Source organism: Pleurodeles waltl, chromosome 9 (assembly GCF_031143425.1).
Source record: "Pleurodeles waltl isolate 20211129_DDA chromosome 9, aPleWal1.hap1.20221129, whole genome shotgun sequence".
Taxonomy (NCBI): Eukaryota; Metazoa; Chordata; class Amphibia; order Caudata; family Salamandridae; genus Pleurodeles; species Pleurodeles waltl.
Window position 1 is genome coordinate 240,064,261 of NC_090448.1, and position 144,179 is coordinate 240,208,439.

The window sequence follows — 144,179 nt, forward strand, 5'->3', positions numbered from 1 at the left end:
GTAAACGTATCACCTTCAATCGCCTCCAAGTAAGCCTCAAATGTCTCTTTCCACGTTTGCCAATCCACAGGCGGCGTTCCTGCCGTCTGTAAAAATGGTGCAGGTGCCAATATTCTATCCATCCTTCAAGTTATTGTTAAAAAAAAAAAAAATTGTTGTAGCAACAATCCAGAAATATCCTTATATATATATATATATATATATATATGTATATATATATATATATATATATATATAATATTGTAATTTTTCTTTTTCTTTTTATATATATATATATATATATATATATATATATATATATATATATACACATATATTCTCAATATAAATTAAAAGTACAAATTTTTACTTCCACTTCTCTTTTGTAATCTGTACTTCCAAGATGGCTGCCAGCAGTTTCTGCTTTAAAAATTGTTTCTATGACTGGTTGGGCTCGTAATTATGCTTTCCCAACCAGTCAAAATGGCCGCCAGACATGCGTGTAGGGCAGTTTAAGCTTGGTAGTCCTACTTCCCTTTCACTCTTTACTCCAGTAGGCTTCACTCGTTTCACCACAACTTTATAATGCCCCTGGTGCTTATTTCTCCGAATTGTGCTTCATCCGCCTCTTCTCTGTCCACAATTCCTCAATTTTTTTCCTCAGCGCAGTCGCTCACCTAGAACAGCACTGCCCGACACTTGCTGGCACACACACCGTTTCCTTTACGAATGTGCCCGCATTGGTTCAAGCCCTCTCGTCGCCACTGACGAGAAGACGAGACCGGGTGAGTGAACATCAGGACCTTTATTCATCTCCGTACATGTCCTGTCCTCCGTCTCCTCTGTATATCCCAACCGCCGCCTCCCAAATCCCCCCAGCCCCCCGCGTTCCACATTCGCTCCGAATGTGGAACGTGTATACTTACAAAACCCAACAGGTGCCAACTTCAGAAAACCAAATAAAGGTTTCTGACAAGAAAATATGAATGCTTAGGCATAAAAACTTTGCACTCAGGAAGTAAAGTAGAGACCAGCAGAGGTGAGAAGGATCTTCTCAGTTCACAGTTAGCAAGCATCTCCTCTCCAGTCTGGGGAACATAGACTATTATTTAACAAGGCACTAGTTTGCAACTTCACAGCTTTTTCTCACTCTCTGGAGATTACTCCAGACTCTGGAAGGAGGTAGACACCCTCTTTCTCAGGGAAACACAGTGGTCCATGCATGGTTGTGTCCTTGAATTGTCGCATTAGACAGACTGTTGTGTACAGTCAGCTCTTCCCACGAGTCTCTCTCCCATCCTGGCATCTTCTTCTTTCAATAAGAACCGCACTATTAGTTGTATGATAAATAACAATAAACTATTCATTAGCTAGCAAAAAGGCTCCAGAAAAAACGTAGCATCTTGAGTGGAAAAACGTAACATGCAAAACAAAAATGAGCTGTGCAGGCCTCTTAGCTTTCAGTGTGTAAAATATGACATTCACTAGGGCAATAGAAATGTGGCTAACTTTTAAGGTACACAGCATATTAAATTGGGTGCTCCTTATAATGACTAAGGGGGTCATTCTGACCCTGGCGGTCACCGACCGCCAGGGCCAACGACCGCAGAAGCACCGCCAACAGGCTGGCGGTGCTTCCTGGGCCATTCTGACCGCGACGGTAAAGCCGCGGTCAGAAAAGGGGAACCGGCGGTTTTCCGCCGGTTTACCCCTGGCCCAGGGAATCCTCCATGGCGGCGCTGCTTGCAGCGCCGCCATGGGTATTCCGACCCCCTTCCCGCCATCCTCCCCCTGCCGGTTTTTACCGCCAGGAACAGGATGGCGGGAACGGGTGTCGTAGGGCCCCTGGGGGCCCCTGCACTGCCCATGCCACTGGCATGGGCAGTGCAGGGGCCCCCTAACAGGGCCCCACAAAGATTTTCAGTGTCTGCTTTGCAGACACTGAAAATCGCGACGGGTGCCACTGCACCCGTCGCACCCCTGAAAATCCGCCGGCTCCATTCGGAGCCGGCTTCCTTTTTGCAGGGGCTTTCCCGCTGGGCCGGCGGGCGATCTTTTGGAGATCGCCTGCCGGCCCAGCGGGAAAGTTAGAATGACCGGTGCGGTCTTTTGGCGGTCTCCGCCGGGCGGGCGGTGCCCGCCGCCCGCCGGGGTCAGAATGACCCCCTAAATGCGGTCACCTACTACAAATGATATGGTTAATATGCACATTATTAAACAATGACAGTGAAATAAACCAGTACATTTCAGCTTGACAGGGAGAGAGCGTAGCTTATATAATCAATATTAACATGAAATGTTTATGAACTAATGTATAATAATGCCGCATAGAAAATGTACTAATGTACTTTGCAAAACGCGTGCTTGAAATGTGCCCACAGAGAGTGGCTGTCAATATATACGGGGACTAATGAAAATGACTAATGATAAAATGTTGTATTAGAATATAGTTTTATACTAGTTATTAAAGGTTATATGCTAAAGTTCTGCTAATAAATCATTAGGCCTTAGTTAGCATGAGTCGAGGCCTAGCTGCCTGGCTCTCATATTAAATGTGTTTTTTCCTAACGTGCAGTGTGCTGCCTTGCTGAAGGACATGAACTCTTGTTTTTCCAAAGCTAGAAGCTGTATGTAACTAGTAGATCTGTTCTCATGAAATTCGACTTGCTTGAAGAAACATTTTAGCTGAGTGCAACAGTGTAGACTAATACCAGGTACAAGGTCGCCTGAACCGGTACGGACAATGGAGCCACTTTCTAAAGATGTGCAAAGGACCACGAGAGGATGAAATCATACCGGACATTCTACCCCCTGAAGACGTCAATCATAAGGACCAATAAACTACATGAGAACTGTTATGCGGTGACAAATTTTATGAGATCATTGAAACTCTATTGGATGGAGATAGTGGGGTGCAACCCCTCAGCAAATTAGATTTTAGAGGACTGAACTACGAAAAAGGGATAAAACCCCTTGACATAAGGAAGTAGTTTAGACAGGAGAACGGAGAGACTAGGAGTTAGGGAGATGCTGATGCGATTTGCTATGATCCAGACACTTTGTCACTCTGCATAGAGACTTTGCTGTTTGGTTCTTAAAACCAACCTGGCCCTTATATTGCCCGTTATTACTTTACCTCCTTATGAGGGAAGTACCCCTTCTACCCTTCTTACCCAAACTGAGTTCCTGACTGATGGCGAATCAACTGATGTCCTGAGGACGAAGACAGAATCTGTGTGCTGACCCAATACAGAGGGTAACTACATGACAATGAAATTGTAATCAATAGGGAATAAATATCACAAAACGTACTAAACTGGTGTGGTTATTCATGACTGAAAGGTCATGGTGGTGTCCTGAGTCTCATTAAATGACTTTGACTAAAGTGAATTGCTTTGTTATAATAAATATTAATGACGTTATTGACATATTGATTGACATGTTGATTAGCTATCTCGTCCTAAGGTGTCTTCAATCAGGGTCGAAAGATTCATTGGCCTAAAACGAGTCCCTGAGTGTATAAATTAGTCATAAAGGGACGTGTTAGCAACAGTGTACTGCAGAAATTTTCAAGGAGAGACGTGGGAGAGGAGAAATGAGTAACAAGGGTGACTTCAATCATAGACAAGATCTGCCAACTCACAGGGTGCCACCATGTGCTCACACGACTTCAGCTCCCTTGATGCAGTCACCCGTGAGAGGCTAAAATCACACTGTGGCAGAAAAGGCGAGCTGGAAATCACTGCATATAGTTGATTTCCAGCTTGTCTTTTGCAGCTGTAAGCAGCCGATGTCCGTTATGAGGTGTGAAATCACCTCAGGACATTAGTGACAGCCTCAGTGACCCTTTGTGTTTTCTGAGAGTGAGGAGGGGAGGTGGTCTTGGTGCAGGGCTGAGTGTCTCTTAAGTAGCTCTCGGCTTAAGGCCCCGCCCAATCTCCGACCCTTCTCACACAGTGAAATGTATCTACTGGTTTGGCAGGTCTGTTAAAACATACCAGCAAGCCGCATTTCTACAATCATAGAGAATATGTTTCATAAGCAACAATACTATGCAAAATTATACATATGTAATCGAGTGTAAAAATACATTCTGCACGTTGTTAATGATACACACAAAATATATATAAACGCATATAAATATTTCACAATGGTGTACTTGGCACAGCTTGCAGAACCATAATAGGGTGGCATAGACCAAGTACACAATGTCCTGAGTAGAGAGGAACACCAGCACTATCAACCATTAAGGTGATGGTATCTGTAGTTTCAAGGATGGGGAGGGAATAAGGATTTAATTGTTGTGAATTCTCTTTTATTAAAGGTTCATGCTCCTGGTGTGAACTGTTTTTTCTTGGCTTATAAAACAGCTTCTGTTCCAACTAATAAAAAAGCAGTATAATTTCGTTAAAGCCAAAAGGAAGCTTAGATTAAGTCAGAGGTTTTCAAACCTTTTATTAGCCTCCTATCTTGTATTGTGTGTGTCTGCAGCTGGTCTGCGTATATTCCCCGTGTGGGCGTGCGCCTGGAGGGCAGACACGTGAGTCATCTTTGCTTATTTCCCTTTCATTTGCGACCAGGAAGGCAACAGCTGCTTAAGAAGCTATTTTGTCCTAACAGGTCAAACAAGTCTGGAAATCGCGCCCCTAAAAGATCCAGTGTCACGCACACCTCGTGATCTTTTTCTACAGCTGTCCTACTAAACTAGAAGCTGGAGCCACCGACAAAAGCTGCGTTACATTAAAAAAAAAAGTATGCGATTGTCAAAGGTATTTAATGTCTACAGACATGTAAATTCTTATGCAGCCTGAATCTGAGAATGAGCAGCAACCAGAGAGACTGATTTATAAGCGGCGCAACTCGCACAATTGGTAGCATGACTACCGACAGCTGAAACCAACCAACTCAGCCGCAGTCTGCAAAGCTGATTGTATTTCTGATTTGGTTTTTCTTTTGAAAAAATTACATAAAGACTGAAACCCTATCCACTTCATGTCGGCGATAGGGGCAGCCATTCTTAAAGGGACTGTTTCTTGTTTTCTGATGCATAGTGAGACCAAAACAAGAAACAGTGACACGTTAAAGTTATGGAACAGCAAACATGTTACGGTTATTATGTTACAGAAGTTAAAGCTATGTTTTGATTTTCTAGCTAAGCTTAGAAAATGTTCCTTGTTTATGAAAACGTACGAAGAAAGATGTAGTTGAAAGTGTACTTTTTTAAACTTCATAAATGAGGTTTTCTCCAATATAGGTGACTTTGCTGGTTAATGTAAGAAAATGTTCTTTTAAGATTGAGGTCCCTTCTAGTAAGCATTGAACGATGACCCAAATACATGCTTTCCATTTTAGATTGACAGATTTTGTCATTCATCTACCACGCAACTGTTAAATAGACTAGTACATATAGCTTTAATGTCAGAGCAAAGTATTCTACAAAAAATACAATATAAGGTGTAGTTTCCATGTGTACCTAGGTATAATACATGTATATTTATTTGTAGTTTTCCAAACGAATTGAATAAAATAGCAATGCCCCTCATAAAGGGTTACTATATGTCGCATACTTATGTTTTGTATTATTTTACTTAAGAGGGGTCTATTACAAGATGGCCGACCTGCTGAGATGTGAGGACCGCGGTATCCACTGGGTTACTGTGTGTGATGTAGTCCATTTTCTCTGTCTCCGGCAGAAGCAGCACAGTTTCAGTGATGTTAGGAGTTCCGCGTTGTCAGTTCCGCAGGTGCAGGCAAACTCCACGTCAGTGACAGCGGCAACTTCGGCGACTTTGCCCTCAGTTCCAAGAAGACAATCACAGCACAAAAGGGATATTTGTGAAGAGTACTACTCCCGACTCAGAGTTCGCTTCAGAAAGATCCTCTCCAATTGAAACAGCTCAATCCCTCCTCCACATACGTAACTTTAGATCCCCATGCTCCATAACCGTACTCTGACAACTCCACATGTAAGGAGCATCCCCTTTTCTTAGAAGTAGTTTTAGAAAAGAACCAGAATAGAAGATTATCAACCCACACAGAAACCCTCTAAACTCACTCAAACTGCTTCGGGAAGACATATTCTCTATTTGAAGCTGAATTTTCAGACCTCAAGAAGGCATTACTCGTTCCCTCTGTGCTACATTGAGGCATCTGTGGAGAGACAGATTAGATATTAAGCTACAGAAGGAAACATATTTTACAACCCCAAATGAATACTACTCTAGGGAGCCTTCCTCCATAGCTAGTTGTGACTAGGCTTTGCCAGAGTAGTTTATTCTAGAACTCGTTGTGTGGTTCCCATTTATCCTCTCATCATCTTCTGCTGCCTGAGGTAGTCCTTTTACTTTGGCGGTTGTCACGCCATACAGTGCAAGCATTAAGATAATACATTGGCATGGCCACCTCACAGCCTTTCTCGCCGTCCCCTGCTCCCCTAGATCCTGACGATGGATATGACTTCCTTTTCAAGATTGTACTGATAGGTGATGCTGGTGTGGGCAAGACGTGCATTGTCCAACGTTTCAAGACTGGCATCTTCGTGGAGCGTCAAGGCAGCACCATTGGTGTGGATTTCACAATGAAGACCCTAGAGATCCAGGGCAAGCGTGTCAAGGTAAGATATTAGAAGTAGTTGGGATAAGGGGAGCTCCAGTATCTTCCTAAATCACTCCACGGGGCTCTTCCTTTCTTGAGATGGCATTTAAAATGCAGGGAGTGTAGGGATCCAGCCGGGCCCCAAATCTGATAGCTGTTGTTGAGCTAGATCTGGGATCTATGCCTCCCCATGTTAAATATGACATAATTTCCCCTGTGTAGCTTGCCAAAACCAGGGCTCACATTCAGCAGCACCCATGCGTCTGCTTCCCATTCGGAGTAACAACCTGCGATGGTTGGGGGCCTTTATTTTCACTTCCACCCTGGCCCAACACAAGACATCACTTACACGACCATCGTCCCTCCTTTAATTCGAGCCGTATTCTGTCAAGGAGCTGTCTGGGACCGACACATAGATACCCTTGCAATGGGGGGAAACAAAGGGACTTGGTATTGTATCGCTTCATAAATGCTTAGGAGAAACTTTGAGACACAGTTTTTCTTTTTTTACTTTGTTCAGAATTGTAAGAAAGTCTGATGTATCTTTTTGAGTAGTTGCACTAGCAACAATATAAATTCATTTTTAAATGTAATTTTTTTAGAACCCTATTCTAATGTATGGGATGAGAGCTCTTTACATAAGACACCCACCTTGTATAGACTCGTCATACAAGTGTGTAAATCAATATATAGGAAGTGGTACAAAAACACTTGGAGTTACAAGGTGTAGGAGTTACATATCATTCACACTGCTTGGCACAGTATGTTAAGAATGCTTAATCAGGAGAAAACAAATTCGGGATTTAAAACTTAATTTAATGGTTCGGATTTGTCTGTACTCAAAAGTCTGAATTACTCCCCAAATCAATCCTTTCTAGGTACCTTGCAATTATATTAATGAAAGACTGAAGAAAAGCTATAAGGTTCTAATCCTATCCATTTGAGTTTGCCTGCAGCTCCTTGATGCTAGTTTATAGCGCTATTTCAAAAGGATTGTAACTTTTGAACTGCAACTGACAAAAATGCCTCTGTGTCAAAAGTAGAATCCACTTCACAGTTTGTGCTTCGCATGTTACACGTTGTGGTTTGCAAAAGGTGCATTAACACTATGCTACTTTATGGTGAATTGAAACTGTGACTAGACAAAAACATATCTGTCAGGCTGGTGCACTAAACACCAGCTTTATTGTACCGTCATTACTATCCAATGAAAACTATTGGGCACATAGGCCTCTGCAGCAGGTGCCTAAACCCACAGTAAGATTTTGTAAAATGCAGCATGTTAAAGTAAGATAGAACAGATTAATTGTCACATTTGTCTGTGTTGCCAAACTTTTAAAAAATGAAGGTATGAGTTCGTACTCCGTCTCTCAGACTCCATTTTTCATGACTTTGTCCCACAAGGGTTCACCAAACACCTTTGTGTTCCCAAACCTTGCCTACCAATTGATGGGATCCTGTAGTATTTTTTTTTCCGGTTTGCAGCCCTGGGTATTTACATATAGCCCAGTGTGGTCATTTAGGGAGAATTTTGCCTCAAGAGGTCTAGTCTGACCAAAGACTGCACAAATCATACCTTCTTGAAAAAAGTAGAGCCCATTGACAGTTTTCGAAGTCCTTTCTGACTTACATTGCAAATCCTGACATTTCGGACTCATTTTCAAGTACTGACGAAGTTGCTTAACAATTTTTTTTATATCATAGTTGCCAAAAGTAGTAAGAACATTGTGATTGTAGTGCACCCTTCTGATCCGTCTGACGCAACCCCCTTGTAATGAAAGAACACTTGGCAAACCTCACCTCAAGAGGAGAACTTGATTTATTCTGTTGTTGTTTACTCATCCTTCCCACTGTCTTTCTTTAAAAGAAAAAAAAACAATAATATTCGCTTCTTGTTTCTGCTTACACGATAAATCGTCCTGCGACCCTTATTTTCCTCTAAATGAGCATGCTGACTTCATATGGACAACACTACAATATGCACTTAAGTGCCTGCGCACAGAACTTTAAAAAGAATCAACGTCACTAATGTGTACCAGAATAAATTGAATATAGATGCTTTTACACGCTGATACTTAATGGTTTGATTCCTGAGACAGTAGGTTAGAACGCGATTTAGTCTATATTGCTGTTTACTTCTGACTTGACCTTTTCATTTCCTGTTAACATTTCCTCGCTTTATGATGACATACTGCTCCCCCAGTTCATATTTTAAGACACGTTTACACGGAAGTTTTCGGTGTTTAGCCTGTTGCCATAACTAATCTTCATTTGTGTAAACAAAGTTGTTCGTTCTAGTGTAAAGTTTCGACTTGAATTTGTATCCTGTTGCCAGCGAATGTTACCGAAAAAGGGAGCATGGATTACCCTAATGTGTACAGAAGCACCTTTGTTCTTGTTCCTTAACGTCAAATGTATCAATTTATCTTAAAGAACATTTGAAGTAGACTGAGCATACCAGTGTGTGATTACTGTGGTTCCGCATTTACATAACGCGCCACTGGTCTCGCGATAATATCCTTTTTGAAACAGCGGGCTCCGCCTTCTGTGTAGTAACAGTGAGTGTTAATTTCCGCACACGTTCTTATTTTTAGCCTTTCCCCTCGATGTCCTGTTGTATTTAAATTTTAAGTCACGATCCTGTAATAAAAATGCCCTTCTTCAAATCTTTATGCCTCAAAGCAATGCACGCCTTGTTTGTTTAATTATCCCAGGTAAATGAGTCATCTAATCTGACTGGTTATTACATGTAATCATCTGACACGTTCCAGAAGCTGCCTCTCGGTCATGTTTCCCTTCAGCTATCTGACGTGAGTGTAAGCGGTCAAATATTTAAGTTGCCCCTGTACTGCTCTTCCTGTTTCTTCTTAAAGGTGTTTCAGCACGACATGCAGTTGTGCTTTTTATCTTATAAAACACTTTTATTTGCCTCAATATATAGCATACAAAGAAGTTACAATTGTACATTAGCTTTCAGAATGAAAGCCGCAAATCATAACTACGTATTCAAATTTAGAGCCTGCAAAATTTGTAATTTATTTCTATGTACATGTTTTTCTATGTACGTTTACGTAATTGTTCGCTCCCTTGTTTCATAAGATTGTCATTTTTTGTGACGTGGACTAATTAAGAACACACCATAACTCAAAGAAGATAAAGAGTAGAAAAACAAAACTGATGCACGTGACCTTTGTGGGTCTCCATGCTATGTTTAGCAAAATGACCTCACTTAGGATGTTGCAATCTTCAATGAAAACGCTTTAATACATATTTCGTAAGAGGGATTTGAGATTTTTTCTGGCAAGTCTACTCTGATGCACAGAATGTAGATAGCTTTTGTTTTTAATTCGCATTTATAATTTGCTCCAAAATATGAAAAACTGAAAAATGCATAAATCACTGTTAACAGAGAAGCACTCGGTCAAGGGACAGTTTATTCTCTTCAGTTGTCTCACATATATGCAAGACCCCTGGAATTATGCGCCAGGAGAAGGCCAAATTATGTGGCAAGGCTGACTAAAGTATGTAGCAAGAAAAGCAAAGTTATGTGGGTCATCATTACTGAAAAGACTGATCTCAAGCACTACAAGTGAAGAAAATATCTGCATGTGTTAGTTTTTTTTAGGCATTCAAGCTTCTAAACTATCATCACAGGAAGCCTGTCTGATCACGGTAATCCGGAAGGTGATGCAAAATTTGTTGAAGCATTAGTATGATTTGGTTGTGAGATCTCAGATCTTTTGTGTATGGGCCTCAGAGAACCTTGACTCTTTCTGATTTAACAAAGTTCAGACATTTCCTTTGACCTCGGTGCACGCTTTTGTGCAGATAGCTGCCTTTAAGGGTAGCAGCTGCCACCTTTGACTTGCTTGCTGGTGCCTTTGTCACTGCCTTTGCCACCCATGCTCTAGAGATCGTGAAAGCAATGCAAGACCCAAAACTGAAAAGAGTTTGGTTTACTGTAGATTCCACTCCATTCTATAGACGCCTGAACCTATCCCTGACATATTAAATGTGATGCTTTGGGTTCTGAGCCAATTTTAACCTTTGTTTTCTCTCCTACATATTCCAACAGTCAGTATTCATCCTAGGTCGAACCATAATCGGTAGACGATCTCCGGCTAAGTACCACCACAGTGAAAGGGGTGGCCGTCAGGCATTGCAATGCCGGTCTGACGAGGAGATTGCCCAGTGATGAAGCTTGACATCCTATTGGGTGTGTGAGGCCTCTCCTTAACTACTGACTGTCTCTAGCCCTGTGTCTATTGACTCCCTTTATTGATGGAACAGTGTACTGAGTTTATTGTACTTAGATTTGGGAGATTGTGCACTGGACCAATAACCTCCCAGTCCCCCTCTTTTTTGTGAGAACTGTTTCATTACCTCCTGGGTGGCCTCTAAATTTTCAGAAGCTTGCTTCCACAACTTGGCAAACTGGTTTCTTGGAGGCTTGCTCCCACCCCTCCTTCACCAGACTGAGAGGTCCCCTTACAGGATGGCCACATAGAAAATCAAAGGGGCTAGCCAGCCCCTTCTGTAGTACCTCTCTGTAAGCAAAGAATAGGCATGGAAAGAGGATGTCCCGCCTACGGCTCAGGCAGGCCTTTGATGATGCCGCTGAGGGACTTAGTGACTCTCTCAACAAGCCTATTTATTTGTGGATGGTAGGGAGTGGAAAACGTGTAAATAATTCCACACTCTCTCCACGTTAACTGCATATACGCAGACATTAAGTCTAAAAATCCCCATTAGGGCCTTAGCCACTGCAGATGCAGTTGCATTCTTCAGAGGTGTGGTCTCTGGGTATCTTGTGGCAGGATACACCAGAACCAGGATATACCTGCAGCTAGAGGTTGTCTGGGGATCAATAGACCCAACAGTGTCAATGGCCACCCTTCCAAAGGGGGTGCCAATGACCGGTAAGGGATTCAGGGGACCTTTCAGCTTCTGCCTTGCCTTCCCACTGTCCTGGCAGTGGCAGGTCAAGCAGGTCCTACAGAAGGTATCTGAGGAAACCTTCACCGGGGGCCAGTAAAAGTGGGGGAGGAGCCTGGCAAAGGTCTTGTCCTGTCCCAGATGTCCTGCCGTGGGTATCACATGTGAGTCAATTCCAGTAGGAAGGCCCTGTAGCATTAGGGGACCACTAGGGCCTTTGTTGCCCCATGCACAGGTGCCTTTGGCTCACTATAAAGGAGGTTGTCCTCCTAGTAATTGCGGTGACTACCAGAGGCATCACCTGCTGCCCTGGCATCAGACACTTGCCCAATGTCCTTCCAGGCTGAGCACTCTCTCTGGGCTTTGTAGATGACATCCTGATGGGTTTTCCTTCTGTTTGCCAGCCAGCAAGTTCAGGTAGGTCACCAAGGGACGCTACGTCCTCTCCACTGGGCTGAAGGGCCACCTCCTCCAGAGTCCCATCCACTTCATCTGGGAGACATTCAGGGGCTGGTTTCCCATCCCCCTTGCCCTATCTACTTTTGGCAGCTGCCTTGGCCATTCTTCCAGACTCTAGATTTCCTTCACTCCCCTCCTGGGCAACCATTGACCTGGTGGCAATCCTAACATCTCCAAGTGTGCCTTAAGCTCCACTTCCTTCCAAGTAGTGTGCTGTAGGTCATTCCTTAACTAACATTCCTCAGGCCTGACAAGGCTAACACCAACTTTCAGAAGACTCGAGACGCCCCCCACTCAAATGGAACAAGGGTCAGTAGGTACTGACCCACCCTGTTGTCCACAACCTGGTGGAATGCATTGGGTATAATTTGCTCTAGGTCACCAGTTGACTCCTTATCATAGTCATGCTGGCTCCTGTATCCCTTAGAGCCACAACACCTTGCCCATTGATGGTAACCCATTGCCAGTACTATAGAGTACTAGATGGCACATGGATTTTAGAAACCATCTCTGAGTCACCCAGGGACACTAGGGTAACCTCTCTGAGTCCCACCCACCACTTACTGGGACAAACACCTCCCCAAGCACTATACTTGCCACCCGCGGGCCTTTCCTCCAGTGGGAGGTGGTGCTCTTTTTGGGCACTTGGAATCCCCCTTGTGGTGTCCCTACTCTAAACACTCATAGCATTTGGCAGTTTTAGTGTGACTCTTGTCAGGGAAACTCTTTTTTTCTGATGGCCAGCTTGGGAATGGGACCCTTTCTGCTGTGAACTTGAACTGTTTTAGGGACCTTGAGAGAACTTCTTCTTTTTATCTCCCCCCTCCTTCCTCTGGTGGGATCCCCGACCACCCTTTTGGAAGTTTCCCCCAGATGCCTTCAAGTGCTGACCCAGATTTCCGCCTTCTCAGCAAGCTTCCTGGGTCAGCTTGCTATCAACTAGGTGTTGGCTCAGCTCTGGAAAATAAGTATCCAACATGTGCGCCTTTTAAAACTATGTTGTGCAACCCACTACATAACTGCAAAGAAAGGGGCCCCCTGCTAATATATCGAGTTCCAACCTAGGGAAAAACAACAAATTATAACAAACAGGGGACACTCTACACTTAATCTCAGATACAATTTATAATGCAATTCAAAAGAAGGGCAAAAACAAATACGCAACAGCACTCTGCTCATCCAATAATGTTATTTATTATAATCTATCAATGGTTGTTTATACAAATGTCTAAAACGTATTCCATAAAACAAGGACACTGGTTATGTACAACTGAATTACATTCATACTCCTTCCATATCCACAGTCACACACCTCACAGAAAGCAAGATAACCAACAGAATTTTGACAAAAATGACAGAAACAAAAATCTTAAAAGCAAATAATCTAGGCATCACCAATAATACATATTGTTATTGCTCCCCCTCAAGTGCTGAGCCCTTTTTTGGCTATTTGGGGTAGTTCACGCTTAGGCCCCCATAACGTTTTGTTTATATAACCTATCCATGCCAAATTTGCATCCTTTCTTTCCAACATTCTGTGGATTCTATGGTTCTATGGATACCCAGAGTTTGTGGGTACCCCCGGAGGAGACCAAGAAATTAGCCCAAATACAGCTAAAAGATGTTTTATTTTGGGGGGGGGGGGGGGGGGGTTAATGGCAAAAAGTTCTGCAGAAGAAAGCATCTGTTTTTTCCCCTGCAAATGAGATCAATCAAGGGTTTGAAGTGCTAAAATCACCTTCTTCCCAGCTTTCAGGAACAGACAGACTGGAATCAGAAAACCATATGTTCCATCAGAGTTTTGGCATTTTACTGGGATATACCCCATTTTTACTATGAAATGAAATGGGTGTGAAACCAATGGTGGACCCCGGACAGCTAAACATTTCTGAAAAGTAGACACAATTCTGAATTCAGCACGGTGTCATTTCTGTAGATCCTTGAAGGTTTTATAATAGACAGTAACAGTTGAAATAAAAAAAATATTGAAATTGTGTTTAAAAACAACAACTTGTCCAGATGAAAATACTACCTCACTGGGGTGCCTGGGCCTAGTACCCGTGACAGGAATGGATCACACAAGGGTCAATGTAGTCCTTGCATGAGGGCTGCTATTGACCCTGAAGGGATCCATTCCTGACGCGGGCGCTAGGCATAGGCACACAAGTAGGGTTGTGTTTTTATCAGGACAAGTGGGGAAACACTGAGTCATAGGAATTTTGTGGATCCCTGCACCTTCCCGTAGTTTATGTGACGGAAAAGCAAGGAAAAATAGTGTTTTTAATCAACGTTTCATCTTTGCAGGGTTCTCTGGGTAAGAGAACTTTGTGGAATCCACACACGCCACACTTCCATGGTCTGCCCCGGGTGTCTAGGTTTCAGAAATGTCTGGGTTTGGTAGGTTCCCTATATGGCCGCCGAGCCCAGGACCAAATACACAGGTGACCATCTTACAAAACCAGGCTGTTTTGTGATAGGTAATTTTAATGTCTTCACAATATGTTTTGGGCACTTCGCTGTCGCGGTCACTTACCCACCCACACAAGTGAGGCAGCATTTTTCTCTGGAGACTTGGGGAAATGCTCGGTGGTAGAAAATGTGTGGCTGCCTGCAGGTTCAAAGACCTTCCCTCACGGAAATGCAAGGAAAATGTGTCTTTTAAGCAAAGTTTGTGATTTCAAGGGGATTCTGGGCGAAGGAAAACTGTTGAGAGCCACGCAAGTCCTGCACCATTGGACTCCCCTGGTACTAGTATATTAAAGTTAATCCACCACTTACACTGTTTGGTTTTAGCACCTCCAGAAATTATGGTTTGAAAGCATGAATACTTATCAAAATATCTGAATATTGAAACCAAGCCTCCTGAAGTAGAGCCATAAAATCACTTCAAGGCACCAACGGCTTTATGGTCTGTTCATGCACAACACTGAACACTTTCGTACTGCCGGCCACGTGCCCAGTCCAACCAATCACTGTACTCACATCAACTTACGGCTGCCAGACAAGGGCCCGTCACATTCATATGCCATAGGACGGAATAAGTTTGACCACATTTTACTACCTGTCAAGTAGCCGCCTCCTTCTTCCTGACCATTACCGAAGGCATATGTAAGGAACCTGAACTAAAGGCTCCCATGACAGCCACATGAGGCTCAGGAAGGCATGTTTTTCATGCCCCGTTAGAGCATTCACTGTGCTAAATCCAACTCCTTCGAGTTTGTGGATGCAAGTTGGGGTTTTCCGAGTATGCCTTGGGAGGCCTATGCCTCGAAGTGAGCGAGCATATCTATCTTTGAAACTAAGGCAGACATGCTGGGGAATTTTCATGAAGTTCCCTAAAGAGAACATCATAAACCATGAAGAAGGGTAGTGTTTGCCAAACAGGGTTTGTCACAGCCACCCTTATGTGCAGTGCTGTGACTGTAATGCACTTATCATACAGCAGATTGAACATCTACTAAGTTCTGATTGAGGATGAACATAGCAAGCACGTCAAACTCTGACCCATACGTGTGATTGTCCTTCAGCGCCAGGGTGGCACCAATGGGTTTGAACCCATAGTTGTAGATGATGTGCATCTGTACTACCTTTACTATCTGCCTTCTACCTGTGCAATCAATATCCCTGGGAAAGCACACCTACCAGAACCTTTTCTTACCTGTTCATGTCTCTGTCCTCATGAGAGTCCTGACTAATCCTGTATAATTGCCAAGTGAACTTTTTCTAATGCCTTCCGCCATTAGCTACTTGAAGCTCAAGAAAACATGTATTTCATGCGCCATCAGCGCACATGCTATTGTAAATCCAACACCTTCCAGTTTGTGAATGCAAGTTGAGTGTGTCCGAGTAGGCCTCGAACTGAGCGAGCATATCTACAGTTGAAACTAAGGCAGACCTGATTGTGAATACATCCTAAGGTCTCCATAGTAAAAATTCAAACAAATATCCTGTGGGACTCATTCACCCTTCTACTTTTGCTTTGAAAGTGAAGCTACAAATTGAGTTTGCACACTTTCAAACAAGTAGAAACGTTGGCGAATATGTCCAAAGGACATTTGTTGACTTACTACACTTACTCTGGTTCTCGTTGGCAATCATGGTGGTCATTGTGTAGCATACCTAAGTTCCGTAACAAGCACTTGAAAATTTAGTCACGCCTTTAGCATTTTGCCACACAGGGTACTCCGTGACAATGTGGCATATGTTCTGTCCACTAGTATGTGCAGTGTGAGGGCTTTACTGCACGTTAATTGAACAGAACACCTACCACATTCTGACATCGGATAAAGGTGTCGAGCAGGCCATAAGGAAGTCCATGGTTTCCTGAAGTAGATGAACGGAAATTCTGTGGCTGCTTGCCTAACGAAGCAGTGGCCCATGGACGTTCTATATCCATGCACAGCCATTGAAAGATTAACCTAATGGCATCTCCACATCAGTCGATTTCCCAGAACTCTGCTTTAGTATGATACAACGTAAAGCAAGTAGGGAAACAGAGGCATGGCTCGAATGGGCACTTCGGACAGTAATAGCGACTCTCCTGCCGCTTTCCGTACTTCAAGCACACTTTACAGCAATGACATGGACAATCCTTTTTGGGCGTTTTAGGAATGCAATCAGCAAAGTGTCGCTCCTGCAGCCTTGCCACATACTCCAGAACATATGACGTGGAGGCTGCTGCTTCTGTAGCAGCAGTGAGGCTTTCAATTACAGACAACTAGAAGTCTTGGAAAGAAATGAGTTTTCCTGTGGTTGTCTGACAAACAACATACGCATTGTATGTTGCCATCTGGATCAGATGGGCAAACAGTTTCTTGTGCCAAGTGTGAGTCTTGTGACACAAGTTGTATGATTGAAGAACCTGGTTGTTCTTGTCCACTCATCCCATGTACTTATTGTAATCAAGTATACAGGTAGGCTTGTGGACTTCGGCCATCTGACCGCAAACTGAGGTGGCAGAAGTGCTCTCTTCATGAATTGTAGTGAGTACATATACATCACGCCTATCCAAGAAATTGACTGCGAGCAGTTCGTTTGAATGCAATGCAGTACTCTGGGATTTCTGGAGCTTCTTGCAAACAAGCTCCTACAGGAATCCTTCGTGCTTACAATGAACTGTACTGCAGGCCACAGTGCTAGCTTTGTAGAGCTCAATGATCAGCTCTACTCCTGTATAGAAATTGTCCTCATCAAGGCTATTGTGAAGGAGTTGCTGGACAAGTTCCCATACAATCTTCCCTGTGACCCTGTAACGCGGGAGGGCAACCTACAGGGTTTAGGGTGGAGTCCTTCCCTGTATACACTCTCAAGCTGTTCACATAGCCAGAAGAGCTCTCACAAAGTATGTTCAGTTTGATGCCATAGCAAGATCTTTTGCTTGCAATGTACTGTCTGAACAGCAGCCACCCTTTGTACAGGATCAAGGACTCATCAACTGCTATAATCATTCTAGGAGTATAGATCTCTGGAAACCTGGCAGACAAATGTTCCATGACAGGCCGAATTTTGAACAACTTGTCATGGTCTTGATGGTCCCTGGGAAATGCAACATAATTGCCGTTGAAAGGCAGCATGCACTGCAATAGCAAAAAAACGATTTCTGCTCATGTGTGTGTGAAGATGGGGGTTACCCAAACCGTGCAGGTCGTCCAGTAGGACTGCATGGTGAGTTTCTGCACCAACCCCATTTTGAGCATAAGGCCTGAAAATATCTTCAACTCTGCCAGCGAAGTGGGAGTTAATGGGCGTGCCCCAGAACGGGGCCCTAGAGCGCCCCCATGCTCCCTCAAAAATTTGCTGAAGGAAGTCAACATCCACAAAGAGATGGACGTAGTCGACTGGCAAAAAGTTAACTGTATCGACTTTATATCCAGCAGTGAAAGGTGGAATATGAGGATGCACTAAATCAGGGGCTGCTAAGAGAGCACTCTCTCTGTGCTTGCCGCAGCATGCACCTGCTCTGAGTTGGGCTAACCCGCTGTTGTCCTGCTGCACAGACTGCGCTTGCAAAGGGACAGGAGGACTGTCCTCATTGTCTCCCTCAGAATCACTGGAAGAGGTGTCCTCAGATGGGACTCCGCTGACTGAAAAATCACTCCCAGATTGTGCTTCATTGTCCTCTCCCTCAGATGCTGTCTCAGTATCTGCTGCCTTAGTCTCTGATCCTGCCTTAGAGCTGTCTGCCATAACCAAAGTTATGACTTTAGCAGCAGTTATCCCACGAGACGCCATCTCTGCTACTGGCTAAACTATCCATCTAAAGCACTAGCCTACGGAGAAGGCAGATAGGTTCACAAAATGGTTTGTGTGTGTGTGTGTGATTTGTGCAACAGTAAATGTCAGTCACCTTACCTTCATTTCTTCCCTAAATCTTCAGATTCTCTGAAGACACTGAAGACACTGAAACCCCCCCAAAAAAGACACACTATCACTTCACCCTGCCACATAACCATCATCACAGCCATAAGTGCTAGTAGCGCCCAGTGCAACAATAATTTTTGGTGCCCCCGTCCCATGACCACCTCCTTGTATTCCCTCACTACCACCCAGCAAAAGTGTTCTTCATCTCTCCATAGCCCCCTTGCACATACATTTCATTTGTTTTAAAGCACAGGTAACGGCTAACTTCACTAATCCTCTCAACTGCTCCTACATAATACAGATCTATTCTTTGCAGCAGGCATATAAACCTTCTGCGCTACTTTATGGGACCAAAACTGCCACTAGACAAATGTCCGATCTCTCTCTCTCTCTCTCTCTCTCTCTCTCTCTATGACTGATATATGTGTGTATGTATATATATATATATATGTATATGTTTTTTTGGGTCGAGCCTCCGAGTACATGCATGCTGTGTTCAGTAAAGGGCTCGGAGCATGCCTGTTTGCGTGGCACTCTTCTTTACAGCCTGGTAATTTGTCAAGGAACGCTTGGCATCATTTCCGGTCCTCTGTGTGGAGCAGGGATCAAGCACTGATTAATTCATTCTAATTAGTGCCCATCCGCTGCTTCCAACGTGATCGAAGTACTATTTGTTCTTTTTAACTTCTGCTACCCTGCAAACAGAAAGCTTGTGACTGGCAAAAATGTGCCTAGCAGGACAAACAAAATCACAAAGTTTTATTTTTTAAAGCGAACTTTCTTTTATTTTGCCAAGTCGTCATTTCTCGTTGTCCACTCATGTTTTCTTTTGTTTTTTTCTCATGGGCACTGCTGTCAAAAGAGGACAATAACTTGTTAGAAGTATGCAAGACCTATTGCATTGCAAATGCTTGTTTTATATATCTGTGGTTTCCCTGTGGGCAGATCACTGCCCCCAGGAAAACCACACGTTTCTAAACAAAACTGGTGTGTGTGTATAGGTATGTGTGTGTGTGTGTATATATATATATGTCAGTCTCTTCTTTTTTTTTTTTTAACATATGTGTACATAGGGGTCGGCACGTGTCAGGAGGGCCGACACGTCGTGTTTTGATTAATATATATTGAAAAAAATGTTTTTTCATTTTTATCCCCTGGAGGTCCCGATCACCCCCAGAGGGAAACCCTTCTTTTTTTTTTTTTTATATTGCCCCTACAGAGGCGTTCCCACTTACACAAGTGAAGATCCCTCCCCCCCCCCCCCCCCATCAAGCCCCCACTCTGGAGCAATCCCTGAGGCCTCGTGCCGTTTCCTGGCCGTGGAGTTAAAAAAAAAAACCTCCCTGGTGTCCGCTAGTGGTCGTGGCCCACACCAGGGAGAGTGTTCGTGTGCCGGCCAATGGCCGACTCATGCACTGATAGAGTTAAGTGTAGAGTGTCCACTCTTTGTTACAATTTGTGAAGCCAGTGTAGTCCTCAACCTTGCTGCCTCTCACCCAGACCTTCAGTGCCTTGCTAGTAAAGCCAAGCTAATCCACCCATGTTTGTGATGAGATTTTGTCTCTGTCTCCAAATCTCTGCCTGTATATATCAGGAGTCATACCAAATTTGCTAACAAGAATGGCTTTCATCGCAGTATGGTGTGTATGTTCCTCTACCTCCAGTGTTAAGAGTGTGTCCCTCCACAAGCCATCACCCCACCCCCAGGACTCCTCTGGAATCTTGGGCACCCTAAGAGCCACTTTATAGGCTGTAAACCATTTATCTATGTTATCCTCCACCACATAACTGAGCACCAAACATTTTGGGATATGGACCCTTACTTCACCATTGAACACTGTAGGTGTGCTGCCATCATTGCTGCCCAAGTCCACTTGCATGGTTTAAATGTTCAGCTGCCTGAAGCTCAGCTCATGGACCATTCGCTTTCCCTCCATGCCCAGCTTCTTTTCTTCCAGAGCTTGCTCCTTCTCCAATTTCAATTTGGCAAGTTCTAGTATCAATTTCCTCTCCTTCCCCGATCTTCATCTCCACTGGGGACAGGTTCCTGGATGACACGCTGCTCCCTGCATGTTGGTAGACTTCCAGTCCTGGGAGGATGTTTCCTCCCCGTTCCTCAACATGTTGCATATCAAGAACCTCTGGCAGGGCCTGTTCGAACTCCTCCTCTATTTTTGGCTTCTCCTCCACTTTGTCTGTGGGGGCCTGTTTGGCCTCTGGCCATGCTCTCAGAGCCTCCTGTTGCTGTGCCTTCCCAGAGCTCCCTTTAGCCAGCAAACTCCTCTGCTGGCACCCAGGGTAGCTCTTTAGGTTGGCCAGCTCAAACTCCATCTTGACAGGTGAGGTCACAGACACAACAGGAAACTAAATGACAGTTGGGAACATTTGGAAAAATCTAAAGTGTCAGTCAGGGAGAGGTGATTCAAGTTGGTCTGTATATGGAGTAGCAGTGTACACCAAGTCACTGCATGGCACTGCACAAACACAAGTCCTATCTTCACCGCTGATCATCAGTGAAATTGGGTTTCTTGTTGACAGAGATGTGCACCCTGTCCAAGCAGGAACCACAATCCTAGTCAGGGTAAGTCAGATACACACCATAAATGAACCTGTGCTCACCCTCTGGTAGCTTGCCAGAGAGTAGACAGGCTTAACTTAAGAGTCAATGTGTAATGTATTTGTGCAGCACTTCAGACAGTAACACAGTTGAAAACACCACAAAAAGACTCCACAGGAGACAGAAAAAGAACGCTTAATTTTATGAACAAAACAAGACCAAAAGTACAAAAAACCAATAAGTAGAAGTCGAGATATGAATTTTTAAAGAATAAACTTAAGTGTAGTGCTTAAAAGCATAAAGGACCAATAGGGGCTATCTGGTCATGCTAGACTGGGGTAAATCCAAAAGTTCAGGCCAGCCGCGATGGGTACAGTCCCAGACAAGTCCTGCTGAAGTTTTACTTTCTGAAGATTTGAGCCAAGAGTTCCATTCGCTGGGAAGAAGTTTGCTGTGAGCAAGGAGAGTCGCTGGTGGTGGTCCGCTGGTGTGAAGAGTTGGTCGGCGTCGCTGAGAGGCAGACTGGAGACTTGCGAGCTTGATGCTTGGTGTGTGACTTGGGGTGGCTTGCAGTGATTCTTCAGGCGAGTGACTCAGTTTCAGTGCGAGTGGGCCTGTTTATGGTCGTGAAGAGCCTAAAAGCTTGATTTCAGGAGTCAAGAACCACTTTCAAGGGCCCAGGACTAGAGAGGTGCCTCTTGGGGGTCAGGAGCTGGCTGAAGATGGGCTCAGAAGCAGGTGAGTTGGACGTCTTATGTGTCCCTGAGACTTCAGAAAACATGAGGCAAGCCAGCAAGCCCTTGGAGTTACTCTGGGTTCAAGTGAGATGGGTCCAGTCCTTCCGCAGCAGGGCAGCACAGCAGAAAAGCAGTTCTTCCAGATCAGCAGTCCAGAGTGGCAGTCCTTGTAGCAGCACAGTAGTCCTTCTTCCTGGCACAGTTCTTCACAGGTCCAGCAGTGTACTGAGTTGGTAAAGTCAGAGGTCCAGTGCTTATACCTAGTTGTGCCATTGAAGAGGGGGGGTGACTCCAAAGAAGGGTCTTTGAAGTCCACAGAGGTCTTTTCTTCCTGCCCTGGCTCGCATGAGCTGCTTGAGTCCATTCAGAGTGATTTCTGATTGTTTTAAAGACTGCGTATAGGACTCAAACCTTTTGTGGTTGGAGAATCAGGAGGGTTGGTGCTCACCTTCTGTCCCTTGGATGTAAAGTAATTGGGGACTAGAGGGGTCACCAGTGCGTTTATGTAAAAACACTCAAAAGTCTCTTTGTTGCTTTGCTATATTGATGAATATATTATTAGTGAATATATAAAAAAAATCTTCATTTTTCCACATGCGAATTACACACTGCTTGAAGATTTATTCATTTATGGAATGGGATTTATGGTAAATTACAAAATTAATATCATTTATCGCTGAAATATTTGTATGCAAATGATTCCTCCATGAACATTGTGTGCTTTGCAGTCCCACTAGTAGCAGTTAATTTACAGACCCTAGGCACATGTAGTGCACTTTACTAGGGACATATAAGTAAATTAAGTATGCCAATTGGGCATACGCCAATCAGACCATGTTTAGGGAAGAGAGCACATGCCCTTTAGCACTTGTCAGCAGTGTTAAAGTGTCTTAATGCCAACATAAACAAATTGGCAATAAATGTGAGGCAAACAGGCAAGTAGTTTGGAGGAAGACCACCCTAAGGCTTACAGTTCTAACATGTGTAGTGTCAAACGTCTGTTGCCCCCTTTTGCCAGAAGTACAACATGCCTTGTCCACCCTCTTCAAGAAAGATTGACACAATTTTGTTTTGCTTTTTCTTGAATGATTATTTTACCTACTCTTCCTTTTTTATTTATAATTACGTAGCTATAAATATATGAAGTGTATAAAGTTTTCCACAAAAATATTTAAGTTCTGTTGTAAATATAAAATGTTAAAACGAGAGAGTGTGAGAAGGAAAGGACAACTGTCAGTTCATTAATATCTGTCCGGTAGCTAGGGTTTGCAATTCCATCAAAACACAGCTTTGAAGTACCCTGGACTGAACTCGAGCATGTTCTATACTGTTGTGGTCACCATCGGGATCCCCTTTGTCCTAATAATGATAAACTGTATCAAAGGAACACTTAACAGCCATTGCATAATTGACAGAAAAAAGGTAAGGTGCATAATGTTGACGAATTCGGCACCACCGTCCTGTTCAGATGATAATCCTTACGTTACCTAAAAAAACTTTTAGGTTGGTTAATTCTTACCAAGGTGAGATAAAAAAAAAGCTGTTCAGATTGGTGTTTGGGGTCATGGTGTGGTGGCCCTAACTCAGAATACTAGTGCAATGGAACACAACACCAACTATTTAACGATGATATCAACAATTAATTTTGAAAATTCTACATCCGTGCTGGTATCATGATTTGCTCACCAACAATGATCTGTTCTGCAGCCTATAGATATACGAAGGATCCTAATAGTAAAAAGAAAAGTTAAGTAAGTATTGTCTTAGACCTTGTTTACTGCAAATGAATAATGTTTTGCATGGGTAGGTGTCAGTAATGGTATTGATGTCCACTGACTGGTTTAAACTGACACCGTATAATGTCACTTGGAACCCTGAGATGAAAAACACCCTGATACTGACTTGTCCGCCCCCTACAATTGTACGTTGTGTGTATCCCCTCACATGAGTATCCTTATTTCTGTGCAGCGAATTCATCCCTGGTATCACTATTTCAAGGGAAGAGGAGTCATGAGGTCATAGATAACATGCTATTACCCTCCATCCATCTCCCTTAAATATATGTAATTAAGGTTAACAGTTCTTTCGATTTAAAAAAAAAAAAAAACACCTTGCAGCCTTAATAACAGGTGTGTTTGAAGGGCAGGGTCTTCGCACAAGAAAGATCCAACACCTATTTAGAAAAACTCAATAAACAATTTCTTTGCCTTCCATTACCAAAGCCTCATACTCTTCATCGAATGGTGACCCAATTAGGATGGAGTGGAAAGAACTCAACTTCTATGTTTTTTTTAACACGCATTGGATGCCATGAAATTAGGACACCTAGCACCAGTACGACGGCTCTTGAGATGACCTGTGCTTAGTGCCATAGGTTCAGAAAACTCAGCTGATGGACGCTGCTAACTCACAAGCTCTGCAGAAAGCTTCAACCACAGTGGCGGGGCAGTGCACTCTTGTGCTGCAATCTGGACATAACTTCATTGGTCACCAAACTTTAGTGATGAAGTCATAGCTTGCACCTCACACCATGGGGCAGTGACTGGGCTTGTGAGTGTGCAAAGCTGAAATTTAGATGGCGTCAACTGTAACACTTAACAGACAGTCCATACTCCTAGAGTAATCCTGTGCAGTAGTCCCAAAAAGTTATAAGACCTCCTTTTTCCCCACCTTTCCATGGTCAAACCGAGTAGCCATTCACCCCCTCTGTATTCCTCATGTCCAGTTCCAATGCATTCCTTCAGAAATACACACTAGGCTTCTGCTGCTCATTATGCGTCACAGGAGATCTTAACCTGTGGTCTGAGGTCCCTGTGGATCCACGACATCTCAGGGGTCCGTGACTGCATACAATAAAAAATAATATTAACATCTTAAAAAAGTGTAGTTAGAGAAGCAAAATGTAAGACTGACAATTTTAAAATGTTCTGTAAACGTCTTAAGGAATTTGAAATTCGGGGCTAAAAATTACGATGGTGTTCTCAGATTTATTTGTGGGAGCAGTGCAAGTACATCAAACAGAATATAGTAAGGACTATGAATCGCCTGAATTCAGAAAAGCTCCATCCTTCCCATTTAATTTAAATTTTAGTGTTTTATATTTGTTTGTGAATTTAATGAAAACATTTAATAATTTGTTTATTTGTTGTCCTTTTTCTGATATTTTTGTGAACTCCTATATGGTTTAAATTCTAGAAATTGCGTAGGCAGGGTTTTCCTGCATCCACTAAAAACTCAGTGGTAGGGGTCCCTGTTTCAAATAATGGTTCTGTGGGGGTCCCTGTATCCAAATAATTACTAAGTGGGGGTCCAAAGAAGTCAAAAGGTTAAGATAAAGGTGCATTCCCTGCCTTTTCCTACTGTTTCCATTACACTTTGCTTTGGGCTCTTCACTAGAAAACATAACGTCAGTATTCTACATGCTTGGATCGCTACCTGACACTTGCACCCTCTTCACTGGTCTCATTCTGTCCAGGAGCCAGTGCTGACTCCTCTTTCTGATGGATTTGTGGTTGGATGGCCGCAGACTACTTCTTCATGGTCACAGAGCCTCTCTCCATCAACAACCGGTGGCCTCTGATTGGAATGGTTTCCAACTGCAGCAGAGCCCTCCCACATCTCCAGGCATGTCCTTTTTAACAACCTGTCACCAAAACGTTGTGGTTAGATGGCATAATCTTCACACAAGAACCTTGAGCCACTGAGATAGGAGGTAAGTTCTTTATTTCATGTTAAACCCGTAGGTTACAGCAACAGCCTGCAGATCTGTTAGTGCTTCATTCTTCCTCTAGCTTTAAATATCTCACAGGATTAGATGGATATGGAGGATCATAAAATCAGCAAAATATATCTCGTTCGTAATCAATAGCTCACCCACACTAATCGCTCCCTGATGAGCTTGGGAGGCTCTTATTCATGGTTTGAATGATGAGGACTGAACGGAGGCCATAAGAGCACCACGAGAGGCCGCCATATTAACATGTTTGCAGCTTCTCGCCCTACTCGTCCTTTAGTTACATTTTTACCATATCCCAGAAGACTTGGGAAACTTGCAGCGAGGCTCACTTCATTATGAAGCATTATGTTATGAATAAATGACTTGTTTAAAGAGTAGGGGTAAGAAATTAAATGTCTGGGTAAGCGTGAGGCGATAAATGAAGGAAAAAAATTCTTGTTGCTTTTTAGCAGTAAGTCCTGGCATGCCACAGTCACATCAGTCACTGTCAGTGAGAAAGGACAAAAACATAGAGAGCAGGTACAACAAGCTTGCAGTTCTTTGTTTTTGTTTAACGTACTGTGAGGTTAAACTTTCCTCAGGCAATTCCAGGCCGTTCTGTTGGAAACCCGATCATGTTTTTTTTTTTTTTTTTTTTTTTCAGTCAGAAATGAGTAATTTAAACAATTTACATTATACCTGTCGGTCTTAAAGAGCTACGCCTCATTTCCTGACATATTTTTTAAATGATTCAAACAGTACCTTTCTTGTCCTAGAGTAGACTTTGACGTCAGCCAGATAGGTGGTGGTGCAGGTTGTGATGGTTTTGTAAATGATGCAGCTGTTTTTGAAGATGGAGCAAGCCGACAAGGGTAGCCAATTACATTCCATCACTTCAGCTGGATGGGGGTGATGTTATCATATGTCTTCAGGCCCTGGATGAGATGTGAAAGACCTTTTTTGGGAGGGGGGCTGTATGGAGTGTGGGGGGGAGTCTTTGAGCAGGACATTTCTACCATCCATAGTATGAGAACTTGAGCAACAGTGGTGATGTCGCTTTCTGGGAGGAATGTTTTCACTTTCTCCAACAGAGCAAGATTGACGCTGTCTTTCTTTTCTTTGTAGCCTGCTCTTTAAGGGCGAGGTTGGTGTTGAGGCTGAATCCAAGTCACTTCGCATTGGGTAAAATTTGTAGTTCAAAGCCACCAAGATTCATATCAGTGAGCCTGGTTTGTACTGTTTCTTGTTTGTTCTTGTTTTTGGCAAACAAGAAAAATTCAGTCTTGGTTGGGTTGAACTTTAACTATCTGCTGGACATCAAGTCTGAATGAGGTGTTTGAGGCGTTGGGTTTCTTGAGCACAGGAGACGATCAAGTACAGGAGTGTTTCTTTGGCATTCTAGTGAATTTCAATGTTGTAATCAGCGAAGAGAGACCTCAGGTAGATTTTAGAAATGACAGTGTAGGACCTTTGGAGGCACAGCAACTGATAGGAACCTTCTGGCACTTGGAGATTCTCATCTCATGTGAAGAACTGGTGCTGTTTGAAAAGGTAGAAGGAGAACCACAGAAGATGTTTCCAACAAATCTGGATTGTAAGGTACAGTGTGTTCGCAGTGTGACAGACAGCTAAGAGGTCCAGAAATATCAGAAGGTAGGGGTCCTCAACTGTCGTCCTTCCTCGAGAATTCAACAACCCAAGTGAACTCTTAGTGATGTTGGTACAGGATGGCAGTGGGTGGAGCCAAGCACAGCTGTGGCCGGACGTCAGACAGAGCAGAGCAGGGCAGGGTGGCTGAGTGACCAAGGGAGTCTCCTGGCCTTACATATCCTCCTTCGCAGCGGGGTCGCTGGAGGGCCCTGAGAAATCTGCAAGTTGCAGCAAGGACAAGCCATGAGGTGAGGTGAAGTGCCATCCTACTTTGGCAGAGGCATCGTCTCTGAATGAATTAGGGGTTGAGGGGAGTTCCCTCACAACACTACAGAAGCGGCTGGTGGCTCTCTTGCCATGGGCCTGCTTGGGGGTGCTTGGCTGTTTCCTGGCCTGCTCCCCCAGCTAGGCCTACTCTGTCTGTCTGTTCCAGCCCCTTTCTACAGCACCATTGCTCCGCTGCCCATCGAGGGGAAAGCAGGTCAGGATGTTTTCTGAATTTCTAACAATAGTGCTCCGAAGCCCCAGTCACTAAGGGAATTCACCAACTCCACAAGCCTGGCCTGCGTATAATGGACCATGTCAGTAAATGACTAAGCGTAAACTAGCAGTTCTATATTGTAACTTGGTAATTCGGCTGGCCATTTAAACAGGGGGAAAGGGCTATAGGTGGACTTTGCTTGCTGCCAGTAATGCAGCTTAGGGCCAGAAAATTGACATCACAATGCATTATATAAGAGGAAAACACTTTTATCATTGTCGGTGCTACAAAGCAACAATAGCCAACTGTGACAGTGCTGCATGCTAGTACAGTAGAACCCTTGCTGATTCCTGGCAGTACCACCTCTTTGGAACACTAGTATTAGCCCTCATATCGAGACTGTGACAAAGTGTGGTTAAAGCTGCCTTGGAAGTGGGCCGAGTTTCATGCTCTGGAGACATTCTCTAAATTTGTATAATTAGCCCAGCATTCCCCATGATCAGTAAACCTCAGTCGGGTAGGGACAGCTTTCTATCGTGATGCATGGGGTACCTCAAGCAGCACCTTAATTTGGTGCAATCCAATTTAGGGCCGACCAGGAAGGTCATCTACTAGTGGATTGGTACAGTGGTGGCAGTTTAGGCCCTGAAGCTCTAATAAAGTCACTCCTGGCCAAGGATGGGCCAGCTGACACCACCTATGCTTGGTGTATTTAGTCACTTAAAAGCACTGCAGATCGACGGCTAGCCCCTTCCCTAATAAGGTTAAAAGCACTCCCAGGCATATATAGCATGTTGGATCTACCACAAGGAGCATTTTAAACTGTTTTAAATTTAACCACGGGTACAGGACTTTCATAGCATTTTGAACACTGCACAAAGTGCTTTAAAGCCATACCATGAAGAGTATTTTAAATGAAATTAATTATAATCAAGGGCATCTGGAAGATTCCTCACCGGTGAGCTCATTAGCCACCATCAACACAGTCGTTGATGTTTCAATATAAATATTTGTAGCTAAAGGAGGGATAGTTGATAACATTCTGAGGCCCCGGACTCCCAACATGGCCAAAGGTATTACTAGTCCTGCATACCGCTTCATAAGTCTGCATGAAACATCTTAAATCCGCCCTGGGAACGTATCTAAACCGAAGTAAACAACACCAGGGCATAAGGAAATTTGCGCACCGGCGGTCTGGCCTGTCTTCGGTTGTCCAGCTCCCAAGGATTTCATGAAATCTCTGGCAGCCAAAGGTGGGATTCGCTGATAACACTCAGCTTTGTGCCTTCAGCCCCAGACATCATAAAATCGTCAGTGTAAGGAATGCTTAAAATGGGCGGTTAACCAGGAGGGATTTTAATATAAATAGCCCGTAAGGTCAGCATGGTTACATCATATTGCACACACGTTAGTGAACGTCCCTTATAACCCTAATGGGTATCTTCAGCCACAACCGTTAGCCACCGATGATAGACTGTTTTTTTTTTTCCTGATGTGTGAGTTTTTTTAAAATCTGTGTTCACTGTAGTAAAGGTTATGTGTTTGTAATAATTTTAATTCATTTTTACAGTAAATCTTATTCTTATTCAGTCATCAGAAGGGCAACAACGGTAGCTCTTCTCTGTAGTAGCGTGATCTGAAGCCAGATTGGTAGCCATGCAAAAGATGGTTGTTGTTAATGGAATCTTGGAGTTTCAACTGCACCCCACTTCACCCCTGACTCAGAGAGTCCCTCTCACGTCTCCTGCTTCCAAATGATACAACCTTTTGCTCTCTGCTCTAGTGCCGTTACCTCCCTTTCTCACCTATTCATCATTTTCCTTCTCAGTGGAGTACACCCATATCATCAACTCTGCGGTGATACTAAATCTCATGAAAAAAACAAACTGCTGGCCCAACATCTTCCACTAACTACTAGCTCGCTTTTTGCTAGCTTTCTTCTAAAAGTTCTTATACACCTGGGTTTCATCAGGCTTACCACTACCTCCATTTACTTCCTTGTCTCTACCAGTCGAGCTTCTTCTCTTTCCAATCCACAAAAAATTGTCAAACTCAGTTTACTATAACCAACTGTTTTCTATTCCTTTCTCATTGAATTGTCTGCTGGTTTCTGAACTTAACCACTGAGTCTTGCTCTCTATTCTTTCCTCCGCTGGTATTGCAGAGAGGCCTCTTTATTGATTTAACTCCAATCTCTCCAGTGGCTTGTACTCAGTCTCTGACTGCACCGACCACCCTGCTTCCACACCTAGTAAACAAAGCCCCTAATCGTCCTCCAAGGCTCTTTACTCGTTTTACTTGTAGTCTTTCTCTCTTTCTTTTCTTTTTATCTGGGCTTGCTCACCTCCTCCTTGGTCTTCTTTTATCATTTAGATGTTGACATCGAATAGCAGAGCCCAGTTTAAACTCCTTACCAAGATCATCAAAGTAATTAACAACAGAGACTGAGATTAGGTGTTGCCATCAGTTTTCTTTACTGTCACTGCAGTGATTAGGCCGGATTGCCAGAAGCTAGAGTGGTCAACAAGCATTGTTGGTTGGCTGACTCAAGGCTTGTAGCTCTGAGAGGCCAAAGTCTCATCTCTGAAAGACACTCCTGGGTGTTTGGTCCACCATGTTTTGGGCTGGCCGACTTGGCAGCTGTGATAAGCTGGATTTAGGCTTCTGGTTCAGAGGAGCAGACCCTTTTCTTTAGAAAATAGCAGTGGGACAGCCAGGTCACGAAAACCCAGCTCAGGCATTCTGGATCCCAGCCAAGACGAATCACCAGGAGATCCACTCCCACTTTAGCAACATTAAAAACTGCTGTTGTACTCATTTACATAAATTGACATAATAAACCCTAAAGTCTTAGCACCAAAAAGGCAACAGTGCAATAACTACAATTGTACATAGGCCATTTACAATATCTTACTCCCTTTCCAGCTTTATCATGTGACTAGTGTGAGAACTCACATTCCCATTAAACTCTTTTTTAGTATAAAAACATTAGTGCCTCCTACCAGTAAGGATATGTTTGACTGTCTCTTCTACTTCTATGCAGAGTACGATTATTTCTTCCTTTTGCTGTTCAAGCTTACACGCTAGATGTTTTCAAAACCAGGACTTCCACTTTTAAAATACCCTGTCTGCCTTTGAGTAGCCTTGGTAAATAGTGTTCAAATTCCAAGTTAATGTATGTGTCACCAATTAAAAAATCTATTTTTTAGAGCAACATCAACGTGGACTGAACATGTGCTAAGAGAAAAAGTAGCTTTTTCTCTAGGCAGAGTAAGAGAATGAAGTTAGCCATGGACCTCAACTATGTACGGCTGATAATGTGGGGTAATGTCTTTGCTATTATTAATCTCAAATTTTACACCTGGACTTCCAGCATCATACTTTTCACCTTTCGGATAAGGTTAACATATGGTCTGCCCATTATTTGGTGAGGCCATCAAGCATTTTGCGTGCAATCTTGTTGCAAGCTTGCCAAATTACAGTGAAAGTCAAGGCGAACTCTGAAATAAATTTCGAAGCAGGTCTCCCAGGCTGCTTTGTTGAAGCAGAAATTTGTGTTACTCTAGAGGTCTCAGTCGTGTCCCCTATTCTGGAGATCAAAAGTATAGTACTATAAGCAATCATTTTTATCTACAATAGTGTTTAACATTTTCATGAGCATTCTGAGTACTGATCTAGAAGATTCAAGCACGGATTTGCCTATTGATCATATCAGTATATTATTTTTAGAACATACAGCGGCAATGTTTAGAACGGCTGTGTTGTTGTGATGCAACAGGAGTATCAATCGACCATGCCTACCCCCAGTGAAACCGAACTGCTGGTCGCATTTTATTTTAACCATATCAACCTCTCCTCTTGTCCATGGACCTCCTGTATACCAAAATATTAAAGTCTGGTATCTTGGCCATTAAATCATATTTTATCTTGCTTTGGACCCTCAAGTCATATGTTGTACACTTAAAGCTTCATGCCCAGAACATTTGAAAAGTGCTTTATTGTGGTTAAGCACCCCAGCTACTGTTTCTAGACACTACTATGGTGTGATTTTTATACTTCAGCATTGCACTAAATAACACACTTAATTGTGGAACTATTGACATATCGGCTAAACATATCTTTGCAGTATTCTTTTCACCAGTATCCTTTTTTGAAAAATTTGTTGGTTCACACATACCCTAAATTAGTGTCAAAAAGCTTCATCACATTACCAACACTTTTGCATGTTTCCATTTCATACATGCTATTAACTTTTTTAGATATTCATCTCCTTAATTTGATTATTAGCTGGGGCATTGGGAAACATGTTTCTATTTTCAGGTTCATGATACTGTTATCTAGAGGTAACTGTAGTTGCCTTCTATATATTTTCTTATCTTAAAAGTATTATCTGAGCTAGCAAACCTATGGTAAGGGTACATGTCTGCTCTGCAATGTTGTGTCTTTCTTATAAACCAGTTTTTCGGATTTTGATTGTCTGGAAGTTTTCTCGTGTCCTGCATCTCTTAGTAAGTCCCAGTGTACTCAGGCGCCAATTCTTCCCTAATCTTAGTCAATACACCATTGGTTTGTAATAACCAGTTTGTAATCACTACTGTACATTGATGACCTCGATAACCTCTGCTGTGTACTAGTTTAGCACAAGACCTTACCACTTACAGCCATTTCTGCACTTGCCTTGCAATTTTCAACACCCCGAAGACATCATAAGTTACTAGCATGCTCTTCCGTTGAGTTAGGGTGTTCTGTTTTTTAGATTATCTCGTATTTCTCCTCAGTATCTTCGCGCCTCGCATCCTTTGGCATGTAGAAAGTATATTCTGTTTTGCAGTGTACCTCTGGGTGTTACTAATGTTTTGAATCATTATTCAAAACTATTGTTTTTAAATCTGTTGGTGTCCGAGTCCATCAGTGCGTTATCTTTTATTGCGCAGATTTCAAGTCTGCTTCCTGTGCCCCTCTGCGTTCTTGCCAGTCTAAGTTCTGCACCCAATCTTGCGTCTGATTTGCTGCTTCAGTTTTCTCTTAATGACATGATGTTTTTAATGCCTGTGAATGTGCTTTACTGCGTGGATAAGTCACCTGTAACTCCACCTTATATCTCTGTCTTTGTGTAGGTAGGAGCAGAGCTTCCAGTCTCTTATCCTTTTCTCTATTCCTTCTGTATCAGGTAATGTTTTAGTTGCATGTTTCTATGTCTGGATGATATGTGTTGCAAAGTTTTTTTGTCTGCTTAGAAGTTACCATCTTTCCTTGCCTGTTCATTCCGTATATTCCAATTCCATTAACACGTTTCTTTCCTGTCTGTTATACTGTGTTGCTTGCTAACCTTCTGTTTAGTTGCCCATTTATTTTTCATATAGTTGTTGGCACCCAAACCCTTTGCAGTATATTACTTCAGACTTCAGGTTGGAAGATCATTTCCTTTTTTTTTTTTTTACTGCTAACCTTTCTTAGGAGGAAGCACATGGAGTAGACGTTCCTGATGCAGAAAGGGCTGGCTCAGTGCAGACAATTTTGCTGTGTCTTTTTCTGCACCACTTAAAACAATTATTTATAAACTGCTTTTCTTTACATTATCTTGTGTCTCTTATTAATTTCACTTATATAATATGTCTATCAAAAGGACATCATGTGATTAAATCCGTTGTTTTTTTGGACGTTATGATATCCCAGTAGGTATTATTCACATGCATTTCAATATTTAGGACAAGTCAGGATGTAAGTAAAGTTAATAATGACCGCACACACTAAGGGAAGATGAGAAACAAATGTATAAGGAAAGGTCCGTTGAAGAGTCTCAAGCATTGATAAAGTGAGTATAAGGAAAACAAAGGTTGATGATGAGAGACAAATGAAGAAATCTAAAATAAGGCAGGACGTTGGGGACATTTGATAACCATCAATGGCCACTGAAATTGAATTTTTTACGAACCAGCAAGGCCAGTGTTCAGTGAAAGAAGGTGTAATTTGAGAGGGATACAAGTGCCACCAGAATAAGGACCGCAGAATGAAGAGAAGAGTGAAAGGGAAGAATATCGTAAGCTTGATGACTAACACAGAGGTAACAGTAATAGTTGCACCAGAAAGTACAGAACTTTGAATTTTAAGATTGAATGTTCTTAATGTTGTGTAGCTGAATGTGACCTGTCTGTAACCAAATACATTAATTCCATGCAGTAAAGGTAGTGTTAAAAAGTCTAGTTTTGCAGAGTGAATGTTATAGATTCATCCTTTTTGCAATATCCTACCATCGAGATTTATGCTTTATAGAAAATAAAGGTGGGCCTTGGCCATGGCCAAGTCTGTAATTTGACTCCTGCATGACTTCAACCAAAAAGCTGCATTGTCCACAGTTTGGGGCGTCCTTAGATTGTTAATTCTTCTATTTTGGTCTGCATAGCTATTCTGTCCAACAAAAAAAATCAGTATTTATCCAGGGTAAAATGGGAAGATATTCCAGTTGAAAATTATAAGAAGGTTCATATTTTTATTTGAAATGATAACATTGTGGGTGTGCAAAAACGTTAAGTGTGTACAACTGTCTTGCTTTAGTTGTGTAACCGATGTGGGGCCATTTCTTTTTTCTTTTCACTTGACACAATACACCAAGAACTCTAGTGTTGTCAACATTTGAGGTAAATAACACAGTCATATGTTTAGCTCCCGGTGCATTTTCGGTCACCAGTTTCTCTTCTTGTGTCCAATACATATGAAATCAAAAAAACGTTTTAAGACACCAAGAAAGCTATCAGTAAATATTTATTATTTAGCATAAACTATTTATTATGTACTGTATTAATAACACCTATTGAAGAAACCTTTTCATTCTTTTGATTTACGTTACACTAAATTAAGTTAAAAGACAGTCAGATTTCCAAAATCTGCTCCACACATCTTTACAAATAAGAAGCATCTCACTGTGACACTAGGATAAATATGTTCAAGAAATCCATAACTTGAGACCGGTTTCGCAGCACACGTTTTTTCCAAGGCTCTATACAAGATAAGTTTATTCTCTAATAGTATCATAAATGAAGGTAAATCCAGTAATTAATTCCCTCTATACGTCCGCTTCACAGTGGTGCGGACCTGGTCCTTAAAATCCATGTTAGAGTGATAAAAAATACCTTCCTAATTGAATCCCTACCAGTGTTATCATCTTTTTAAATTGTAGGGCAGGACCTGAGGAGAGGATTATGCTTTATTTTCCTCGTTTCTATTAACATCAGCCAATCTTAACATAATAACAGACTTCATTTCCCATGATACTTAGTTAAAAGTCACAGTTCAACAACAACAAACAGCCAATCCAGAAGGCACCTGGGGCCATTGCGGTGTCAGCCTACGGCTGTAAGAGGAAACCACAGTCACACTTGACATGCGTCTCACTGCTCCTGTCCTGCGCACTCGTCACAATCTTGATTCCTTCAGCGCGGCAGGCCTGGGGGGGGGTGGGAGGTGTTTGTGTGTGTTGTCTGTGCGCGGGCGCCCCCCTACACCTGAGGGTTGGTACGTACTGCGCTCTCACGCACTGTGTGCATGCTTAAGACCCGACCCAGGCAATCCTAATTCCCTATGGCCTGAGAGGTCCGTATGAACTCTCAGTGCTCTCCCGCGCCACAAATAATTTGGGACACCGATCCAGGCGTTGCCCCCATAACAAATAGTGGGCGTTGGTGTCCAGCAGGGCTTGTTCCCTATCACTTGCGCCCCCCAGCCCATTAAAAGTCAACCCCACCCTCAGCATTTGATTCCCTCTTTTGCTGGGCCCTATCCCAGAATTGTGGTCCCTGACACATACTTACCTGCAGGTATTAACCACTGGGCAACATGAGTAATGTGGAGGAGTCGAACATGGAGGAGGAGACCACTACCTACCTCCCCATTGATGGCCACTTTTGTGAGATGATGGATGCCTCTATTACTAAAGCAGTGGCTGTGCCTCCTCTTCCCCCCCCCCCGAGAAGACACTGCTGCAGTATGTGGAACACTGCTTCAAACCCCTCCCTGGGAGGGAAGTTGATCTAGGACCTTTCCCCCCCCCCCCCCCCTCCACCACCTCCCCCTCCCACTCCCACTCCGCGACCTCTGAGGGGCCCTGGCCAGCCCTCACCACTGCTCAGTCATAAAAGGGACCTGGTTTCTGGAGTTGACCTAGACGCGTTTCACAAATTAAAACATGCCCTCCTGGCTTGCCAAAACTAATAAACCCTGGTTGTTTCGAACCAGGCTCTTCAGGTCTTCTACCCCTAGCGGCTCACACTCTCCTGCCCCATCACAACCCTGATTTGCCCTCTGGTTTGGGCAGTGAGCAGGAGCAAAACTCCCGCCCCTGGTGCCCTTCTTCCCCTCCCAAGTGGAGCCGGCGGATGATGTTGCCCCGGATGTTTCGGATATGCTGGATCCAGACAGTCTGCTACGCCCCCGCTCTTTAGAATGGGTTCCCGCAGTCAAAATTGCGATATATGTCACAGGGCGGCTTTGAAAGCCATTGGACAAGGAAGTCCATAACCACCTTCGGGTGGAATTTCCCTGCCCTTCCTTGGAAAACAAAGTTGCCCTTACCTCCGACATTGACGAGAACATGGCCACTTTCCTGGGGAAATATATGAGAGATCCCAAGAAGAGGAATGACTGGGCTTGCTAGGGCAAGCTTTTAGACCTGGTAGGCCCCCTGACCAGGATTCTAGACATGGCAGAGGACGCCAAAGTGTTGGGGAAACCTCATCTCTCCCAAGATTTTCTCTGGCTGGGCACGACGGGCCATTATCCTTCTGAGGAATGCGAACTGCACTATCTCCACCAAGCACTGCCGTTTGTGCCTTATAAACACTGACCCCAAGCTGGGGGATCTAGTGACTTCGGAAGCAGGCCGGGTGGTCCAAGGGGTGGGTGATTGGTGACCCCCATCAGCAGGGAAGTAGGGAAATTTGTCCAACCCTTCAACTCCCTTGACAAGGCTCAGGCATCTATAAAACGTATCTTCACGCCCTGGGTTTTTGCCTGGGCTGTTCAAGGTAGGGTAGGTCGTCCCGCTGTGCTAACTATTCAGCCTCTCCAGAGGGAGAGACCTCAAGTAGGACTGATACCAGCATGCCTCCACGCAGGGTTATCCCAGCCACCGAGGGGTGAGAGGACGACGTCCGGGCGGCCCAGCACAAGGATCCAATACAGGTGAGTGTTCAGAACCCCCCATGTCAGGGCTTGGGGGGGGGGCAAGCTACGCTGTTTCCTCTTAATTCAGATGCCTGGATCCTCCAAATGGTGCAGGATTTCCATATATATATTATGTCTCCCCTTATCAGGAAAGAACTCCAATTCCCCTGTTTTTTTCCCAGGCGCACACTTCCCCAGTGAACAAGGATGTCCTTAACCTCCTCAGAAAAGGGGCCATAATCAAGTCCTCTCCCAACTCCAGATTGTTTATGAGCAATATTTTTTTTGTGGAAAAGAGGGACGGTGGCGAAGACCTGTTATTGACCTAAAATAATTAAACTAATGGTTGGTTTACCAGCACTTCATAATGGAGGGCATACATTTGTAGCAAGATCTCTTGTTGCCCAATGATTGTAAGGCGTGCCTAGACCTGAAGGACGCTTACCTCACAGCCCCAAACTTCCCTTCTCACTGCTGCTTCCTCATGTTCCGTTGGAGGGGGGGGGGGGCACCTTCGAATGATCATCCTTCCTTTCTGTTTGTCCTCAGCTCCTTTGTGCTTCACCAAGTTGATGTGTCAGGTGGTGGAATTCCTGAGAATGCAGGGCGTCTGCCTCAACATTTATCTGGATGACATCCCCCTCATGGATCAGTGTCCCCGTCGGCTCTCGCTCCATCTGCAAATGACGATCTCCCTACTGGAGTCCCTGGATTTTGTGATAAACAAACAGAAGTCAGCCCTCACTCTGGTCCAGTCACTGGTGTTCCTGGGGTTTGAATTACATTGCCTTGTAGCTTGAAACTCCACCTTCCTGTGCCAACTAGAAGGGTGGTAGGCCTCCTGTCCGCTTCAATCCAGGTGAATGTTCTGGGGCCTCTACTTTACCCTGCTCTCCAACGGTTGAAGGCTTCCCACCTCAGAAGAGGACTGACCTACATGCAAGTGGTTCCCCTTTCAGAGGACGCTTGAGAAGAGCTTCAGTGGTGGCTGACCCACATCGAGGCCTGGAACGGGTGAGCGGTCTTCATCTCCCTTACAGATTTGGCCATTAAATCCAACACCAGTGGCTCAGGATGGGGGGGCACGGTATGAAGAATTCTCCACTGAAGGAGGTTGGTCAGCTCAAGACCAAGGAAAAGGCCCAATGCTGCATCCTCTGCAGAATTGGACAATGTGGCGGCAGTCTGCTACATAAACCATCTAGGAGCGACTCAATCCAAAAACTTGGCGGATCTGGCTCACGACTTTTGGGAGTACTGTCTGCAGAATCAGAACACCTCACTGGGGTTGTCAACCAGATTGCAGACTTGACCTCTTGCAGCCTCAGAGACGCAAGGCTATGACGTCTACACCCATCGATTTTCCAGATCCTTTACGATCAGTGGATCCCTTTCTCTGTGGACCCCTCTGTGGACCTATTTGCCTCCCTCTGGAGCATCAGATTCAGTAGTACTTCAGTAGGGGTCCAGATCCGGAAGTGGTAGCCACAGACACCTTCCTCCAAGACTGGCAACCAGTGCAGGACTATGCTTTTCCCCTGTTCGCAATGATCATGTGTCTTTCAGCCCACATCAGCCGACAACTGGCGGTCATCACCTTGCTGAACCTGCTGTGGAGATCTCGTGCCTGGTTTAGTTCTTCTGGAACTTTCTTGGGATTATCCAATCCCTCTACCCCTGTTTCCAAATCTCCTCCAGGATCCGTAAGGAAATCCCATGGTGTTGGAGAAGTCTCTGACGCTTATGGCATGGAGGATTCCAGGAGAGGCTGGGAAGTCCGAGGGCTTTCGGGACAGGCTGCACACCTCCTTTCTAAGGCATAGCCAGAGAGCACCACCAAGCACTACAAGTCGGCGTGGTCTAGATGGCTGGGTGGGTTTCGTATGAGACACTTGGATCATGTGGAGGCGTACATTGTCCACATACTAAATTTCCTCACCTCCTTGTTCTGGGAAGGCCTGGCTTATAGAACAATCAATACTTTCAGATCTGGTATTTCGACAGGCCATGTCCCAGTAGGCTGTCACCCAGTAGGCGAACACCCCCTGGTGCGTAAGGTGCTGCAAGGCATTCGTCTGTCCATCCCCCCCCAGAGCCCATATATTATGTCCTCTGGGATGTTAACAAGGTCCTCAATTAGTTTCAGTCCAGGCCATCTAATAGACTCCCTTTCACGCAAGCACTCTCATCTAAGCTGGCCTCACTTCTGTGCCTGATTGCTTGTTGACGTATATATTAGACGTCAGAGCCCTGGATCTAACAGGTAGAGAATTCACCCCGGAAGGGATTTCTTTTCATATTTCTAGGCAAACGAAATGTAATTCTAGATTAATTAACTACCCTTCTTTTCCAGATTCCCCAGAACTTTGTGTGGTAAGATGCATCAAAGCTTATGAGGTCATGACAGAGGCTATATGCCCCCACAGAAAGCACTACTTGCTCATTGCTTCGCGCAACCCATTCAGAGCGGTCTCCTCCCTGACGATTCCCCAATGGGTCCATTGATCCATGCAGGAAGCAAGCATTGCTACTACTATTTTGGGGTTCATTCTGCCAGGGGGGCTATGGCTTCCAAAGCGTTCTCCTTTGGAGGCTGTTTCGAAAATATTCTAAATTCAGCGGAATGGTTTTCTGCCTCTACCTTTAACAGGTTTTATTTTAAACCAGTGCCCATCACCGCCTCTCTCGTTGTGACTAAGCTTTAAACCAGTGTAATCCTCGCTTCTGGTCTTGCCATGAAATTAAACATTTTCTAACTAGCATAACGGAAAGTTTCAATTCTATTAAGGACTCAAAGGTGAGGATTAACCCGCCTGATTTTCTTCTGCCTCAAATGCGTAATAGCTTGTAGTTGCAGTTAACTATGGTTCTTATTTTCAATGGACTGTCCTAACGTTTACGGGGTAGGAGAGTTCTCTAAATTATACATATCATGTCTTGAATTGTAACCAGTGGCGCTGGTTCCCAGGTTCATATACCTTTTATTTTTTGATGCACCTTAGGTTCTGAAGGAGCAAATCTGGAATAACCGGAATGACCGTCGCCTGCCCTCACTGGAAGAAAGAGGAGGCAGCAACAGAGGCATAGTTCAAAGGGGGGTCCAGTCACCTCCAGATTGGTTGGTTGTTGTTGTTGAACTGTGACTTTTCGTTAAGTATCATGGGAAATTAAGTCTGTTATTATGTTAAGATTGGCTGCTGTTAATAGGAACGAGGAAAGTAAAGCGTAATCCTCACACCATGTCCTTAATAGAATTGAAACTTTCTGTTACATTAGCTAGGAGAACCTTTTCATTCTTGTTTCAAAAGACCAAAGATTCAGTAACTTACTTGACTAAATTTAAGTAGAAATGTGCAGAGTTCCAAGAGATATGTCGGAAGCTAAATTTATCAATCTGCCATTTTAAACAGAAGTAATCCGACAGAGGTTGCCCTTTGATCTCTAAGTAGACAACGGAGACTGGATACTTGACAAATCAGGGTCTTTTCCCAAAGAATTTGAGTCTAATGGGAAGAGCTTGTCTCATCTTGTATTTCGGCTCTATGGCAGTGGACCTGACGTTGTAGTGGATCCTGTTTCATTTTAATGGGTCTCAGGAGTTTAGCTTAGCTGTCTAGCTTGCAGGCCTGTGACCTACTGACTTTCAACCTTCTTAGACTGCTCTGTCTTAGCCTATTTATTTTATTATTTATTTTAAGATGGCTGCCTCTGTTTAGAGTTAGAGCAGTGTTTTGATTTATGTTATCAGTGCCATTGTGTGAAGGCGTCACTATCAGCGTCAACATTAAGTGCGACAGGAACATAATGTACTTTTGGTGGGAATTTACATAATTGTTGCCACAAGCCTGTCCCTTATCTATTTTTTGGGAGCATACCTGCATCAGGGGTCCTACATGATCTGTATAAATACATCTCACACAGACAAGGCTATCAGAGGGTTTCCTATCAGATGCTATCAACGCCATCTACGGTACACGTTACCTTGATGCAGACCCAGCCTTCGTGTCACAACGGAGTCTCACCTAGACCTCATTCCAAGATAACAAGGGGTATGAGGCGCTTCTCATGGGCACAGTACTGCCATACTGGGATTACTACACCTATCTCTCGTTAGGATGGGGATTAGGTTCTCTGTGCTAGGGATTTTACATTCTATGTTTATTGCAATATGGTGGGGGTCTTTGTATTCTCGACTCTCATCTTTACAGTCATGCTTCTTTTTATTATGCAGTATCCTAATCATTGCAGCTCATACATTTCATCATAGTTTAATATAAATATATTAAATAGATATAAATATATTGAAAACTCTTCTGCATCTTCCTCATTGTCTGTGTGTGACTGAGACTTATTGCTTACGTGAAAAAAAGATAACTTCCGCTCCAAAACAACTCCCCTGGGATGTTGCAATCTAGAGTCCATGCGTAAGGGTGCCAGAAATCACCTATAACTGTTTGCGTTTTTGGTGAGGTACTGCTTGTGAGCCGGGAGGGTTGGGAAGACAGTTGTGACTTGTTGTAGGAGATACTCAGTTGCCTACAAACAAAAGTGCCGTCATCCCTAAACCAGCAGTCTTGCCTAGGAGTGAGAGTCCAACTATGACAACGTGCTCTCAGGTTGTTATCCTTGGGTCAAATGGATTTGTTCCCACCCTTGCAAAGCTGCATGCGCATCTTAGCCTTTATGTAGGTCGCCTGATCGTTCCCCAGTGTATTGATTTCATCACTTACAGTTGTGAGTTAGGAACAACATGTCAGAGAAGGTTATTTTATGACGGTGTTCCACCTCCTGTGACTCCTGGGCGAGCATACATAACACAGCCTCTCTCATTATTTTCAGGCAGGCTCTTGCTAAATGAATGCGCCATAAAACATTGCCTTCAAGGCATCCCAAATTAACCTTACTTCAACCTCTTTTTTATTTTCAGATGGGCCCTTATCCCTGTAAGAGTAGGCCATTAAATGTGCCAGTGGCCAGGCCATGATTGGACAGTTTGTGGATCCTGCTCAGCCGAATCTCACCTAAACCTACTTTGGTGAGATTTGCTCTGGTTTATTTCTGGTGTGCACTGGAATGACGTGAATAGTCCAGTCCCAAGGAATGCTGATATCCCCATACATCTTTTAAACCTAATTTGTCTGGCTATAGTTTCTCCCTACCTGAACCGCTTTCTTTTTGATGATTAGTTAGTGGTGGTGTTGCGGTTAAAAGAAGGAGCATCCTTTCTTCTGATTATCCCCATGGAGATGTGTCTCCTGCAGGAAGTATGTGTGCCTGAAGTGAGGTGAGCTCATGCAAAATACCCAGCCTCTTAGTAGCATTGTGACCACAAGTTCAATCTTTTGGCTCTTTTCTGTTTATGCAGCCAATATATACGTGAGACGTTATAGTTGGGTTTTTGAAATGAGGCAAGAACTAATGTCAAAAATACAAATTACACTGAAATATGGCAGCTAAATAGCCTCTCTCTCTTGAACTACTTTTAGCCCTAATTTTAAAACTGAAATACTCCAGTCACATTTTAGACAATTAACTATAACATGCACCTAAATATGAATAAATATTTCTGCATAAGATATTGTACTAATTTGTTTCACTTAAGTAGATATTTCTTCTTATGCCCTTCGACCAGTCCTTTCTTCATTCTTGAGACTCGTATTTACTATTATTTGTTAACTTGTTGGTGGCTTGTACCTCCACAAGAATGATATTTCTGTATTGGCACAATGCTCTCAGTTTATTTTGGGGTTGTCGTATGCTTTAATTCTTGCAAAATTGCCCTCATCTTTTTGTTCAATTGGCTGTGACTTTCCCCCAAAATAACTTATTGTAGGTCATATTCTAGTAAAAAGTAAGAATCGTACATGGAGGCCCCTCAGGTTACGTTTTAAAAAAAACGGAATGCAATGTGCCCTTACAAGTCTTAAATCCTTTCCAGTTCCTTCGGTAGTCAATAGTCCTGATCCCTAAATTAGCTGGTTGAGGCACTACACAAGTGCTGTGTTCTCCTGCACTCCTTTTTGGCACACCAGTAAACCTTAAATTCTGTTACTTCTCCTCATCTTGAGGTCTTCAGTTTTGCCCTTCAGTTTTTAAATTGTTGTAGTATTTACTAATTGCCATTTATGAAGGACTTTCGTCAACTTGATCCAGTGTTTATTCCATTTTCTGTAGTCGTTGAGCAAGGGATTTAACTTCTGACCTACATTTACCAATTGAGTTCCTGAGGACTGGACTTCTGTTGTTTCCTTCTGTATATTATTTAATTGTCATGCTGTGTGTAGAATTAATGAGAATTTGGACATTATTCCCAGTTTAATTATTTTGAATTAAAACTTAATCTAAAGTCAAATTAAAATTCCAATGAAGTCTGTGACTTGGAAATAACTGGTGTTTGGAAATGTACTTTCATTTTCTTGTCAATTACATTTTCCTCTTCTGCTTATAAAATGGCTCTCTACTACATGTTTAAACCAATTTAATAATGGAATTTCTTATGACACTTGGTATTGCAAGGGTCTCTTTTCTTTCTTGGTTAATAATGCTCTTGTCTTTTTTTAACTACATTCTTACTCTTGGTTTTTTTCTAATTTGTTCTGTGTGATAGTGCACCTTTTTATCTGTTCCAGCTTCTTTGTTTCCCTTATTTCGGAAACTTTGTTTGATCCCTTTTTGTAATTGAAAGCCTTCTTCTATATGAAAAGCAGTCTTGTTCCCCCAATTCCAACTTCTTTAATTTGGAAACTGATTAACGTCATTGCTTGGTTCCTTTTTGTAACTGAAATCCTTCTTCTATATGAAAGTAGTCTTGGGGGCATGAGAGTAGTATTTTACTAATACAAAATTATTTTTGTTTAGTAGCTTCTAAAGCGTTTCCTGGCTACTTGGTTTTTATGTTTTAGAGTACTTCTCTCGAGATTCACTCTCCTGTACAACATATTGGCTTGTGTGGTGAAGGTTATGAGGGCTGCACCATTTTAGGATAAAGTTGCCAAAAAGTTATTGATTATTTGAGAGATCAAATCCAGGAAGGGAGGTTTCTTTGTGATTCTACCAATTCTGCTTTGTCACATAATTACCCCCGATTTGGTTTGATTGTCCAGCCTTCGTTTCTGTACTATGCATGAGGTGTGATGGTGCTACATTTTGTAATGACCTTGGGGGACAAAATATGTTAGTGTCTTGATTATCTTTTGAGGTTCTCTATTTTTCATAAACATATCGTCAGGGAGATTAATTGTAAAAAGGGAATACATCTTCTTGTCCTTCCCCACCATCTCCGGCCTGTTTTTTGCCCATCTCACTTCTCCATATTTGCTGTGGGCTTCCTCTCCCAGTTCCTTTTAACATGCTGTAAACTCTGGGCTTTTTTGATTGCAACTCCCTAAGGCCATAATTAATAGTACAAATTTCTTCTCTCTCCCAGCTTGAGTTATATCTAACAGTGTCTCCCTCAACAGTTATGTTGTTTGTTGCCTTATCTAAAATTAGCTTCTTCTTCATTGTTATCCTCAGCTGTATGTTGGGACTCTCCTCCTACAGGTTCTCCTTACTTGTGCTTACACCACCGTAGGAGGAGGTCTTTGCTCTCCTGGTTCCTTCCTCAGTGGACCGTTGCAGAGTCAGTGGTTCCTGCCTGTTTGCACCTCCCAACGAGGGGTCCACAACTCTTTCCTCCAGCGACCTCCAAAATATTGCCAACCACCTTTGCAGGCCTTGGAAACACAGTAACGCAAACCTTTTTGGGAACAACTTTACAGCTGTTTCTGGGACCAAGCAGCTGTGTGAAAGACTTGTGAACAACTACAAACTACTGAAGAGTTTGTGGGTGTTGGCTGCACGTTTCATGGACAGCCCATAGACTCCCCTTTCCCACCCTCTTGCTTAAATTTACAATGCTGCTGTTGTTAATGTGGGTTACCGTTCTACTTATTCTGATTCTTCACAGTCTAGAGATCATGATTTGGAATTTAGAAATGGAATTGTCTGTTTTGTGTACCTGATTGTACTTGTTGGTGCTTTGAGTGGGATGGGGACAAGAAAAATGCCTCATAATTTCTATTCTAAATTCTACTGATTCTTACAAATTCTAAATTTGATATTTTGTGCAGAAAAAGGCTAACTCTTGTTTGTTTTCCTTGTAGCTTTGCACTTATTGAATGTAACAATTTAGCTTGAATTTGGAAAATGTAGAACAATGAAGATGATGTCAGACAAAATGTAGCACTCTTAGAGGTCTAAAATGATAATGAGCATGACAGAGTGGATGCAGAGTTGAGAGAGAAGATCGTAAATAATGGGCAGATCTGCAGGTAGAAAGTCTCAGAGTGGATGGGCAAGAGAATAGATGGAGATGGAGATAAGAGAGTAGATGGGAGTAAGAGTTGATTGAGATTGGGACAAAGGGGTAAAAGAAAGGAGATAAATACATTAGTTAAATAGTCCGTTTGAGTTGATCAGACTGCAAACGAATGCAACAATGTGACTGAAATCTTGTTTCTGTGATTTAGTTAAAATGGAGGCTCCTAAAATACAATATTGTCCACATATTTTGACATGAGCCATTGACTGCCTGAAGCAAAAGTCTTATTTGGAGCATTGAGCTTGGTGAACGGTAAATGTCTGCTTCACTATGAGAAGTTTTTGCAGTGACTTTGCATCTTCTAATTAGGGTCTTATTTGAAAGTGATTTTATCTGGAACTTTTTGTGCCAGGTCCACTGTGCCACTACAGCCACCATTTGCTTTCAGATTTGTTAATAGCTTTAGAAGCCTAAATTCACCAACTACTCATAATGGTGATGGATTTATTTCAGAGCCGGGTTACTGCATGGATTATGGATAAATCAGGTTCCAGATTCTGAAAGGGCATTGATCAGACAAATTATGGATAGGTTTGAATTCATCACTAAGTTTGACTAGCTTGGTCCAGTATTTGTGTCTTTGGGAATCAGTCACCTAGATTTGTCATAACTGGGCAGTATCAATTTGTAGTTTTCATTCTTGGTTATGTTGCTTCTGTTGCTATGTATTTATTAGGCAGGATTGTGCTTTGGATCTCAGGCACTTTGTCCAAGGTCTTTTTTTTAATCTATCCTGGTAGTTTCAGACTTGTGAGTTTCTTTGTTTGTGGACTACATGTTCTGGTCAGTCAGCCCATCTTGCTTGGATAACATGTTGTCTTCATGGGGTGATGCCTTTGTGGGGCATATCTTTGTGATCCAAATGTTACTATAGCCTGCACTCCTATGTATAACTTTTGGGTTTCTTCTAATGCTTCAAGTGGCAACCTTAGGATTGGTGTTTAGAACATTAGAAATTGAACGGGGCGATACACGTGTTTATGCCTGGTTTGTTTCCTAGCCAAAGTGTTTTTAGAGCTTTCCTGATGGTGTGAGAGCTCAATTTATGTGGGTGGTCATGCATTAGGTGTGTGACTGCAGCATTTGCTCCTTTGAAGTCTTGGGTGGCACCTATACATCTTCCAACTCCTAATATATAGTTTGGGCTGCTGTCTCAGTGGTGATTTTCCTCTGTACATTTATGGATGACAACTATTTGTTTTTTAGTAAGGAGCTTGTCTCCACTAGTCTGAGTTATGGCCACACATTCTCATTTGATTTTACAATATGGGTATGGGTGAATTTTAATTTCTGTGAAGTATCCATGTGTTTGAGCTGATTCGCTTGGGCTTCCTTCTTCAAATTCCTGCCCCCTCTCTTCTATCACATCTCCCCCAACATTTACTGCATTTTTAGGTGTTGGTAATTTCAGAATGCTGCCTTTTTTTCCAATTTTATTATTGAAGGTATTTTACATACCTCAAAATCTGTGCTGTTCCCGATGCTACCTGAATTATTATTGTGTCATTTTATGTAGATGTTTATCAAGTTTTTCTTGTGTAGGAGCATGTGCACCTGTCATATAGTGTTGTGTGACAACATAATATCTTCACAAGTCCTCCACCTGGATCCACCTTGACCTTGCCCGAGTAGGTCTGTCGAGTGAGGTTAGGATGTGGTTTGAAACGCCTGTTTGATGTATGATGGAATTTAAAATAGGATCTACCTGATTTCATGATGTTAACGGACAACAGAGTGTTATGTTTTGGTCTCAAGGATTAAGTAAATACAATATTCTTTGGGAAAGCTCTAACTTAATTTTATTTCTAATTTCCCCTCCAAAAGATCCGCTCTTCAGTAATAGGACAGTATGTTTCACACACGTTTAGATTCTCTAATTTTGACTTCATCAAAACATGTTAATTAAGATGGTATAACACTTTCACATCAAAAGGTTGAAAAATAGTATTCCCATCCTATTCCTTTTGCCAATAGCCAGGGAGATGACCGGTCTACCCACTGAAGTCTTAATCATGCTCATAACGTCATAATTATTAACATGAGTCTCCTGAATAAAACTTAACTATGTTTTATGAAGGAGTTCTATTACCTGAATGCCCCAGTGCTTTCACATTAAGCTAACTTGTTAACACATTAACTTACACATTAACTTAACTTTATTTGGATCAACCATATCTACATCTTGAAAAAAGGAGAACAAATCACAAAAACTAATGTTAGCATCCCAGTTACAGAGATTAAGAATTCCGGAAGGTCAAAGGTTCCCTCAAAAGGTTTGTATGACTATACAACGCATACATTTACCAAGTATGCCTTTACTGTGCATCATTTACCATGCAATGCCTTTGTAAGGCAATGTCTTGATCAGGCATACCTTTAGCCACATATATATCTTTACCTTGCATGCCTTTACAAAGCAAGGTAGTTATGTGTAAGGTAATTGAACCCCGTATATTTGTGTGTGTGTGTGTGTATGTATATATATATATATATATATATATATATATGTATATATATAGATATATAGATATAGATATATATGTAATTTTAAATAATTTTCCTGAATACCTACACACCCCAAACCCCCCAAAACACCCTTTATAGATACATACACACATACCTTAAATATACTTATCTTGCATTATAAATGCATGAGTGGTAAAGGGATGTGCGTGGTAAAGGATTGCATGGTATTTGATGAGTGGTAAAGGCGTGGTCATGGCTGTTTTCCCCCCGCAGGATTAACAAAAAAAAAATATACAGTAGAGCATGGGTCTTCAAACATTGGGGCCTCAAGTGAAAACAGGGTGGGGGGATCGGGGTGCGAGGCTCTGGCCTAAAGAAGCATTATGCAGATAACAGTGCTTTGTTTTAAGCAGAAAACTATTTATTACATTTTCAAAACGATAACAGAACTTAATTGCAATGTTTGACTAGTCTAGACATGTTTAAACATTGCCAACTTAATAGAATCATTGTGAACAATTCTAAGGGGGGGCAGAATGAATATTTTTGCCCACTGGAGGAGCGCAGCATTAAAACGTTTGAAAACCACTGCAATAGAAGAAGATTCTGCAGGAAGAGTGAGAGTACTGAGGATGCAACAAGACAACAAAATCCCACTTAGTCTCATCTTCTCCCAGCAACTTCAAATATTAGAGGAGAAAACTGAAATGCAGTATCTATATGTTAACCAATGGAAGGATCTGTGTGAATCTGATTAGGGAGCATAATGTTGTTGTTGTATCATATGAAGACAGTTTCTGTTTCATTTGGGTTACATCTACTCAGACAACCAGTCAGATCTTTTGAGGAGGGAAAGAAGTAAGTATGAAAAATCATCTATAAAATAATCATTGCATAGGGTTAAAATAAAATGCAAATTTTCAGATGTGGTCTAAACATACTAAAATCTCTACAGATGTTTGCTTCTCTTTTGAAAAATACCATGCATATCATATTGCAACCTGCAATAAGTTAATAGCTACCTTTTTAACCAAACCTGAGCTTCCGTGCATGATGTTATCTTGGTTAGATACATTAAAAATGCTGAGATTAGTCTTTGTTTCCTATTTTTCTGATCAGTTGGGTGTGAATTTCATTACTGTCACTGGAGCTACAGTTGCTTTCATTTTATTTTATTCTGCAGTATGTCTACCTCTAATCTCAGTTTAAAAATAAATGTCTATCCTGTGGTATGGTTCCTACTTTGGGAATAGGAATGCGTAGTTTAGGGCAGCAGCACCACCGATTGTGGGCGACTGAGTCGGTCCCACACCATCTGGAAGCTGTCGGTTTGACTTTTGGCTAGCTCACACTGCCTCACGAAAGCCAGAAGGTGAAGGTGATTTGTGGCAACCTAAACACAACACTGTGACTCCTGAGGGAAATTGTGATGGACAGATCATACCCTTTCACTCCTTTACACAAAGACTCACTCATGGCAAGGCAAACGAGGAGATGCAAAATAAGTTTCAATATATTTATTGAAGCAGTTGCATCTGATTCTTAAAAAAAGCATGGGCTGCAATAATTAGTCAGATGAAACATAATACAGTGATCATTGTTACCGTCAGAGTGAAGACGATAAACACCCTCATTATCTTGGTATGAGCCTAAAGCCTAGAGATTCCTACCTACACTGTAATGTCTAAAACCTGAGAGCATAGAGGTAGTAACCCTTCTGCCTGTCCCAGTTTATGGGACCAACACCACCCCATACCTGAAAGGCAGGCAAGGGTCTGCCTGTTGCCTGCTGGCAATCCTCCCTGTTGGCTGAAGATTCAGTAGCAGGATCAGCAAAGCTGTCAATGGAATGGTGTATGTCGCAGGACAGCCATGACTGGAATGCCCTCTACCCTCCTTAGGTCTATGTGTTTTTCTATACAGTGTTTTAAGAATAAGCCTGATGTGATATGTCTAAAAAATAAGGGCTGGCTCCCCAACTCCTGCAGCGCAATACTAGCTAGAATATCATGTACAGAACATGACAGCCTTGAGCAGGGCACAAAGCGTAATGCATGTGAAGGGCTGATAAAATGTGCAACACAATCGACTATTGCTTCTCAGAAAAGGCAGCTGATTAAAATATAAAAACAACAAGCTAATAGCAGGCTGTGCTAAAGATTTGGAATGAAGTAAATGTATCTACGTATTTAAAAGCACAGGCTATAGGCCTCATGCTAAAATAAGGATGTCCAACCTAGGTACTAAGGGGAACCCACAACAATCCTAGCCAGATTAATGGTACATTTTCATTAATGGTTCAGCATTCACATGATTATTTTATTCAAGGGTTGATGTTGCTACACAACATTTATCTTGTTTTCTTTTGTTAGTGTGGTGTAATTTAAATGTCTTTGTCAGGATAAATGATAAGCTAGGTATACAAATCTGTAATTGAGGCAGTCTATTCGTAGGAGCCTTATTTGTCTTTAAAATTACTCCTTTGTGGTAAATGCAAGGTAAAGAGATTGTCTGTATGGAGGTGAAAAGTATTATGTTTAGAGCGCCTGAGACATAAGAGTAGTAGACGATTGGGAACATAAAGGGGGTTATTCCAACTTTGGAGGAGGTGGTAATCCGTCCCAAATGTGACGGATTTACCACCAGCCGAATTACGAGTTCCATAGGATATAATGGACTCGTAATACGGCTGGTGGTATATCCGTCACTTTACCATCACTTTTGGGACGGATTACCACTTCCTCCAAAGTTGGAATAACCCCCAAAATCTGTTGTCTTAGTCAAAATATCTCCTTACAACTATTTTTGTATATTTTTTTACAATAACGAACGGGGCAAAATACACAGACCGTTTAAAAAACTCAGCTAATTACTCAGTGTAATACAGTTAAATTGCAATCCCATGCCTTTACACCAATCTTCACCAAATTCACTAGAGAGATAGGAAGAGCTTAACTGTCCTTGTGTCTCAAAGTATCATTATGAGATTTTAGAAAATGTCAGACGAAGCAAAGCATGACTGTAATCATTACACGTATGAACCTAGCTCAAGACAGCTAATGCCATCTTAAGTGAAAAGCATATTTAAAGAAAAAACACAGCAAACACAGGTTTTGTTTGAAATATCCCTTGTAGGTTGTGTTCAATTCTAGGTTACATGTTTAAAGTTCTTTAAAAAGCAGAAGATGCTAAAGATCTGTTCAGCTTGGGATCTGCTCAGCCTACCTGGGGATGAAGCCTTGAACGGTGTGCTGTAGCTACCACCATATTGTGTATTTTTTCACTTTATAGATAATTTGCACCAAGCATGCATCAGGTCTTTCATGAAAGCTTATGTATAATATAAACATGTTCTTGGCGATTTTACTGCTAAATATTGCAACAACATTGATTCTATATTTTGCACTGTACTTTCGAACTATCCTTAAAATATTTAAAATATTTTTACTTTTGTAGCTTTTTCCTCGACTATTGGTTTGCTTGTTAACCATCACTACCATTGTTACCTTGTAATTCCGGGGAGAGACACCAATAGTTGAAATAATCTCCTGTTTTTTCAGGCCTTCATTGAATTTATCCTTCATATTGAATAAAGTGGTTGCCATGAGGCATATAGATCTCTTTAAATGTGAAGCGGAAGATCCAACCAATATGGAGAAATTGTAGGTGTAATTCAGTCATTGAAAGGTGAAGCGTCTGGAGTGTGTTCTGGCTATGGTTTGGAGATCATCCAAAACTCAAAATGCGAGGTCCTTTGTAATAAAATCAAAAGTATTAAGAATGGTGCTGTTAGACCTAGCATCTCTTGGTGTGGTTTCCATGTACTTTTTGCTTCTGACCTTCTGTTTTTGGACCCTGTGTTGTAATTGGTTTTTGCTGGTTTTGATACTCTGGGCACTTTACCACTGCTAACCAGTGCTAAAGCGCAAGTGCTCTCTGTCTGAAGATATTGGTAATTGGTTTTCCATTATTGGCACATTTGATTTACTGGTAAGTCTCTAGTATAGTGCACCATGTTGCCCAGGGGCTGTACATCAAATGCTACTAGGGGGCGTGCAGCATTAATTGTGCCTCCCACGAGTAGCCCTGTAAATGTGTCTGTCCTGACACTGCAATCTCTGTGTGTGCAGGTTTGCACTGCCAATTAGACCTGGAAAGTGTACTCACTTGCCAGACCTAAACCTTCCCTTTTACCACATGTAAGACAGCCCTTAGTGTGGCCCCAAGTAGCCCCCGGGGCAGGGTGTAGTGTATTTAAAAGGTAGGATATGTACTTGTGTGTTTTACATGTCCTGATAGTGAAATACTGCCAAATTTGTTTTTCATTATTGCAAGGCCTATCTCTCTTATAGGGTAACATGGGGATTGCCATTAAATTCTTTTAAGTGTAATTTCTCATTGGGATCAGATAGAGATGTGTAGTTTGGGGTCTTTGAACTCACAATTAAAAAATACAGCTTTTGGTAAGTTGGCTTTCAGATTGTAAGTTTGGAAATGCCACTTTTAGAAAGTGGGCCTTTTCTTGCTTAATCATTCTGTTCCTCTGCTTTAGCTGCTGTATACATGTCTGGGCCAGACTGACAGTTGGGCTGTTTGTGAATTCACTCTAGACAGTGACACACAGAGACCTGAGGTGTGTCCCACATATCCTGGTGAGTCCTCCTGGGCTGGAGTGGGACGGAGGAGCTGACACTTGCACTTGAAAGGGCTGTACCTGCCCTCACACCTTACAGTCTCCAACCCCCTAGAGCAGAGGTCTTCAAACTTTTTGATGCCTGGAACCCCTCTCAAAACATTTTAGGTGAAAGGAACCCCTCTTGACAAAAATTTCTAGAACGTGGTACTCCTCATCCCCAGTTCCCACAGCAAATCATTTTTACAGTGAGGAAATAATGTTAAGCAGCGTTTAGCAAACCAAAGGTCAGTGAGTGTGGGGCGTGGTCAAAGTTGTAGCTAAAAACAAAGGTAATAATTTATGAGGAATTGGCGTATGGCAGTGCCGCAAGTCTTCTTGCTATTCTGTCCTACGCCAATATTAAAGGGCAGGAATGGACCGAATTTATAAAATACAGTGCTTTCCTGTCCTTTCCCCCTTGCGCTGGCACACAAATTGCTGGCTAGCACCAGTGTAGGGGCATCTCCCTGCACAAAAACAATCCTGAAAGGCATTTTCCTCTTTCTATGTGTGCTGCAGAATGCAATGCACATGGAAAGAGGAAAAAAACAGAAGAGAAAACAGAACTCCTTATTACGCTGGCTCTGGGGAGGAGTATGGTTTTGGCACTGCTTCAGTTTACGTAATTTTGTAAATGTGGGGTAGCGTCAAAATCCATGGGTGTTCAGTGGGAACACCCACCACAGCACCCATGGAACGCTTCCTTGACGCAGAGTAAGGCAATGAAGCGGTTTGCACTACTTTGCCCTACTCTATTTGTATGAGGCCATGCAAAGCCATGCAGAGTGGCTTTGCGTCGCCTCATAGATATGATTGAGAGGCTTGTGCCGCTGTACGGTCAAAAAAGTGATGCACGAGTGGCGCAAGCCCCTCATAAATAAGCCCTAAAATATTCTATGAGTTTTTTTAAGGTCTTTCACCATCAGTTAGTGACATATAAAATAACAGCTTAAATGAAAAATAAATGGAAGAAAGTTGTTACTCATTAGAAAATGCACTTTAGTGCATTATGAAACCTCTATTAGTTAATGCACGCAGAGGTCTGTGTGTAACCAGAGAGCAACAGAATTAAATCTTGGGTGGTGCAGTGGAGAATAGTGACTTGTGTAATTTTAGTGACATGAGGTCACAGCCTGTGACAGAAAGCACTGTGAGAATGTAAGGCATTATTTTATGCTTGCATTACATACAGTATAAGATAGGCCACTACAAAAAGGTTTAAGATAAAATGGTGCTTCCAAAATGTAGATTTAAAAAATACCAGAGCATATGCAACACCACTTTTTAGGTCGAGCATAGCAGCGTGCAAGCGTTGCTTTTCCGACTTGTTGGTATCTTTGTGGGCTTTTAACCCCACCCATCACTTTCACACGTTCGTGGGCTTGCCTTTCGAAAATCCTTTGATGACATTGGTAAATGCTTTAAATTTGTCCCTCCTTGGAGCTGTTTGGTTACCGCCTTGGCCATCGACCCCATTTACATGAATAATTGCACTTTTGCAAATATGTTTGACTGCAAGCGAACCTCTTTTTTCTTTTGTGTCGCTCCTTCGCGCTCATATCGGCCATGGCGCTTTGATTGGGCTCGCTTATGTCAACTGTTTTACTTTTCATTTTCGATTTATGTGGCAAGAAAAGTCCAGTTAGGAATTTACAACGCTAATAGCTCTAGCAAACGTGAGACCCATTGCATTGCAAATGCTTGTTTTTATAGCTGTCCCTTCAACACCTTCAGGTGAAGTAAGCTCTATGTAAACACAATTACAATTAAAAGAACACACTTCACAGCGCAGTTGTTAACTCTTTGCACTACCACTCAAAAAGAATAAAGGTGTGTCATCACACAGCTTCTAGTGATTAGGTCAATTAAAGCCAGAACCGGCTCCCAAGCATTCTTTACAGTTGCAGATCAACCTGTAGTGCACATTTGTCTTTCATACAGGAAGCAGGCACCTGGCATGAAAGCATCTTTAGCTGTCTGGGTGGCTTTGTTTCACAGCACAGGAGACTCCCTGAAAGAAAGTTCAGCTGAAGCATTTCAACTATCGGACGAAGTGAGGGGGAAATGCGCGACCCCCTGCCCAGGACTCCACTCTGCCCCCCTCAACCCCCAGGGGTCACACCCCACAGATTGAAGATCCCTGCCCTAGAGTGTCTCTGGGGCAGGACAAAGAAGAGGCAGGGTCATTTGCACTACAAAGACTCTCCTTTGAAGTTTGCCTACTTCAAAGGCAGAAAGAAGTATAAGTATTGGACTGCTGACTGCACAACTTTACATGACTTCTGGATCAAGAGGAACCTCTGCCAGGGAGAAGAGCTTGATGCTTGAAGAGGACCTGCCACTCTGCCTTTTGCTTTGCTGGCCTACTGCTGCTTCTGCCTTAAGGGGGAAGGACTGGACTTTGTTTTCTGAAATCCTGTTTGTGAAGTTTTTCCAAGGGCTTGGACTGAGCTTTCCTCCTGTTAGGAAGTCTCAGGGACATCAAACACTTCACCTGCCAGCACCTGGGTACTCCTGCTGAGGACCCTGACTTGCCAAGTGGTGCCAATCCAGTTCCTGGGCCCTTGGGAATGAAAGCTGGCTTGAAACCAAGAAAAAAACAGGCACACCGACTCCAGAACCGGTACTGCTGCACAACTCTGCGCCTATGCCTGCAACTTGAAGCCATGGTCCCTGCTGGAGTGTGACGACCCCTACCGATGCCACAGGCCCGACGCTGCCGCAGCCTAGCAGGAGACTCGCGACATCGTGAGTCCCGAGTGCCTTTTCACTGGCTTCCGTGACACATGACTCCGCCGTGGGGCCTGTGGCCCCATGGTGTGACCGCGACCCCCAGAGGTCGCCCTACCGTGTCTTGACCCACCAGGTTCATCAACCCTGCCGGATCGTAAGGAACCAATACTTCGCCCTGACGCCATATCACCTCTTGTGCTCTGCAGTAAGGAACCGACTCCATGCAGTGGCTTCTTTTCCTTGTTACCAAAGGTACTGTACCTGGTGGTCCGTACGACTCCGTGACCATGTCGCCCTCCTCGCGAGTGACGTTAGACTGAAGGGGAACAACTCCATCAAAGACGTCATAATAGCCCCAGTTGGAGCTATTGTGTTTCTAAGTGTTTTTATTGGGATTTTATCTTTTCAAATTCATATTTGTGCTTGTGTATGTTGGATTTTTGTTGTTTTGGTCTTTTTTGATTGAGATAAATATTGGCTATTTTTCTAAACTGGTGTGGAGTCCTTGTGTGGTGTTTTCATTGAGTTACTGTGAGTGTGTGTCCAAATACTTTACACTTTGGCTATGAGATAAGCCTGACTGCTTGTGCCAAACTACCAAGGGGATGAGCAGGGGCTATCCGAACTTGGTATCTCTCTTACCCTGACTAGAGTGAGGGTCCCTAGTTGGACAGGGTGTAAATTGACTGCAAACTAGAGACCCCATTTCTAACAGGTGCTATGTGGCAAACATTGGGTATTCTAGTAGTCAGCTGTTATACAAAAGAACCTTGACCCCGGCCAATTTAGAGATGTATGATTCTGATGTGAGTGTCATTTACTCTGCAGTTTTGTTTTTAGGGGTAGAGGTATTGGGGTGGTACATATTACTCTCAGGTACTACACTACTTTGTACAGCAGAAAGATTTAGGCTCTTCGTTTTCTGGGAAGAATCTCTTGCGAAAGAACAGCTTTAATGCCAAAAAAGGGCTCATGCTGGCCATTCGTGTATGTCACCAACATTTATTGACTCGTTAGTTCTATGACACCAGTAAGCAATATATTCCCTGCTATTTGGAACTCTAGTTTAAGAGCAGGCAAATCTACTGTTTACATTCCACACTAGGGAGAAAATTTAAAGAATATCTTACTTCGCAGTCTATCATGCTTTTTCACTTTTCAATATAAAGGTTTTATAAGAGGCCTACTGACCGATTAAAGGTCCCTAGATAAAACTGAATCTATGGTTGTCACTGCATTTCTGCTCTGTTTGAATGATATTGGGTTTATACATTTTTTTGCTGTGGTACTTCACAGTCAAATTTTCCACACGTGTTAACAGTAGTGTCTCACTTTGGATTTGAAGAGAAGTTTTTGGAGTCAAATATGGCTCAACTTTTTTTCCTCAAGCATGAAGCTTTTATCAGATGTTGTTTGCAGCTCACCGATCATCTGCAGTTTCAGAGAGCTCTACATAACCAAGATGGGAGTACGTTGCCCCAAACCCCAGTGAAAATAAGCAGTCTGGACCTACCAGCCTAAGATTCCATTGAGATTCAAAGGAAGGTGGTTTTTGTCAGTGGCACACTTGTTTTCAAGGTGGAACAGGAATCTGGGACCTCCTTCCACTTGAATTTCTAGTCTCCTCTTCTTTTCATGCTGTCAAATCATCTTCAAAAGACATTTTAATTTCCTATCTTCATTCTACCTATTTAGGTTGCGCTCTGTTCCTAGCTCTCTTTCCTCCTCTTCTTACAAGCCTGCATTCCTCCCACTGTCTTTTCTTCCAGACTCTGCATTCTCTTCGAGTGTCAACACACATGCTGTGTTTTCATTTCTTCAAACCCAAATATCCTCTGCAACCTTGTGCTTGTGAATCCCCATCACTGGCACACCTCCATGATGCCACATCAGCCATCACTTCAGAAATACCTTTTCTTTGTCTTGAGATGCTTCTATCTGCAACTGCCCCTTTCTGTGGCAGTCATGATTTGGTCCGGTCCGGACACCCGAGAAAAGTGCTGACTTGCTTGAAATGCTACCAGCTGGTTTTGACACATAAGCCTCCCTCAACCACATGGTATTTATGTTCTCATCTATCATAATTTAGTTGTGTACCAGATATTGTGGCCCGGCATTTGGCCAAAGCACCCCAATCCTATGCACTGCTTTTATGCCTGAGAAATTACATGCATTACATAAGTACATTTGGCAAACACAACCCACTCACCCCTTGCTCACCTTTGGCAAATCCCCTTGCTCACCTTTGGCAAACCCACTTGCCCACTCTTGCTCATTGTTGGCAACACACCCCTTGCTCACCTTTGGCAACTCACCCACCAACTCCTTGCTCACTGTTGGCAACCTACCCAACCCGTGCTCACCTTTGGCAACCCACTTGTTCACCTTTGGCAAGCCACCCACCCACCCCTTGTTCACCGTTGGCAACCCACCCCTTGCTCACCATTGGCAACACACCCACCCACTCCTTGCTCACCTTTGGCTCCCAAAGTGGTCGCCTTTGGCTGAAACCCACCCACCCTTGCTTACCTTTGGCTGAAACCCCCTCACCCTGTGCTCACTTTTGGCTCCCACCTATGCACCCCGTGCTCACCTTTGACTCCCGCCCATGCCCTCCATTCTTACCTTTGACAAAACATATGCTCACGTTTGGCTCCTAATGCTCATGTTTGGCTCCCACCCTTTCTCACCTTTGTCCCACCTACCTTAGCCTTGCCCACCAACCCCACCCCTTGCTCACTTTTCGCACCACCCACCCAAACCCTGGCTAACATTTCGCCCCGTCCTCACACCCACCCTTGCTTCCACCCTCCCTCGCTCCCCTAGCTCCCACCCTCCCTCGCTCCCCTAGCTCCCACCCTCTCTTCCTCCCGTAGCTCCCACCCTCCCTCCCGTAGCTCCTACCCTCCCTCCCCTAGCTCCCACCCTCCCTCCCCTAGCTCCCACCCTCCCTCCCCTAGCTCCCACACTCCTTCCCCTCCCTCCCCTAGCTCCCACCCTCCCTCTCTCCCCTAGCTCCCACCCTCCTTCTCTCTCCTAGCTTCCACCCTCCTCTTGCTCCCTACCACCACCCTTCCCTCCCCTTGCTCCCACCCACCCAACTCACAATGTCATCCACCCCTTTCCATCCCCCTGCTCTTCCATTGTCCTCTGTCCCCTTGCTCCAATCCACCCTATCTCCTCTAGATCCCTAACCTTGTTCCCTACCGTACGTACCCACTTCCTCTCCCTCTCCTTGCTCCCTCCACCAACCCTCCTCCCATCTCCCCCTTGCTCCCACCCACCGATCCTCCCTCACTGTGGTCCTACCCACCCTACAATCGTCCATCTGATCCCATCCATCCTCCAACCCTCCTTCCCTCGCTCGGCTTGATCCCACCCACCCACCAACCAATCCTCCTGCCCTCCCTCCCGGTTCTCCTTCCCATCCTCCGCTTACCTTCCCTTCCCCTTTCTCCCACCCACCTTCTCTGCCTCCCTCCCCTTAATCACATCCCTACATGCACTTTGTCTTTCTGGGGTTTGTGCTATTCTTGAGTGCACAAAAGAAATTCTCTTGAACAGTTTTGTTCCTCTCAGTCGCAATTGTAATGTGAGCCTTGAGCATTTTACATTGTATTTAGAGTTGTGTTTTCTTTTGTCTTTTTTTTTTGTGTGCAGTTTTCAGGTTTAAAAAAAGAAAAAAAAAAGATTGCACCTTCCAATGTCATTGGCAACCTGCACCAACCGGCAGAATACGGCATCTAAGTCCTGTGGCACTGACTCACCAGAATCAATGTTAAATAAATACCCGAAGCCCAAAATGTTCATTGCTGTTGCGTAATTGGATTGCATAATAGGTTGAGGCTGGTTGTGTTCTCCTTTGAAACTGTTGCATTCGTTTTAATTTTTTACACTGGGAATATTGTGGCATAAACCAATTGGACATTAGGATTGCTATATTGTAAGCTTCCTCATGTGATCCAAGAAAAATGCTCTGTCTCAATCATACTGTGTTTTATTTAGCCATGTTGTATTCAGCGTAACTGAAAGGAAAGAAAATAGTAAAGAAAAAAAGTGCTGTGACACAGTCAGTGTCGTCCGCGTCATATCTTTTCTTTTTTACTTGTTTGTTGTAGTGCCAGAATGGGGCAGGTGCACTAGAACCCTGCACACACTGGCCACTGCTGTGGGCAGTGGCCACTGCTTCCGGTCAAGAGGGGTGGAGCAGGATGTGGACAACCTTGCTGTGGGGAATCGGGGAGGAAGGAGGGATACCCCTGTTCTGCAGCATGCTGTGTACCAACTCTGCCTGATGCAGTAGAATTACCATCGTCCCTACCAGTGTGTTCCTGTGTACTTCGTCTGATGTGAGACCAAGGACGTGACAGCGTTTTACAACATGGTCAAACAAAACATTAACAAAGTCAATAACTCTTGGGTAGGCAAGACTTATTGACTTTGCCAGTTCTTGTTACTCTTTAGATGTCAAAGCATTATACTATTTTTCACAAAGAAAATATTCATTTCTGGCTCCTAGAGTGTGTTAACATAGCTTCATTCTCGAGGGGCGATCACTGCTTGGCTCTCGGGCATAAAAGTAAGTTACGTTCGGCTTCTGCCCCAACCCCTTCTTCAGTTATTTCCACGGAGATCCTTAACAGTGCCACAAGAACTTCTTTTTAGGCTCCAGGTAACAATTTTTCTGAGCACTTATCCGAGAAGCCTATCATGGCAACGAATGTGACTCTCAATAATTTATCATTGAGAAAAAGTAAAAACGGGTTTGCCCCATACACAGAGCTGAACGATTTCAACCTTGGGTAATTCAAGGTGGTGGTAAAAGGGGTGCGAAGGAAGTAGGCATAGGAGGTTTTAAAAACATTGAGCAGAGTGAAGAAGTCGAAGAAGCCCACAGCTTTGATTGAAACTGCAGGGAGGAGATGGAGAAAGTGTGAATGGTATTTAGTGTGTAAGCACCATATTGAACTTGTGATGAGGGGGGTGAATGGCCACCATTCACCAACCAATCAATCAATCAGAAATTTGTAAAGCGCACTACTCACACGTGAGGGTCTCAAGGCACTGGGGAGGGGAGGAGGTGCTGCTACTGCTCGAACAGCCAGGTCTTGAGAAGTTTCCTGAAGGTAAGGTGGTCTTTGGTCTGGCGCAGGTGGGTGGGAAGAGTGTTCCACGTTTTAGCAGCAAGGTGCGAGAATGATCTACCGCTGGTTGTTGTTCTGCGGATGCATGGGACGGTTGCGAGGGCGAGGTCGGCGGAGTGGAGATGCCGGGTCGGGGTGTAGAAGTAGAGTCGTCTGTTGAGGTATTCTGGTCCGGTGTTGTGCAGTGCTTTGTGAGCGTGGGTGGGAAGTTTGAAGGTGATTCTCTTGTTGACTGGGAGCCAGTGCAGAATTTTTAGATGGTCTGTGATGTGGCAGTGAGGGGGGATGTCAGGGATGAGGCGTGTAGAGGCGATCTGGATGCGTTGCAGACTCTTCTGGAGTTTGGCCTTGGTTCCTGCGTAGAGGGCATTGCGGTAGTCCAGCTTGCTGCTTACGAGGGCTTGGGTGACTGTTCTTCTGGTTTCGGTGGGTATCCATTTGTAGACCTTTCGGAGCATGGGGAGGGTGTTGAAGCAGGAGGAGGAGATGGTGTTGACTTGCTGGGTCATGGATAGTGAGGGGTCCAAGATGACCAAGGAACTAATTAAGATAGTCAGGAGTGTTTTTACTTGAAGTGTTTTTAGCTATGTAAGGGAATTGAAGTTGGCAGTTTATGATACGGCTGTTGTCACCAGAGCTGGTGATGAATGGTTGGTGATTATTTGTGTGCAGCACACTCAAGAGTATGTCCATGGCTAAAAATACTGTAGTTGAGTTACCAAGGGTGACTTAGGAAAGAGTTGAGCAAGGCTTTGAAGCCGGAGCTCAGGACCCACAAAGTTTGTTTGTAAGTTAGTCAAGAGGATCCCTCAAGGGGAACATGATGATGTCAAGAGAAGGGGAGTTGATATAAAGAGCACCACTTCTGGGACTCTTTTCTTTACTGAAGGTATTGGTCTACTTTTCACCTCGGAGATGAGTGCTCATCATTATCCATGAAGGCTTCTTAAAGAAGATTCATTTAACCTGATTAGATATCCTGCTGGACTGGGATATCCTGTAAGCATATTAACAAAAAAGTAACTCATTGGGCTAACTCCTTAAAAAAACAAAAAAATGGAGTGACTCCATTGTAATGAATTAATCATAAAATATAGGACGCATCCTGCATTTGTAAACCGTGCAGTGTCCATGTGTGTACTCCTACTCGGCTGATCCCCGTTAAATACTGTAAACACAATCATGTCCCAGTATTTGCCACCCAACCCCAAAATTCATACATGCCGCAAACACCAGCGTTTCAAATATCTTCAGATATAATCTTAATTTTCCAGTTATGTAGTTATCTTCAAAATTAATATTTAAATTAGTTATGAAATTTATATCAACCTCTAATTTAAATTATTTTTAATAATGATGCTTAATTGAATATATATGTATGTGTATATATGTGTATAGACACACATATATCTATCTATATATATATTGTTAGAAATGGGGTCTTTGGTTGACAGTCAGGTTACCCCCTGTTCAAGCAAGGACCCTCACTCTAGTCAGGGTAAAAGAGAATCGCCCTCAGCTAACCCCTGCTTCCCCCCTTGGTAGCTTGGCAGAGCAGTAGGCTTAACTTCAGAGTGCTAGGTGTAAAGTATTTGTACCAACACACACAGTAACTTGATGAAAACACTACAAAATGACACAACATCAGTTTAGAAAAATAGGAAATATTTATCTAAACAAAACAAGACCAAAACGACAAACATCCACCATACACAAGTCAAGTTATCAATTAAAAATCAAAAAAGAGTCTTTAAGTAGTTTTAAAAACACACTAGCGCTGCTAGAGTGAAAATGTACCTGGTGTGCGTCAAAAATAACCCCGCACAGGCGGGTGTGCGTCAAAAATAACTCTGCACAGCGGTACTTGAGTTAAAAATCCAGCCGCACGATGATCTGAAAATCCCGCAGCGCAGGTTGTGATCTCCCAGCCTCCATCAGCGATGCTGCGCGTCGTTTCTCCTGCTCCGTGCGTCGATTTTTCGGTCGCGTTTCCTGCGAGCGTCGTTTCTCAGCGACCGAAAAATCGACGCACGGGTCTGCAGCTGAAAAACGTTTGTCGTTTTTTCAGCTGCAGATCGGATTTGCGTCAATCTTTTCCCCGCACGGCGCTCTGTGCGTGGATTTTCTTGTCTTTAAGCTGCCAGCTTCTCCTTTCAGGGTCCCAGGAACTGGAGGGCACCACAGTGCAGAGTAGGAGTCTCTCCAGAGACTCCAGGTGCTGGCAGAGAGAAGTCTTTGCTGTCCCTGAGACTTCAAACAACAGGAGACAAGCTCTAGATCAAGCCCTTGGAGATTTCTTCTCAAGATGGAAGGCACACAAAGTCCAGTCTTTGCCCTCTTACTCTGGCAGAAGCAGAAACTGCAGGATAGCTCCACAAAGCACAGTCACAGACAGGGCAGTTCTTCTTCCTCAGCTATTCAGCTCTTCTCCAGGCAGAGGTTCCTCTTGGTTCCAGAAGTGTTTTCTAAAGTCTGTAGATTTGGGTGCCCTTCTTATACCCATTTTAGTCTTTGAAGTCACCTTTCTTCAAAGGGGACTCACATCTTCTTGTGAAATCCTGCCTTGCCCAGGCAAGGCCTCAGACACACACCAGGGGGTTGGAGTCTGCATTGTCAGAGGCAGGCACAGTCCTTTCAGATGAGAGTGACCACTCCACCCCTCCCTCCTAGCAGAGATGGCTAATTAGGAAATGCAGGCTACACCCCAGCTCCCTTTGTGTCACTGTCTAGTGTGAGGTGAACAACAACCCAACTGTCAAACTGACCCAGACAGGGAATCCACAAACAAGGCAGAGTCACAGAATGGTTTAAGCAAGAAAATGCTCACTTTCTAAAAGTGTCATTTTCAAACACACAATCTCAAAACCAACTTTACTAAAAGATGTATTTTTAAATTGTGAGTTCAGGGACCCCAAACTCCACATGTCCATCTACTCTCTAGGGGAATCTACACTTTAATCATAATTAAAGGTAGCCCCCATATTATCCTATGAGAGAGACAGGCCTTGCAACAGTGAAAAACGAAATTGGCAGTATTTCACTGTCAGGACATATAAACCACATTACTATATGTCCTACCTTATCCATACACTGCACCCTGCCCTTGGGGCTACCTAGGGCCTACCTTAGGGGTACCTTACATGTAAGAAAAGGGAAGGTTTAGGCCTGGCAAGTGGGTACACTTGGCAAGTCGAATTTAAAGTGTAAAAATACACACACAGACACTGCAGTGGCAGGTCTGAGACATGATTACAGGGTTACTTGTGTGGGTGGCACAACCAGTGCTGCAGGTCCACTAGTAACATTTGATTTACATGCCCTGGGCACCTCTAGTGCACTTTACTAGGGACTTAACAGTAAAACAAATATGCCAATCATGGAGAACCAATTACATAAACATTTTAAACAGGCGCACTTGCACTTTAGCACTGGTTAGCAGTGGTAAAGTGCCCAGAGTAATAAAAACAGCAAAATCAGAGTCCAGCACACATCAATAACCTGGGGAACAGAGGCAAAAAGTTAAGGGAGACCACGCCAAGGATGAAAAGTCTAACATATATATATATATATCTACATATATATATAGATATAGATATATATATATATATTTATATATATATATATCTTGAAGCAAATGTGGTTTTAAAAGATGCATACTCTCTCTTCTGGTGCCAGCGTGCAGGGAATAACCACTTTTCCCAATTCATTATCGATACACAAATTATAACGCTTACTCCTGGGGCCTTTAGTTTCCCAAATCTTTAATAGCAAACATCATCTTCAGCCAGACTGATCTCACCAACTTGTTTCAACTTCATAGTCTTAATCATGGTGGATTAGTTCTCTCACTTCATTGGTCAGTTTTGTTCTTTCATGATGACACGCACTATGGGAATTATAGTTCAATATGTCCCACTTGTAAAGGCACTGGCTTCATACATGTATTATAATGTCAATTCCATGTAACATGTCCCATTATAAAAGTTTATAAATCCCAAGATTTCCTGACTCATCTGGTTTTCACTAATTACTATCATTTCCTGCTGTAAACTTGAAAAGGTTCCCAGGCCCTTAATGTTGGGGCCGCATCCATTCTAACGGCGTTTTCCAAGGACATGTGCTCACCGTGTATCCTAGGTGACACTGGCCTACATTTTCAGAGTTCAGGACATGGCGCTTTTGAAGTCTTATCCATCTAGGATATTAGTCTTCAACTGTTAAGTACATATGCCATGAATTTGTATTCACCTTGAACTCTGTGATTTCCATGGGCGGCTGCTTTGCTATGGCAAAGGAGCGTCACCCCACTGGCTGCGCCAGAAGCAGAAAAATAAAACAATAGTTTACTATTGTTTTATTTTTCTTATTTCTGGCACAGCCAGCAGGGCAGGGAGGGGGCCACGGGAGGTGGGAGTGGAGAGTGCACCCAATGCGTATGTGTGTTTGGCCGGCCGTCTGAGGCTGGCCAAACACACTTGCCCACTTAGGTTTCTCCAACCCGACTGTGTTTAACAGCTGGGCTGGAGAAACTGCACAGACCCCAGCGCTGGTGATTTCAGTCTTCCATTAGACATCAGACGCAGCAGCTTATATCAAATCTTGAGGCAAGTGTGATTTAAAAAGCTGTGTGCTCTCTCTGCTGGTGCCAGCGTTGGGGGAACCTTTTCCAATTAATTATCCGTACACTCTGGCAGCAGGATAGATGGTAGGAGAGCATGTATGTGTGTGTGTGTGTATATATATATATATATATGTTCGATGGCATGTGTAGCTGCAGATACACATGCTGTGCACATCCCGCCATCTGGTGTTTGGCTCGGAGTGTTACAAGTTGTTTTTCTTCGAAGAAGTCTTTTCGACTCACGAGATCGAGGGACTCCTCCCATTTCGGCTCCATTGCGCATGGGCGTCGACTCCATCTTAGATTGGTTTTTTTCCGCCATCGGGTTCGGACGTGTTCTTTTTCGCTCCGGGTTTCGGTTCGGAAAGTTAGTTAGAATCTAGGAAAAATCTTCGGTATTGTTTGCGTTCGGTATCGGGTTAGTTATAACAGATCGACACCGACTTTTGAAGAGCTCCGGTGGCCCTTTGGGATTTTTTCGATCCCCCGTCGGGGCCTGGTCGGCCCGGCCACGTGTCTCTTCAAGGCTGATGGAACGGACCCCATTCCGCTTCTGCCCAAAATGCCATAACAAGTATCCATATACAGATCAGCATCTGGTCTGTAACTTGTGTTTGTCGCCAGAACACAAGGAAGATACTTGTGAAGCCTGTCGAGCGTTTTGGTCCAGGAAGACACTAAGAGACCGAAGAGCAAGAAGACTGCAAATGGCGTCGGCGCAGACAGGACAAGGGCGTCTCGAGGAGGAAGAAGAAACCTTCTCCATCCAGAAATCGGATTCGGATGAGATCGATCCCGAAGAAACGCCGAAAACCGTGAGTAAGACGTCGAAACATAAAACTCACGAGAAGACCACAAAAGCCCAGGGGACGCCACCGCTAACAGGCCATGGCTTAACCCGAAAAATAGGTGACCGATCATCGGCACCGAAAAAGGGCACGCTTGTGTCGAAGTCATCCGACTCCGGTCGAGATACCGCCACACAGCAATCTCAGGCCCGAGATAGCGGCTCCGAGCAAGTTCGGCACCGAGACAGCTGCACCGAGAGACTACGACGCCGAAAATAAAAAAGGTTTCGTCGGAACCGAAAAAAGTAGCCGAAAAGGTTTCGATACCGAAACATCCGGCCTCGGAACCGAAATCAAGTTCCTACACAGAGGAACAAGGACTGTCCTCACAAATGAAAATACATAGATTTGGACAGGAATTGGAGACAATGGAGCCAGACTACACCCAAAGAAGGCTCCACATCCAAAAAGAAACAGGGAAGAGCAGCACTCTCCCTCCTATTAGAATGAAACGCAAACTTGCCTTCCAGGAGAAAGACAAGCAGCCACAGGCAAAGGTGGCTAAACAAGTAAGCCCGCCACCGTCTCCACAACGATCGCCGCAAACATCACCGGTAGCCACTCCACCTATGATGCAATCCCCGACTCATACAGGGATGAGTCAAGATGACCCTGACGCGTGGGACCTTTATGATGCGCCAGTGTCAGATAATAGTCCTGACTGTTATCCAGCTAGACCGTCGCCACCAGAAGATAGTACAGCCTACGCACAGGTGGTGTCGAGGGCAGCGGCATTTCATAATGTCAGCCTGCATGCAGAGCCCATTGAAGACGACTTTCTATTTAATACATTGTCGTCCACACACAGCCAGTACCAGAGTCTTCCCATGCTACCCGGAATGCTAAAACACTCCAAACAAGTGTTTGAGGAGCCTGTAAAAGGAAGGGCCTTTACTCCAAGAGTGGAGAAAAAATATAAACCGCCACCAACAGACCCCGTGTACATCACACAACAGCTAACACTGGACTCAGTTGTAGTAGGGGCAGCTCGTAAGAGAGCAAACTCACATACTTCAGGAGATGCACCACCTCCAGATAAAGAAAGTCGAAAATTCGACGCAGCAGGCAAAAGGGTGGCGGCACAGGCAGCAAACCAGTGGCGTATTGCAAACTCACAGGCTTTGTTGGCCAGATACGATAGGGCTCATTGGGACGAAATGCAACACTTTATAGAACATTTGCCCAAGGAGTTCCAAAAGAGAGCACAGCAAGTAGTAGAAGAAGGACAGAGTATCTCCAACAATCAGATACGGTCAGCAATGGATGCAGCAGACACAGCTGCTAGAACTGTCAACACAGCAGTGACAATAAGGAGACATGCATGGCTGCGTACATCAGGATTTAAACCAGAAGTACAGCAAGCTGTGCTGAATATGCCATTTAACGGACAGCAGTTGTTTGGGCCGGAGGTGGACACTGCTATCGAAAAACTTAAGAAAGACACTGATACGGCCAAAGCCATGGGCGCACTCTACTCCCCACAGAGCAGAGGCACATTTCGAAAAACACAGTTTCGAGGGGGGTTTCGAGGGCAAAGCACAGAACCCACGACCTCACAAACAAGGCCCACTTATCAGAGCCAATATCTGCTGGGAAGTTTTTGGGGACAATATAGAGGGGGACAGTTCCCAAAAAGTAGAGGGAAGTTCCAAAGCCCCAAAACTCCTCAAAACAAGCAGTGACTTCCAAGTCACACATCCCCAACACAACACCTGTGGGGGGGAGACTAAGCAAATTTTACAAACATTGGGAGGAGATAACAACAGACACTTGGGTACTGGCAATTATCCAGCATGGTTATTGCATAGAATTTCTCAAATTCCCTCCAAACGTCCCACCGAAAACACACAATATGTCAAAACAACATATAGATCTTCTAGGACTAGAAGTTCAGGCATTGTTACAGAAAGAAGCAATAGAGTTCGTACCAAACCAACAGAAAGGAACAGGAGTTTACTCTCTGTACTTTCTCATACCCCAAAAAGACAAGAGTCTGAGACCTATATTAGATCTCAGAACATTAAATACCTACATCAAATCAGATCACTTTCACATGGTGACATTACAGGACTTAATCCCACTGCTCAAACAACAAGACTACATGACAACACTAGACCTAAAGGATGCATATTTCCATATACCGATACATCCTTCACACAGAAAGTACTTAAGGTTTGTATTCCATGGGGTACATTACCAATTCAAGGTGTTGCCATTCGGAATAACAACTGCGCCAAGAGTTTTTACAAAGTGCCTGGCAGTTGTAGCTGCACGTATCAGAAGGCAGCAAATACATGTGTTCCCGTACCTAGACGATTGGTTAATCAAAACCAACACGCTAGAACGGTGTTCACAACACACAAAGTATGTCATAGAAACCCTCCACAAACTAGGTTTCTCAATCAACTACACAAAGTCACACCTTCTGCCGTGTCAGACACAGCAATACTTAGGGGTGACAATCAACACAGCAAAAGGGATTGCCACTCCAAGTCCACAAAGGGTTCAGGCATTTCACAATGTAATACAGGCCATATATCCAAAACTAAAAATACAAGTCAAAATGGTGATGAAACTCCTAGGCATGATGCCCTCATGCATAGCCATTGTCCCAAACGCAAGGTTGCACATGCGGCCCTTACAACAGTGCCTAGCATCACAATGGTCACAGGCACAGGGTCAACTTCTAGATCTGGTGTTGGTAGACCGCCAAACATACACCTCGCTTCAATGGTGGAACAGTATAAATTTAAACCAAGGGCGGCCTTTCCAAGACCCAGTGCCACAATATGTAATAACGACAGATGCCTCCATGATAGGGTGGTGAGCACACCTCAATCAACAAAGCATCCAAGGACAATGGGACAGTCAGCAAAAACAGTTTCACATAAATCACTTAGAACTATTGGCAGTATTTCTAGCGCTGAAAGCATTTCAACCCATAATAAGCCACAAACACATTCTTGTCAAAACAGACAACATGGCAACAATGTATTACCTAAACAAACAAGGAGCGACACACTCAACACAGTTGTGTCTCCTGGCACAGAGAATATGGCATTGGGCGATTCACAACCACATTCGCCTAATAGCACAATTTATTCCAGGAATTCAGAATCAGTTAGCAGACAATCTCTCTCGGGATCACCAACAGATCCACAAATGGGAGATTCACCCCCAAATGCTGAACACTTACTTCCAGAGTTGGGAAACACCACAAATAGATCTATTTGCAACAAAGGAAAACGCAAAATGCCGAAACTTCGCATCCAGGTACCCACAACATCAGTCTCAGGGCAATGCGTTATGGATGAGTTGGTCAGGGATATTTGCTTACGCTTTTCCCCCTCTCCCACTCCTTCCATATCTGGTAAACAAGTTGAGTCAAAACAAACTCAAACTCATACTAATAGCGCCAACATGGGCAAGACAACCTTGGTACACAACACTACTAGACCTCTCAGTAGTGCCTCATGTCAAACTACCAAACAGACCAGATCTGTTAACGCAACACAAACAACAGATCAGACACCCAAATCCAGCATCGCTGAATCTAGCAATTTGGCTCCTGAAGTCCTAGAGTTCGGACACTTAGACCTTACACAGGAATGTATGGAGGTCATAAAACAAGCTAGGAAACCTACCACTAGACATTGCTATGAAAATAAGTGGAAAAAATGTGTTTATTACTGCCATAATAATCAAATTCAACCCTTACACGCATCTGCCAAAGATATCGTAAAATACTTACATTTGCAAAAGTCAAAGCTAGCTTTTTCTTCCATTAAGATACATCTTACTGCAATTTCAGCTTACCTGCAAATTACGCACTCAACTTCACCGTTTAGGATACCAGTCATAAAAGCGTTTATGGAAGGCCTAAAGAGAATTATACCACCAAGAACACCACCAGTTCCTTCATGGAACCTCAACATTGTCTTAACACGACTCATGGGTCCACCTTTTGAGCCCATGCACTCTTGTGAAATGCAATACTTAACATGGAAAGTTGCATTTTTAATTGCCATCACATCTTTAAGAAGAGTAAGTGAGATTCAAGCATTTACCATACAAGAACCATTTATTCAAATACAAAAGCATAAAGTAGTTCTACGGACAAATCCTACATTTTTACCAAAAGTCATATCACCGTTCCACTTGAATCAAACAGTAGAATTACCAGTGTTCTTCCCACAGCCAGATTCTGTAGCTGAAAGAGCTCTACATACATTAGACCTCAAAAGAGCGTTAATGTACTACATTGAAAGAACAAAACTAATTCGAAAAACAAAACAATTACTTATTGCTTTCCAAAAACCTCATACAGGAAATCCTATTTCTAAACAAGGCATTGCTAGATGGATAGTTAAATGCATTCAAACCTGTTATCTTAAAGCAAAAAGAGAACTGCCTATTACACCAAAGGCACACTCAACTAGAAAGAAAGGTGCTACCATGGCCTTTCTAGGAAATATTCCAATGACCAAAATATGTAAGGCAGCTACATGGTCTACGCCTCATACATTTACTAAACACTACTGTGTAGATGTGTTAACAGCACAACAAGCCACAGTAGGTCAAGCAGTACTACGAACATTGTTTCAAACAACTTCAACTCCTACAGGCTGAACCACCGCTTTTAGGGAGATAACTGCTTACTAGTCTATGCACAGCATGTGTATCTGCAGCTACACATGCCATCGAACGGAAAATGTCACTTACCCAGTGTACATCTGTTCATGGCATTAGTCGCTGCAGAGTCACATGCGCCCACCCGCCTCCCCGGGAGCCTGTAGCCGTTTAGAAGTTGATCTTGAACATTTGTAAATTTGTAAAAATATTACTTTAAACTACATTATGTTCATACGTATTCACTCCATTGCATGGGCACTATTACTAGCATACACAACTCCTACCTCACCCTCTGCGGGGAAAACAATCTAAGATGGAGTCGACGCCCATGCGCAATGGAGCCGAAATGGGAGGAGTCCCTCGATCTCGTGACTCGAAAAGACTTCTTCGAAGAAAAACAACTTGTAACACTCCGAGCCCAACACCAGATGGCAGGATGTGCACAGCATGTGAATCTGCAGCGACTAATGCCACGAACAGATGTACACTGGGTAAGTGACATTTCCATATATATATATATATCGGCAAGCATTGGCCACGGGGGTTGTACACCAATAGAAAAGGAAAAATACAGTTTTAAATGTATTCAGTAAAAATAATTACAATTAAAGTAAAGTTAATATTAATACTAAAATAATGCAATGTATTATTTTTTTAAATATCTATAGTTCTGCCCATAGGTGATTTCTTTTAACGTGGAATCAATAATAGAAAATAGTTTGAGGACCTAAGCATGCAGCTTGGTTGACAGACTGAAAAAAAGGACCAACATATAAGTATTGTGGAAGATACAGTGTAGAGACTGATGCAAGGGAGGAAGTAGCCCTTGATTATTTTGGTAGTTCAAAAAGCAAACATGGGCTGCAGCATTTTTAATGAGTTGAGGTTTATGAATAGAGGAAGTAGACAGCTACATTATTCCAACCTACTAAGACTTTTAGACTGAACTAGCGTCTTCCTAGTATCAAGGGGAAGAAAGGGACTTATTTTTCTTCCAACCTTGCGCATGAAAAAAATGAAGGTGTACATTTAGAGGTTTGAGCTCTAAATGAAAGCCTGGATTTGAGGATCACTCCCAAACTGCAAGCAGATTCAACTGGAATAGGACAGGCGCCAAAAGAAATGGACCACCTGCAACAGGGCCAAATATCCGGTTAACCAAAAGATGGGACCTCAGTTTTATCAATATTTAAACATACAAGTTGTTTTTCATCCAGTTGGCTAAAGATTGTAAATACGTTTCACACTGCCTGCACAACATGGAGAGGACCTTTTACTTTAAAATAATTTGGGTGTAGCTTCGAGCACATTTGTGAACTCGGTGGTGTTGAGTTTAGTCCAGCTTCATAATCAGATAGATGCTGGAGGGCAAAAAGGGCACCACTTCTGGGAGGGTTTAATACTGAAGAACAGACCCATATGATATGTCTGTTTACAGTGTTTGTTTTTCTCTGGCAGCAGCACAGATGGTAGGAGAGCATTCATTAGGAATTTAGTGCAGTCCCAGCATCCTCAACTTCCATTATTAGCTTTAGACTTCACTGTAGAGATTTGTGTTTAAGAGTAGTACACTAATCTACATGTACTTTTAGGTTTGACTTGACTGTCGTCTGACCTTAGGTGATTAACAGTAAAGAGCTTTCAGAGTACTATTGAGAGAGGGGCTACAGCTCCAACCACATATTGGTTGTCCTGAGTACAGGATTTGATTGGGCCATATTTGTGTGCTTCCACAAAAATACTGTATTGCATTTTTTGGTTTGTGTTAAAGCTTATTCTTGATACAGCAGGACTGAATTGGTTAAGGTGGCAAGCTAATGATCATGTTGATAGGCCTGATCTGTTTATTATGAAATGTTATGATAAAGGCACTAGGCTGACATATTTATTGTAGAATAGTCATATTACACTCAATAGACGTTTAAATATGGATTGTATATTGTTCTATGCTAAAGCCTTCAGATAGGTATTTTTGTACATGGGATTTCACAGATTACTTTAGTAGGAAATGGTTTTGGTATTGGGTGAACCTGTGACAAAGTATGGCTACAGGTTTACTCTGTGGGAATCCTTGTTAGGCCCTGTTAAAAGAGGTAGTTTGCTATGTCAGATGCCGTAGGTCTGGGCTGCTCATTATGATATGACAAAAGGCAGTAATAAAGAATTGGCAAAAGTAAGTCAGTCTGATATGCAGTCTCAGGACATATTTTAAAGAAGTAGGTCTCTGGACCACTCTAGATCAGAAGATGACTCAGAGGAATTTGATGTACATCGCTTCCACCTTCTTTGGGAAGTGTGGCTTTATTAACTTGAGTTGAACTAAATACACTGAGCAACAATTTAAAATGGATTTTAAGTGGTTACCCAGGACTGGAACCAGATGACATCTGAAGTTTCAGAATTATTTGTAATAAGCCGACCAAAGGCTCTAATGAATTGAAATCACTTCAATAAATTCAGTCACAACAAATAACACAAATTGTAGCGCGTTGCAAGTTTTCATGTTATGTTGTTCTTCAAATTTTTGATGTAAGTTTGCCACCTTCTGGAATAATTATGCATAACATTTCTAGTTTGATATGTCAGTTTATCCTGAAATAAATACTGAACAAGTGCCAAACGTCAATAATTCAAAGAAATACTGACAGGTATGCCTCCTTATTCATTCCCCAGGAACAAAGTGATAGCACACACTCACATCTTGGTCTTTTTCACAAAAATGCAAGATCGAAAGGTGTTGTCCTAATTGAGTGGTTCCCAAACTGTGTTCGCCACACTCCTGGCTAGTTTTGACGGCACACCAGGGTGCTGCGGTGCACAGATTGGGAACCACTGGACTATAGCTCAACAATTGTAAAAAAGGATTTGTTAAAGCCAGGAAGCATTTAACAACTGGTTGTTATCACATTGTGTTACATGTAATAGCACAAATTACCTTGGGGGGTAAGTGCTTTGGCGTTGGCCACCCACTCTGACAAACCCCAGGGTTTTTCACTGTGATAATTCTTGTTGGGCCCTATTCATAGGCGTTGGACATTGTTTGGCAAACTGTATTTTTCCACATATTGTAATTTTACAACTGTATGCATGATAGTTGCCTGTTTGTGAGCACTTCAATAGGCTGGTTTTTGGATAAGGTATAAACTCTTCATCATCTCATTGGCAAATGCCATGCCAGATTTCATAGGTTTAGTAGGTTTATTATGAAAAATTATGACAAAGTGAGTAGGCCTAACCTACTTATTGTGAAAGCATGTGTTGAACAGAATAGGCTTTTAATAATTGATGGTTAATACACTGTTCTAACGCCTGTGGGCAAGTATTTATTTTACATGTAAACCTGCAGTTAACTGTAGTAGACAAGAGTTTTGATTCTGGTTACCCCTCTGCCAAACCGTGGGTATAGAAGATTTCCATTGTCAGAATGCTTGTTAGGCCCTCTTAGGGGAGATAGTATTTGGCTTTGCTAACTGTAATTTTTTATACTTTGTAATTTTATTGATTGTGTACCTGATGGTTGCCTTTTGGGAAAACTTAAGTTCAGTACAGGAGGCCTCAGTTGGTTATGGGAACAAGCGAGTGATAGAGTCTAAAAGCCACATGGTACACTAATAAAACCTACTTTCGATGCCATAGCTTTGATCTCTTTTTTTATGAAAAGTTGTGGTAAACAGAGTAGACCTGACATTAATTTTGGAAAGCTGATGTTAAGGTCAATAGCATTTACGGGTGGATTATTGTTTCTCTGTACTAAAGCATACAGATAGTTATTTTGTAACAAAGATTACCTTTTCAGGGAAGTATTTGTTTTCCACAACAAATTGCATATGTTTTTTGTGGATATATATGGCCTGAAAGGCCTGGAGAAATAGATCGGATAATGGCAGCGACATACCAAATAATAACTTGCACAGACTGCCCCACCCAAACCCACCCTATCCCCAACAACGAACCATCATGTCCACTGAACCATTAGTTTCCAGCGTTCGTGCCATTGCCTTTACCAACAGAGCCCTATCCCTGAATTTAGTCAGTAGGGCAATATTTTTAGTTGGTTATCGACTGTCAAATCCTAGAGGGTGAAGATTTCCAAAAGTTATAGTTCTTGCTATAATCTCCTCTTAACTGTCTGCTGAGATCTCAATATATATATACATTTAAATTAAGTAATACATACATCCATATATATCCATATAGATACATAGTGGGCCTTTACGTCAGCTATGTTCTGCCATTGATCTGCCTCCCTTCCATGCTCTGCTTCCATCCATAACAGCGTACTGCATGGGATAATGATTTAGTCAACATCGGTCATTGGCTCTCTTGCCCTGTTAATGACCGCATTTTAGGATCACATATACATTCACCTGAAGTGTCTTTCTGTGTTGCCAGTCCCAAAGTTTTCATTTTTCTCTGTCTATTGTCCCCCTGTTATTTCTTCACTTCTTCTCATTGTATTTCAGTGGTTTTAAAGGGGATACTACAGCTTTTCAGGCCGTGCTTACAGGTTTGTGTTTGCCATTCATTAGATTCTCATCCCCGGTGCCCACTTCTAAAACCGGTTAAAATTGTGGAATGGTGTTGCCTCTAGTGCATCATTGTTCTACCATCCAAAGATGGTCAGTCAGCACCTGTGTTCTAAATGTGGCAGTGAAGCTGGAACTTTAAAACAATGATATACTATTTACAAGACGGACGGACGCTGTTATGTTTAGTTTTGTTAGTTGCAAACATATACTTTTTTCTACTTGTGTTTTTTAAAATGTATCGTACATAGGATGTTTAATTTGTGTGGGTTTTATTGAGGTTGTGTCGCAGGGTGAATACAAGAATGAGTCAGTGGATAGATGAATGGATACATGAATGCAAAGTTAAGTTACAGAGTGTATGTATGTATGGTGATTTATTGAGTGTCTAAACCCATCCATGACATAAAAGCATTTTAATTCCTATGCCAGACCTATTGGCATTGTCTATGCTTGTTTCTAATGCCATTTTATATTAATAGAACATTGACAATCACAGTTTTAGCATGTAGTATCATTATAGTATCCCGTTTTTGTTTTTGTTTTTTTAAAGCTGCACTTTTCCTAACACAAAAAAGTATCACATTGGCAATTTTGACAGGATCCCTTATATACATGATATTATTAAATCTGCAGTGTAGATTCATTATTCTTTCTGCACGCATTTAATATCTTGACGCGGATATTTGTATGTTCAACCCTTGAAATACAGAAACAGGCTAAACGCTGCCAGGCGGTGGTACAAAGAAAGATAAAAGATAAAACCTATTAAACCTCTTTGAAATCAAACAATTCGGCAGTGTTTTGTATCAGATTGACATTTCTGCCAAGTGAAAGTGTGTACACAATGAAAACAAATTTGTAGGGAAGATGCGATCTACATGGTGTTGTATCATTTATGTACAGGTAATTCAATTGTTATGCGCCAATGTATTACACATATCTTTTTGTACTTATAAATGTAATAATGTAATTAATACAGCATTCTATAGTACATAGGGGCTGCAGAAGAGGCACAAGGAGGCTTTGTGTCATTATTAAACTCGCTCATTTTGGTCAGCAGTCAATTCCAGTGGTCTGGCACTGGTACCTCCCTTAGGCTCCTAATTTCTTCTCTATACAACAGTATAGATTCGACTTCTGTCCATTTATGGAGTTCTAGTTGTCATCTCTTAATAGGGGGTGACACGCTGTCTACTTTATCAAAATTATACGCTTTGTCAATAGATGTGCAAGGTCTAGAAACCTGAAGATAGCCCTATCGACCGATGGTTGAGGACACTGCGGCGGAATGCAGCATTTTGCGGTATTTATGTTAATGCACCCTGTAATTAACGTCAACATATGTGTAATTTTCATCCAATATTTATCTATAACTGGACATTCAAGAAGCAAATGCCTGGAACCAGCTCAGTCATTTGAACATCTCGGGCACTTGGATGTGACCTTTGGGTATATTTTATGTACTGTACCAGAAGCTAAGTACTCTCTGCAAATGATATTAAATTGAATATATTAAAACTAGCTTACTAAGAAACACTGCGGGGTAAGCTTTTATGTCATTCCACAAATCGATTCATCTTCCCAGATCCGTATTCCATTTATCTCTAATTTGGGAATTATGATCACTCGTAATATTCTGTAGAGCCTTATAAAACCAAGACACGATTTCTCTCCTCTCCCATCAGATAAGTGGTTTGCATATGCTGAAGTGCGGCTTATTGCTTATTTGTAATGTTCCAGTTTGCTTTAACTGGATTAGTAAAGCCATTGTATGTTAAACATTTACCCTTGTGTAATCCACAGTTATTCATAATGAAGTCAAACGAGAGAAGCTGTGCCTTCTCAAACAGATCACCTGTTGCTAATAAAGCTACTTCCTCCCAGTGTTCGAGTTTTTTAAATATTGTAGTAACTCCTTGCTTAAGGGAGGCCTTCTAGTAGTATAGCTGGAACAACTATTTAATTTTATGACAAATTATCAGGATGATTAATTTAAAACTGTTATTAAATATATACTCTTTAAAATAATCATATCAAGATTTACTGTATTTTTTAACTCAAACACCAACATAAAAACATCTTTAGATACATATATATTTACTGGCATTAAGATATATATATACATATATATATATATATAGTGCTTGTTTGTAAATGGACATAAGAATATATTATAATATATGTATTTAAGCAGTTAGTGTGTGTGTGTATATATATGTATTGTGGCGATTGCCACAAACCGTCATGAGCTCCGTCTCTCATATATATATATATATATATATATATATATATATATATATATATGAGAGACGGTGCTCATGACGGTTTGTGGCAATATATATATATATATATATATATATATATGAGAGACGGAGCTCATGACGGTTTGTGGCAATCGCCACAATATTAATGAAAGTTAAAAAGAAGAAACTAGCACTCCAACCGCTGTCCACAGTTTTTATTGTGCGAAATACTTCTTTTGAGTTTCACGAAGCCTTTGTCCCGCTAAAAAGCATCACTGCACACCAAAACAAAAACTTCAAGCACACTCCTAGATATCCAAGAAATAATGTAATCAAATAGTCAGTATGACGAGGCAAACACAATTAATAGCATTTAAAAAAAATCATAACATGCAATATCCAGCATGAATCAATATGTTCCTGCCCAGCCCGATTCAGAACTAATTTTATAAATTCATCAATCCAAACATACGTGGTAATAGACATAAGAGTTATGCATTGTCACATGGTCCCAAGTAAGACACTGCTTAGATTGCAGAATGCATATCATGATTATAGAACAATACACCTTGTTATTATGGGAAACAGTATGCACCAGATTGTAAGTCCTGATGTAACAATGCATCTGAAATCAAGAATCATAGGAAAATATAAAGATCGATTTGTCAACATATAGTGGTGTCATATGCTATCTTCAATTCCCTGTGGTCTCAGCCCTGCGATGTTTCATTGACTGTTTGTGGTGAGTGAGCAATGTGCGTGGTGGAATGGTGTTGTAACATAACCCCAAATTTGCAAGTGAGGAGCAAAGGCTGGATATTGATTTTGAAATTGTGAAGGAGGGAGGAGGCCGTCGAATAGAGACACAGATCCCGTATCATGGGGAGTATGTGAACAAGGACAGAAAAGTAATCGAGATTCATGCAGTAACACACATTTGAACTCAGTTGTTTTGCTAAGATATGAGGAGAATTATGGTGATTGCAAATACAAAATTCCAAGGGTCCTGCAAGATGGAGGAGTAGATTATTTCCTCATATTGGATTGTGAATTGTTGTTTACAGAAAATAACTTTGCAGAAGACTGTTATATTTTGTGGCCAGAAGATGTACTGTTGTATTTCGTGGAATAGAGTTACTGAGAGAATGAATTATTGCTCTTATGCCCTGAAGAAGCACAGTGTGCGCGAAACACGTGTTAGCTGTATAAAGAGACACAACAAGTGATCCAATAAAGAATAAAAGAAGAACCACAAAAGAGTTTGCATTGTGTGATTTTAGCAACATCTCAGTACTGTTATATTTGTATTATTAATTACTACACAGGTGGGGACCAGTGCACTGAGATTATAGTGCCGGGCGATATTCCTATTACCCAAACTTTGTTTAAGAACACATATATATGACGTAATCCAATGAGTGTGTTAGTTTGCTTTATAGTTTAAATAGTTTCAGGTAACTACCATATTACATTTCTACCTTATTTTGCACAGCCTGTGTCCAGCTAATGGGTGTAAGTGTTTACAAAACACACGAACTCCTAATGCATCATCAGTGAGTAGAGGTATTGAACACATTATAAATCTTTGTATTGAAGAGTAACTCTGTCTACAGGTGACAGCTAACTATTGCAAGCAGCCTTGAGTTACTAGACTGAAACGTGTGCTTGTTTTGTTTCAGGTTATCGGTTATCTGTAAAGTTTTCACCACAGTCTGAAAGCTGCAGGAAGTATGATCTTTAACACCTTGAAACCTTGGTTATTTTAAGTGAACAGTCAGTCTTTGAACACATTCTACATAGAGCGTACACTGTTCTTAGTAGGTATTTTCTAATATTCTATGGTGTATTTCTCAAGACTTCCACTGTCTGCAAACAGTAAACATTGTTAATACTACCCACTTTTCTATTTGTATCCACTTCATTTCTCAATGTAGGCTCAGTGACTGTGAGGGGTATGATATAGGTAAAAAGTGTCCGTAGTAGGGCATTAGTTATGTAACATGGCCTGAGTATCTGGAGGAACTCGGTTTTCCCTGAACAGTTGTATACAGATGGAACACAATCTACAGTACAGGTTACCCATTTATCTGTGGTTCCTAGTCAGTGTGAACTCTGCTACTAATCAAGTGTATGCTATAAGGTCAATGTTGCACTTTGGTTCTCCTATGGGGATTGTTTGTGTGATAGCAGTAATGATACTTTACATTATTTTGAGCTATTTTGCACTTACTTTCATAGCTTAAATGCCATAACCATTTACAGAGTAACATCTACAAAAGAAGCTTGGATGATGTATACATTGATGTCATTTGAGATGTCATCAGTGGTGTCATACAACATGTCATGAGTGATGTAATATGTGAGGTCATAAGCAGTGTGTGGTAGGGTGCAAGTTACAGTTAGATCTGTAAACTATAACTAGTGAATTTCTGTGTTTTTTAAATTCAAAATGTTAATATCACTGACCTGTTTACCTAATTATGTTACTGTAACCTTTGGAATTTTCAGCTAATTTCTACGTTTTCTTTGAACAGATCATTTTATCACACCCAATTTTAGCTTTAATGTAACCTTTTTTTTTTTTCAGTGAATTTCTTTTTTTTTTTAACGTAAAATAATATTTTATTACCATACTTTAAAGCCAACCCCCCACCACACACAATGCAGCAGGGCCATACCTACGTCCAGGCCCTGCAGTAAACCCCAACCCCACTGCGGGCAGCCAGCCTCACTCTGCACACAGCATTTTGTTGCGCACGGCATGTGGTTGGCTACAGGGCCTGGCTTGCAGCAAGGCCCGGCATCCTACTTCCTGAAGGCAGCCAGCCCTACTCCACGCCACGACCTTTGCTCATGTGTGGCGCAGGGTTAGCTGCCTAAGCCTGTGTACCAGCCAGATCCTGCTTTCATCTCCCCAAAGGCAGCTACCCCACACCATGTACAGCCTTTGGCCGTGCTTAGCGGAAGTTTTGGTCACAGCCTTTCGGGTGCACCAGTGTAGGATTGGCCTTTGAGCCCTGAGTACCACAACGCTAGAGGCCTAAATATGTATTTTAAGGGGATGGGGTGTGCAGCCCCACTGGCCCTCATTTGGCCCCCATGACCTGGGACCAAATACAATTAAACAGGGGCCCTCCTCGAGCCTTAGTAGGCCTTAGTAGGCCCCAGGGACCACATTCCCCAGGGTCAAACCAAGAAAAAAAGGGAAGGGGGCTGTGTGCCCACTCCTCCCTGAGCATTCATCGGCCCTGGTGACAGTATATCCCAAGGCCATTTTTATTTTTTGTTTAAAAGGGGAGGGCGGGCTGCATGGCCCCTTTCCACGTGCCTAATCAGGGCTCAAGGACCCTACCCCATGGGTCAAACCCAAATAGAAAGGAGAGGGGAACTCAGCCTCCCTTGCCAAGCTTTTTTCCCTGGGGTCAAATTTCATACAAAAAAGGGGAAGGGACATGTGACTGCCCCCAAGCCTTATCAGGCCCTGTGGACAGAGCCCCCGAATGCATAGTAATTAACAAAGGGAGGGACGTGCGCCCCCCGTCCTCTCTGAGCTGAAGTCTAAATAAAAAGGTATTGGGGCAACATAGCCTCCTCCTCGAGGCTTATTATTTAATAGGCCCATGGGACACCATACCTTGGGGCTGTGCCTTATTTAAAAAGGTGAGAGAGGGGCACGTGACCCCCTCCCCGAGTCCTGTTAGGCCCTGAGAACCGCATCCCCTGGGGTCAGATATAATGAACAAGGGGAGGGGGCTGTGAGGTCCTCCCTACTAGAGCCTTCTCAGGCCCCAAGAATCCCATTCCCTGTGGCTGTTTTTTTTTTTTTCTTCAAGGGGAGAGAGTCTCAGGCCTTTACTCCTTCCCGAGCCTCATTAGGCTCGGAGGACCCAATCCCCCAGGGCCGTATTAGTTTTAAGTGGGGGTGGGGGGAGTCATGTGGTTCTTCCTCCCCCAAGCCTCATTAGGCCCTTGTGACCACATCCCCAGGGCCATATTCATTTTAAAGGGGCGGGGCCACATGGTCCCCTTCCTAAGCCTCATTAGACCAGAAGGACCACATTCCCCAGGGCTGAATTTATTTGAAAGGGGCTGCATGTTCTCCCTCCCTGTGCCTCATAAGGACCTGGGAACCCCATCCCCCAGGGCCATGTTTTTTTTTTTTTTTTTAATAGGGGAGGGGAGAGGGGCCATGTGGCCCCCCTCCCTGAGCATTTATAGGCCCTAGCGACCCCATCCCCTGGGGCCGTACCTTATTGTAATGGGAGGGGTCTGCATGCCCTTCCTTTCCTCACCACGCCCCCAGCCTAAGGGACGCCTCCCCACATGGCCATATATATATTAAAAAGGGAGCCGGCAGCATGTCACAACCATCCCCAAGCCTATTATGGCCTCTGGGACCGCATCCCCCGGGGCCTGCATCATTTCAAGTTGGGTGCCTGATGCCCACCTGTTGCACTTACCATGTGCACTGTAGGGCCCTGAGGGGTGCTCCAAGGCCCCTGCAATCCCAGCTGGCTCCCACCCAGAGAGAGCAGCTGCTTATGCTTTACCTTCAGTGATAAAAAGCACGTTTGATGTAAAATCACTCCCATTGTAATCACTTCAATAGTAGTAGTAACTCCTGGTTTGATGGTATGCAAAGTAACAAGAGATATTCCCACCAATCCTACAGTGGCCAAAGATATTGCAGAAACCACAGACAAGACAGCTTTGAAGGTTCCTCATTCTTCTGGGGCCAAGGCACAAAGAAGAGAACCTGACTTCTTGTGTCACCCTTAGCACCATCCTGCAGCTTTCAGAATTTGCTTTAGGATGGGAAAACATTACTACAGATTGTTGGATACTCTAAATTGTCTGTTGTGGCCATACACTGGTGTTTGTTAAAAACTGCCCAGAGAACGTTGTCATCATGTGGACCAACTGCAGTGGCAATCATCTAACTTTAACTTGAACAATTGAGAAAGTACCAAAAAAGTAATGCCAACAGGGTTTTTTTTTTATTTTTTTACTGGAGGGTCTTCTTACTCAAGAAGGAGATGAACACCTGGAGACCTATCTAAGACCTTTAGGGTATCTCCAACTTCCTGAAGACACAGACCTTCAGAAGGTCACACTTAAAGATGGTCTCTGATGCATCAGGAATTGTGATGCCCTACATTCATAGACCTTCAGGAGACTTACTTTCATGTTTCAGTTTTTCAAAACCACAGTTTATGGCAGAGATTTTTCAATAGATAGACATCATTAGCAATTCAGAGCCATTCCATTTCAGTCTCATCTCTCCTAAGAGACTTCATCAAATGCTGGGTGCCAGTGGCAGCCCATCTGTGGAAGGAAAGCTGCCAGATGTTTCCATATGTGGATGACTATTAATAAATGGTTCATCAACTAACGAAGCAGAAGGGGTTGTTTGGTTGATCAACAAACTCTTGTCTGGCCTTATTCCATCAACTCTGCAAAATCCTCTTGATTGTCAACTTCTGCTATATTTTTTGTAGGAGTTTTCTTAAACACCCTCCCTGGAAAGTGTTCCCTTCTCAGAAGCACAGGTCAAAATTGATGGCCATAGCTATGGACATGTTCAACAACAATGCTGTGTGTTGGAAATGGGGTCTCTAGTTGGCAGTCATTTTCACCCTGTCCAAGTTGGAACCCTCACTCTAAATGGGGATAAGGGAGTTACACAACTAAGATAACCCCTGCTCACCCCCTTGGTAGCTTGGCACGAGCAGTCAGGCTTATCTCAGAGGCAATCTGTAAAATATCTGTACACGCACACATGCAAACACACACACACTGACACAGTGAAAACACCACAGAACTACTCCAAACCAGTTTAGAAAAATGGCAAGTATTTATCTGCTTAAAACAAGACCAAACCAATGAAAATCCAACATCCACAAGTAAACACATGAATTTTCAAAGATTAAGGGGGTCATTACAACCCTGGCAGTACAAGACCGCCAGGGCTGAAATGACGGAAGCACCGCCAACAGGCTGGCGGTGCTTCCCTGGTTTCCCAGCACAATTGCCCCGGCGGTAGTAATCCACCAGGGCAGCGCTGCTAGCAGCGCTGCCCAGGGGATTACGAGTCCCCCTACCGCCAGCCTTTTCCTGGCGGTTTGAACCGCCAGGAAAAGGCTGGCGGTATGGGGAGTTGTGGGGCCCCTGGGGGTGGCATGGGCAGTGCAGGGGCCCCCTGACAGGGCCCCATGCAGCTTTTCACTGTCTGCTATGTAGACAGTGAAAAGCGCAACGGGTGCAACTGCACCCGTTGCACGGCCACAACACCGCCGGTTACATTTGGAGCCGGCTCCTATGTTGCGGCCGAGATCCCCGCTGGGCTGGCAGGCGGAAACCAGGTTTCTGCCCGCCGGCCCAGCGGGGATCTCATAATGACCGCGGCCGCCAGGCGTTCAGATATTGGCAGGCGGCTACAGCCGCCCGCCAAGGTCATAATGAGGGCCTAAATCTGAGAAAAGCTCTTAGAAACACAAAAGCTCCATCGGAGGCTATCATGACGGCTTGACGGAGTCGTTCCCAACAGTCCAATGCCACTCGTGAGTGAGTGCGGGCGGTCACTGAGTCGCACAGACCCCAGGTATACTACCTTGGGAAACGATGAGGAAACAAAGACGTTGCATGGAGTAGGGGAGGAGAGTGGTCGCAGGAGCCGGTGCGGTGTTGGTTCCTTACTGCTACCGGTGAGGTGAGGTAGATGTCTTTTCCTTACTGCTAGGCAGGGGAGGTGAGGCATTGGTTCCTTACGGTTGCAGGGGAGGTGATGCGGCTTCAGTGGCGAGGCATTGGTTCCTTACGTTCCAGTGGAGTCGATGAATCCAACAGGTCAAGATGTGAGACGTCGACTTTACAGTGTTGCAATCACACCATAGGGCCACAGGTGCTTAAGTGAAGTTGCGTGTCCCAGACGTCGGAGACAACACTCTGGACTCACTCTCGGTTGGGATGTCGGAGTCACTGCTGCAGCGTCTGGCCTGTGTTGCAGGTCGCAGTCATTGCAGTCAGCGGGACCAGAGCTCCGGTGCAGGCAGCGCCGCGGAATCGGAGATCGGCGCCAGTTCTGAAGTGGCCCTGTAGTCGATGTGCTTAGTTTCTTTTTAGTTTCACCAGAGCTCACTGTCAAGGGCCCAGGATCTGGATTTGGCACCACTTGGCAAGTCAGGACTCCCAGCAAGAAAACCCAGGCACTGGCAGATTAAGTCTTTGATGTCCCTGAGACGTCTTAACAGGAGGCAAGCTCAGTTCAAGCCATTGGAGAACCTTGGAAAGCAGGATGTAGAAAGCAAAGTCCAGTCCTGTCACTCCCAGGGCGTAAGCAGCAGACCAGCACAGCAAAGCAACAGGCAAAGTGGCAGTCCCTCCACCAGCATCCAGCTCTTCTTCCTAGCAGCACGTCCTCAGTCCAGAAGTGTGTTAACTATGTGGTGTCATAGGTCCGGTACTTATACAGAGTTCTGTCTTTAAAATACGCAAACTTCAAAGAGGACACTTTGAGTTACAGAAGACCCTGCCCTGGCCCTAGACACAACTCAGGGGGTTGGAGACTGCTTTGTGTGAGGACAGGCACAGACCTATTCAGGTGCAGGTGTCAGCTCCTCCTACCCCTCTAGCTCAGGAAGACCATCTGCCTGGTGATGGGCCATCAGGATATGCAGGGCACACCTCAGCTCATTTTGTGTTACTGTCTAGAGTGAATACACCAATAGCCAAACTGTCATCCTGACCCAGACGTGTATTCAGCAGACAGGCAGAGGCACAGAGTGGTTAAGAAAGAAATGCCCATTTTCTAAAAGTATAAGACAACAGATTTGGTAAATTCGGGGAAAGTATGTGCCTAAACTCCCATGGCATTTATAATCCAATTAAAATCTGAATTAATCCCAAATAAATGTATCATACTCTCACAACAATTTATATCTTCATTTAATGATTATTGAAATGAAAAAATATATCTTCTTTAGTCATAAAAACTTTCTTATAAAGCTCCCATTGTACGACGCAGTGAAAGTGCAAAAGTGATGTACGTGCAAAAGTGTTATGTACAATATATACAGATTGTGGTTAAAACAAAATTGAGAAAAGATCAATCTTCAAAAACACCCCTTCAATCCAGGTGTCTTGAAGTTACTCATATATAATCCACATATAATATAGTCAACGTTTCGACCCTATACCAAGACATCAATCATAACTGGGTCATCCTCAAGACTGGAAAGTTATTTTCAAAGGGAGCACCTAGTATTCCAAATATACTATTTAAACAATTCTTATTAGTCTATATTATGTTCCTTGATGAAAATATTTATCACCAACCTCCAATTGGCAAAAATCTTCTAATATTTTAGTCTGAATTTGCAGGCATTTCATTAATTTGCCTTGTTAGATTTGTATCTTCCAGAATAACAAAAGCATACGCCGTCCTCAAGCGCATGCTTTTGTTATCCTGGAAGGCATTGACAGAATGGTATATGTGCTGATTAAAGAATGAATAGCTGAAATACACCCTGTAACTTTGCATTATTTTAACATTTCTGAGCCGCCCGCCACAATGATGTGCGACAGTCCCGAATGTATAACCAAATGGTGTATCAACGCATGGATGCCCACAGCCGATAAATATTGGAGCATGTACAAAAGGCGTATGCGCAAGTTAAGACTTCTGCCAATGATCGTGTTACGCACAGCCTTGAAGCTTCTGACAGATGATTATTTCACAAAGAAGGGTTTAGTATTGTCTGGCGTTGAACTGTACGAACCTATGAATGCTGTCCGTATCCTGTGTGTACAAAGTTATAGGAGGGGGTGAGAGGGAAGTTGTGTCTAGAGCAATCGAGTGTATATCTCTAAAAATAGCAAAACTTGTGACGCTGAGGTCGATTAGCGGCATGGCGCCTAGTAATATATGTAGCAGTATATGCACGTAGTCAAAAGACAGACTAATGTCCAACAATACCACACCATAAGATCTGTATCTAAAAATGTAAAGTATATTGTTTTATTCCATGCTAATATTTTTTATTTTTAATAGAACGGCATTACACAAAACTGGTGTCTTTCATTTCATGGTTTGTAACAGATGACAACATGTCGAGTGACAGATTAAGGGAGCTTTATTACGATACACTACGGTTCGTAGCTTCGGGGGCGCCGAATCAATGTTTAGAATGGCTCTAGTTGAAAATGAACCAGTGAACAGAACACTGGTGAAGACGTGGTTATCTGGGGAAGAGGCGTATTCACTCCATAAACCCACCTGGAAACGTTTTAAGAGAAGACCTACCATAGTTAATGCGCAAGTAGATTATCAATGGCAGGCAGACATAATCAGTCTTCAAGATTTAGCAAAGCATAATAACGGTGTTCAATACATATTAGCGGTTATAAATGTATTGTGTCCAAGTACGCCTAGGCAGAAGCACTAAGCGATAAAAGTGGTTCTGGTGTCACTGAAGCCTTTAAACATATCTTCAGGACAGGGCGAACCCCTCAAAAACTACGAACAGACGCAGGAAAATGATTTTTAAATAAAGTGTTTCAGAAATTGTTAAAGCAGCATAATGTTAAACATTTTGTAACGCACACGGAGGTAAAAGCATCTGCTATAGAGTGTTTAACAGAACCCTAAAGTCGAAGATGTGGAGATATTGCACGGCTCTTAACACCTACTGGTACATGGATGTTCTACAGGCTTTTATAGACGTTTATAACGCCACTTACCACAGAACCATCAAAATGGCCCCCGTAAACGTAACGGCTGATAATTTGTTAAAGGTGTGGCAAACTGTGTATAGGCGTCGTATCGCTGCAGATGTAAAGAAGCCAGTTTTGAAAGAAGGTGACCATGTTAGGGTTTCAAAACTGAAAGGGTCTTTACGAAGGGCTTCCTACAGACTTTCAGTGACAAGATATTCATAGTGGAAAGTGTGGAGCTTAAAGAGGATGTATATATTTACAGGCTAAAGGACTATAATGAAGAAAAGGTGTTGGGTGTATTTTACAAGGAGGAGCTACAGAAGGTACCTAATGACCTGCACAGGGTGTACAGGGTTGAAAAGATTCTGAAAAGGAAAGATAGTGGAGCTAACCACCAGGTTTTTGTCAAATGGCGGGGGTGGCCCGAGAAATATAACAGTTGGGTACCAGGCAGTTTTGTGCAGGTTGTGCGAAGATGGATACAGCGCCATTTTGTATCACTCTGCCCTCCAACGCCCCTAAGGACATGTTCCCTGACAATAGAATTTCTAATTATACAGTGAAATTGGCTAAACCTATAGACCTGAAAGGGGATTGGGAGGTAGCCCTCACGGAAACCCAATACCCCAGAACATGGAATACGTTTTCAGTGTACGACGCCGTATTTAATATAAACCGTGCTCAGAATGCTATGACCATCCATACTGGGTTTCCTAAGAAATATTACCCATCTGTGGCCTCGGTGGTTGGAGCCATCAACAAAACCATAGCCAACATTGAGTTGTGTGCAAATATGCAATTTGTGTTAGATAACATTAGACAGAAGGTGTTTCTTGAAGCTCCAAATCGCGATGCAGTGTTTAACTGTTCGAGTAAATTCAAAAGGGTTTAAGGAACAGTGCAGCATATCAGAAGTCATGTAGAACTGGGCCAGTCGTGCCCAGATATTCACAGCGGTTTCTATACACTCTGTGTGTAGCGATATCGTAGAGTCGCAGAGAATAGGGGATAGTTATTCACCGTTGCTGAGATGGGTCCAAGTAAAGGGTGAAAATAACACAATGGTTAATATACAATACAACAAACCAGACTACGTATCAATTTGTAAAAACAATTTTGACACCATTGCGATCATGATCTACAACGATCAGGCTGAGCCGGTGTCCTTTAAATATGGGAAAATTATTGTTAAGCTTCATTTAAGACGCAAGAGCGACTATTAACGAGTCATCATGGTGATTATGAAAACATACGGCGACTCCTCTATGTATAGGGATTATTACAGAAACTAGGCTGGATATGGCGCCTCACCACCATACTTTCAAGGGGCCCCAGTTATGTACGGGACGGGGTTGGGGGTTTCTTCCGTACTTTGTTTAGAAGAGCTATACCATTCTTGAGGAGAGGCTATGAAATTGCAAAACCACACATTAAAGTGGCTGTTACGAACATTGCACAGGACGTGGTGGGTTCCGTGACATCTGCGGTTGTTGAGCATATCAATAAGCAACCTCAGAAGGAGCGGGGCTGGTTTACAAGTCTGCTCACCTGTTTAAAGGAAGCGCAATGCTTCAAAGCGTAGGGGTCCGCTGCCCCCCTATAAAAAAAGACGGCGATCTTCAAAAAGCACTCACAAACGAAGATCTGTAAGTCGGAAGAGAGCTTCGAAGAAGAAGAGGAGAAGGGTCGCTAACGTAAATAATTTTTTAAAAAGCGATCAACCTGTAAACATGGCCTTCATACATTGCGCATCGGGTGAATGCGCTAAATCAGAGTTAGACATGTTTTCTCTAAAACCGACGCAGACTAGCATCGAAAACAGTTGTTTCATAGAGGTATCGCCGTTAGCCGCTTGGTGCCAATAGAGTTATATGTGTCAGGGTCCACGGATATGTATTTGGACCTCAACAACACGCTGTTGCACCTCATCTGTAAAATTGTAAAAGCTGATAGTTCCAATATAGTGAACATTGCTAAAACGGCAATGATCGCTTACCCCATAGCAACCATGTTTAATCAGGTGAACTTTACCCTCTGTGATTGCCTTATCATGCAAAGTGATAACATGTACGCATATAGGGCATACCACGAGAGTATTCTTAATTAAAGCAGCGAAGCCCTGGACACACAGCTTTCAGCGGGGTTCTTCTACAAAGATACTTACGGTCATTTTGAAGCTACTGCTCTGGACGGACGCAATCAGGGTTTTGTAAAAAGAGCGAGCTTCACCCCCTGCAGTAGATAGTTCGACCTCCTAGGTCGCATACACACTGACCTTTTCTACCAAGATAAACTACTTGTCAATTGCATCAATCTTAAGAACTAACCCACAACAAGGACGCATTCTGTCTCATCAGTGGGAATGCAGAACAGTATAAACTAGTGATACTGTCCACCAGTTTGTTTGCAAAGAGAGTGAAAGTGTCACCAAGACTCAGACTGGTTCACGCTGACGCCTTACAACTATCAAACGCCAAGTAAGCAGTGGAAAGAGTAGCCCCGAAGATACATAGCATTCCAACAGGTACCAGATTAACACGGCAGCAAAATGTATTTCATGGACAGTTACCGAAATGTATTATTATAGGGTTTGTGGACAATACAGCTTTTAGTGGTCAGTATACCCCCAAACCCATTCAATTTCAAATACTACGACATCAACTACGCGGCTGGTACACAAGGGGGCAGTGATTCCAGCGAAACAATACACACACATTTTTGGAACATCGAATTTTATCAGGGAATATCTTAGACTGGTGTTGATAATAAGATACATGAGTTGTTAAGGAGACATAAATATGAAAGGAAATACTTTTTAGATGTTTTTCTGAGATACGGTCTACCCAAGGAAGCTGGTGTAGAAAGACCATGCTCGCTAGTCTTTAACACAGACCCACATTACAGGGGTGGAACACACTGTGTGGGAATATTTTTGGATATTGACAAGGTTACAGTGTTTGACAGTTCAGTGGCGTTCCCCGAGCATATCATCTATACAAAACCCATATTCAAGTATATAAAAAAAGCTGCTGGTAGGATCAAGTATAACAAGATGCGAGTGTAGCATTCTTTATCAGTTACATGTGGGGAACACTGTATATATTTTATTAGTAAAATGTCTGAGGGTACAACGTTTAGAAATTTTCTAAATCTATTCGTGCGATCTAGTAAATAACGATCGTATGGTTGTGAAGTATGTAGAAGAAAATGCGGGGTCTATGGCGACCGTTGTTAAAACAGAATACGATGTGTGTCAGAAGTATAAGGCTCTGTAATGCTTATATACTTACAACTATGATTGTTCACAATAAAAGAATTTAAACTCGAAATCTGACTACATTTTATTATTCCGACGGGGACCACACATTTAAATGACGACAGAAGAGTGGTGAAACGGTTAAAAAGTGTTTATTACATATAATTCTAGTACAAGCAGTAAGCAACCAAACATACTAAAGAAAATTATGAAAGAAACCAATTAATACATTAATTGGTGTAAAACTATACACACAGACAGTGTAAAACATGTACATAGGTTCAAAAAGTAGAAGTATCAAACATGTAATCAAGTGTTCCTTTTGGACATTGTCTTTTTAGGCTCCAAAGGCAGATGTGATGTGCTCCATGAGGGGGACAACTGGAGCATAAGCGGGGCCGCGGGCACTGTAGGCACGGATTTAAAAACAACAGGCGCTGGAGTACTTATAGGGCTGTAACTAGGATCTTTCAAACAACCGTCTGTGTTCAGCATTACCAGTGATCATAGAAGGAACGTTGAGATATGCAGCGGCTTATAGAAACCAGTCGCAGCCTCTAGGCACTTTCTGGAGCGATAGGGTTCTGGGGTGTGTGAAACCTTTGATGAGGTCGTACATATGAGACCCAACAATCGACTGTCCTTTGTAGGGGAATTCACCCCGATCGTTCCATGAGGTTAGATCTTTAGAAACAGCCATTTTACTTAGTAACATTTGCGCCGCACCTCAGACTTACATATTTTTTTTAATTCTTCCACAATGATGTCTGGGGGCGGTGGTGATGGGACTGCCAGATGTGGGGTCTGTTGAGCCTGAGGCACTGTGAGGGCTGGTGGTGACGAATCAGAGTCTGGGTATATAGAGTCAGCGTGTTTTTTTTTTTTTTTTTTTACTGCCACCCCTTGTAATAAGGTAGAAAGTTGTGAACAACTCTGGAGTAAAGATCGGCCTTGACGTAATGTTTTAAATCAGTACGGTTTAAAAAGTTTTCAATTTCTGCATCTTCGCGTAGTGAGTAATTTTTTTTGTATATCCCAAGCGTGGTTCGTAGAAGGGCCCAACTGTTCCAGCAGTTGACGCAGTACCAAGTACATCTTTTGGGAGTAATCAATTAGCTCCCCACTGGGAGGTTTGTAATTAAAGGAATAGTTATGCTCAGAAGCACTCCTATAAAGCCGCCCAACTGTTTCTTCTTAGAAATGAGGGAAGCCCTTTCATTACTTAGCTTTTTGATAAGGTTACGCCTCCGCTTCAGCATACTGAACTAACTATCAGATATGGGGCATTGCCTTCTAGGGTGTTTAGGGCAATTTCTGAAATAGCAGCCACTAACTCGTCCAAACCCGCGCAAAGGATGGCCTTTCTTTGTTGGGGGCTAGCTGTGTCCAGCATTCTTGAGCGGGCTAAATTGCAGCATAGACGCGCGGACATGGTCAGCACCTTATAATATATTATAAGGCTTAGAGTGTAAATGTTGCAAAAGTCTGTTTCATACGATTTAGGTTTGGTTTTAGGTATCTAAGCGACAGGGAGGTCAGGTGGGTAAATTTCAGCACGTAGTCTGTAGTCTTCTAGAGTGATGGGTTTCAAGTCTACCAGCACGTAGCCGTGAGGTTTAGTGGTAGCGTCGTTTAAGACTTCCAAGAAAACCTGAGTGTTTAAGGGATACATCTGTTTAGTGATGATAGATAACTGCCATTTGTCACTGGGGTTGTTAAATAGGATGAGGTATGAGGCGTTTAGAGCTATAGAACGACTGCTCTTTCCCTTGTAAAACAAGTTCTGCATGATGTAACATATGCTTAGATTACGATGGTGTGAATATTGGGTAAAAGCTTTTTCTATTTCGGGATGGTCCCTGCCCTCATGCATAAGATCATCTACAATCACCAAGTTTATAAGGTGTTTAGGTAATAAGGCATCGTCGTTGAGAGTGTCGGGTATGCCTTCTTTAAATTTAATGTGGTGGAACCTTAGGGATAGTTCCATATAAAGATCTTGCCAGCATGAATAAAGCCATACGATATTGTTCAGGGTGTGGGCTAAAACCCCCGGGACACTTTCTTACAACTTCTTTATAAAATAACTTTCACATCAAATTAAGGGGCCTGCAAAAACGCAGGAGAATGTGTCTTGCAATCTGGTGTCCATAGTCATGGGGATTCGGTATTCTAATGCAACTTTAGTAACCATACAGCAGTGTTTTGTAGTTTTCAGTAAGGACCCTTTTATCAAACACTACCCGTAAGGTTTTATGTAAAGGCTGGGTTGTAATTTCCCACTGCTTTTTGGGCCGCACTATGCCAGGCTGTTGTACATTGGTTTTATTATTATTGCCATCCTTTGAAGTAGCGTATTCGTTCACCAAATCCTTTAAACTGTCAAATCTCCTAGATAATCACATAGGAGTGGGTCTTCATCACCATCCTTACTCACAAAAATACCAGTCGGTATTGTGATACAGGCAGCGCTCCTGAAGTTTATCCAACACCCTGGAAAACTTCACAACAAGAGTAAGCCGTTATGAAACAGGCTATGAAAATATTTATATTGTTACATGTTGTGCGGTACTATTTAGCATATTTCCATCAGAGAGTGGCGGTCTCATCATCGATAAACTTGCAACTGGACACATCATAACTAAGTGAAAAAAAGATACTTAATCAACTCGTCAGGATCTGTTATTATAGTAATGTTTGGTAGGTTTGTACGTTGGGCAAAGTTTCACCATAAGGAGTTTAGGCAGAGCTTGGCTAACTGGCACCTGGCGGGGTTGACTTAGATGAACTCGGGTCTCAGTCTTATGCCTTCGTGAGCGTTGTAATCATTGATGTACTTTTGCTTAGAGGCCGCATCGACACACCATTCAGGAAAGCCCGAAGCTTCCTGTTTGTCTCTCAGAAACAAGTTGATATACTTAGAAAAGAGACGTGTTGATCTTCTTTCAAAGTGCCATACCTCCACTATTTTACACAGTCTGTAGCTTTTCTCAAGGGCCTTTTGTACCTCGATGCTACACCAACTACCAGTGAGCATCCTCTCCTCGTCGATGTGTCTACACTCGCTAGTGTCTTTTCTTTCAGCGCGGTACGACACAACGGGAACATGAGCTTGCCGTCGACTCTGTGCAGTAGCACGGGGAAGTAAAGCCACCGTGGCAGGTAGATATGGCTCTTAATGAGCCCAAAATATTCACCTACGGGCTTAAAGTCCCTATAGATGATGGTGGGGTACCCTATAGGGTATAACTTCTGTTTGTTCATAAACCAATACAAGCTTGTGAAGTCATAATAGTGTATTTATTTGCCGTAACCTGCAGCCCTGTATAATTGTATAGTGTTTGTACGACTGCCAAATAAGGCATTGCGGGGTTCCAAAGTCCCAGGTAACTGTCGCCTCTTAATAAAAGACGCGCGTTCCGCATCTGAAGTTAGCATGTCTAACCACTCATACTCCCATAGGGTTCTCATTATGAGGCCACGGCTTTCAACATATTCAGCCTTCATCAGAGTACAGCGGTGTAAGTGTTCAAACTTGGTGCCCAACACTCTGTTAAACTATTGGGACTTGTAACAGCGGAGACAACTGTGGTAAAAACCACCAGTGTACTCGAAAGCCGTAGGCACACCGTTAATTATAGCTAGCCATCTAGATAATAAGGACCCACTCTGTATTCACTGCCCTCTAGGGCGTGATGAATGGAGATGGTTTCCTTGTCAGAGACCTGCATGAGCCATTGGATGGATGGGGTAGAATAGCGCTTCTGTGTGCCATTATAGAGGTCGGGTGGTACTAGAGCTATGGTGCAGGGCTTCAGAAACATGTTTGTAGATAGGCATACACATGGAAGCCAACGTGATATTTTGGAAAGGGTCTGTGTAGTGTATGGTCTTTTTCACCATTTGGTTATTGCTCTTCAAAACCTTAAACCCTTTTGTCATTTCCACCACCATGTCTCTAAAAAGGTTGCAGGCTTTTCGTAATATCATTACATCCGCCTGACAGTACGCTTTCAACTCTGTTTGAAAATGAAAGTGATTTTCACGGTTTTCATCATACCACTGTAGAAATCTCTCTTTTTCAGCCAGCATCATATACTTATCACCGCAGCTGTCGGCTGGTGGCATGGGCCCTTCATAATTCTGATTGGCCCAGGTGTTGAAAAATTGTGAGAAATAACCTTTGCACATTGGGAAACCAAAGGCTTTTGGTAATTTGCTCAATTTCATGGGTAGAAAATGTAGGGTATCGATGAACCTTATTTGAAAAGGCATTTCCTTTAACAACATCAGTTTGGAACTCTGGGTGGGGATAAGTTCTACAGCCATCTTTTCACCAATCTTGGTCTGCAACATAAAGGAGGAGTCATACGCTTTCAAGTTATGAGCCAGCATAGTCTACCTGTAGAATTTTTTTTGCATGACAGTGGTGAGGAATTTGTTCACACACGTATGCCCTCCAAACTCCCAGCTGTCTTCTGAAGTTAGATAATGAGCATAAATATAATTAGGTTGATGTACACCCATCTCCTGTGTACACTCTATATCGAACACTATCTAGTCTTCGGTTTTAGTCTGAGGCAACCCTTTAACCATATAACACTTGTGTTCTGCCCCCATGTGACAATATATCTTACATCTGGGACATTTCATACCTTTGCATTTATGCTCATAGGCAACATAGCGCCCGCATCTCCTGCAGTCTATTTGTAGAGACACAGCGAACAAGTCTGTTGTGTATGCTCAAGCAGTTTTCTGAGCGACAAAACATATTACACTTCAGCACTGTACCTGCTGCCCTGTGATCTCAATACACCTGTCTCTCTGGCATATTTTACAGTGCATTTCACATTGGTGAGCTATGTGTGTGTTGTAGATATGGTCGCAATGGGTGCACAAGTACTTGGCTCCTAGAAAACTCGTCAGGTTCAAAATACCGTAAAAACGATTTTCATGATGGAGAACATTACACGGTCTTATTTTTTGTCCGCTCCCGGTCATGAAGTACTTCCAGGAACCATTGTGATAAAGAATGTTCACCGTAAAGGCAAAATAGTTCTCAAGAAGACCTATGTCCCTAAAACTGACCATCCGGTCTTGAGGTATTTCAAGCGCCCTATGGGCTTCAGCAGCTCTAGACAGAATGTGAGCATCGGGTAAAGAGCGATCCATCAGTAGCCCCGCTATGCTAGCGGCCAGACACATGTTGGATGCCCCTGTGTTAAAGTTGAGCAACCATCTTTGTTTCTTTCCAATGATCTTACCATACAAGATGCTCTTTAAGGGTCTGGAAACACCACCTTTGACAACGAGGGGGATGACTCTGAAGGTGCCAAATGCAACTATTATAGCCTTACTCTGGAGCAGGCTAGAGAGGTTTTCTAGAAATTCTACAGTGTCAAACTCGTCGCAGGGAGTTCGACATGTGAACAAGGCACTGTCAGTACTCTGCCCCTGGAAGCGTAGTTGAAAGAAATCGTTAGGACCCACATCATGTAACAGCCCTTGTATAAGCATTTTTACAGCTTGATGGATAGCTATAATGCCGTGATCAGAGGAATTTATACGATCCGGGTTAATAAAACGGAATTCCTCATAATGCTGTGTAGCGTTAAACCTCTCTACAGTACGACTGTAACTTCTAACACTTTCTAAAAACGCCTGTTCTGAATCCTCGGGTTGAGGCTCGGATCTGACTATTTTTATACCTCCTTTTAACACTTAGGGGGTCATTCCAACCCTGGCGGTCATCGACCGCCAGGGTGGATGACCACGGAAGCACCGCCAACAGGCTGGCGGTGCTTCATTTGGGATTACAGCCGCGGTCGCCCAGCCGGGTCTGGCGGTTTCCCGCCGGATTTCCCCTGGCTGGGAGAATCCTCCATGGCGGCGCTGCGAGCAGCGCCGCCATGGGGATTCCGACCCCCTTCCCGCCAGCCTGTTTCTGGCGGTTTTTACCGCCAGGAACAGTATGGCGGGAACGGGTGTCGTGGGGCCCCCTAACAGGGCCCGAGCATGATTTTCACTGTCTGCATAGCAGACAGTGAAAATCGCGACGGGTGCAACTGCACCCATCGCACCCCTGCAACACCGCCGGCTCCATTCGGAGCCGGCTTCTGTGTTGCAGGGCCTTTCCCGCTGGGCCGGCGGGCGCTCCCTTGGCGGGCGCCCGCCGGCCCAGCGGGAAAGTCTGAATGGCCCCCGCGGTCTTCTGACCGCGGAGCGGTCATTTGACGGGGTAAGTTTGGCGGGCGGCAACCGCCGCCCGCCAAACTTGGAATGACCCCCTTAGTCTGGCTTTCTTGAATTTCCTTATTAAAAGCTTACGCTGTCTACCGCTACTAGCCCACTTCTGTTTCTTACAAGCCCAGCTGCTTGTAGGTAACTGACCGCAGCCTATTTGAACAATATTCTATGTCTTTACAAGCTGTGTCCTTGCCACTTCACCTACTACGGGATGGGATCTTGCAGGTTGTACGGGGGTAAGCATGCTCTGGGCTCTACTCCCTGACGTCTTTAAAAAACCTATATTTGTGATGTTTTCTCCTAACTTTATGTTTTGAGGCCTAGCGGAGGTCGTTTTATATGTTATGTGTGTTGATTTTTGGGGTTTTATGCAGTTGTTGGGTGGCTCTTGCTTTTTTATTTTTTTATTTTGAGCACTCGTAAGAACCGTACAGCTTTAGTGAGTATATCAAGGGTTCTCTTTTTATATTTAGACCTGTGGACACTAGAATTAATAAAAGTGGTTCTTACACTCCTTAGGCGACCCCACACGCATAGTCAAACCTGTATATTATGTCTGCAGTGGCCGATTCACATGCTTTGACCACCTCCCTCCTACACAACGCCAACCTCTGGGTTAAAGCCCTCAGGCCAGCTCTGGAGGACGCGGTATCACGACCCCCGTCACGAGTTTTAAAGTCTTCAGGCTCAGTCTGAATTTTAGCTTTTTAACAGATTGGTGTTTTTCTTTTATATTGGTGTCCAGGACTCAAGCATGGTCCAAAGAGCCGTGTTCTGGGTCATTACTTGAGGCGCTAGAAGCGGGGTATATATTTCCTGGGCCATACCAGGTGCAGTTTCTTTGTGAACAGCAATGACCACTTTTTGAATGGGTGGACCAGGACGGGTAAAAAAAAGCAGGGCCCCATTGTAAACACCTGGGTGTTTCGGAGGATTGTTCTTCGCCAGACGGGGTTCCAAAACTTAGAGTTGGTGACCCGCTACCGCCCGTACTATCAGGGTATGTTGAAGCGGGAGAAGACTAAGGTACGTATAAACTGGATGGGGACTGGTGGGATCGTACGCTCCCGTAGGTGTGATTGGGGACGTTAGATATGGGGAACTTAAATGGTGATCGTAATAGCTTAAGGCCCGGATGCGTGGGTCGCGCAGTGGCTAGGATCGGGTGATTGCTGTGCCTCTGGGTCTATGCTAGAAGATCCGTTGGGTTCAGTGGCTGCTATTATTTCAGAACCCTCAACCCCACCCTCCAGTGCCCTAAGAAGCCCTATACAGGCGGCATAAGGGTCCTCTTCAGAGTGATCATTTTCAAACCTTGAGGCCAAAATAGTTATAGGAGTTTTTGGGACGAGTCCGTTGGGAACCACCTCTGCATTACCCGTTTCAGCCTTAAAACACTTAGACCTCTGTGGACTACGGGGTCCTGTTAGAGGTCGTAACTGTGTTTTTAACTGAGAGCTCTAGTGGAACCGTTTCTAGCTCAGGGACCGGTTGCTTCTTCTTTAAGGAAAGACGGTTCATTTTAGGCTTGTTGCACTGTTTGGGATCCCCCTCAGCGGTTTTAAACAGTACTTGATGTTGTGTGCCTACGGGTGTAACTGTCTGTGTCCCAACCCTTGCAGAAATGTACTTTCAGTAGAGGTCGTTGTACCGGTGGTGGTGTTTATTTGTAAAGTGGTGCAGTGGTTAAGGGCTGTACCTGGCCTATGACGATTATCTGTAGATCCTGGTCATAGTTTGTCCTGATGCCCTGTGCCGATCTCCGCGGCTGTTGATGACTTTGTGTTTTGTAAGACTCCTGTGATGCCCTTTAAAGGCGAAGCTGACCTTCTAAGATCTTTCGTGACTTTTCTACGATGTGAAAGATAACAAAAAAATTTAATACATTTAGGTCATTCTAGAATGCTATATCCCAGAGGGACAAACAAACTAGGTAGAGAGAGAGTGAGAGAGAGAGAGAGAGAGAGAGAGAGAGAGAGAGAGAGATATTAGGATTCTTTAGGCTCTACATTTTTAAAACACACCTGATGTGCTCCCACGGTTGGGCCTTTGTTTATAGGTGCTCCATGTTTAGGCTCTGTAGACTTCTTTTTCCTGCCTGCCTTCTTAACTACGTCTTCCACATTTTGCACCGATGACAACTCCGCTCGTGCGCGCTCCCAGGGGCTCTGTATAGAAGAGGAAAATATAAATAAATGTCACACTTACAATATAAACCTGTGACTTTTAGCATTGTCTGAGGCATCAGATAGTTGTATTTACCCGTAAGAGCTGTATCTTGTTTTCGCTAAAGACTTTACGTCTTTAGCCTCTAGGATCCGCTGTAGAGCTTTGACATCCGTCTGAATTTCGGCATCATATACTCTATAAAGAAAGAAAAGTATCAGAAATCATTGTTGGAAATAAAGCAAAATAGGTAAAAAGAGTAGGTCGTTGACATGGTTTTCTAACTATAAAACTGTAGGTAGCTGTACCTTGCTGATAGGCATCCATTTCTTCATGGGTCGACGTTCGCTCTTAGGGATCCTAAGTACAAAAAGAGACATACTTTATTTTAGACTGTCATTCAATTTTATGGTGCCGTCATAACACATTCATAAATATACTATAAGCCTGTAAAAGCGTTTACTCAAATAATTACTTACACATTAAGCAAGCTCACTCAGAATATTGGCTAATAAGTACACTATCAACCCCTATATTGTTCTGAAGGTACAGTACACAAAGCCTCTTGTTCACATTTCTCAAAAACCATACACTGTTTATTTAAAAAAGTCCACAGGGCGGCTCTGCTGTGCAACATAATATCTAGGAATCTCTCCATAAGGCATTATTTATATAGTTCCAGGGGCTCCGCAGCCTTATTTTACTCATATTACAATACCGCTTGTAGTCCTTATAATGTCATATAATTACTGTTTTTATAAAAAATATAAAACTCAAAACAATTTAAAACATCAGAGTTTATTGTATATATACATGTACAATAGAATAGTAGCCGGATTGTTTGGCTTGGATATTTGTACACTGAACTACTGTAAATGTCAACCGTGTCGCCTTGCACTCTTGAAGGAAACCCAGAACTTATGTTCAGGCAGACAGGGTGACATTTTCTCCACAATTGATAATCCTTGAACCTTTTGAGTGGGCTACTGATTGCTTACAATTTGAGCATAAGATTATTGCATAGAGATATAGCGATGTCTTTGGGCAGGCATGTGCACATTCTACTTCCATTACACACCACACTTAGTGGAAAGGATTTTGTACCTGTTGTATCAGTGCCTACATCCTCTGTCTGTACAGCCTCATCAGATTCTACCTTAGCAGGCCAGTTTCAAAGTCCAGGCTCAAGGTGCAGTTGGCGGCTGGTTTGAGTTAAAGGCACTTCTTCTCACAGCATATAACCGAGCAATTTATAAAATATTTATTCAATGTTTTTCCATCACTTAAACATCCAAGTGTTTCATAGGAACTTAACAGAATCATGAGCTGTCATATGGCTCTTGCATTTGAGCCAATTCATGAAGCTGGCGTAAAGTTGCTTTTCCGGAAAACAGTGTTACTTCTTGCATGTACAACTCCCAGAATAGTGGGGCAATTACACATTTTGACAATCAAAAAGCTTCTGCTCCAGTTCTCGAGTGGTTGTTTTTCTACGGCCAAATCCAAAGTTTATGCCAAAAGTGATTTTAGGTTGTCACTTTAGCAAATCAGTGGTTCGCTATACCATTTATTCCAAATCCTAATGCAGATGCAGAAAGATCCTTACATTTTATGTACGTATGCAAATGCCTTAAGTTTTATCTGGAGAAAAAGAAAGTCCTTAGAAGCACTGGTCAGATCTTTGTGACGTTTGAACATCCTCGGCAGTCAAGATGGGTGTCTCTATTTGTTGTCTTTTGTTACAAAAAAGCTAATCGACCTATATGAGGAAGAGTAATGACACACACTACCAACAGCTGCTCTCCATGTTAGTGTGTCTCTACATGACATTTGCTATGCTGCAACATAGTAGTAAAACAGACACATATGTGTGACAGCACTACTGCCTGGATGTTGATGCAGCAGTGTATTCTCAGTAGAAAAAAACTGTGCTACACGGCCTCTTTCGATAATTTCGGGCTGCTTCTCTCTGTTTATGAATTGTTTACTACTAGCTATTGTAATTCGAGCATGTGAGTCTGAGAGGCCCAAGGTGGGGAGAAGTAAGAAGTTACCTGTATCTATAGATCTGGTATCTGTAATAGATTCACATACTACACACCCTCCTACCCTGTTCCCCTTTGCTTACTGGTTTTTCCCTTCACTCGTGCTATGAAAATCTTAGCTGTGGTGATCTCTGATGGAGTGAGAGTGCTGCTGCATTCATCTGGTTGCCTGGCTTTTGGATGCTTTTCATTGATATGAATGCACCACTAACTAAACAAGGTTTGTGGGCCTGTGGCCATCTTAGCAATGATTACTGCTGTTCTAAATAACCCAAGATTTCGATCTGAGCATAGGGAATTATTCAGTCATGTAAATCTATGAGATACCAAGACTGGAAAACTACTGTTATAGTGTTGTGACTTACTTAGTGTGATTAGAGTCTCCCATCTTCTACAGTTTTGTAACAGTGAAACTGCAGTTGATAGCTGGCAAGATGGCACAGTGAGTTAAGTGTTTGCCACTAACGTCTGCGAGATAAGTAGATCACAAGTTCAAATCCTTTCAAGTCCACCTCATACTTACACATTGCATAGTTGATAATTTGAGTAATTGTAACAACTGTCATTTAGTGTGTTTAGGAACAGCTAAAATGCAATGTGAAGTATTGTATAAAAACAAGCTATAATAATCATCATTATAAATATGAGAACAGAAATTGGGTGTAATATGCATCAGTACCACAAACAAACCAATACTAAGAGGGCATGGGTTCAGCATTTATAATAAACTAGAAGTAGGTGCAAAAATGCTGTTGTTTACAAATGTTATAAGAGAACTGCTAAAAATGATGCAATTTACGTATTGATAGTTGCATGAGATGTATGCATATATTAAGGTTAAAGGACAATCCCTTTTTTTTTTTTAAACAAAAATAATCAATGGTTAAAGCACACAGGTGAAATATTGGGAAGCATCAAATGCAGGAGATGTGGTACTAGAGCAACAGAGTAACCAAGTGACAAGATGGAAGTAAAATAGACTAATGTCAGTCAAGTTGATCAGCACAGTTTTTCACCAAACATAACAAATCTAATCAGTAGTAGAATAACTCAACTGACTTTTGGGAACTCTTTCAGTTGCAGATCTGGGACACAGCGGGTCAGGAGCGATTCCGAACCATCACACAGAGTTATTATAGAAGCGCCAATGGAGCTATTATAGCATATGATATCACCAAGCGAGGAACATTTAATTCGATTCCTCATTGGATTGACGATGTGAGAAAGTATGCTGGTTCCAACATAGTACAGTTGGTGATTGGTGAGTGTAAACCTTTATCATTTTAGCTCAATTGTGATTAAGTTATTGTGGTCCAATGCAGTATGTTGTGTAGGTTACCAAACTCAAGCAGCAAAGCATGCATTGGGTTTGGTAACCCAAAAGTAGACAGTAGATGTTAATTAGGCCTGTCTTTTAGTCTGTTTCATGGTTTACAGATCTTAGAAAATTCAGACTCCTTTACAGTACAGTGAAAAAGAAGTCTGTATGACTCAGAAATTGTCAAAAAAATAGCTAACATTGTGAAAGTTTACTTCTCTTCATTAAGCTTTTTCTATTGAACATTCTTAACTAAGCATTTCACTGTCAGAGAAGAGTTTTTTAGTTATTATTTATCTCCTCTTCCACATGTCCTGAGACGGAGTAGTAAAAGTTGTTGCTACAATAGATTTCTAGAGACTTAATTCTGATGGGAACCAAATATGATTAATGCAGTTGTGACAGATCTTTACAATATCACCCATTTTTGCATAACAAGTCCAACATGACTAATTCCTAACATTAGTCAGGAATATTGTATACTAAGTGTATGTTGACGTGTACCACAGATATACATCATACCCTTACATTTTGGGGACTTGATTTGGAATGCACCTCTCACAAACCAGGTAATTTTCTACCTCTCTTTGAATCCCCTATGGCTTACTGTGAATTTTCTGCTTCTCTACCCTTCCCTCTCCCTCCACCCATGTTAACATTTCATTTTGTCGGGTGTGGGTACGGTGTGAAACTTTTCATTGTCTTCAACTGTCCGACTCCAAATCTGTTCTTTGTTTTCATCTCATGTTTTTTACTGCTTAAATCTCCCGTCTCTTTCTTCCCTGTTGTATTCACACCTTATCATGTGTTCCAAATCGCCCCCTCAAAAGCCAGCACCCTACTCTTGCCTGACTCCCTTTACCTTCCATCCCTCACTGACTCTCCTACACTTATTTTTTTTTTTATCGTTTTTATTAGGTTTTGTCAATATGAATACAGTTACAGTTAGCAGCAGAGTACACTGGGTTGATCACATTGTAAGAAATATACACAATACTAACTGAACAGCAATAGACATAACTGTATAAAGCAGGGTCTAGGCAACCACCTTGGATAGGGGAGAGGGTAGGGATTAAGGTTAGGATAGTATGGCTGTTAGTATTTGGTAAAATCTGAGATGAGGGGGCGTGAGTCTGATGATCAAAAACCAGTGGCTGGAAGGAATATGGTGCGAAGGTGGTACTGAGAGCAGATAAGGATGGAAAGTCATTATGGAAGTTATGGTGAGGAATGGCGTTATCCTTAACTTTTCAATGGAGGAGATTTTCATTCCCAATGTATAACAGGAACTGAGAAAGAAGAGTAGCCCAGTTGGAGGAAATGAGATGCTTACTGAGGTGTCTGACTTATTCATATCGGAGGACGTCTTCTTCCATCCCCCATTTATGTACTGCCCCTTACCAAGCAGCTAAAGGGGGGGGGTCATCAGGGAGCAATGAAGAGTGAATGTACATTTGGAAAGGCGTAGTGCCAGGGAGACAAAGCGGGTGCGGACTCTGTGCTGCTTGGGTCATTTGAAGATGCCAAAGGATCATGCCTCCCAGGTATCAGTGTCAGAATGGTCTGTGACCGCCTGCAGAATGGTGTGTACTTTTGTGCAATAGTGTTGTAGTGCAGGACTGAACCAGAGCATGTGTGCCAGATCTGCTGTTTGAGTGCAGCAACATGGACAGCGTTCATCCACCTAGGGGAAGAAGCAATTTATTTGGGCTGGGGTGAGATATGCATAGTGAAGCATAAAACCTGAAGATTCTTGAAACCCGAGTTGCGTGACACCTGCTGAGGCTATAGCCCACTCTTTGTTATGTAAGACATGCCCAAATTCGTATTCCCACTTATGTCAGAGCATATTTAAGGGAAGCATTGTGAGCTCACGGATGGCTTTATATATCCAGATAATGAGATGACGGCAGGTGCCCATGGTAAGGAGAGTGTGCAGTACAGCATGTGTTGTAAGTTCGGAACCCGTGACATTTCAGAGGGTGTGAAAGGTGTGAGTAAGTCAACGGTGTAAGAGGAAGCGTCCCAAAGGGAGACCATAATCTGCCATGAGTTGACTGTTGAGGAAAAGGTTGTGTAGATGGAATGCTCCGTCCAGCAGACTAGATCTTGCTGAGTAAAGGATCCCAGGAACCTGGGAAGGCCAACCAATGGGAGGGTGAGAGTGTAGGTCAGTAGATGTTGTGCCATACAGCGTATTTGCATCATACATGTCGGTGCAACGGTCACTTGAAAGGGTCGCAGGGATGAGGATGTGGGTTCTGGGAGCAAGAGGCGGCAGACTGCAGGCAGTGAGAGGACACCTTGGGTATTAGACGTCCCTTCCATATACCTTCCCGCCATCCAGCGTGAGATCCATTGCAGCATGGGCTGCAAGGTAATATGCTGCAAAGGGTGGGGCACTGAGTCCTTCCCGGTCAATGGGAAGCTGTAATTTGCCGTGGGCGATACTCCACCGTCCAGCTCCCCAAATGAGGGTCCAGTAGAGAGTCGAGGTCCACAAAAAACTAACGTGGGCAGGACAATGGCGGGGTTAGTAAAGCAAACAAGGTAATATAATCAGTCAGGTGGATCTGGCAGGCTGGTTGGGATGGAGTGGGTGTATGGATGATTTGTCCTAGTTTACCTGAAGTCTGACTGCCCTAGCAAACATCTCAAGTGTACTGCCTAACAGAGAGGGGTCCAAAGTGATATCTTTTAGGTAAATGAGGAGATCATCTGTGTTAGAAATGGGGTCTCTGGTTGGCAGTCAGTTTGAACTCTGTCAAAGCAGGGACCCTCACTCTAGTCAGGGTAAGGGAGCTATACAGCTCAGATAACCCCTGATCACTCCCTTGGTTGCTTGGCACAAGCAGTCAGGCTTAATTCAGAGGCAATGTGTAAAGGTTTTCTACCAACACACACAGTAAAAACACCACAAAAGCACTAAACACCAGTTTAGAAAAATAGCCAATATTTATCTGAGTAAAACAAGACCAAAATGACAAAACTCCAAAATACACAAGCAAAGTTATGAATTTTCAAAGATTAAACTCTACTCTAGCGATAAGAAACATGAATGCTTCAATTTGGTGTTATCACAGCATCGTGACAGAGTAGTTCCCAACAATCTGATGCCAATGGCGCCGGTCACAGAGTCACACAGACCCCCGGTACAGTACCTTTGGTAATGAAGGAACATGCCGGTGCACAGAGTCAGGTAGGTGAGGAGTCACTGCATCCAGTGTGGTGTCGGTACCTTACTGCAGAGCAGGGGAGGTGATGCGGCGTTGGTGTGAAGCAGCGGTTCCTTAGGCTCCGGCAGGGTTGATGTCTGGCAGGTCAATACGCGGTGGGGCAACCTCACAGGATCGCAGTCCTGCCACAGGGCTGCAGGTGCCGCAACAGAGTCGAGTGTCACTGACGTCAGTGACACAGTACTTGGGACACATGAAGTCACTGGACGCCAGCGGGGCTGCAGTAGTTTTAGGCCTGCGATATCATGCGAGGTCATCAGCTTCAGTTACAGGTGTCGCGTAGGTTCTCATTATGGTAATGAGGCTACTGGATTTGGGAGACAGGATCATATGCAATGTGGATACTAGGTATAATTCCACACCACACGTCTCCTGTCGGCCTAATCTAGGTTCTCCGGCTGACTAGCAGCACCTCATCTCTGACCAAGATGATTGTGGCAACCGGGCGCATGACAAGACTCCTCCGGGGAATTGTGGTCAATCAGATCCCATCCCTTTTCTCTCAGTTACCAAAAAGTCTCATACAAGCAAAGACAACAGAGGCAGAAAATAGTTCAATAAGAATTTATTGAAATAACTGCATCTTAGATAAAAAGGCATGTATTGCAATAACTAGGATGATAAAACACAATAAAAGCAAGTAGGTGACTAGCAGAGTAAAACACTAGAACAGTCCTACCATACTGTCACTAAGAATGGTATGGATATATATTTCTTCTACCTACACTATGTCTGAGCACAGCGTAATAAGCCTAATCTTCCCTTTGGGTTTTTCCCACTGGGAATACACCATCCCTCATACCTGGAGGAAGAAGCCTGTGGTCTAGAGAGACACCGTCCCCATGTGGATCAGGGGTCCGGCCGTTTAGGCAAGTAGCTGCAGCGAAGCAATCAGCATACAGTCGTGGTCATCTGGCTGGAATCTCCCTCTAACATGTCTGGGACAAAGGAGTGTTTTTGTAATAAAACAGTTGACATTCTAAGAAATGGTCCCCACGTATGAGTGTGTGTTATCTGTGAATGTTGGAGACACAGCATACAACGTTTATCGGCAACCCTATCTGACTGTAGCCTTGGAGAAAGCACAGAGTGAAATAAATGTCCTACTAAGAACGTAATGCTTTCCTCTGCAAGAGTACAATGAGATAAAGAAGATATAACAGCACCGCAAATGTTGCCATTGCTAGAAAAATAAAGCAACACTGAATAAAATGTAACATGGTTAAAGTGCGCAACAGCAGGCCTATTTAGCATAAAGCAACGTGTAAAGCAATGTGTCTAAAACATGGCTAAAATAGCTATACAGCACAGGTGGCATTGCGGAGTCAGGCAGCGGCGTCGGTCCTGGCGTCGCCCAGAGTCAGTCTAACTGTTTTTTCTTGGTTTTCAACCGGTTTTCACTCCCAGGGGCCCAGAGACTGGAGTAGACACCACCTGGCAAGGATCCACAGCAAGTGAACCCAGAGGCTGGTAGATGAAGTATTTGATGTCCCTGAGACTTTTTAACAGGAGGCAAGCTCTGTCCAAGCCCTTGGAGACACTTCACAAGCATGGTTGCAGAAAGCAGTGTCCAGTCCTTTCCCTCTTAGTCAGAAGCAGCAGCAGGCCAGCACAGCAGAGCAACATGCAGAGTGGCAGGTCCTCCTCAAACATCAAGCTGTTTTCCTTGGCAGATGTTCCTCTTGATCCAGAAGCAATCTGAAAATCTGGGGGTTTGGGGTCCTAATTTCTGCCTTTGAAGTTGGCAGACTTCAAAGGAATGTCTCTGTTTTTCACAAGATCCTGCCTACCCCAGGCCTAGCCCCAGACACACTCCAGAGGGTTAGAGTCTGCATTGTGTGAGGACAGTCACAGCCCTTTCAGGTTAAGCATCAGCTCCTCCCTCCCCACTCTAGCCCTGGAGACTCATCAGGATATCCAGGACACTCCTCAGCTCCCTTTGTGTCAGTGTCTAGAGGGAATTTTCAAACAGCCCAACTGTCAGTCTGACCCTGATGTGGATTTCACAGGGAGGCAGAGGCCCAGAATGGTTAAGCTAGAAAAGTGGCATTTCAAACAGAAAATCTAAAAACCAACTCTACCAAAAGATGTATTTTTAAACTGTGAGTTCAGAGATCCCAGACCCAACATCTCTATCTGCTCCCAATGGGAAACTGCACTTAAAATATATTTAAAGGCAGTCCCCATGTTAACCTATGGGAGAGATAGGCCTTGCAATAGTGCAAAATGAATTTAGCAGCTTGCAGTATTTCACTATAAGGACATGTAAAATACACCAGTACATGACCTACCTTTCAAATACACTGCACCCTGCCCTACCTAGGGCCTACCTTATGGGTGACTTATATGTAGTAAAAGGGAAGGTTTGGGCCTCACAAATGGGTACACTTGCCAGGTCGAATTGGCAGTGCAAAACTGCACACACAGACACTGCTGTGGCAGGTCTGAGACATGTTTTCAAGGCTACTCATGTGGGTGGCACAGTCAGTGCTGAAGGCCCACTAGTAGCATTTGATTTACAGGCCTTAGGAACCCATAGTGCACTTTACCAGTAAATCAAATGTACTAATTAATGAAAACCAACTATCAATGTCCATTAGATAAAGAGCACTGGCACTTTAGCACTGGTTAGCAGTGGTAAAATGCCCAGAGTATCAAAACCAGCAAAAACAAATCAAGCACAAGGTCCAAAAACTGAGTCGGAAGCAAAAAGTACAGGGAAACCACTCCAGGAGCTGCCAGGTATAACAATCCGTATACAAGGAGACTGCATGTTCCTACCCTTCAAGGGTATAAACCCAGTCACGCCCCTTGTCCTATAAGCGCATGGCTAAGGATTGTGAGGGTGAAAAGTAGCGACAAGAGGGGAGATCCCTTTCTAATACCCCTACTCACCAAAATTGGAGCGGAAACCAGACTGCTCAAGCTCACTCAAGATGTTGGTTTAGTGTAAAGGAGGCAGGTGAATGCGAGGAGTCGGTGACCCACCTCCATTCGGGTCAGAACCTGAAAACAATAATGACATGATAATGTATCAAATGCTTTTTCAAGGTCCAAATCAAAAGAAGCCACCTGAGGGTAACAGCCCTGAACGCAATCCTAGATGTGGAATAGCTAACTAATATTAAGGGAAGTGCTACGACCGGGACAAACCCATTTTGATCTATGTGTATGAGTTCCATGAGGATCTGGATGTAGCAGTCAGCCAATATTTTACCCAGGATGTTATAGTCATACCCAAGAATTGCAATAGGTTGATACAAGGATGGTTGTACTAGTAATTTCCAAAGCAATTGAGGAAGTTCACCCGCTGCTAGTGCCTTTTTACTCAGGTCCGCCAACTGAGGTGGCAGATGGGAGCGAAAGGTGGCATAGTATTCAAGATGCAGTTACGCCGTTTGTATATGAGGAGGGGAGCAATCGATCAATGTGGAGATTGAAGGCGCAGTTATAGTCCAAGGAGCAAGGGAAGTGTGGTTTCATGAGCTAGTGCACTGGAAACAGAATCACAAAAATCACGCTGGTCGGAGTTGGGGGGCGTAAATGCTCCCAGAGAGGAGGAGATGGCTGTCCAAACATCCCTCCACACCACATAGCGACAATCTGGGTCTGTAGTAGTATCAAACACCTAGAATTCGATGCCGGGCCTAATTCAGATGATAATGCCACAGGTGTATGCAGAATAGGTGGTTGCATATAGGAGATTCCTCCTATGTTTATGGATGCTCACTATTTCCCCTTTCGTTTTGTGTCTCTCCTGTAAGCAAATTATTTGAGCATGCTGGCGTTTTATGTAAGTAGCGCTTTTTGACAGAATGCATGCCTCACATACTCAATGTGAGGAAACAGAGCATGTCACACAATGGCTGCATATTGAGTGATGAGCGTGGAGGGAATAGGGGGGAGGAGAGAGTCCACAGTGCCTATTTGTATGGTGACCCTGGCGCCCCAGAATGCACAGTCTGAGTAGATGTAATATGCCATTTCCTCATAGGCGAGTGGGAATGTTGACGAACATAGGATCAGCCAAAACTAGGGAGATATGACAGCGTGGAGCCTCTTGCTACGTCAGTACGCTGAAACAGATTTAGTGAGAGAAAAAGAAAACCCTTAGCCTAAAATGGGGGTGGCCAAGTGCTAGTGTGGAATGCCAGTCAGTGCGCACCCTGTAGATATAAAAGGAAAAGCAGGCCGTGAGGGACTCGCAGTGAATTGCGCTGGGGTAAGGAGGTGCTCAATCTAAATTAAGTTGATGTAGCATAATAGTGAAGGCAATGTGCATGGGCCAAGGAGTTGTGTAGAGAGGTTGGGCTGCAGAATAGCCAGATACAGAGATACAGGGTAAGGGATTAAGGGCAAAGGTGCCACAGTAGGGGACCAAGAACATTGTGAAAAGGAAGAGAGAGGAGCAAGGGGCCCCTGCCAGCCACACCTGAAGTGTGCAACATTTAACTGGACATTTAGATGAACTACAGTCGTTAACAGAAAAAGATCATAGGAGGATGTCTGCTGTTTGGGGTGTCGCAGTTTGAGGAGTTACACAGGCCTTTTGGAGTCATCGGAATGAAGTGTTTCATCATCAGAAGTAAAGATATGAGGGTCTCTCTCATCATCTGTAGTGGTGTAGTGGGTTCCTAGATCCGCAGCGGCCTGGAGGGCTCGCGCCAGTCCTCGATTGTTTGTTCAAGATTCAAGGAGTTGCAGGGGCCTGGCATGAGCCATCTCTGGGGTGGGATTTTTTGCATCACTTCCATTGAGGCCTGGATGAAGATCGAGTGGGCCTAAAGCAGTCTGCTGATGTGGGTCTGTAACGCTGATCCACCCAGTCCCAAGCTTCCTTTGGGTCAGTGAAGAAGAATGTAGTGTCCTCAACAATGATCTTGAGGCAGGCTCGGAACAAGAGTGAATATTGTATGCCCTGTTGCTGCAGTCAGCCTTTAACTTTTAGGCAGAGGAGGTTCGTTGTTATTGGCCAGCTCTAATGTAGTCAGGAAAGATCATGACCACTTTGTCTTCCACTTGGAGTGGGCCGACCCGGCATGCCACTCGAAGAAGGGCATCATAATCCTGAAAATGAAGAAGTTTCTCCAGCATGGGGCTCTGTCTAGGGTGAAGAAGGGTGTAAGTTCAGATGTGGGGTGCAAATAATTTAAACCAAGGTGTACAATACTGTATGGTATTGTAGCCCTCAGTCCCCTCAGGAAGGTCCAGTATGCGGATGTTGCTTCACCGGGATCGGCCTTCAGTATCCTCCGCTCTCTCTTCCAGATGACTAGGTGGTCTAGGAGACTGGAAGTTGTGTGTGGGGGAGAGAGGGATTCACAGCATAACCTCCTGTAGAGGATAAAGGAGACTAGAGAGCTGGGGTTATAGTGGGCCCCCCTGACAAGAGTGTAATGACCATAGTCTCCAGGCATGTCAAGCTCCAAGCCCAATGTCTAGCTTGCACCAGCTCATGGATAGGATATCTCCTGGGTGAAAGGCCTCTCCTGCGGAACTCACTATATGCCTTGGTGGTGGTGAGAAAGCAGGAGAGTGACAACACAAATATTAAGGAAGCGTGAAGATGAGCTGTAGTCAACAATGTGGTGGCCAATCCTGGTTAAGTAGTGGCGTAAGGAGTACCCCTCACTGTGTGAAGCAGGCGGGAAGGCCTCACCTGTGTATCCCAGCAGCGACGATAATGAAAGAGTGGGAGCCTCCACCCCTCATCTCCCTTTCCCCCCCTATTAAGAATGAGTCAAGTGGGGAGGGCCCTCTTCACCCCTCGTTCAGTAGAAGCAGATGAAACAATCAGGGGGGGAGTGTCTTCAGGGCTCCCACAGAGGGCAGGGATGAACTGAAGGTCGTTGGGGCCTGAAAAGAGCCTCCCCTCGAACATTCCGACTTGAGTGCCAATGAAGGGGAGAAAGGCTGGATTTGCAAGGCCTCAAGTGAAGTTCACTGAATTAGGAGCAGGTGGCTGGCCAATGGTGTCCCACCCTCATGTGCACCAAAGCAAGTAAGGAGGGTGAGGGGAGGTGCTGCATGAGAAGCTGCAAGCCGGTGGCAGGCCACAGTGGAGATGAGGCAGCAGGGAGAGGGCTGCCACGGCTCACCCAAAGCTTCTGCGCTCAACGGATTAAAGCCCACGGTGCTTCATAGGGCTGGCAGACGAGAAAGCAGATGCGCAGCAGCGTCCCAGTCGCCGCAAGCAGGCAGTCCTGTTCTAGAAGCCACCCCTCATGTGCACTTGCAGGAGAGCCGAATCGAGGTGGGGATGGAGGACAAGACGTGAGCCCGTGAGGTTGTAATGGGTCTCTGTACAAGCCAGTCACTGGGAAACAGCGCCTAGGCTCACTTGATGTTCTTGAGTCTGGGAGGGACGAGGTCCGTGGTGCGCATCTGGCGTGTAACCTAGTGTGGTGAGTGTGGCCTGCGATGCCACAGATCCTGGATGAGGCCCGGGCCATTCACTCCCAAGCTGTTGTTGATGGGAGAGAGGCAGTGAAGTTCACAATACGATGTGGGCTGGATACGACTGGCTCACTAAGCAGATTGGTTGCATCAATGGTGGCCTTGAGGCCTCACACCTGGGTGAGCACATCTGGCTTTTCGAGGGATGTCCAGTCCACCCTTGTGATCATGCCCTTCGATGGCACCCATGTCTTCGAAGACCAAGCAGACTTGGTGCTCGAGTCCTGGGCTACGGCCAGGTACTTGGGTTTTGCAGCAATCAGACTGGCATTGAAAGCATTTCTTCCCTCTCTAAAAGGGAAAGTGCAGATGTTCACAGACAACACCATGTGGTACTGTGTCAAGCAGGGTGGGGTGAGGTTGTGGACCCTTTGTCATGCGGCTCTGCCCCTCAGAACATGGCTGAAACATCAGAACATTTCCCTGGTGGTTCAACACCTGGCGGTCTCTCTGAACGCCAGAGCGGACAAACTCAGATGGCAATGCCTGGTCGATCACGAACAGCATCTCCATCCGGAGGTGGTGCAAGGTCTCTTTCAGCAGTGGGGAGAGCCTTGGTTAGATCTGTTTGCCTCCACAGAGAACGCACAATGTCAGCAGATTCTCACATTGGAATTTCCAAGGCAGCACTCATTCAGCGACGATTTTCAGCTCAAGTGGAGCTCTGGCCTTCTGTACGCCTTTCCACAAATACCACTTCTGCCTGGAGTTCTCAAGAAGATCAAGAACGACTGGGCCCAAGTAATCCTTGTGGCTCCAGACTGGGCACAAAGAGTCTGGTATCCCGAGCTATTTAGCATGGCCATCAATCCTTCGACCAGACTTCCCCAGAGGATCTTCTGTTGCAGCAGCAGGGGAGGGTTCTCCACTCGAACCTGTCTAGTCTCCGTCTTCTTGCATGGAATTCGAGTGGCTGCAGTTGACAACTTTTGACCTTCCGTCCGAAATATGTGATGTTATCTTGGCAGCCAGGCTTCCCTCCTCTAAAACAGTATATGCCTGTCAGCATAAACCTGTGGCATGGTGCACAGACAAGTCTGTTGACCACCTCTCTGCCCCTCTTCTCCAAGGTTCTCTTATCTATACTTTCTTTAGCCCAGCAAGGCCTTGCTTTGGGCACCCTAAAAGGGTATTTGTTTTCTGTATCTGCATTTCGGAGGTTACCTGACCACCCCTTTTTGTTTAAGTCTCCTATTGTTAGTAGGTCCCTTAAGGGTCTTACCCACATGTTTCCTCCATCACCATTCATCATGCCCCAATGGGATTTGAATTTGATTCTGACATTTCTCATGTGTACTCCTTTTTAGCCTCTTCACAATTGTCCTCCTAGGGTTCTAACATTAAAATCAGACTTCCTTGTAGCCATTACATCTGCCCACAGGGTGAGAGAGCTGCAGGCATTGTCATGTAAGCCACCCTACCTTTCCATCTATCCATGTCAAAATGGTGCTTCGCACCAGGGCTTCCTTTTTGCCAAAAGTGGTCACGTCCTTTCATATAGGCCAGTCCATCACCGTGCCTACTTTTTACTCACACCACATCCTTCTAAGGAAGAAGAGATACTTCAACGCCTGGACCCAAAAAGAGCATTGGCGTTCCACCTTGATCGTACCAATGAATTCCTGTTGGATGATCAACTCTTTGTTGGTTCTGCTTGTATGAAGAAAGGTCGGGTGTGCAGAAGAGAACAATCTCTAGATGTGTCGTTCTCTGCATTAAAATGTGCCTTGCATTGGCTAAAAAGCAACCATGGGAGGATTTGCATGGCCACTCTACCATAGTGACAGCCGCAAACACTGCATTAACATGCGGAGTTCCAGTCCTGGACAACTGTCAGGCAGCAACATAGGCATCCTTACACACGTTCACCAACCACTACTGCCTAAACAGTCTGGTCCGAAAGGATGGGTATTTTGCCTGTTCAGTCCTTAAGGACTTCCTGGTATGATCTTGGTTTGCAGACCATCCTCCTCTATTCTAAGGTAAGGAATCTGCAACTAGAAGTCTCTATCAGATGAACAAGTTACTTACCTTTGGTAACGCCTTATTTGGTAGAGACTTATTGTAGTTGAAGATTCATAACCAGCCCACCTATCCTCTCCGCGAACTGATTTCTAGGGACAGGTTCTTCCCTTTCAGGGCCCTAGTTTTGATGCACCAATTGTCAGTGTTCTTCATGACTCTACGCTTCTGGCGTGGAAAGTTGTGTAAAAAAACTGATGTCAGTGCGAAGGGGTGGCACCTATATAGGTTCTGAGGCGTTGTATCTAGCGTGCGCAGTGCCGACGACGGACACGGAGCCTGCCGACGCCACCTGACGGTGTGCAGGGGTACCACTTCAGAAAAATCTCCGGATCCAGACTGACACCTTGGGTAAATTCTAAGATAAGGAATCTGCAAATAGAATATTTCTCTACCAGAAAAGGCATTACCAAAGGTAAGGCACAAGACAGTGCTCTTTACCACAAATGTCTAGTTTCCTAAAGGAGGGTAATTTTAACTGTAGAATAACGACTTTCTCATTTCACTCATATAAACATCACATAGTACTTTCCTAATTCTTATATCTTACACATATTGCCTCCTTTCCTGTTGATGTGTTCCAGCTTAAAAGCAGTTACAAGGCATCCTCACAACAACAAAGAACCTAAAGTAAAATCACATAGAGCTGATCATCATCATTTATCAACACTACTAAGTATCTTCATATTTACAGTGTTGCAGGAAAAACTTCTATTGCAGTCTAGACAGTTAAGTGCATAACCCTTTACCATTTGTGGTACACTTTTCCAATTGCATTCAAAAGAGACCGTTCGGCAATGTATTATTTTTTGTTGTGGCCTCATAGACTTGTACTGATGATGACCCATTAAATAGTTTCTTGGGATTAGCACTTTCTACATGAATGCATTAAGACTAGATACTTAATTTTCCAAACAAATTAATTTGTTTTGATTATCCTAGCAAATTTGCTTCTAACAGATCATGTCCCATGGACATTAGTTTTAGTTGTAGATACACAGTTTACACTTTTATTTTTATTCACTACGTGATTACCATGAGTGCTTCGTACAAAGTATTTATACAAAAAACGTTACATGAAATTCCTACACATTCATCCTTGTGGACTGTTTTTATACATTACCAATTTAGACGCTGTTTGACTTTTAAGCAGTTAAAAACAATAACATTATTTGAAGTATGCACACCACAGTGAACCACCATTGTTCTCTTTTCATATTAGATTACCCCTTGTCCACTGTAGTTCTGTTGGGTCGCCTTTGCCTTATGCTACATTTTCTGTGTCTATGGCATCTTTTTAAGTCATTGAGGGGTCCACTACTTTTGGGATGCTATCATTGTTAATGATCAACCTTTGACAGGCTTAAAAATATTTTCAGAGGAAACGCCCTTCATGATTATTATCACCTCTCAAAGAAAGATAAGCGAGATTCAGACTGGTATCTTAAACTGTTTTTAACAGGCATGAGGTTGTACTCCGACATGATCCTCATTCATTTGAAAATATAGCTTGTCTTTTCACATTGATCACACCTCTGTTCCAATTTCGCCTCAAATCCACGTGTGCTTGGCTATGATGGTGCTGCATTCACTAGATGTAAGCCAGAGCAAATTTGTAACATGAATGCCGCGCATTGCTCAGAAGACAGCAGCCTGTGCTCCCATTACCAAGGCTGCATATTCCTTAATCCACTTCAGGCCTGTTTAATCCACTGTCAGACACACCCTGCCCCTGTATCTAACTCTTGCAGGCTCCTGCTTTTTCCCTTGTTGACGCTTTTCCCAGTGTCTTTTCCTTCTTCTTTCTTCTTTGTGTGTATTCCCCTCTATTGCTCTCGGGAAATGTCTGATAAGGAAAAATAAGAGCCCCCCCGCTCCCCCTACCAAAAAAAATGATTGTCAGTGGTCCCCACCGGATGAAATAAGCAATGATGTGAGCAGAACATAGGCTTTAATCAGTCATGACTTCTTTGTTCAGATAATTTTTACATGGGACTCTCACATGAGGAAGAGTGATCACATTTTGTCCACAACTTTAGGAAATACAAGAGCAACACATCTACGAGTGGGAACCTAGGTGAGAACGTATGTACTGAAACAGTGGTTCATCGAGGTCAAAAACGCAATGTAGTTTTTCTCTGTGGACACTGGAAAACAAAATGCATGTAAAGAAGAGAAACCACGTTCTCTAGCGTAAAACACTGAATAATAGCAAATTTATGATCTAAAAATTGGTTATGCAGAAATAATACTTGTTAAACGTGGTGCAAGACAATGACAGAAGATTATAAGTATTTAGTGCCCCCAGTGATCACACAAAAGGGAAAGAAAATAATGTGCATAACAACAAATGTTAAATTACATAATTGATAACATCATTGGTTATATGTAAATAACGTTGTTCAAATTACTAATGAGATTTAACAATAATTCTGAGAGTGTGCTATAGGCTTTGTAAAAGAGGAGGAATACAGCAACTTAAACCAGTGGTTGGACTTTTATTAGCCTGTCTGTAAGCTTTCAAAAGATGCGAAATAAACTGCTATTGCAAACTTGCTATTTCAGATTTGAAGCACTTTTGATGGATGTCATTGTCTTTTTACTTGTATCACCCAAAGTATGGGTGCAGTGGGGGTAGGTAATTTGTGCACTTCTGGTTGCTGAACATCATAAAACCGTAGAACATTTGGACAACCAGTGCTGTAAAGGGCTGAAGGCTGAGCAAGTACATTGTTAGGTGGTTATGGAGAGTTGGGTAGAAGGTCATGACATATGGCAAGAGGACTCCCCAACCGCCATTGTACGTTGGATGCAGGGTCTGGTGTGACACCAGGCCTTGGAGACAACTTCCACTGGGTATGTTCAATGTCCCTGCATAGTGGGGGTTGGCCATTTGTGTGTAATGAGCGAAGACCCTGGCCACAGGCTCAGGCTTGTGTCACAACTGTTCTACGTATAGCTGAAGAATTTTTGCAGTGGAGATTTGATGCTTACGGAGGGTTGGCTGCAGATCCTTGCCTGAGACTAGGCACTGAGTTTCAAGTCCTGATGCAGATTGGATGCAGGGCCTGGCTGGAGGCTATGATGGAGAGGTCATGAAGGATTCTATCAATTATGCCATTTATCATGTCATGAGTGATGTAATATGTGAAGTCGTAAGCAGTACATGATGGTGGTGAAAGTTACAATTAGTTCACTAAACTATAACTGTCATATTTCAGTGGTAGTTTGGGTTTTTAACGTTAGCTCATTTCTCATTCAAACACCTAACTATAACATCACTTTACCTGTTGTTTCTGAAGATTTTTTTTTTTAACATAAGTTAAGGTCATAGCACCTAACCTAACTATAACGTCACTTTGACCTTTTCTCGTTCTGTATAGTGTGTGTGTGTTTGTATATTTGCATTTTAAAATTAGGGGGCTGTTAAGCAACTGAAATGATGGGTAGGCTGAGTAATCAGCTGTTGAAATTATTAACAATGTGTAGCCCTTTTAAATATATATATATTATGCCTCAAATTATTAAAACTCAAACCTCCCCTCAAACTTTTAACCTACAGTTTTCATGCCTGCATTCAAATCTCAGTGCTCATTTACTTCAGCCTTTTCTTCAGAAAAGGCTTTAAATTCAGCAGCTCCTGTTCCAACAAAATTGCATTCAGGAATGCTTTGCTTGTATCTTGAATAAAAAATGTTAGTGCTCTACTTGTTCATTAGAACTCTGTGCTCATGCTGCATCTGATTTCTAGGGAGTTAAGTTGCAGACGACTGCTGTTGCTGGAAGCACGTTCCTCTCTACATTTCAGAATGTTCTACTGAAATGCGTGAGGAAGATATTTGAGAGCTCTAGAAAATGTGACCTCGTTTTAGCTTTCCAGAGCACTAACAATAATTTCTATGCCATAAAGAACCTCTTAATTTTGTTCATTTCTTGTGGAAATGCTACAGGCTTTGAATCCATCAATTTGGTTTCAGGTGTGCCACACTTTTGTCATAAGTACAAAATGTTAGCGCTGTAGTTGTTCATTAGAACACTGTGGAAAGGTGCAGTAGAACACTGGACAGTTACCCTAGAGGCTGCTGATGTTAGAAGTTCATGTTTTATTCTGAAGTTATTCTCATATGGCTGAAGAAGGCAGTGTGTACATATAGAACACAGGCTCTCATGTCAACTTCTAGCATACCTTCCATAGCCTCTATCAGAAGATCATGAGAGAAATATGTTTTCTCTCAAACATGGTTCATCAAGACCCCCGAGGTGCGTCAGCATTTTTCACGTAGTAAAATCACATGAGAACTCACCTGAATTCCTAAATTGAATATAGCACCAACAAATGAGTTATAGCATGACTAATTCTGATATCACCCCCACATTTTTTTTCAAAGTCTGAAGTTTTAGAGGGGAGTAACAAAATTAAGAAAAATATGTATATATTTAAAAATAAACTTACTGTGATATAGTAATGTCTTGTGATTTAATAGTACTCTGGCTGTCAATGGATTGGTCACAATATAGTGACATACGTCCATGGTAGCACAGGTAGTCGGGCCCTCTCCCATTACCAACACCCACTGCCTATCTGCCTAGCCAGCTGTTTAAACAATCTTTTAAAGGGAGCTGAGGTTTCCTGTGCAGCATAGGTAATATAAATACATATGTTACTAGGCACCAATGCCTGCAACCACCTGCATAATCCTTTGAAAAGTTGGTCCTAAGTCTGCCACAACATTGCAACACACACCACAACTCGTTACCAGGTGAAACTCTGAGAATTAGGTATAATACTGGAACTACACTTGGGTACAGTAGACTTTTATAAACACATCCTATTTATAATTGAGTCATTTTGCTAGGTCTCATTTAAATGTCAGGGCATGCAGCGTATCCTCTTGTTCTCAACCTGAACTATATTAATTGTTCTTCATTTAATGAGAACACCCAAAACTCTCCACTTTCTGGTGCATTGAAATAAAGAAATTCACTCTGCTTGTAATCATCAAGTCACTGAATCCCATTTAACTAAGCTTAATTAAATTACCTTTTTTGACAGGAAACAAGTTGGATCTCGGAGAATTCAGAGAAGTACAGCTAATTGAAGCAGAGGCGATGGCTGAACACTGGGACGTCCTCTGTGCCATAGAGACATCGGCGAAAGACTCAAGCAATGTGGAGGAGGCCTTTGTCAAGATGGCCACAGAGCTTATGATGCGACACGGAGGACCCATGTTCAGTGAAAAATCCACAGACAGCATAAAACTTGACAGCAAAGATGTAGAGGAGGGATGGGGATGTGGGTGTTGATGAAAGCCTTCCTCAGACCTAAAACAAGCTAGTTTGTAGGCAGTGCTCAAAACCTAGTTTTTAATTGCTTGGTTTTAGAACAACTTCTTCAATGTTATTGGGACCAGTGCTCTTTTAGTAGCAGTTAGGCACGCACCTGGATTTCAGGTTATTAACTTTTATAAAAAATTATAAATTATTTTCAACAACATTCCTACATGGGCAGATATAAGGTTTGAGTCCATCTGGTAGTGGAGGTGCTAATAGAATGGGTGCATTAAACATGATATAGTGAACAGTTACATGAGCACCTACGGGGTACAACTGACTATGGTTATGCTATAAAGCATATATGGTGTTTGTTATTAGACTGTATGGTGACTTGGCTGGTTCAAGTTCAGAGTAGAAGCTGCCTAGAACACGTAGTCAATTTCTTAGTTACATTGATGACCACCAAATGCCTTCTTTTCTAGTAGGATATCCTTTCTGTTGATTTCATGAGCAGTGCTTCAAAGTCTTGCATGTTACACTTCCTCCTTCTTTACTTAACCTGCGTGGTAGTGGCTAGATGGATCCTCAAGCCCCGGACATGGTAGGGAAGCTTACTTGATTGTTTTAGAAAATGTCATGCTGTTTTGATTCTACTGCTTGTGGATTCCTGCACAGCTTTGTCTCTCTTTGAAGGCATGTTTGACAATATGTGGATGCAGCAGGCTGACTTGGAAGTGCTGCTCCTGTACTTGAAAACAACTGGAATTTGTTAATTTTACTTGCATAAAAATGTTTTACAGTGGGAAAACAAGCCTTTCTAATTAAAGCCTAATCCAGCACACATTGCATCAATTTCCACCTTTTTGCAGTTACTGGTGGGTTAAAAAGATTTTTATTTTATAGACAGAAAATCTTTGTTTTAGTTGATGATTTATCAAAACTGTGCCTTTTTAGCACAGAATTAAGCTATGAGGCAACCAGCCATTTATTTGTAATGTGGGACATAAATCTATCATTGTTGCTACTTTAAAAGCAACATTAATGTTTAATATAAAATGTTGCGTGGTACAGGTAGTTAATTGTTTAATGTTTAGTTTGTGGCCCTTATGTAGTCAGTCTTTGTTGATAATGTTCACATGTATAGCTCAACTGGAACATCAAATGCCAGAGGTCGGTCGTTCTTCTGTCAATCGTCAAAATAAGGCTAAAGTCCTAGTGTTGTCACCTAGCAAAATATAAATCACAAGACTATAAATCCTTACTTGAGACAAAGACTGTCAACCATCTCTTCATTATGTGGTCTCCCTTGTCTTATATTGTTGCCCAATTCTATTTTGCTGTATTACCCAGCAGCTACTGTCTTTTCAAATTGCCTTCTTTCTCAAAGATTCCCACTTTAATTCCTGGGAGCAAAATGAAGGAGACCATCAGTTACATTATTTCATTGTGGCTTAAGATGTGTACTGAATGTATGCAACACTGTTATGCTGTGAATGGAGCTGCAAGCAAAGCCCCGTGTGAGCCATTGACAGCATGTTTAATTGTTGAGCATCCTTATTGTTTTTTACAATGATAATCTTGAATAACTTATTGAATTTGCAGAATATACTTTTTATCATTTCTTGGATGTTTTATTGTGTAATGTTAACAATAGAAAGTCGGATGAAATGCATAGCAGCAAACTATAGTAGATATAATCTATTTGAAAAGGTGCAAGTTCATATCTGTGAGTTTTTAGCAAGGCTTTTAAATAATTTTCACTAAACACCCTAACTTGCATTACTGTGCACTATAAAGTTGTGCTGCAATACTGGTGTTTCTACATCTCAAAGAAAGAAACTACCGGGAGGTTCTCCTAATCCCTATTCCACCTCTCAGTTGGAGCTGAAAAACCTGTTTCACAGAGTGCTTCAGTTGCACATAATAGTACCCAGATATATAGCTGAGAAATGCCTGTAGAAACTCTGCCACTGCCCACTACTACCACCTCCCTGTTCTGTACTTGATATCATTAGTCTCCCCTTCCCAGATTTATGTTCCTGCCCCTCCTACATGGATATCAGTTGTATTACTCTGTAATTCATATGAAAGAAGGTCTGCATATGAAGTACCCCACCTCAGAAAGCTCTTCTCCAGGAAACAGTTTTTTGTGTGGATTTAATCTATGGCGTTTGTAGCCTTCTTTTGCATATATGGTTTGATTCTCAAACGGCCCTTTTTTAAAGTGGTGATCTCTTTTGTCACATTAGGGGTAGAGTTTCCACACAGAATTACAGTTGGATACAATTAGCTCATATTGAGACTTGTTTACAAAAGAGACATTCTCTTTCTTTATTATTTCAAATCAAGTGTTTCATTTTAGTTCTTTTTTTTGGTCTCCACATTTTCCAAAAAACAATCTTCCATTTTGGGTATTTTAGGGTATATAATTAGGCTATATTGTGTAGCAACGTGAATAGCATAATTGCTTTAAGAGTCATTAAAACAAATTACAGCCCACATTGTGGTTTGTATGCTGGAGTGTACTATCTCACAGACGAGAATGTCAAGTGTGTGAACTATGGTGGTCGAGTGTGATATAAATCAAGTTGCTCTGAAATAAATACAACTTGATACTATAATTAGGCCGATCTGCTTTTTAATTACAGATTGATTATTCAAGTCAAATTAAACTCTATAAATACAACTGCAGTCATATTCAGTTGTATACTGATTAAAATAGTGGGCTGTATTCACAAAGGGAAATTCTCTCATAACAACATTTTTATGACCAAATCGACCTTTTTTTTTTTTTTTTAGGTCAAGCCTAGACAGCACTTGTGCTGTCACTTAGCGACCTGTTGTAGATGGTTTGTGAGGTTCAGCTCCACTCAGTCATTTTGATTTGTGTATGCCAGTGTCCTTTAAAATTCCTTGCTGCTACTGGGTAATCTTACTCTTTGCCCTACCTTTTTTCTTTTTTGTCGCCTCCTAGGAGATTGAACCAAGTACTGTCTAAATACACTGCTCACCATTTAAAGATGTGTTCAGAAACTATTTTGATCTTTCATCTGGAGCGCTGGAGAGGAGTTCTCGTCTTTTTGAACTCTACTGTAAACAGGGTTGTAAATCCTATCTGGTCACATTTGCTGTGCATTCCAAGACTTTCCTCTCTCCTCCAATGCGGTCTTACTTCTTTGTTTCAAAGTGTTAGAAATACCAAACTGCTCCAAAGTGATGCCCGCTACGTGTTAGCAAATTGCCTTTTCTTGCCACAACATTTCTCCAGCTAAAGACACGTAATTCCAAATGCCCTAAGCACTAACTGTGTTCACACAAAAATAAAATAAGTGATTTGCACAGTCAGGAGTTTACATTCGTTCTCAATGACTCACTGATGTCTGTGGCTTGGAGCCTCAGATCTTTGAATTAGCATTATGTTGTTTAAACACTCACTTTTTGTCCAAAACCCTCATGTGCGAGGGTCACACTGGCAATCTTTCTGTGTGTTGTGCTAGGCACCCATACGCAGTTCGAGCAAATGTTGGCAGCCTGTGACCAGGGTGAGCCAATGGCTCATCCCAACCTCTCACGTCACAAGATGGCTGCGGGGCCCGGCTCGGTTCCACCTCTCGCCCAGCTTTCCCCGTGCGGCAGATCTGTGCACATTCCTGCTGCACGTCCCGCAGTCCCTACCAAAAGCACACCTGCTGCACAATATGGCGCAGCAGTGAGCCATGGTGGTGGCGGTGAGGCGAAGGAGGGCGCTTCCCGCTGCCTTTTGATTCCCTCACCCCACACATTTGCTTATGGATTTTAAGCATACATGGTTATTTTTTGCAGCAGAATGCAAATTAGTTTCTCTACAATTTCCATGTGATGAAACATCAAATATTTTATTTCAGACGCATTAGCCAGCATTAAAAAAAAAAAAAATGAATCCTTGTTAAATTAGGGCCTTTTAAAAAAGGTATTTATAAAACTATAATCGTGCACAACCTAATAAAGCATGTTTTTTTTTATATATATATATTTTTTTAAAGCGCAAGCCTGTGCTAATCATATGGTAGTGAGAAAACCCTGCTACTAAGAATGCAGTTTCTGCAAGATCACGGCAGCACCTTACTGGGGGCGGAGAAGACCAATTACGAGGTGTGCTAGAATCGTTAACTTAACTTGAACGAAGCAGACATTGGGCGCCACCATACTGCGATAGCTATGTTATGCCAAGAACAACACTGAACTAGTTCGAACTCGAAGAAAGGACAGGATACGACAGTCCCCATCTCAAGCGAAAGATAAAGAAGAGACTGATAAAGGAACAATTCAGGCAACTCCATTTTCAGAGTTCACTGTCAAGCACTAATAACATCTCATTCCTCATTCTAAGTCCTTTAGACAGTTCTGCTAGCTGCTTCTGTGGTCTTAGGGGTGATTCCTCATTGTTAGCCCTGTAGACAATGCTGCAGTTGCTTCTCTGATCCCACTAGTAATTCCTCATTATGTGTCCTCTAGACAGTGCTGTTAGCTGCTTCTCTGGTCCCAGTGGTAATTCTTTATTCTAATTCCTCTAGACAGTGCTGCAGCTGCTTCCCTGCTTCCAGTGGTAATTCCTCATGCTTAATCCTGTAGACAATGCTGCTAGCTGCTTCTCTAGTCCCATCGGTAATTCCCCATTCTAAGTCCTCTTGGCCGTGCTGTAAGTTGCTTCTTTGGTCCAGTCAGTAATTTCTCATTCTAAGTCCTCTAGGCAATGCTGCTAGCGGCTTCTCTGGCCCCAGTGGTAATTCCTCATTCTAAAGTCCTCTAAACAGTGCTGCAGCTGCTTCTCTGGTCCCGGTGGCCAATCCTAATTTTTAATCATATAGGCAGTGCTGCTTGCTGCTTCACTGGTCCCGTCAGTATTTCATATGAAAGAAGGTCCCGTAAGTAATTCCTCATACTAAATTCTAGGTTCTGTAGACAGTGCTGCTAGCTGCTTCACTGGTCCCGTCAGTAATTACTCATTCTAAGTCCTCCACGCAGCTGCTTCTCTGGTCCCAGTGGTAATCCCTCATTCTTAGGCTTGTTGACAATGCTGCAGCTGCTTCTCTGGCCCCAGTGGTAATTCTTCATTCTTAGAACCCTAGACAGTGCTGCAGCTGATTCTCTGGTCCCGTTGGTAACTCCTCCATTAGGCAGTGCTGCGGCTGTGTCTCTGTTCCCAGTTGTAATTCCCCATTCTTCGTCCTCTACCCAGTTCATATATCCAGTACAATCCACACAAGAAGACATTTTCACTTACAACACCAATAGCTCTAACTCTCACAAATGTGAGACCTATTGCATTGCAAATGCTTGTTTTTACACTGCTGGGAATTCACAAAGTGATTCCTGGCTGACAAACTCATTTACATGTTTGAACATCTCTTTACTTGTAAATTGTATTCAAGGGTTGGGAAAATGGGCTTTCAAAGGCATGTTCAGCCCTGGACGGTTTTGAACGCTCATAAAAATATACAGTGGTTGCCATTAACAAACACCTTATATTCCCTTTTACATCCTGGAAACTAGAATTTCTACTCCACTCAAGGGCGGGAGTAAATACCTTTGTAGGATGGGAAAGGGATGGAAGACGTTTCTTCCAGATAAAAAATATTTTCTGCATGGATTTAAAAAAAAAAAAAAAACATGGTTTGCACAGGGGATTCTATTCTCGTAACGTTGAGTTCTTCACTATGGAGACGTTTAAACAGATCCTGCTGCGAATGTCAGGAATATGCTTGGAACCTGTGCTAGAGGCAGCTTCGATGTGGATTTCTGGGAATGTTTGTGGATCCCAGAAAGTAGTAAATCTATATCCACATGCAGCGGTAAAGCTTCAAGAGTAGATTTACTACTCTTTGTGAATCGGGCCATTGTCTTTACCCCTATTAAAATATTTACAAGTAATAAAACAAAAATTTCAAAATAAAAATTCCAGTACATTAATTACACTGCATAACCAATTTAATAGTTACCAACTTACTTATATTCATAAACCTTCATTTGTAATCAGGGACCAAAGTATTGCTGGTGTAGCTCAGTGAAATTTAGCAGAGCACATGCATTTTGTATCGTCAGTATAAGTGACATATTTTAGCTGTTCTTGAAATACCTGTCCAAGCTTCCACATGTAGAGGATAAACATTTTTTGTACTTCACACCCATATATCGTTTAAAGAGGCAATATAATTAACAGTAGTATATGTTAAATGTTTTGTCGATAAAGCAGCAAAATTGAGATTTTCCTAGCCTTGGTGTCAGAAAGGCTAGATTTTATTAAAGACAAGGAGGCGAATATTATGCTTTTCTTTTCATGCTTTATTTTAAACAGCAGCCAAGAACCACAAATCCCAGAATCCCTGGGAAAAGAACTACAAAACTGCATCATAATGGGGCCAACCAATCACACAACGAGCCCCATAATATCTTGACTGAGAGCACCAAGCCCTCTTTTCTTGTGAATATCAGTCAATGGAAGCATCCGAGAAACACCATAATAAACCATAAAGAGTCAAAAATGCAGAAAGGAAGTCCATGCAGAAAGCCTTGAGAAAAGGGTAATGTCCTGTAGAACTGGATGATTGAAGTAGAGGTCCAGAACGAGGAGTTGATGGAAGCTGGTCAGCCGGAAGCGTTGTTGCTGGTTGCAGAAGAGGAGGGATAATACTCCCCTCCTTGTCTTTAATAAAATCTAGCCTTTGTGACACCAAGGCTAGGAAAATCTAAATTTTATTACAAGACAGGAGGCTCGTATTATGCTTGTTCAAAGCAATGAAATAACAGTTTGCAAAGGATGATCAACAGGTTTACAATAGAAAGTTCTAAACGTACTAACGTTAGACCAATCTGCAGATCTAAGGATATCATGTAAACTAGCCCCAGACCAAAAGGCCTGAGAAGCCGTAGCTCCTCTAACGGAATGGGCACCATAAATATCGGTAGGGACACCAGCCAAATCCATCAGCCACTTAACCCAACGAGCTAAAGTGGGAGATGAGACAGGTTTGTGGGGCTTTTGATAGGAAATCAGCAACTGAGATGAGGAAGCAACCCTGAGATCTGCAGTTCGTGAAACGTAAGTTTTCAAGCAATTAGCAACACACAGTTTGGGTTGAGAGGGAAAAAAGGGGTAAAGGACAGAAGACAAATTAGTCTTAGTACGTCTAGCTACATTGAAACACACACCGAAGGCGGAAAAATGAAAGGAGGAAACATCCAGAGCTTTTACATCTGAAACCCATTTGATGGAGACAAGACAGAGGAGCATAGTGAGTTTAGCAGACAAATATTTCAACGATAGGTCAGGATTATCGGGCCAAGAAGCCAGAAGACGAAGGAGTTCACATCCCACATAGAATTATATTTAGGGGCTGGAGGTTTGGAAAAATGTATTCCTTTTAGCAGACGACAAACTAAGGGGTGTTCTCCCACTGGTCTACCATCCACCCTGACGTGTTCTGAAGAGATCGCGGATCTATAGGTATTGACGGTACGGTACGCTTTGCCTTGAGAGGCTAAGGAAGCTAGAAAATTTACAATTAAGGTAACGTCAGCTGAAACTGGATTGGAATCCCTGTCCACACACCAGCTACACCATACTGACCAGGCTGAACGGTAGACCTTTGACGTACCCGAAGCCCAGGATTGTTTGATGAATTGGACAGCCTGTTCCAAAATTCCTGGGGTTCTCCAGGAAGCCCCGAAATTCTCCAAGCTATGAGAAATAGGGAACCTTGTAATATGAGGTTGTGAGGAAGACCCTGGGGATTAAAAAGAAGATCTGGAAAAGGAGGGATCAGGACTGTAAGATCTGACGAGAGTTCTAAGATGGTCAGAAACCAGGGTTGAGACTGCCAGAATGGGGTGACTAGAACTAGGGAGGAACGCTGTCGTCGGACCTGTGCAATAAAGAGGAAGGGGGGAAAGGCGTACAGAAGGGAAGGAGGCCACATTTGGAGAAAAGCGTTGGAAGCCAAGGCTAAAGGATCTGGTCTCCAACTGAAGAAGTTGGGAGTTGAGTCTTGAGGCAAAGAGGTCTATGGACATTGTACCGAAGATAGAAGAAAGACGCTTGAATACGGAAGGGTGAAGCCGCCAATCGCTTGAGTCCTGGGAGTGTCTTGAGAACCAATCGGCCACTACATTTAGATTGCCTGGGAGATATTCAGCTCTGACCGAAATATTTTTGTGACGACAAAAAACTCTGAGACTCTATGCCAAGAGTGCCAAAGGTTTGGATCGTGTCCCACCCAGGCGGTTGATGTAAGTTACGGCAGATAAATTGTCCATTCTGAGAAAAATGGAACATTTTACTCTGTCTTTGGTAAAGGACTGGATGGCAAAGGAACCTGCAAGCATCTCTAAACAGTTTATGTGCATTGACGACTCCTGAGTGGACCATGGTCCTCCAGTCGAGTGTGGACCACATCTTGCGCCCCAGCCTGTCAGACTTGCATCTAACTCTAAGACAAGATCTGGGGCGGCAGAGAAAATTGCTCTCCCGTTCCAGGCGTCTAAATGACTCATCCACCATGTGAGTTCTTCCCTGGACTCTGCGTCGAGGACAACCTGATCCGAATATGACAGACCTTGTTGAAGATGACGGATCTTGAGCCTCTGGAGGGCTCTGTAATGAAGAGGGCCCGGAAAAATGGCCTGGCTGGAAGAAGAAAGGAGGCCTACGAGACGAGCCAGTGCTCTGAGGGAAGAACAAGGGAGAGACAAGGCACGACGAATTTCTTTCTTTGTCTTGAGGAAGTTGGAGAATCAACTCAGTAGTGTTGACGAGGAACCCCAGAAACTCGAGCGTTTGTGAAGGAACTAGAGATGACTTTTGGAGATTTATAAGGAAGCCCAGCCGAGAAAAGAGGTCTTGACAAATTTTTAGATGAGTTACCAGGGAAGATTTGTCCTGAGCCATAATTAAGAAGTCGTCGAGATAGATGATAAGTCGTATCCCCTGAGCCCTGAGGAAGGCTACCACAGGTTTGAGTATCTTGGTGAAACACCAAGGGGCGGAAGAAAGGCCAAAGGGAAGAGTTTTGAAATGAAAGAAAGTATGTTCCCACTGGAACTGAAGGAATTTTCTGAAAGAAGGATGTACCGGTACTAAGAGGTAGGCGTCCTGAAGATCTATGTGAACTAACCAGTCGTTGTGAAGGAGGATATCCCTGAGATGGAAATAGTTTCCATCTTGAAGTGGTGATACACTATGAAGTTGTTGAACTCCTTTAAGTTTATGACCGGGTGATGTTTTTTGTTCTTCTTTTGAACAAGAAAGATATTGCTGAGAAACCCGGAAGTGTCGAACACCATTTCCTCAATAGCCTGTTTCGATAGTAAAGCCTGTATCTCATCCTGAACGAGGCGAGATTGATTGCGAGAAAAAAGGAGAGAACGAGGAAGGAAGGGTTGACAAGGGGTCTGATAAAGATCTATGCAATAGCCTTGGACGGTCTGAATTACCCAAGGGTCGGAAGTTATCGACAACCAAACGTTTAAACACAAAGCTAGTCTGCCTCCTACTGGAGGAAGGCCAGAACTGAAAGTTGGCTCTGTAACCCCTGTTACGGCCGCCGCCGAACCTACGGGGGTAGAATTGAGGATTGTATCCTTGGTATACGTCGAGCTGGTTGGTCTGAGAGTAGGAGCCTCTGTTGAGGGATTGACCTCTTGTTGAGAAGCGGCCGGCAAAATGGCTCCTTCCTTTGCCGGCCCTTCCAAAAACCCGATTGGAAAAAAAATATTTTCATCGAAGAATGGGCTTTACAAGGGAATTGAAAGTAGAGATGTACTTGCTCATCTCTTTTATAAAAGAATCCCCAAAGAGAAGACCATCAGCGTTAAGGCCTTCCTCTTTGGAAGCAAGAGAGCTTAGTTTCGGATCAATCCTGAGGAGGAGGCTTTTGCGGCATTCCTGTGAAATGTAGGAGTTGGCATTGCCCAACATACAAATCGCCTGTTGAGCCCAGTTGGAGAGGGTATCCGGATCCACTTGTGAGCCTTCAATCTTGGCTTCTTCAGCAAGGTCAAAGATCCTGGTGAGGGGACCCACCAAGACTAGAAGCCTGTCCTGACAATTTGACCAGATCCGGTCAACTCCTTTCTTGGGTGTCTTTCCCAAATTTAGTAAAGAAGAGAAGCATATTGGGATCAATGGCGGGGGTATCTGTAACCTTACAAGGGAGGGTGGGTCTGGGACATTCAGATTTTAATTTATTTCTGGATGACTTATCCAGGGGATGGCGGAGATAGAAGGAAACGTAATCAGAAACATGGTCAGAGGGAAACCATTCCGAGGAATTGGGATGATGGATAGAAGTAGGGTCAAACATGGGGTCGCCATCAGGGCCAACCAGGTCTTTGGGCACTAAGTGAGGGGAATACTCATGAGGAGAAATTTTTCGCCTTTTCTCCGAAGGCCCATCATAAGAATCATAATTTAGTGTGTCATGTAAGACATCACTGTCTGTGTCCCGTAAATGAAGAATATTCCGGGGGGAGGAAGGGAGCCCTGAAGAATTTGCCTCTTGGGTTGGAGGCCCAAATTTATTGGAAACGCCTTTTTGAAATCTCATGAGAATGAGACACACGTTTCTTACCTCTCAAAAGAGGATTCGCCTTAGATGCGTGCAGCATTTTTTAAATAGAGGCTTCCAAATTTTTGGAAATGTCCAACATCCATACTGAAACCGCGTGTTGGAATGAATCCTTAGTAAAGGATTTCAAATTATCCTTAATGGATTGGGTTTTGTCTTCCTCAGACATAACTGTATAAAAAGGAAAGAGTTTGGGAGGAAAAATGGTTAAAAAGCTCTTAAATGGTGAAAAACAGGCTGTAACCCTGATAACTACAAGGAAATCAGTAAATAAGGGGTTAAAAAACTGGAAAGGCTGGCCGGGGGTGTTAGAGGGGCGTGCCACTAACCTGGTAGCTTGGGAAATACCTGCTGTGTAAACGAAAGCTAAACACGCTTGGAATTCAGCCAAGCGTGTAAATCAGAAGAAGTTCAAGGAATAAACACTCGTTAGGGAGCAGTCGAGCGTGACAGTCAGTCGAGCGTGTGGCCGGAAAGGAGGAACACGCTCTGAAGCCCAGCGGAGTAAAATAAATAAAGACGCTCGTTTAGAGGCACTCGAGCGTGAAGAATGAGGCAAGTCAAGCATGAAGGAAGCCGAGGAATGGTGCGGCTGAGGCGCTGCTGTTAGAACGTTGATTAGAATGTTCTGACAGCCGGCCTGAAAGCACGAACAGCGCAATGAGGAGTGCCCGCGCAGCACAGCAATAAAAATGAATAAACTAAATAAGAAAATACTAACATTAATACACACAAAATATATATGTGAGAAACACATTAAGAAAAACAGTACTACTTAAGTAGGAATACATAAATGCGAGCAGGGTACTTATCTTGACTGCAAGCAGCAAGAAACGAGGGCTTGGTGATCTCAGTCAAGATAGTTATTATGGGGCTCGTTGTGTGATTTGGTTGGCCCCATTATGATGCAGTTTTGTAGTTCTTTTTCCAGGGATTCTGGGATTTGTAGTTCTTGGCTGCTGTTTAAAATAAAGCATGAAAAGAAAAGCATAATACAAGCCTCCTGTCTTGTAATAAAATCTGTCATTTAACTCGGCCAAACGTTATTTTATAAACTGCTTAAAACTGGCAGTGATGATAAACAGATGATAAAGAAACTGTGCCAGTTTTAAATAGCTCACTTTGCAAATATAATTCTTCATGAACTAATATTTGCAAATGTACAGGCCGGGGAGGAGTATAAATCTGCAAACTAGGACTGGATCAGCCACATTAGGGTACTCTGCTTCAAACCTAATAGTTGGCTCCAAATTTGAGCTTCAACACGGTCATTCAAATTACCAACAACATTTCCTGCTAAATCTGTTCTTTGTGGTTTTTCAAATACTTTGTTTAAAATAAGGGCTCGACCTATGTTGGGTGTAAAGCTTGAAGCCAGATATCTTATTAAAGTTTAGAGGAGGACGTGTTGTGTGCCTGCGTGTGTTTGTATGTGTGTGTTATTCAATCATACAACAAATCCTTAATCAGGCTGCCAAAAAGTTGACAGATCATTTTGTTAGGAAAGCTAATGTTCCTTTTTGGATGAATATTTAGATTTTGCTTGGCAACAAAGTGTACAGCAACAGTAGTTGTAGAAACAGTAGTTTCAAAACGAGGGTATGAAGTCATAGGCACAAGTTGTTTCCAATTAGGTATTGAAATGGCATCATCTCTGTAAATTATGGATTATTAGTCCATGGAAGCCTTTGTTTCACATTTTATTAGTCTCTAAGCATGTCAATTCATTTTGAAAACGAAAGACTCGAAATATGCCGCTCTGGATAGTGAGTATCAGAATTCCGTTGAGGAAAGATAACCATAACTTAAACATTATAATTGCAATCAGAGTCAAATTGTCAGCTGAACGTTCCTGAAGAAATCAAAAGGTTGCACAGTATTAACATACTGGTTTCATAAATACTTTTCTGACAGGGAAAAAAACATTTTTACATGTTTACTTTATCAAAATTAAAGAAGTAATATAAAAAAATGCAAAACAGATTAGGTTTTTTATCAGCCAGCAAGACATCTGGGCGTGCTGATGTCACAAACAAACTTCTTAACCTTCAACAATGTAGTTTACTATGGTGGCACACAGTTCGTTGCAAAATAGGACCATTATAGACAATTCCAAAGTATATATCTAGCTCTTACCCTCTCATACATATATTTATATTTAATTATGCATAGTAATCATCACTCAGAGTGGTATTTCCCGTCAGCTTTGCGGACCCTAGAACAGCTATTTTCAGCATTGTAGTGTAAACACAACTTGAACTGGAGGTCAACACTTAAAAATTCCAAAAGCAGGTGTCACCTTCATTCTAAAACAAGTGTGCTTTTACTGTTTTTTTCTCTCTCTGGAGTAGCCAGTTTAAACCAATAGACTACACCGCAGCACCTAGCTGAAAAGTGTGTCCCATTAGTAACTGAAACTTCGGGATCCTTGTATTAGAGAAGGGAAAAATTAACGATAGTGGTATCTGTTAGATCAAGAGTGTATAAGGTTAAAAAGGATATTCTCCTCCTTTAAGAAGCCTGCAACTTCTATCTCCCATTCCCAACCTCTAATGAACGTTCAGTTTTCTTGCTCATTTAATGAAAACATCTTCAAATGTGATGGCATCCAGAGGTGAGGTTTGCAATAGTGAGGCTGCTAGTGAAGTAAGTGTGTACAAAGAGTACAAGCCCTTAGAATGATGCCTTGGTGGTGAAAGCGATATGGATGGAGATCATCTCCTTTTTGGTCTCCCTGGTGTGAAAAGAAGGGGGAGTAGTTGGCCAATGTGCAGGAACACCCTGTTAAAATGGATGTGTTGGAAAAGCACATATGTTCCAAACTGGAGAGATGGTGATGTGTTCTTTGCACCACAACAGGCCCTTGTGATATGTCCAAAGCAGCACAAGGTATCCATAAAAGTTCTTCTGCACGGATGGTCATTCTGTACATCTTTGCAGGTAAGGGTGATAGCAGTGTAGGAACAAAGAGATGACCAGAAATACAGCCTGGAAGGCCAGATGACGAGAAGTGTCTCAGTGTCTTAATGTCAGTCTGCTCAATTGCTACTGTGGGCGTGTGACCTCCTAATATTAAGCTAAGGTGACAAGTAATAGGGCAGCGACATCTAATATCCTCAGAGGTCGACTTGTATCTTTTCACTCAGACAGGAGTAATAAGATCATCAAATCAAACAATGAGAACCAATAGCCATAAACAATCAAAATATTCAATGAGGACTCAATAATTTATACACACCATGACCTATGTGGCCATAAATCAACACACCAATTTAGTAAAGTTTAAACATTTATTGCCCTTAAATTAACAATGCTATGGTCACGTAAATGATCCGCAAAACCAAATGATAGCACTACAGAAACACTGGCTTTCCAAAGCGCATGAAAAATCTCAATCTTACAAGAGCGGTTACCATTAAACATTCCAAAATAATTGTGCAGAATAACAAGAATTATTTGAAAAATAACAACAGATTTAATTAGTTGTGCAGTTGAATCAATCGTAATCAATTTTATTGTTGGGTCCGACATCCTAGCTCCCAAATTCTGCTTCGGAAAGCATGTGTGGGGCTGGGCTTTTGTCGCATGCAAAAAATAAAAAATAACACATAAATTAATTTGGAAAACATGTAACTATGATGCTAACAAAAATATGCGATTGGATTTCTAAAGGAAAACCTACAAAGGAAAACAAATACACATTGGTTATACCTCTTCTAAGTGAAACAGCAGCTAGCAGAGTCTTCATCAGCAGAGTACAGGAACAGCAGGTCTTCAACAGTCAGCATCTGGAGCATTGAAAGGGCAACAGTTCAGTAATGTTGGGCCTATGGTATCTGAACAGTTAAAATCATAAGTAGCTGGACAGAGACTCTGCGCAGGACTGAACGGGAAAGAACTGAGCAGAACTGAACTGGAAAGAAACTGAACAGAATCTGAATCTGAAAGGAACAGCACAGAAAAATGACTTACATCACCAAACACTTTGTTAAATTAAAGTCCCAAAAATCACTAGCCAGGCTTCTGTTGGGCAAGACTATGAGATGTGATCATGAGCAACTAATTGAATTAAGTCTGTATCTTTCTTTTTTCCTTCTTCAACATAGGTTCACGTTAATGCTCCTCTCCGGTCTGCAGTTTCTGCAAAATAATAACATTGTAAAAAAAAAAAAAAAACAGCAACAACACAGAACATGACATTCAAGCTAACATTACTTCCTACCAAAAACTAAAGCCCATTGTTAAAGCTTGAAATATTTGTCACAAGGAAGTACAGATTGAACAGAACTAAGAAAGCAGTAGCTTTCCACTGTGAGCTTTCAATGGGATGTCTAATAAACAATGTTTGCAAAAGCATTTCAGTAAAGTCAGCATAACATTTCAACCAAGATTACCCAACCAATTTCCCATTTTTGTAATCGTTTGCCTATATTTCCCCACATACTTGATTGCGTCAAGTCATTTAAGTCAGAATTCAACCTTTTCAAATTTGTAATATAGCTTCTAATTCCTTGGCTCTTGTTTGTGATACAAGTGCAACAATTTGGAACCTTAAGCATCCGAAAGACTCTGCCCTCTTTTGCTGAAAGAGTGTCTAACACAAGACAGTTCTCAAGAACCATTGCACGTACCGCAGCCATTTCGGTATACATAAGAAGTATTGCTCCAGAAAAATCTGTTAACATTCTGTCCACAATGGTTGACAGTTTCCTTTTATTTTCATAACATTCAGAACAACTACTACAGAAGGAATAATTGTTTCAAATATATCTCCAATTATTTCTGAATAACTTGCCTTTTTTGCTCTTGATTTGTCATGAGTACCATTAAGATTGTCAATCTGGTATATTTTAATGAAAATCGCTCCAAGGTAACAAGTCCTATACCATCCCCAAGGGAGACGATAATAGGCATTTTCACCACATATGTAGAACACACCATCAACTGCAGGATCTTGTCCATTTAGCATAAAGTCCCATATATTCCTAAATAGAAAATACATGTCTGCATTCACTTGTTCCCGCAAACTTAGTAATGGTTCTGGATTGAGGCCTGTATATACAAAGCTTTCCTATATGTTGGTAACCTAAAGCAAGCTTCCCTTGTATGTTAGTAACACTAAATGCATGGTCATCCTTATAGTTGTGTTTTACTAAACCCTTCTCTATTTTCTCCTTCATTGCCTTTCTTCTATCATCAGCCTGACTCAGGAAACTTTTCTCAGTTGGTGAAAGTATACATGTCAGGTTATGCCTATGAGCATAAGCAGTAGCAAATGTCAGTGTAGGCTCAAAGAAACCTCCTACAGTGGCTATGTTTCTAGCTTTAGCAATACTACTCAAGTGTTGGTTAATTGGATCAAAAGAAAAGACAAGATCAAATTTCGGGTATAAATACTATATGTATTCTTGATTATAAAGCCTTGTTAATAAAAGACTGCAACTGATCACATAAATTAATGGTAAGTCATTGTATGTAATCTCTTCTTGTACTGAGGAAGGAATTTGTGTACACACATATCATCCTCTCACATCCATAGTCTCAACATATTCATACAGCAAATTATAGTATACATTAGAAAGGTATCCTTGTGAATTGTCTAAGTGTAAGTAACTCATCTTTATAAAGTGTGCCTAACTCAGAAAGTGTAGCTGTCTCTTGTATTGGAGAAGGTGCAAAAGTAGTTTCAACTTTATTAGAAGCACTCATGCTTATAATTAATAAAGAAAACTTATCAACACACATACAACTGCCAAGCCAACACACACACTTGCACTCATTCTTTCTATGACAATTGGTTTTCAAGGCCTGTAAAGAATCAAAAAGTGGAATGAAAAGAAAAATATAGACGTAACTATCAACCAAAAAAAATAATAATAATAATCTTCAGTGATTCTTTGTGATTATTTACAGCAGCTTCCAGACTCTCCAGAATTTGTCAAAATCGGTTTATCAACTTTGTCAGAATCAGTTTCAAATGTCTCTTTTAGTAGATCACGATTTGTTTTTCAATTACTTATTATTTCCAGTGCATAATGTCTTTCTTGCTCATCTGGCAATATAATTTCAAAACTTAGTTAAAGTGCAATTTCAAGTTCCAAAATGTTGAACTGGATTCTCACGATCAAAACAAAAGGACATAAACTTGTGTTCCGACTCATCAGCTGCAAGTTACGCCCATTCAGGACCTGAATATCTTGGACTTGCAACTTTCTTTCTTTTTGATTTTTGACTTGTACTCGTTTCTTCTTCACCCAGATCTGTTCCTTCTGTTGTTTCTGCTTCCTTATTTATGCTTAATAACACATCGGTTGCATACAAAGAAGGACATTTATCTCCTTTCACAGTTTTTTTCTAGACAGTGATGGCACAACTGGACTTACAATTCTTCTTGGTTTAAAAGGAATTTGACAAATTCTTCCTTGACTTTGACATGTTTCACCTGCACCATTAGCCACTTCAGGAACAGTCAAATCTGAATGACTTTGATTTAACTCAACTCCACCTTCGGCTACTTCAGGAAACGAGATCTACTTTCTCTCTTTTTCCTCAGTCGTCTGTTTCTGGTAGAGGCCACCTGCTCAGACTTGACTCTCCTGCTGTATCCACTTTCATTTTTGCTGATAAAGGGATATCAGGATTGTCCTCAATTTCAGCTGTCAGAGGAGTACTCAAATCTGAATCTTCACCAGTTTGCACTGTCTTTACTTCTTCTGTCTTTTGTTCTGTTTTTTTCACTTGCTCCTCTTGAGACTGTACAGTTTCTGTTGGTGCTCTCGGGAACACTGGATCGTCATCATCCAAAGGATATGGCACTTTACGAATGTGACTTTGAATCCAGTTTGGAATTCCAGCACATTTCACAGCAGTCGTCATCACTAGCACAACCTAGAAAGGTCCTTTCCACCTAGGTTCCAAGCAACTCTTCAGCATGTGCTTCTTGATCAGCACCGAATCACCAGCCTGTAGACTGTGGCACTGGTCTTGGGATGGTGGCACGGATGTAGCTTCCACCTGGTGAGACAAAGAGCAAGCCACATCAGCTAGACCCTTGCAGTAAACCAGCACAAAGTCATCTGTTATGCTTACAAGTGCATTTCTAGGAACAGCTGGCAATCTCATGGTTCTGCCCATCAATATTTCATGAGGCGAGAGTGCAGTATTTCTGTCAGGTTTACTTTGCGTGCGCATCAGAACCAAAGGTACAACATCAGGCTATTTCAGAGAAGTAGATGCACACATTTTTGTCATTCGAACTTTCAGAGGGCTATTCATTTGCTCTACTAATCCAGAAGCTTCAGAACGGTAACTACAGTGCAGCTTCTGATCAATATTTAAGGATGAATATAACATTTTTATCACCTCATTATTGAAGTGACTTCCTCTATCTGATTCTAAAGAGATTGGGAATCCGAATCTATGGATCAGCTCTCTAAGTAACAGCTTTGCTACTGTGAGGCTATCATTTCTGCATTTAGGGTAGGCTTCAATCCAATGGCTACATATACAGACAGTCACTAACACGTACCTCAAACCACCACACACTGGCATCCCAAAGAAATCTATCTGCATTCTGTTAAATGGACCACCTGATCTTCCAGTGTGACTCAAATTAACAACAGTTCTCTCTCCCACATTCATTAGCTGGCATGTAATAATACATATGTGACAAATTGCTTTTGCAACCTGTCAAACTTTTTGATTGAACCAAGATTGCTTAAATGGTCAAACTCCCAATGTGAGTGTGACCATTATAATATCTAGCCATTTGCGTCAGTAGATAATTTGGTAGAGTACCTGCCCTTTATTTGAAACCCAAATTTCATCAATTTCTCTTTGATTACAACCCAATTGTATCCAGTTTCTTATTTCATCTTCTGGAACTTCATCTTGCAATCTTCTAATTTCTTCCCAAGTGTCAACCACTGTCAACAGAAAACGTTGAATTGTCTTATCAGTATCTGTTACATTGTTCCACTCTTCATTGAAAGTGGCAGAATTAAGTGCACAATATCTGGCAATTTGATCAGCATATGCATTACCCATAGTGATAAAGTAATTTGCTTTTCAATGTGCAGTACATTTCACAACTGCAACTTTCTCAGGTAACCTTTAAAGCTTCCAGTAATTTATGAATCTGGTCACCATTTCTTATCAGGGAACCAGAAGAGGTCATAAAACTTATCTGAGACCACAACTGCCTGAAGACATATACCACACCAAATCCATATTGGCCATCTGTAAAAATAGTAATTTTAAGCTGAGATGAAATACAGCATGCTCTAATAAGAACATCCAATTCAGCCACGTGTGCAGACAATACTCCTTGAAGCCATGGAGCTTTGAGTACACCAGAGGTGGTACACACAGCATAACCAGATCTCAAAGTTCCCGCACTGTCTCTTAAATAGGAACCATCAACAAAAATTATTTGATCAACAAGTATCCTGAATATCAGGCCTGGGTTTGGTGCACAGTTCAGTAACATCTAGGCAGTCATGTTCTACTTCATTTACATTTTCAGGTTTAGCAGTGTCTGTAGCAACAAGATATCAGGATTAAGTACCCCACACCTTCTTAGGGTGACATTCAGTGATCCCAAAATCAATAACTCATAGTGAGTCAGCCGAGCATTTGTCAAATATTGAGTCTTGGTCCTGGTAAGCAAGACCTCAACTAAGTGAGGGATCAGAACAGTTAAAGGATCTCTCATCACAATTATCTCACTTTGGGCAAGACTAGTACCAATCGCAGCCACCTGTTTCAGGCAGCCTGGTAAGGCGTCAGCAGCTAGATCCAATGTAGCTGAAAAATATGCTACAGGACGATTAACGCTACTGTGTACCTGTGCTAGGACAGACAGAGCACAACAATCATGTTCATGACAAAACAGTGAAAATTGTTTTGTGTAGTCAGGCATTCCCAGAACGGGTGCTCTGCACAGACTCTCTCTCAACTCAGTGAAAGCTTTCATACAATGTTCATCAAGAGGCACAGGATCAGTGATGTCTTTGTGGGTCAATCTTTGTAAGGGCTTGGAAATAACAGAACAATTGGGAATCCATTTGTGACAGTATCTCACCATTCCCAAAAACATTCTGACAACTCTTTGAGTAACGGGAGGGTTCATTTGCAATATAGCTGTAACCCTTTCTCTGGAAACTTTCCTTGCACTTTTCTCTGTTTGGTGTCCTAAATATTTCACTTCTTTGTAACAGTACTGTAATTTCGCTGGAGACACTGTATGTCCATTTTCACCCAGATGATTCAATAGTATCTTGCATGCATGCTTCTCATGTCTTTGAAGCAACCATTAGGTCATTAATGTATTGAACCAATGTTGATTGTAAAGGCATTTCAAATGATTCTGAATTATTTTTCAACACTTGATTAAAAATTGACAGGGAGTCTGAAAATTCTTATGGAATTCTACACCAGGAACACACAGAATTTGAAATAAAGGAGAAACTGGCTATCCTCGTGTAGAAGCACTGAGAAAAATGCTTGTGACAAGTCCACTACTGTGAACCATTCTACATTACGTGGAATTTGGAACAAAATCACTGATGGATTAGGTAATACTGGACAGCATTTGACCACTATGTCATTGATGTTTCTCAAATTCTGAACTATGCAAAAATTCCCACTAGGTTTAGCACACCCATAGTAGGTGAATTACATGGGCTACCCAGCACTTCTTCCAAAAAACCCTTGCTCAATGAAATCTGCAATTACAGGAGTAACTTCTTCAATTACATCTGGTGCCATGTTATATTGGGAAGTTTTCAGGAAAACTACATTAGGCTTAACTGCGACTTTGACTGGCTCCACTCCTTTAGTTAGACCAATATCTTTTCCAGAAGGACCAGCACTTTTAAAATAACAATTTCTTGTAGGTCCTTTGGTAGGTCCTGTACTGTAAATACAGGAAAAAGAGTAATCAATGGGAATTTTTCATTTATATAGATTACAGCCAATTGGTATGCGTGATTCCTCATAATCACTATTTGTTTCAATGGCAATTCTATCATTGGTACAATAATCGAACATATTAATTTGCACAATAAATCATACATACTGACCTTGAGTCACAAACTATAAATTTGTGCATATCTTCAAAAGTACCAATTTTAACAGGAATCTATTCAGTAATCAAATTAGTCAGGTGTTGATCCGCTACTCCTACAACCTGTACTGTTCTCCCGGAAAGTGGCACATCGGAAACTTCTGCAGTTCTGACAGTAGAGAGTGTCGCTCCTGTGTCAACCAGGAATGAAACTTCATGACCCATAACTGTCCCATTTACATACGGACCACTCTGATCCACCTCTAATGAAGCTGCTAGCACACATCGTTCTTCTTCTGAACACACTCATAATTTTATCACTCGATTCATCCTCGCTGTGTAAGGGGTTCTGAGTTATCAACTGCTGACTGTTTTGATTTAACCTTTGACCCATGTTCTGCTGAGGAACTACCTGCTGCTCTGCCATTGGAGCTTGAGGTATTTGCATTTGCTGCTGTGGTGGCATCGTTTGCATCTGCTGTTGAATTTGCTATTGTACTACCTGAAAACGTGGCACCTGCTGTTGGGAAATTTGCATTTTCAGAATCTGAATTTGATTATTCATATTTTGGACATTTACATTAGGATTCCGATTTCTCGGTCCTCTCAAATTTGGAAAAACATTGTCCATTCAACTGCACAACACCTTCCTGCACCATCAAAGGACATTCCTGTTTCCAATGTCCAAGACCCCCACATGCGCGACAAGGTAACATTTTCTTCATTGTCTGCATATCACCCAGATTAACATTAGTATTCAAATCAACACACAATTTCCATTTCCACCACATCCTCTTCCTCTCTCGCCTGTCCTTGTCCCTGAACCACTTGTACGTTTCCCTGTTGTTGCTGTATTCCTTGCATCCCTGATTGTGCTGCTCTAATCTGCATCACCATTGCCTTTTCTTTCAATATTTCTGTTTCATGTCAATTACGTCACTGCAATATTTAGCACACTGCAATATTTCAGCCGTTTTTTCTTGCCGGCAAATCAACTGATTCTTAATCAGGTTATTAATTTCAGGTCTCAACCCCTGCACAAACCTGAACACTAAATGAATCATGTATTTGGGCTCAATTGTCTCTGTACCACTATAATGCTTAAATGCCTACAACAACCTTTCATAATGTGATGTATTTATTCCTTTGCTTCCTGAGCTGTCTTATCAATTCTCTGCCAGTCAGCGTCTTTAGGGGATATTCTTGTTTTCAAAAATTCAATAACTGGATCTCAAGGAGGCTCTCTTGGTGGTCAGTTAACACTCCTTTTGCATTAAATCCATAAATCAGCTGGGACCACGATTTCTAAAAGAGTATTTAAATCCTCCTACAAACATTATGCAAGTTTCACAAACCTGTCTTTCTGTCGATACCATTCCACTGACTTCTCTTTCAATGTCGGATAATAAATTGTGAATGACAAAATATCACTTCTCCTCCAAGGGACATGGACATAATTCCCTCCAGGAATCTCTCTCATTGGTAATATTTTTACTGGACTATCAGTCTGCTGAGTGTCAGTAGAGTGCAAAGTCACAGACTCTCTTTTCTTCTGTTCTCTTTTCCTTCCCATTTATCTAATGCTCCCCATATTTGATTAATTCTCTAATGTGAATTTTCATTCCTGGGGATCGCATGTTTGCAATGTTTTAGAAATCACATTCCAATCTGTAACTCCTCTTTAATGGTGTGGATTTGTCAATATCCACTTCATATTTTTCTGCAAGTTCTGATAACTTCTGATGTGTAAATCCTGCCTTGTTTGTGACATCTTTACACAAGCAACATAACTCATCTCCATTATATGAATCATGGAAGCTTCTGGCTCACTGAAGAAACACTACATCTTTTTTTAACCTTATGAATCCTTGATGTAGCAGGCATAATGTTTCTTTATTTCATACTTATAATACAGGGGTCTAAAGGTTCCTGTTACAATGTGGCATTATTTCATCTAGGTGCTGAAATGTAGTTTTTCTTTTGTTTTAAGTAGGCTATTCTAGAGACAATAAGAACCAGAAAAGGCTTTTTTTTTTTTTTTTTTTTAAATGAAGGTGACACCTATTTTAGGAAGGTTGAAGTGTCCATCTCCAGTTCAAATTATTCATCCTACATTGATACAAAAAATAAGTGTTCCAGGAATATTTTACATTTATTACATTGGTGAGGATGCCTTTGATGTAGAACGAGTGTTAAAAGTAAGCAACATTTCTTTTTGCTTGAGTATCGCATTATAAGTATGTTGTCCACCTATGAATTATTTTACATGATTCACATGAATTACATTGAATTTAATTTATTCTTGAGAATGACAATTTTCATCTAGCGAGGGCATTATAAAATGTGTTCCTTTGTCTTAATTTCTTTTAAATATTTTTTTGTACTGGGTGACTCCAAAAGCATACTTTGTATTTTAATAAATCCTGTTTGTTCAGTTAGCAACGGGGAGACTCAAAAATGACTGTCTCAGTTTGACTTCCTTCTAAGCCAATTAGACTCTTCAGTCCCTCAGGATGAAGCAGTCTTGGAATGATAAGAACCTGTTACTGTTAATCAGCTGTGTACACATGAAAAGTAAACAAATGTTGCACATTAACAACCACGAAACACCTATTTGCATATTGATAAGAGCTATTGCAAATCCCATCATTAATATACTTTTGAGGTACTTCAAGGAGTCTGTTTATGACTGCATAAACATGTTACAAATCATGATTAAATTATACATTTTCACAAATGCTCCTCCTTCCAGCTAAGATTAATTAGCATTGTTTTCTGTTTTTACAGCCATACAGTATGTTGCTGTATTTAATTTACGGTTCTCAATAACCCGTTTCATGTTTGGGAAAAAATTAGTTTTCATGCAAAAACCATGTTACACCATCTAATACAAATAAATTAATAATGCTTAGTAAAAAGTCATAATGGCTGATATTTGTATTATATTCCAACAGTGCCATCTTGGCGTTCTGATGACCTTCCTAAACTACTTGACCTTTAGCCTTCCGACATACTATGTCCTCAGTGACATTGCAGCATTCTCATGTATTTTTTTGCTGTGTACATTGTTCACTCTCGTTTTTTTCAGTGTTATTTCTCACATGCCCTCCCACCTTCTTACCGTCCCTTGTTTCCTTTCCTTGTTTCACATTTTATCTCAATTTCCACTTTGCTGCAAACTAGGGGCAACAAAGGTGATTTTAAAGTAATTGATTATCTCATTAAAAGTACATTTCTCTCTGGTTCCAGCCGTTGTACTGACATTTTCCAAATAACACATGGCCAATATAAAACATTGGGTATCATAACCCTTCCCTTTGTATCTGCTTCTTTACCCTGTTTTTAATAAGGCAAATGTTGCCTAAATGGGATTGGATGTTCTTGTCTGTAGAAGCCAAATACAGATGATCTGCTCTTTCTGCTGCCAGTTCTGTACAGCATAATGAATGAATAAACTGTTGATCAGAGATTCTTCGATCTCGGGTTAGCTACAACAAACCTTGAATGATCCTTAATCTCCTGCTCATAACTCTTATTTTGTTGCAGTGGCGTACAGCGGAGCGGTACAGAGTGCAGTGGTGCAGGGTAGAGTGCAATGTCATGGAGTGATGTAGAGTAGAAGGGTTTAGTGGCATAGAGTGGAGTACAGTAGAGTGGGACAGAGTAGGTAGAGTGCAGTGGCTTAGAGTGCAATTGCAGGGTAGAGTGGTGTAGAGTTCAGTGGCAGTGCAGTGTTGTGGAGTAGACTGTCAAAGTGCAGTAGTGTAGAGTGGAGTGGTGCAGAGTACAATGCCATAAAGAGTGGTGGCGTAGAGTACAGTGGTGCACAGTAAAACAGAGTGGGGTAGAGTACTATGGCATAGAGTGCAGTGACCGAGTGCATTGTTTTCGAATGAAGCAGAGTATAGCGCTTTGGCACAGAGTGCAGAGGTGTAGAGTGGCACAGTGTGGTGAACATACATTGCAGTGGGGTTGTGTGGAGTGGCACAGTTTCTTTCAGAGTAGAGTGAGTGGTGCATTCAGTGGCATAGAGTGCATCACAGTGACAGATTGGATGGCTTAGATTGCACTGGCATACAGTGGAATGGTACAGAGTAGATCCAATTTGACCTCTGTCTTTGAATGCACAGCAAATGGGACAAGATAAGAACAAGATGTAAAGGTCTGTTTACAGAAAGGGAGCACTTGGAAGGATATTGTACATACGATTTGGGCAACAGAAGGGACAAACTCAAGCTGGGCAGCCTAAAACCAATAAAGCCAGCAAATAGAAAGTAAGAAAATGCAGTTTACAAACCAAAAAACTAATGAGAAGCAACAGGCAGAATGCATCCCCAGGGGAGCTTTCCAAATGTCCCCAAGATGTTGTTAGCAAACCAGACAGCTGCCCTGCTTGGTAGGCTTCGACCTAAAAAGGACTTGTTCACTCCTACAGATGACTACAGGGTATGCTGCCACCACTGTACTCATGTAGCCTAATTCCTGTTGAAGGCAGTTCCACCACTAGGAGGATAGAACTTTGGGTGCCCCTCCTGGTCCAACAACTCTGCAGTCTGTGAGAAAGGCCTATTACATGGCTCGCACACACATGGTCTGTGGTTGTCTATGACAAAAATCAAAAACATTTTTTAACCTGTAACAATATGGTCTGTGTAAAAGGGGAACAATACACTATAAATGCCATAAAAAGTTGTCACTCATTCTGCTACGAAAGACACTAGTACCTCAGACATTAATAACTAAAATATTGTCTGGAAATGTATTTTGTCTACAAATGTGTTCCAAAATATTGCTCCATTAGATGTGGATTTCCTCTTAACACCAATAGGGTGGTATTTTTGTAAACAATATTTAGAGCAGTGTATTTTTACCAGACCATATTTAGATCTCAAAATTCCAA

At 42.7% G+C, this 144,179-nt stretch overlaps 1 protein-coding gene across 1 annotated transcript; it reads left to right on the forward strand.

Moving 5' to 3' along the window:
• The first annotated feature begins 5,676 nt into the window (after nucleotides 1-5,676).
• RAB43 (RAB43, member RAS oncogene family) lies at nucleotides 5,677-120,234 on the forward strand. Its single transcript, XM_069206635.1, has 3 exons — nucleotides 5,677-6,592; nucleotides 101,384-101,567; nucleotides 118,392-120,234. The coding sequence occupies exons 1-3, from the start codon at nucleotides 6,374-6,376 to the stop codon at nucleotides 118,640-118,642; spliced, it is 654 nt and encodes a 217-aa protein (XP_069062736.1). The 5' UTR covers nucleotides 5,677-6,373; the 3' UTR covers nucleotides 118,643-120,234.
• The last annotated feature ends 23,945 nt before the right edge of the window (nucleotides 120,235-144,179 follow it).

Excerpts from the sequence above, each read along its gene's own strand:
- RAB43 (XM_069206635.1), top strand. The coding sequence starts at position 6,374 with ATGGCCACCTCACAGCCTTTCTCGCCGTCCCCTGCTCCCCTAGATCCT. Across the intron at positions 6,593-101,383 it reads TCCAGGGCAAGCGTGTCAAG|TTGCAGATCTGGGACACAGC; the intron begins GTAAGATATTAG and ends GAACTCTTTCAG. Across the intron at positions 101,568-118,391 it reads CATAGTACAGTTGGTGATTG|GAAACAAGTTGGATCTCGGA; the intron begins GTGAGTGTAAAC and ends CTTTTTTGACAG.